The sequence below is a fragment of the Sebastes umbrosus genome, chromosome 13 (assembly GCF_015220745.1).
Source record: "Sebastes umbrosus isolate fSebUmb1 chromosome 13, fSebUmb1.pri, whole genome shotgun sequence".
In the NCBI taxonomy this organism is placed as follows: domain Eukaryota; kingdom Metazoa; phylum Chordata; class Actinopteri; order Perciformes; family Sebastidae; genus Sebastes; species Sebastes umbrosus.
In genome coordinates this window covers 17,999,022-18,141,236 of record NC_051281.1, presented here as the reverse complement: position 1 = coordinate 18,141,236, position 142,215 = coordinate 17,999,022, and the positions used below count along the sequence as shown (strand labels likewise).

Genomic DNA, 142,215 nt, shown 5'->3' with positions numbered 1-142,215 from the left:
TGTGTACGTGGAAAGTGAGTGGTGAAACAAGAGAGAGAATGGCGGCGACGGGAGCGAGTAACGTTATCGACTCCGGCTCAAGCAGGATTTGGTTTGTCCATTCCGGGCTACTGTTGAAACACGGCAGACTCCATGGAGAGGACCCGCCCCCTATGTAGATATAAACGGCTCATTCCAACGTAACAACGATTCTTATTAGCAGGTGATTATACACTAAAGAAAACATACTTGTTAATATTATATTCCATTTCTGCCAATAGATCCCCCCAATTGTTACACACTGGTCCTTTAAGTTACGCCACTTCCGGAGTTATTTTAAGCAAAACCACAATCTTTACTTAAACCTAACTAAGTAGTTTTGTTGCCTAAACCTAACCAAGTTGTTTCCTGTGAGAAAGTTTATTTTGAAAAGACTGTACGCATGTAACGAGCGGAAATTGACACGCGTTGCTGGAATAACTTTTCGTAAGATATACGAACTGTTGTATGAGCATACGTTGCATTGATCAACTGACTGAATTGAAATTTGACAGCTGGATCACAACTATTTTTCGGGGTCTTACCTTTTACCTGTAATTTCGTAACGTACTAACCTGATGAGTTGGGGATGTGTTTGGGGAGCTATGTACTAACCAACGCAAAATGTGAGACCTTGCGGTATAAATGTCACTGTACAGACCAACCCGTCCGCTGACACGTATCAGTCGAGGGAGAGGGGTTAAGAAGGAATAGCTGATGTGTTGTTGTGGAGCCTGGAGAAGATGGACCCATGTTTCACGAGCAGGGGGGTCAGTTCATGGTCTGATGCGCTGTGTTTCTGTTTGGTTCCACACATTCCTTCCCTGACAGACGGGAGCAGAGAGCCACTGGTGCTTCTCCCTATTGGGTTCGCCTCGACTTGCAGCTCAGTGCCTCTCTACTGACGGCTTCTGGTGGTGAGAGTGGTGCTGCCGGAGTCTGGGTCCTAGAAAAAGGACACGTTATCAGAGATCTGTCGGACATTACTTCAGAGATTCACATCTTAGTAACGGTTGACTATCCATTAGTGCAGTAGAAATGTGCTTGTTTTGCTACTCGCTGTTGCTGATACATGGAAGTGTTTCACCTGTTATCTAGGTCATAAATACGTTTTACATCCTCTCCTTTAGCTGAGCCAGCGCTAAGTGTGTCTTTTCTGTATAAATGATGCTGCGTGCGTAACACAAAGTAATGTGGCAGAAGCACAGCATCTTTTCCTATAACTGCAGATTGTTTGGCTACTTGGGGGCAGCGGAAACAAGCTGTAAACATTGACATATTATGCCCTTATAAAGTTGATATGGCGAACTTATTAGCATTTATTTAGAGTCGTTTTTCTCTCCATCTCAGCTCTCCACCAATTCATGAGGGACAAATATCAGACTCTTTAGCTGCTAAATGCTCCACTATGTTCCCTAGTTAGGCATTTGGTGCTGGACAGGTATATCGTAACAGTAGGCTTTTAAAGATTTTTCGCTGAAAACAGCTGCCTGTTGTGTCTTGAAAAACGATGCTGGCCAGGAAATTAGTGAGCCGACAGATGGTAAATTGCTCTTTAGAGCTGAGGGGAACTGCTGTAATTCTCTCTGGGTTCGTATCTTCAAGCAACCCCTTTCACATGCAAGCAGGCAGGTGATCCATTGTTGATATTAGAATATATATATTGGTCATAATTTATAGAATAGTTTGACATTTTGGGAGCTACGCCATTGCTTTCTGGTGAATGATTATTTGTGCCAGACTATTTTTTGGCTCTGAGCAGTTGCCAGGCAGCGTGTTATTGAGTGAGCTTTAGAGGTGCGGGTAGGTGGATTTTGTTAAAGAGGACCTATTATGCTCATTTTCATGTGCATGCTTGTATTTTGTGTTTCTATTAGAACATGTTTACATGCTTTAATGTTCAAAAAACACTTTATTTTTCTCATACCGGCTGTGCTGCAGCACCTCTTTTCACCCTCTGTCTGAAACGCTCTGTTTGAGCACGTGCCCCGCCCTCTCGAAAAGCCTAGTCTGCTCTGATTGGTCAGCTGGCCCACTCTGTTGTGATTGGTCAACCGAACCAAACTCTTCAGACTCCACTCCAGCTTCGCTCTAACTGGCTTTGTTTCAGGGCGTGCCAAACTAGCCGCTATGCAGGTATTATGCAAATATGTTACTTAGTGACGTCACCACGTTACGTAGGAAAGGGCGGGACTTCAAACAAAGCGTTTCAGTCAGTTCAGGAGCAGTGTTTCTGTGGGGGAGAGTAACTCCCTTTGGTGTGAACTTTGGGTTTTGTAACTTTGCAGACCTTTTACATACATAAAAAAACGATATAACACACTAAAGGAACGAGAAAAAGTACAAAAGCATAATAGTCCTATTTAATGTAGGACAGAGCCAGGTTAGCTGTTTCCTCCTGTTTTCCAGGAGTCTTTGTGATAAACTAACCGGCTGCTGGCTGTAGTCTTATATTGATTACACAGGCGTGTGAGTGGTATTGATCTTCTCATCTAACTCTCGCCAGAAAGCAAATAAACAAATTAAAACTTTCACTAAAAAAAAATGTCAAACTATTGCTTTAAGGATAAATGTAAGATATGCTGTTAGCACTGAGCAGTAACAGCCACTTAATGACATCCAACACAATCAGTCAAAAAAAAAAAAATCACATTAGTGGACATGATGGAGCATCAAAGACAGTAATATGGACTTACGGTGTTGAATGACTGGTAATATGTTGGGGGTCTGGAAGGTCTTGACAGTGGCAGGACCTTCCCCTCCAGTCGTTATGACCTGCACCTCCAGTCTGTAGTAGGTGGACGGCCGCAGGTTGGACACGACAAGCAAGTTATGATCCTGTCAAGTGAGGGAGGAGAACAGTATAAGAAACGCAACCAGTTGAAATACAACAGAATGCGCCTTTGAATTTGACAGGACTTGAATGGGCAGTAAACCGGGGGAGTATTGGCTGCAGAGCTGTCTTTTGCACACAAGCCACAGACAAAAACAAAGACTGTGTTTTCATAAGGCTTGCTGTCTCTCCTTCTTTTGCTGCCAGCTTGATAAAGTGTGCGGTGGGTGGTTTTATTTATAGACAAGCTCCAGAGGCTGGGAGGTGCAGATAGGCGGAACGTGTTGTTGATGGAACAGATTATGTCAAAGAGCGGCTTTTTCGGAGCTCTCACGGAGGATGAAAGAGGAAGACGTGAAGGCAGATGAAAACGTAGAGGAGAACTTCCAGCAGGACACAACACTTCCTCAGATCTCTCTCTGCTGCCTGTCTACACGCCGCCGCTTATCACAAGATTCATGCAAAGAGGCCACAGCAGTGTTATCCTCAAATCACCCTCACCTTTGACAGATGCTGTGAAACAAAATGCTGAAAATAGAACATACCTTCCTACTACAAGGGACAATTTAAAGACTATATGACAGCATGGTCCCTGTGGGATTCAGTCTGCAGCATTTGTAAACAGCCTTCACTCTATGGCTTATTGCGGGAGTTCGAATAGAAAAAACACCAATCCCGTTTTAATGAAAATAGACTTACTGGAGGCAGGATCTGGGACTGGGAGATGATGCTGTTGGGCAGGCTGTTTTGCCGACTTTCTGTGGTGATCTCGGCCCAGGTGACCTGGAAGCCTGTGATTCGCTGATGGGGAGCCACCCTGGACACGCGCCACAGGAAGTTACCGGTGATGTTTCCATCAATGATGGAGAAAGAGGCCGTCAGGTTCTCAGGCTTAGCCAAAACCTTTGGGACCCCTGGAGCTGCTAGGAGAAAGGTGATCTCAGTCAAGGTCTTGATATTAAAGCAATAGTTTGACAATTTGGGGAATGAACATATTCGCTTTCTTGCCAAGAGTTAGATGAGAAGATTGATAGAATAGTGGTGGGGGAAAAAAATCGATACAGCTTAATATTGCGATATTTTGCGTGGCAATATTGTATCGATACACAGACATCAAGTATCAATCTTTTATTACTATTAACCTCTTAACAATCCAACAGCCGCTATTCTGTCTTTCACGGGTTGAAAAAGGCTCACTCTAGCTTTAAAACTGAGCTCGCTGCAACTTCCAAAAATCGATTGCGTCAATGCGTTTAAGAAATGAATGCCGTTTAAACGATTTTGCGTTAATTGCAATATATCTTATCCAAATAATCAGCATATTGCAATATGTTGAAAATCGCAATAAGATCTTATCGTGACAAATATCGCGATAATATCGTATCGTGGGGTCACTGGTGAGTCCTATCCCTAAAAGCGAACAAGTGCATTTCCCCAAACGTTGAACTATTCCTTCAAGAGCACATAGATTTTGTCCATCATTGTGATTATAATATGTCTGACTACTGTGCCCACACTAATACAGAATGATTTCAATGTGCCCTTTACTACAGTACTCACCTCCCTCCCCCGGGCAGGGGATGTGTTTGTGAGTCTTGCTGCGGATGGTAGCGCAGGTCGGCGTGAGGAAGGTGGTGCTCTCGTCCTTGGAGCGTCTCTTGGACTTCAGCATGTGAACGGTGACTTTGTACTTGCAGGAGAACAGCAGGCCCGGGAGGTTGATGTAGTTCTCCTGAGCCAAGAAACACATTATTCAGCCCTGATGACTTTGACATGTCACCCAGGTCAGGTCCCATGGAGCTTCAGAGATAATTAAATACACAGCGCCGGGGCAGATCACATTCCCGCTCAGGAACTCAGGAACATGCCCCACATTACGGGACCACTTTGAACGCTCACATGGTCGGGGTTAGACCACTATCCTTCTATTCAACTTACAATATAAATGATTTTTTTATAGCTTCCACATGTGGCATAAACGCGACTTAATTAAGAAGCGGCAGCCGAAGTGAATTTATGTGTAAGTTTTAAAAGAGAATGGCCTGTAAATCCCTGTTAATGAATTCTGTGCTGCAGTTTTACACTTTACACTCATTTCAAACTTTAATCATCTATTGATCTCAACAAAAAAATCTCATTCGGGGAAACACAAAAAGCAATCGTGCTGACTAGTGGATTTAGATCTTGCATTCGTAATAAAGAGGTTCTACATTAATGGGCAGTCCCGTGAGAGAGGGTGTGTGTATGTTCTCTCTGATATGAAACAGCTTTGATTAAAAGTGAATGAGGCGCTGCGCTCACATAAAAGCAAACGCCTGGAATCCTTCCCAGCGATCTATAGAACATGGATGTATATTTCCTAGCAACCAGAGCGCCGGTCCCCAAAGAATGTGTTGATTGCCAGGCCTCTGCCATCCTGTATCAGCCTGAGCCCGAGCAGTTAACCCCCCACCACCTCCCACCCCCAGACTCTCCCAACCCCTCCACAGACCCGACTGCAAGAAAGCCCTGTGCAGAATGCGTGGCTGGGGCCGTTGGAGGTGAATGATCCCCCGTTCCGGGAAACATTGTTTAAGTAAATGCGTTTTATTGGCCAACACACCACATGCCTGACCACACGACTGACTCATAATATTCAAAACAACAGCCAGTGATTTGCCCAGTGCAAATCCAGCGCAACAGGGCTTCAGGCTCGCTCGGCTCGAGTTGTTTTCTTTAGCGGGAGCCGCTGTCCTTTCTAAGCATCAGACAAAAGGTTAGGCGCGTGCTTTGCATAGCACAGAGCTGCTGATCGAGCCGTAGCTCTGCAGCGCTCTGTGATCCGAACCGCAGTTGGAAGGTGTGTGAAACTGCTGCTGGAGGCTAACCTGCGTGACAGATTTCTCCGGCCCTCGGGTCTCGTTGTGGCTGCAGTACTCCGGCATCCACTGGACGTGGTAGCGACTCACAGTGGGGTCTGAACACAGGGGGAGGATGAGAGAGAGGAGATGATGTCACATCACACAATAAAAGACTCAACTCAGTACTCAGATCTAGCATTTACTTACTTACTTAAGTACTTATTAAGGAGCAGAATGGCCCTTCTCAATGTTATATTGTGTCATTGTATTAATTACAAGTGTCAAAACGATTAGTGTATCAACAGAAAATCTACCGACAACAATTTCTATATCCGATGAAGATTCATTCGATTCATTCATGAAGCAAAAATGGCAAATATTTACTGGTTCCAGGTTCTAAATTGTAATGATTCGCTGCTTTTCTCTTTATAATCGCCACAAATTGTGCTTTGGTCTAGTGGCCAACAAAACAGGCTGGCTCTAGACGGGCATTTTTCACTATGTTCTACAATCAATGAATCAATACTCAAAGTAATGTCTACGCATACAAGTTTGAAGAACATTATTTATACGCACATCACGTAGGTGCGAGGCAATCAGAACAGTGTCAGTAAAAAGAAAAAGGCAACGCCTGCAATGTGACCCTTTGACCTGACGACATAAAACAGAGTCAATAAAAAATAGATTGTAAATGGACTTGCATTAATGTAGCGCTTTCCTAGTCTTTCGACCACTCAAAGTGCTCGACACTACATGTCAGCATTCACCCATTCACACACACACATTCATACACTGATGGCAGAGGCTGCCAACCTGCCCCTCAGGATCTAATCTAAATACTCATTCGCACCGCGATGGCCTTCGGGAGCAATTTGGAGTTCAGTATCTTGCTAAAGGGCACTTCGACTTAGATGTGTCCGGAGGAGCCGGGGATCAAACCGCCGACCTTCCGATTGTTGGACGACCTGCTCTACCTCTGAGCCACAGCCACTCCATATTGTGGCATGGAGTACTATGCATACAACTTGATTTGGACAAGAGCACAATTGAATATGATTGTCAAATAAATGTAGTCGAGTAAAAGCAATAACTAACCCTCTACTTTCTGAGATGTCGTGGGGTTAAAGTATAAAGTTGCCTTAGATATCTAAAACTGTACCATAGTACAGTACTTGAGGAAATGTGAATTGTTATGTAACACCACTGAACATTAATCAGATGAAATGATGAATAAAATAATTAACTGATGGGTATCTCACAAATTACAACACTCCCTATCTGAGATCTGATATCACCATTTCCATTATTGATGATCACGATAACTTATGTAAAGAAACATGAAAGCACATGTTTTCTTTTCCTGTTTCCAAAACCTTTCCTTTTGTTGGCTGACGGCTCAATTCCCAACACAAACTTCCACTAACTCCAACTTTAAGGATTTGCATTCTCATCAGTGGAGAAGCAGCCGTGGTCACGCCGGGACACAGCGGCTCTCATTCGCTCCGTTACTGTACAGTAGCTCATCAGCAGTGTTTATCTGCCCATCACCCGCATCTTATGTTACTGGATTTATTATTCATTCAACTGTGTCGCATGGATATGTGAAATATTAATAATTGAGTTATGCTATGTTGGCCCCTTGGCGGGGGCCTGGGTTGTAGTGGAGGAGATAAAAGGGGTCCTTTGAAGGCTTAGACACAGATCTGGCACGTGGACCCCCTGAGCTCTTTGGAAGCAGAAGAGAGGGAATTACAGGGAAGCGGGAAATCGGGAAAAAATAAACAAGATATGCTTAGCCCGGTCTGACAGGGAGGGGAAGCGGCATGTAAAACAAGAAATGGGACACGGAGATCAGGTAGAGAACAGAACCTCAGCGGCGTTCGATAAATCATGGCTGGAAGCGAGCCTCAGAAGTGCCGCCACCGGCCCGGACTGCTGTCTTTTGTCTGGGTGTTGGGCAGACAGCGATATATTATCCGAGCCCGTGTACAGTACGGTTCTCTTTCGTCTGCTGGACACAACCCAGAGAGCCCGGCTGCTTTGGATCACAGAGACAATGAGTGAGAGTTTAATCACGGTTCAGTTAACCTGTCCCTTCTCTCCGTCACACAAACCAGATGTCCAGAGACTAACAACTCTCCAGGCCATCTGCATGTCTGCGTGTTTACAGTAGTGGAACCCAGGTTGTCAGAGTCAAAGCTGGGGTCATCCCTCAGACTAATGAGTGGCACACACACACACGCTGCAGACCATGCGCTGCGAACGAGAAGACGGAGCTGGACCAGGATTAACTCTGCACTGCAACACTGTGATTCCCAAGCCACGCTTGATCCCCGTCAGCATCACTCAGCTCTCTGAGTGCGGGCCAACCTCGCTAACAGCTCTGGGCCAACTCTATCTTCCCCTCCTCTCTCTCTCTCTCTCTCGCACTCTGATTCAGCAGTTGGTGTCTCACCAGGCCTCTCCTTCAGCCAGCGTTTGCATTCTTGACTCTAAGATGTGGAGTTTGGCTTGGGCGATGACATCTATTAGTAACATAACATAGACCAGTGAATGGGACTTGACAGGTTACCCTGAGAGCGTGGCTTTCAAGGTTTCCATATTTCCACTCTGGTAAGGGCTGGGGCGAACGGACGCCGCTGGGACCGGCATTCCTATAGGCTTTAACCCCTTGCGGTGCCGCAGCCCACGGCCGTTTCTGTTCCCAATGACATCAGGTCTTGTAAAACAAAATGGGCCGCTTCGACGCTAATGCGAGGGCGAGGATCTATTAAACGCAGCTGTCAATAAATCCCATCGCACGGCTCCGGCTCTGTGTGTTTATTGTTCTTGTTACTAAACGGTGGCTCCGCTCTACCAGGCCATGCGCAGGTTTACACCAGCTCTCACATTACGCAGCTCTCACAGTGACACATTGTTTCACTTATTTCATTCACACCATCTGATACCACATTTGTAAAAAAAAAAAGGGATGTTCCATTGTTTGAGTCACTGAGAATCGTCCTAACACTTTATTATGAGTCATGGTGATTGATGGGCATAATGGGGTGCTAATTAGATTCTAACAAAGCAGTAAATCAATACAGTGGAGTGCATACCTCCCCGGTTCTTCCAGTAGACGCGGACCTGCAGCTGGCCATCCTGGTAGAAGGGCGTGCCCACCTCTAGAGGGCCAGAGGGGCGTTTGGCCAAGGTCGAACCAAGAGGGGATATCTCCTCCTTCTTTGACTTGAGCACTGATTTTACTGGGAAGAGAAAGGAGAAATATTTGCTGCCGTAGCTAAGACAGTGACTGTGTTGTGGCAAACTCTGCAGCATGGTAACAGAAACACACAATTATTTCTTTGTAATATCGCGGCAGTTGCAACGCGTTCCTTATGCGTAAATGTGTAACTCGATGGGTACACAAAGTACTGCCTAACGCTGCCAAGGTTAAAGGTTCAATTCCCTCTAGAGCCACACATGCTTAAAAGGCTTGGTCTGTGATTCCTAATCACGCAGGAGCTTCGAATGAATGCAGATGTGCCGCCAGCGCACCTTGGCCATTCCTGCTTTTTGCAATTCTCCTGATGATTGTTTGCCTGAAGACTCTCAGTAATTTAGGAAAATTCAACTCTCAAGGAAAACAAACAAACAGAAAGAAAATTGGATTCTGCTACATTGGTTCAGCCATATGGATCTGCAATCACAAAACTGCAACTCCATCCAGGTTATTTTTTTTTATTTCAGGTAGTGCATGACCCTGCATGTGACTCTTAATTGCACCTACCCATGATTTGGTTCCCACATAACCTCGGCTGTGTTAGTTTCTGAGTGGACCTTTAACCACATATAAGGTTTATGGCTAAAAAATATTCACCAAATGGCAAATATATAGTAAAACAAGACTAAGAGTCCATGCTAATAGCAGGTTTACCACATTCACCATCTTAGTTTAGTGTGTTAGCACGCCAGCATTTGCAAATTTGCACTACACACAAAGTACAGCTGAGGATGATGGGAATATAATTTTTTTGGCAGGGATTTAGTCATTAACGCAGCAGTAGGTAGAATTTGAAAAGGTTATTTTTATAATCACTATATTTATTTTTATAGGTCACTATTTCCTGACAGTAGTTCATGAGACAGGTAATCTGAAAATGCCTATGTGCCCTCTGGTGTCCTGCGGTGCTCCTAACAGCATCTGCAAGATTTCCCAGACCGGAAGAAAACAACCAATCAGAGCTGAGCTGGAGCCTGCTCTCTCTGAGCAGCTGTCAATCACTCGCGAACTCCAATCAAACAGTCAAACTAGGCAGCGCTGATCAAATATTAATCAATATAAAGCCTGAAAACAGAGCCATGAGGAGGTGCAGAAGTCTAGTTATCTCTCAGAACACTTGAATTACAATATGCTGAAAGGTTATTATGGAATTTTTGCCCAATTGTGCCAAAAACATTCTGCCTACAGCAGGTTTAAGTCGAGTTAAATTTTGACCCGATGATGGTGCAAGATCACTGAAGTGATTACAACTCATCCTGAGAGGGACATGAATGTCTGTACCAAATGTTATCAATTTCGACGATCCATCCAGTAGGCTGTCCATTTACATTTCCCTAAAAAGCCACATAAGTCAACCTCATAGTGGCGCGAGAGGAAAAGTCAGAGGATCACCAAAGTCATTAGGATTCATCCTCTAGGGACCGTGAATGTTTACACAATATTTCATGGCAATCAATCCAACGGTTGTTGAGATATTTCAGTCTGGAACAAAGTAGTGGACTGACCGACCGACATAGAGCAGTGCAGGGATGACGTATGTTTATAGCATCGCCCTGGTTTCCGTTTTCCGTGTCTCATTTAGCTACTTAGCACCTTTTTAAGACACGTAAAAGCTTCACAAGTGGGATATTTACTGACGTATATTATGTCGTAGACCAAAAACATGTGTTAACCACAGACCTTATTTCAAGCATCGAACCGAAAAATCCATTGACTTAGAGACGAAGGAACCGGAAGTGCAAAAACGTTAATTCATTTCCGGGTTCCAGGACTCATTCCTGCAGCACTCTACCGCCATCCCTAGTGGCTAAAATCACATAACAAAGTCTGACAGCTGAATTACCGACAGAAAATTAGCACCAATGTTTACCTGACTCATTATTCTGGGAGGTGCTGAAGTGGAGAGAAGCCTTGGAGCTCTTCAGACGCACCTGTCCCCAGTATGTGACGGCCTGCAGCTCCACAGTGTAACTGCTGTTCTGCAGCAGTCCCTCCAGATCCACCCAGCTCTGAGCCTGCAACAACGGAAAAAAAAAAAACACTTGCATGTTGGCTTTTGTATAATGTTACCACACTGTCACTTGAAGCTCCTTTCAAAGCCCTGGCTGTCATTGTCCCAGTCACAGTTCCAGCTCAGCTCAGCCTGGGCCAACCCGGGCCTGTGGGAAAGCCCTGCTTATTAAGAACACATGTGGCGCTGGGGAAGGTATCGTGGCGAGGAGATAGCCTTCAGGGCCTTGCGAGGGAGCCATGTTATCAGAGCCTCCCAGGGCTTCCTCGCTGTGTTTGACTTGCAACATTCCACCATCAGCGTGAGCTTGATGAATTCTTGTTATTGACTGTGCGTGTTTTGACATTCCTCTGCCAGCAGGCTGCTTTCGAAGCCCCGAGGTGCCAAAGTGGAAACCAGTAGTACATGTGTCAATGGGTGTCTGGTGTCTCCCACCTCTATCTCCTCTGCGCCACATCTGCTACGCATTTCATACACTAATTCAGGAGAAGACTCTACAGAGGTGTGCGTGGACTGTCTAGACAATCTGTCTTTGTGCTCCAGTCTGTAATGAAACACTCTCCACAGATACTGAGCCACAGGTATGTACTATCAGGTCACATGTTACTGGAAATTCTGTCTCTAATTTATGAGGACAGTAATGTGATTTATCTATAAGGAAAATGTCTGTATGCGCATGAACCCATTGCTTCAATCTGTGACAGTCCAATCAATGCTTGCATGCACAATCGTGTAATTTTTATGTAGAAGTAAAAACACAACAAAAACAAACTTTGTAATACTATCAAAATATTATTCTGTGGCTTTTTTTCTGAGTTGTCCAAGCCAGGAAGTCCAACTTTGTAAGCTCTTAACTTGCCTGTTTGTTTAAGCTTTTATAACCAAATTGTATTCATCCCTTCTTTGTGATCGCAAGCGCGGGGGTTTTGTCTATGTTGACATCCCAGACAAAGGACCATGAGAACTCTTCTTTCTGGCTGGACCAAATAGTTGAGGATGTTCCAGTATGCAAACTAGTTGGAACCAAATGGAACCCATTGGACTCAATGGTATTTCCCTTTAAAACATGATATTTGTGCCATTATTAGAGAAGGTTTCTTGGATGTGTAAGGGGCCGAGGGGCAGGGTAATTGGAAGCATCTACTGGTGCCTTCAAATGATGTCGTGTCTACCGTGTTCACGAGAAGAGTCCATATGAACGCCACCCAAAGCTTCTGAAAGCTCAGAGTTCACGAGTTGTGATGTGTTTGTTGACGTTGTCAGAAGTTAAGTTTTTAGTCAAAATCATTTTAGTCGCATATTGTTTTTCTTTGTATAATATGTCTGAGGAAAATGTTGATATTCTCAACACCCACGTCTTTTTCCTCTGTCATTATGCCTTTACATTTCCTGCATTATGTTACCCACTTGCTAGCTTGCTAAATTGTTAGTCTCTGTGGCTTCTAGATGCCGACAGTAGCATCAATATTGTCGTTGCTTAGCAACGGCGTTCTCACGACTTAACCACTTGAACGCCACGCATATCGTGTACACGACTTCCCATGTTGTAAACACAAGCTACATTTGAAGGCACCATTTATTCCTATCAGGTGGCTCCACCCACTCCCATTTGAGAGTATTGGGAGCAGGTGTGAGGAGCCACACACCTGGAGCTGATCTCCTCATCAGGGGAGAATTAAGGACAGTCGGCAGAGGTCGTTCGGTGTGGCACATGATGTGAGTGAGGAGTTATCAGGCTCTTCTCCTCTAGATCTCCAGGGTGAACCTTTGTAATATGTTGAACTGGTAAGTCGGCTAGCAGCCCGGCTAAGATAGTTTTTGGTTTGCCAGTTACGGGGTTAGATTTTTCTGTTGTGTTTGTGAGACTTTGAGTTTGGGTAAATAAAAACTGGTTGACTGTTAAGATGACTCCGTCTGATTTTTGATTTCTGATTTTTATCTGTTCGAAATGTATCTAAAAGGGAGATTTGTCAAGTATTTAATAATCTTATCAACATGGACAAATATGCTTGCTTTATGCAAATGTAGTATATATTTATTACTAAAAATCAATTACCAACACAAAACAATGACAAATATTGTCCATAAACCCTCACAGGTACTGCATTTAGCATTAAAAACATGCTCAAATCATAACATGGCAAACTGCAACAACAGCTGTCAGTGTGTCAGTGTGCTGACTTGACTATGACTTGCCCCAAACTGCATGTGATTATCATAAAGTTGGCATGTCTGTAAAGGGGAGACTCGTGGGTACCCATAGAACCCATTTTCATTCACATATCTTGAGGTCAGAGGTCACTGGCCATGCCAGTTTTTCCTCGCAAAAATTTAGTGCAAGTTTGGAGCATTATTTCACCTTCTTCGCAACGAGCTAGTATGACACGGTTGGCACCAGTGGATTCCTTAGGTTCTATGGTTTCATATGATATCCGTATCTTCACTCTAGATCTAAAACTGAGCCCGCTACAACCTAAAAATCGCAAGTTGCGTTATCGCATTAACTTTGACAGCCCTAGTTTTTAGCTCTTCTGTTGTTTTACCGAGTCTCGCCTTAGATTAAATATACTGTAGGCATCAATGTAAAAGATAATGATAATAGAATAGGAATTGTGAGTGTAGTTATGTAACCACTAGACTTTGAAACTACTGCGATCTATGTTAAAAATACTACAAATAAATAAATAAACCCATGTACTACTTCAGAAATAGCTGAATTACTGTCAAGTCAAACTGAAGTTTCGGAAAATTAAGATTTATAAATATTAATAAATAGAAATTAATAAATAGAAATTAAGAAAATAATATAAATAGAAAAATAGAAAATAAATAAATCAGAAAGTAATTTGTAAATTAATAAGTCCAGTAGCAAAACTGAGTGCTCAGTGAGTAAAGCAGAGGGAGGGAAGTAATTAATCAAATTACGCCCGGAGTTTATAAAAGCAACACTCCTCAGTGCCACAGGGAAAAGGGTCCTGAAAATACAGCGGAGCGCTAAGCTAGCAGGACTTTCATTCAAACCAGGACTGCAATCTGCAGTAAAACTATGTGCGAAAAGAACATCTACAAAGTGTGAGAGGCAGCCGGTAAGGATACTGAATCACTTTGAGAGACTGTTTTCCTGGCGGAGATCACTATTGCTGGTGTTTTAGTCCGTCTGTTTGTGCCGGTGGTTGACTTTGTTTGTTTTGAGTGTCCGATGGATGATGCGGTGAGAGGCACGGTGAATTGTGGGGGCTTATGGGAAATGTAGTTTAGGATTGCTACGTGATTTGATATGAACTCAAAAGTAATTATGAAATATAAGATACTTTGTGCTTAATTAAATAATTAAAAATAGTAATTAAATAAAATAATATAATGCACATATGTATGTATATGTATATATGTATATGTGTGTGTGTATATATATATATTACCTTTATGTTAAGGCTTATTTGTATTTGATATGAGACATTTAATGGGAGTGTGTGTATTAACTTAAATAAGGAGTAATGAATTTTGCATAGTCTCTCTCTTTGTTCTTATTTATACTTATTTTGTAATAATATGAATATTTTCTTTTCTGTATTTTTTCTATTTGAAAGGTTTTTCACCTAACGCCTAATGGCTAATGGCAAATCACTAAAGTGAAATGAACCTGCAACTCAACCTAAAAATAAAGGAGAGATAAAGGAAAAGCTGTTTCATTGAGTGGATTCCAGTTAAAATCTTACAGTGGATGTTTCAGTCTCTTTCAAGTTTGGACAACGCACATATTTAAACAATAACTTGACAGTGAAAAACCGGGAGAACCGGGAAACTGGAGAGTCTGGAGACCCAGGAAAGGAATTCAGGAAGCTTTGAGCTGAAACAGCAGGAGCAATAACCTGGAATCTTGGGAAAAGAGGACAATCAAGTGGAAATAGCACAACACAAAAGCATCATTCAAAAGTCGTACTTACCTTCTCATCTGTAAAAAACCTACGGATTGAAAGAAAAATGGCCGATCAAACTGTTGAGAAATCAGTGGAGCAACTTAAAGAGGCGAGAACTACAGCAAAAAGATTATTTACTCGTCTGGTCAACAGCATTACCAGGACCTATAAGGACATGTCTGAAGATGAGCTCAGAGACAGTTTCAATAAACTCACAATAGTAGCCGAGGAAGTCATGGAAGCAAATGACGACATGGAGGCTGGTTTCATTGCAGAAATGGAGGCAGAGCTGGACACAGATGAAGAAGCTGTGTTAAGTGAACAGCAAAAAGTCGACCTAACAAGGACTGCAAATGAGTGTGACTTCAAACTAAGGAAGGTCAAAGGTCTGATTCAGGAGGCTCTTTGGGTCAACTTCGGGAATATTGAATTATCAACTGCACTCCAGGCAGCACAGACTGAGTGTGATCACGCCACCGCTGTGCGGCCCGATGGCAACCAGGAGGCGTATGACTTCATGCTGAACCACCTGGAAGGACTGGTAAAGAAAGCAAAGGAGGTGCATGGTCGCTGGAAAAGATGGATCCCACCAGGGAGTCAAAAGGACCTGCAGGGTCACTTAAGGGAGCTGGAACTCCTCCTCCCGAAGCTGGTTTCCAGGAAGGCCGACTTCATAAGGGCAAGGATAAAAGAGGATGCTGACAGGATACAGACAGCCGTGACCTCAAATTATCATGTACCAACCATTAAACTGAGACCGACGGCCCTTCCCAAGTTTACTGGAAACAAACGGGATTTCCACAGGTGGAAAAAGGACTGGGAAGCACTCCAGAGGCAGGGGGAGCCGACCGGATCAAGGGAGGTGAAAAAAATTCAATTACTGGACAGTTTGGATGACAAAATCACAAGAGACCTTCGCCTCATCACTTACAACACTGCAAGCGACATCTTTCGTGTCCTAGAAAACCGCTACGGCAATCAAATCGCTATTGCTATTGAAATAGTGGAGGAGTTACAAAGAATGCCAGCAGTCAGAAGTCATCAGCCACGGAAAATAGTGGAGTTGATTCAAGCTGTGGAGAAGGCGCTTCAAGATTTGACTGACCTTGGAGACACAGGTGCTATAAAAAATCCGCTGGTGACAAAGTCAATTGAAACTAAACTTCCAGAAAATCTAAAGAAAGAATGGCTTGTGTATGTCGCCGACAGGAGGAATGCTGTGGCACCAGAGAATCGGTTTGACAGTCTTTTGGCATTTCTCAAAGAGCAAGAAAGCATATATGAGCAGCTCGAGCAATTGAGGGATGAGGAGCCAAGTAGAAGAGAAACCAGGACTGAGCCAAGATATGCCAGAACCAAGACTACCAAGTCAAGTGATGACCACACAGGTTGCGTGGTCTGTGGTGATGGAAAGCACAATAAAAAGCTCTACTTTTGCAAACAGTTTCGAGGGCTAAAGCTTGCAGAGAAGAAAGCTGCAGTGAGAAAGTTGGGAGCGTGCAGAAGGTGTCTTGAAGTTCATGGTAACGGTTCATACTGCAAACCCTCCTTTCTGTGTAAAAGCCAAGACTGCAAAGATGAGCACACTCCTGAGCATCATTTCTATCTGTGCCCCAATGCTGAGACAAAGAAAAGCAACGGAGGTCAGAAAAAGAGCAGATTTGGTTCAGAAGAAGAGAAAGGCAGGAAGAAATATACGGAGGAGCAAGAAGAGTTCTTCAGCAAACTCCCACCAGAATTGGTAAAACAATGTCGGGATGTGTTTTCAAACACTGCATCAAGAGCCTTCAGAACTGTAAAAGAGCAACCGAGCCTTCTTGTGGAAAGTGGATTACAGGAGCTGCCAGTGATTATGATGCTCCTCGAGGTCACAGCCAATGCTGGACAGAAAATCGGGACATTAATTGACTTGGCTTCAGACACCAATTACATAACCCATAAGACTGCAAGCAGACTGAACCTCAGAAGTGAAGAAATCACTCTCGTCGTCCATGGAGTTGGAGGGATGAAGGTTCGTGTGGAGACAAAGCGGTACCTTCTAAGGGTCAGAGTAAAGACTCCCAAAGGCACCCTCAAATCACATCAAATGGTTTGTTATGGACTAGACAGCATTGCAAATGTCCACAAGAATGTGACACCAGAGCAACTGCACAAGTTCTTTCCAGATATACCGCTTGATGAACTTGTGAGACCCAGAGAAATAAATTTGCTCATAAGCCACAGAGAAGGTCAGCTAGCGCCTCAGAGAATCAGAGCAATTGGAGACCTTGTGCTGTGGGACGGACCACTGGGAAAGACAGTCGGTGGGACACATCCTGACCTTTTCGAGGAGCTCACTGTTTCAGCCCACATGTCCAAGACACATTTTGCAAGATCAATGAGAGCAGCAGCTGTAAAATACGAAGAGTTCACCGGCAGGGTCTCGGAGCAACATCCACCAAACCAACAGGTTGCCGCCAAGCTCCAGGAGTCAAGCACTCTAACCACCAACCGTAACTTCCTAGAATGGTGGAAGTGGGATAGTATTGGCGCAGCATGTGAGCCAAAATGCGGCGGTTGTCGTTGTGGAAACTGCCAGCCGGGAGGCAAAGAAATGACTCTAGCTGAGGAGAGGGAGCTCGAAGTAGTAAAAGAAGGCCTCACCTATGTCACAGAGGACCGCCACAGCAAGGAACCACATTGGCACGCCAGATATCCTTGGATAGAAGATCCAGCCTCCCTGCCAAACAATAAAAGGACAGTTGAGGCTACATTTCTCAGAACGGAGAAGCAGCTGGCCAAAGAACCTGAGTGGAAAGTTGCATATGCCGCTCAAGTGCATGACATGGTGGAACGAAGAGCTGCAGTGAAATTGTCAAAGGACACAATCCTCAACTGGAATGGACCAGTATGGTACGTGAGTCACCTTATCGCTCCTAACCCGCACTCGGTCACGACCCCAGTGAGACTCGTATGGAACAGCAGCCAAAAGTTCAGAGGCGTGAGCTTGAATGACCTGCTATTGAAAGGTCCAGATGTCCTCAACCAGATTCGTGCTGTCCTTCTCAGGTTCAGGGGTGGAGTACATGCTGCTCTGGGGGACATAAAGAAGATGTACAATTCAGTGTGGCTGGAGGACCGAGAAGTGCACTTGCATAGATTCCTCTGGCGAGATTCTGAGGATGAAAAGCTGGAAGAGTATGCAATCACAAGGGTAAACATTGGAGATAAACCAGCAGGGTGCATTGCACAGCTAGCAATGCGCGAAACTGCTAACCTCCCTCCTTTCACCCACCTAGAGGAGGAGCGGCAAGTACTCCTACAAGACAGCTATGTTGATGACATTCTCACATCTCACAACAACCTTGACCAGCTGAAAATCATCACAGAAAATGTGGAGCGGATCCTAAAAGCTGGAGGTTTCGATCTCAAGCCTTGGGTCTTTTCTGGGCAAAGTGGGAGGAGGGAGAGCAACGACAAGCTGAAAAAGACCAAAGCAAAGTCCATGGTCCTCCCAAACCAAATCCATGATGATGAAAGTAAAGCGCTCGGCCTAGGCTACATGGTAGAGGAAGACAAACTCCATGTCATGGTTGCAATCAATTTCTCAAGGAGAAAGAGAAAGATGAGACTTGGCCAAGACCTTATGCATGAGCAAGTAAGAGACCAGACGCCAAACCCCCTGACACGAAGAGAACTGCTCAGCCAAGTGTCAGGGCTGTATGACCCAGTTGGGCTAGTAACTCCTGCTAAGCAGAAGGGAGCTATACTGGTACGCAGAGCATTCCAAGAGGCAAAGAGCGAAAGCTGTCCGGTCAAAGACACATGGGACATAGCCCTCTCGGATGGCCTAAGGGAGGATGCAATTCAGCTCTTTGAAGAGTACATCCAACTTGGCAAAGTCACGTTCACCAGAGCACTAACTCCCCCATGCTTCATCGAGGAACCCTGGGCAATCACATTCTCTGATGGAAGTGAGCATGCCTATGGGGCAGTGATGTACCTAAGATGGAACTCAGACCAGGGCTCAATCGTCAGGCTGGTGGAGTCAAAGGCCAAATTAACTCCCTTGGACTGCAAAGGTGATGCTGTCAAGGCAGAGATGTGCGGAGCAGTGTTTGCCTCACGGCTGAAAAAGTATTTTGAGTTGCACAGCCAAATCCAAGCTGGGAGGTGGTACCATTTCATTGATAGCCAAACAGTCCTTGGTGCTGTACAGCGGGAAAGCTATGGATATCAAACATTCTTTGCAAATCGGATCGGAGAGATTCAGAACAGCACAAAGATTCAAGACTGGTGGTGGATTCCTGGCCCACAGAACATTGCTGATATAATCACCAGAGGAGGTAGACCTCAAGACCTGGATGAAGACTCAGAGTGGCAAAACGGGCCAAAGTTTCTGAGTTTGCCACTGGATGATTGGCCAATCAAATCAGCTAAAGAACTAGCAGCCAATGCCAGAGAAAGCATCAACAGGTTGCAAAAGAAGGCTTTTGTTGCTGTGCTGACAAGAACCAAAGCAAAGAAACAAGAATCAAAACCAGATCAGAACCAAGTGCAAACCAAGCAAAAGAGACCACCTGCAGAGTCTGCAGCAATCCGAAGCCTTGTGGACATCAAGCGGTTCAGTGATCTAACCCGACTGGTCAAAACAATTGCTTGGATCTGGAGAGCAGCAAGAAAGTTCATTGGACAAAAAAGTCAAGCCATGAACAGTCCAAAGTGGGAGGCAGTGTCTTTATCAGGAGTCATCTCCTTAAGAGAAAGAGAGGACGCCCTAAGAGACATTTTTCTTGCAGCACAAGATGGCGCAACCTTCCCAAGCACTACCACAGACAGACTGGTAGTATACAAAGACAAAGAGTCTGGGCTTTTGGTTTGCGGCGGCCGAGTACAAATCTTCAAAGAAGATCAAGTTGGTGTCCCCATCTTGCCCTATGACGCCTGGGTGTCAACGCTGTTAGCTCGGGAGGCCCACAATATGAGTCATGACGGAGTGGCTGGAACCTTACTCAAGATGAGAAGGAGGGCATGGGTCATAAGAGGCAGGAGGATTGCCCAAAAAGTTGTCGATGGTTGCATGCTCTGCAGAAAGGCAAGGAAATGTCAGCAAGTGATGGGTGACTTACCGCCAGAAAGAACTGAACCTGCTGCACCCTTTGAATTCACAACCATAGACCTTTTCGGCCCCTACCAAGTAAAAGATGACGTCAAGAAAAGAGTGACACTAAAAGTCTGGGGGGTTGTCTTTTGCTGTATGGCCAGCAGAGCCATCCACACAGAAGTGGTAAACACCCTATCGACTGAAGGGTTCCTGATGGCCTATCAAAGGTTCACAGCAATCAGGGGGCATCCAAGAAAGATTTGGTCAGATCCAGGCACCAATTTCATTGGAGCGAAGCCAGTCTTGGAGGAGCTGTACAGATTCTTGGATGGCCTGAACAAATCAGCCCTGGAGGACACGGCAGCAAAAGATGGAACAGAGTGGATGTGGAAAATCCATCCGGCTGATTCTCCACACAGGAATGGTGCTGCAGAAGCTGCTGTACAGATTGTAAAGAGAGCACTTCAGAGCCTTGGAAAGGAGTCTGTGCTCAGCTACAGTGAGTTTGAGACAACTCTTCACATAGCAGCCAGCCTGGCAAATGACCGCCCAATTGACGCCAGGGTACAGAGCCGAGAGGACTGTATTCAATATATCACACCCAATACGCTCCTACTTGGTCGAGCGTCTCAAAGTGGGGATATCAAAACATTCGACTTTTCCAGCTACCCTTACAAAAGACTCCGAGCAATGCAGTCAGAGGTGACGAAGTTCTGGAGGCATTGGAGTCAACTCGCAGGCCCCAACTTGTTTGTAAGGAGTAAGTGGCACACTGCACAAAGAAACGTCACTGTTGGGGACATTGTCTGGCTAAGCGACCAAAATGCGCTCAGGGGTCAATTCAAGCTTGGCAGAGTCGTCGGCACTAATCCAGACAGCAAAGGCATCGTGAGGGACGTCAACGTCAGGATCTTCCCAAGCTACCATGTTCCTGTGACAAAAGTTTTGAAAGCAAAGACAAACCATCCGACCTCTGATGAGCAGAAGAGGAAATTCCAAGCGACCATCCTTCACAGGGACGTTAGGCGGCTTGTTGTCTTATTACCTGCTGAGGAACAGATGGAGAGTCAAGTCAACACATCTTAAAGGTTTCAAGACCACCGTATGAAGACCAAGTTTGCCTTTAAAGCTGGCGACCTTCCCAGTGTTTCCATGGGAAGACCGAGTGGGAGGTGTCAAGTCAAACTGAAGTTTCGGAAAATTAAGATTTATAAATATTAATAAATAGAAATTAATAAATAGAAATTAAGAAAATAATATAAATAGAAAAATAGAAAATAAATAAATCAGAAAGTAATTTGTAAATTAATAAGTCCAGTAGCAAAACTGAGTGCTCAGTGAGTAAAGCAGAGGGAGGGAAGTAATTAATCAAATTACGCCCGGAGTTTATAAAAGCAACACTCCTCAGTGCCACAGGGAAAAGGGTCCTGAAAATACAGCGGAGCGCTAAGCTAGCAGGACTTTCATTCAAACCAGGACTGCAATCTGCAGTAAAACTATGTGCGAAAAGAACATCTACAAAGTGTGAGAGGCAGCCGGTAAGGATACTGAATCACTTTGAGAGACTGTTTTCCTGGCGGAGATCACTATTGCTGGTGTTTTAGTCCGTCTGTTTGTGCCGGTGGTTGACTTTGTTTGTTTTGAGTGTCCGATGGATGATGCGGTGAGAGGCACGGTGAATTGTGGGGGCTTATGGGAAATGTAGTTTAGGATTGCTACGTGATTTGATATGAACTCAAAAGTAATTATGAAATATAAGATACTTTGTGCTTAATTAAATAATTAAAAATAGTAATTAAATAAAATAATATAATGCACATATGTATGTATATGTATATATGTATATGTGTGTGTGTATATATATATATTACCTTTATGTTAAGGCTTATTTGTATTTGATATGAGACATTTAATGGGAGTGTGTGTATTAACTTAAATAAGGAGTAATGAATTTTGCATAGTCTCTCTCTTTGTTCTTATTTATACTTATTTTGTAATAATATGAATATTTTCTTTTCTGTATTTTTTCTATTTGAAAGGTTTTTCACCTAACGCCTAATGGCTAATGGCAAATCACTAAAGTGAAATGAACCTGCAACTCAACCTAAAAATAAAGGAGAGATAAAGGAAAAGCTGTTTCATTGAGTGGATTCCAGTTAAAATCTTACAGTGGATGTTTCAGTCTCTTTCAAGTTTGGACAACGCACATATTTAAACAATAACTTGACAATTACACAATCAAAAAACTAAGTAGGAGAAAACAAAAAGCTCCAAAATAGAAACCCCAAAAAGTGAACAATATAAATTGAGATATTTAAGAAACACAGACTATGAAATCATGATTTACAACTATAAATATGGCTATTTATCACACTTAATGTGGTTTCCTTCAAAGCTTAACAGTGCGTTTAAGGGTTCTTTCATCAGTATATAAGGTATTAAAACAATGAAGAACACATTGTTTCAATCTGTAGGTGATTGATAGCCGTGCAAGTGTATATATATATATATATAAATAAATGCAACTCCTATTCCATGTTTATCCTTTCTTCCACTGCAGGCCTGCACGGATAATACTGACAGTGATGAGTTGGGGCCAGAAGAGAAGGTGCTGAGATAATCCTGGACAAGACCCTGTCATCTTAGAGAGAGGAAAAGGGAGAGAAAGAACACATCACTGTCTGAGACAGGGTGAGAAGATTACCCCGTTGGTGGTCTTTCTCCTTTTCTTCTTGGATGGCACCATGGACTTGGTGGGCACGGTCCAGCTCCAGAACACTTTGTAGTGATGTATGGGGATATCGGGCTCCTCTGGCAGCGTCCAGTTGAGACGGACTGTCACCAGGCCTTCGTCGCCCAGCGTCACGTTGCTGACACGCAGACTGGTCGGGCTGGGAGGGGCGGATGGATCTGAAGACATAGCAACAACATGAAACAACAAAGTCAGCGCCGCGGTAACGGATCTCAGTACATCTGTAGACATTTAGAGCGCAACACAAAGTGGGCCTCTGGTTCTTCTTGTATGTGACAAATCTCGAGCCAAAGGCGGTGTTCTTGCAAGTATAATTTCAGGTCGAACGCATTACGGGCCAAGACACCTTTCATCACTTGCGGGTTAGCGCTGCAGCTAAGGAGGGGCACCAGTATGACACTGTATAAAGTAATTAGTCCTCCGCTGACAATCTGCCATGAGATGTTATGACAGGTGTCATGTCACGTCTGTGACAGCGTTCGGCGGGACCGAGAGCTCGGGTCAGGGGTTAACAAACACATGCTGCTCACTTTGGCTCGGCTCTCTACATTCCTGTACTCTAACTAATGTGTGTCCAGAGTGAAGCTGGTTCAGAACCCATCCGTATGTGACCCAGCTGATGTCAGCCTGGTGCGGGAGGAGCGGCAGGGGCCACATGCCAGACGCCAGACCGGAGGGAATAGCCCCGTAATGAGAAAATAATTCACGCCACAGCCCTGTTGGCTCGCCTCTCCTCCCACCTGAAACGCATTTAATCCAGTCCACAACCGGACACATCGGTTCTCCATACCAGCTGATGTTGGCTGCACAAGATAAATAAGCTCTTACAAATTGCCCTAACAAAGTATGGTAGTGCAAAATTGCAATCAGATGATACGGCCGCACTATATAAATAACAATGGCATGACAGAAATGGCCAGGAGCTCATCAAATCCATGACAGCTCCCATCAATCTATCAACGTTCTGGCGCTGATTGGCCTGATTGGAGATCGGTTTCCATCCGTGCAGCAGAATCTATTCCCCACCTGGTGTCTGGCTCTGTCTGACAGCCATCCAGAACGCTCTGGGGAGTAAATGTATGACGAAGGATTGACAGGGCAGGTCAACACGCACACACACGCACGTCACCAAAACACACTTTTTGTATTTGGCACCCGTTTTCGGCATTTGGCAGAACATGGGAAGTGCTTAGGATGTCTGCCAGTGTTCCACTGCTAAACAACTTTCTATATATTAATGGATAAATAACACAAGTTTGGAAAAAGTATGTTGATGTACACTGCGTAATGAAAAAATGAAAATGGTCCACACAATGCAGACACTATATTACACAATATACATTGACAGACGCTGAACCCAGAGCTGCGTTAAAGCTGAACATGTCTCTGCCTCAACATGTCAAACAAACACACTGTATCTGATCTGGATCACATTCAATCTAGACACATTATATTCACAAATCTGTAATCCCCGGGAACCGCACGACAATTGGCCGTTGCTTTAACAAATGCCATCTGCAAGCACAACGCTGCCATTTAGCGTCATTCAACGCTGAAAGTTTCAGGGTGCGGGAGCGGAGCAGCGACGCAGGACGCCACCAGAGCTCGTTCGCTAATCTGTGGCAAAGATCTGAAGCGCGCCTCGGTTACGTCACCCCCTCTGGAGGCAAGACAACACTTGCATTCATTTGAAACCTGCAATATCCTGACTAATTCAGACATATTACATTTTTTATATGACTGTAAAGAGGGGGAAACCCCCTCATTTGAAGACATAAATGAAGATCTGGTTGCAAGACAGAAAGAAAAAAAAACCCTGCCCTCCTAATTACTCGCATTCTGCTCGACATCGGCATGAATTACCATTTCCACTTAGCTCGCTGGGTAAATGTGTGGAAGCTGTGGAGGGGAAGCACTTATTTACAAGTCAGGTTAACAAGGTTAACAAAAGAATTCAAAGATTTAATACCTGAATACTGTTTTAAATAAAGCAGCGTGAATGTACGGAAGCCCTGAAAGGCAAGCGAGAAAAGAAAAAAAAATGCTGGTGAGTCTGATCTAAATTGTTTTCTCTCCTGTGTTTATGACTTGTTTTGCCAGGATAATCTTTCTAAGTTAACAAAAAATATGGCTTTTAGTCCTCTAAAGAGATGCAAGGTGCAAAGTGCAGGTGAACAGTTTTTGTTTTTTTTAAAGACAAACCAAAAAAAACATTTCCTTGAGTAAGTCATAAAGAAAGCTTCACCATCCACTTGGTTTGTATGGTCAGATAAGAAGTCAAATCAGGTTCTAAAACTCTTTCCCAAAGGCTCCACCTGTTCCAGGGTCTTAACCATAACAAATGGAGGGTAGTGGGTGTCAAACAGGAACTTAAGGCCACACACACTCAGCATGATGTACACACACAGACACAGACCTCTGGAGGAGCGGAAGTGTTTGCTGGGAGCGGTGAATCCGCGGGTCCCGTGGACGTTGACTGCAGCAACTCTGAACTGGTACCATCTGCTGGCTCTGATGTCGGCCAGTTGGACGCGCTCCTCTGCGGTCTGAGGGACAGATGGGGGGGGGGAGGGGAGGGGAGAAAACCACAGGGGTCAGGGTTCACGCAGGGTCACAGCCCTATGTGAGTTTGCTGCCACATCAGTCATCTGTGTGTGTTTCTCTTTGCCAAACTTTCAAAGACACTGCGACTGTGAGGAATGTGCAACCGCGTGCAACAGTCTGTCAGCGCACTGCGGCACTTTCACAGCTGTAGCATGTGGCACGCTGGGACATGTGAAGCTGACATTTCTTAGTGATGCAGATCCCAAATGTCTGATCAAAAGAATCACTCACATAGCATCATTTGATGGGATCTAAAAGAGAGAAACTTTTCATCTTACTGACATGCTGCAGTATTTTTTTCTTTTTTTAGTGTGTAGATTCCTACCTGTGCCACGGTCTGCCACTCGGTGGCGTCGTCCTCGCTGGGGTGGATGCCATAATTCCAGCGGCGCTGCACCACGTAGAGGACGGGCTCAACGGAGATGTTGAACTTGGAGGACCAGCGGATCTCCAGCTGACCTGACGGCTGCTCCAAAAACCCCAGCTCTTTCCTCGGCTTCAGAGGGACTCCTAAAAGTACAAGCGAGATAGACGATACCGTGACGGGAGGTAATCTCACCACGGCGTGGAACATCGTAGGTGAACTTCCAACATGAGATTTGTTGTTTTCCTTTCCTTGGCTGGAAAGATAAATGACACCATCAGAGTTGGACAGATGCAGATTTTGAAAATGAGACATGACCTCACCGCAATAGATTTAATGCACGCTGCGTGTCAACGGCATCATCTTTCTACTGTGACAGGTTGTGATATTTCCTGGCCCAGCGTAATGTGTTTTAGTAGCTGCGCTTCTTAGTAATGACACACGCAGTTTGCATCTGGGTATGTGAGATGGCGCGCGTAACGTCTCCCTCCTCTCTTGCGGACACACCAGAGCAAACATACAAGCATACATGTAAAGTTCATTGGCATCACTGCACTTCACCATTCAGCCTCTCAGACGAAGTCGATGCGGCCATGTGCAATAAATTAGAGATTTATTAAGTGCAGGACTGGGCCAAATGCTCAGCCAAGTCAGACTGACTCTCTCTCGAGTAGATTTATTGCAGCGGGGACGCAGTGAATTGTTGATTGAGCGTCGGGCACAGTGATAATGAGATGGAGATTGGAAAAGCACGTTTGAAAGTACAGGAGAAGGCTGAATACATCCCGCAGTTCTCAATAAATCACCCACAACTTCAGACCATAATGTCGGACCTCTGTCGCTGCTGAGCGGCCCACCGCTGCTCCGCATTTAGAAAACAGCATCGACACACGCCTCAAGGCTACTGCGCGGCATGTCGGTAAACAACATAATCAAGACTGTGTTTTGTATGCAGAGCGCTTGATCTACTTATATCTCTATTCAGTCTTCATACAGGGCACGTAAAAGTGATGGATCGGTGCATATAAAGTCCTGGAAGATGGAGGAGGGTTCCTTGAACCACATGCATATGGAGTCAGTGCTTTGTTTTGTCCCGCTGATAGCAGCTTTCTGCACACTAACAGCTGGGGGTCATTGTGCTGCGGTTTCACAGCTCCACAGTCGGGTGTGTGTGAGTGCGCGCGAACAAACGTGTCACATTTCCTGCGCAATACTCAACACCAAGGTAACCACAGCATTCCTACATCTCCCTCTGTCTTAGCTCATCTTCCCACAAAGTCACACAAGCACTCCTGCAAAGCCAAAAACCCACAACCTCTCTCTTCCGCAATATGTGGAGGAGGGCAACGCATACACTTTCTCATGCCTTGCTCTTTCCAAAGATAACTTTTGGGTCAGGTTTGGTCCAAGAATCATACAGCGTTCATTTTTCAATGGCTGCACGCTTCCTCCAAAGCCGTGATGTAACTGCTCCTGGAGCGAGAGAGCACGGCGTCCATTCATGTCTTAATCATGCCAGCAATTACACTCCAGGAATATAATTCTCAATACTCACGCACATACTGTCATAATGACTGCTCTAATTACAAGGGTTGAGGAAAACAAGGACATACCGCTAACTGAGGATGGCTGACGGACCGAATGACTGACTGACTTGTTGAGACAGTGTGAGTGAGGGTAACTCTCGCTGAATTCAATTTCTTTTCTACATTTTTCACATATTCTTTTATTCCAACCACCCCTGCAGCTCCTTTGCCAGTTTTTCTCACAGTACAGTGTAGAAAACTCTGCACTGCTTTTGATCAGAAAGCACACATAACAAGTTGGGTTGCATCACATGTGGTGCCATGTCTTCTGAGAGAGAACTAGAGGGAAATATATGAAAATGAAAGACAGAAGAAGAGCCTAATAAACCACCTATTTCCATACGTGCACTGCATGTGTTATCGGAGGCACACCCCTGCAAATACATCTCCGAGCTGACATCACGGAGCGGCGGATGATGTGTAACGGCGTCAGGCTCTATTGATGTAAAAAAAGAAGAAGGTTTGTTACTCATCAAAAGCCCAGCGGGAGGTCCAGTGTCTCGGAGAACTTTTTTCTCTATCAGAGAAATACACGTGGGCTGGGAACCCTAACCTGAACACATACATCTGAGAGTGATCTCGGTTGGGGGAAACGCTCCATTTCTCCCCGCTTGTGTTTGCTAATGGCTTCCAGCATCATGGCTCATCATGGCAAAGACTACACACACTTGTGCACACATAGAAACAATTACGCTCTTCAAACCATGAGCAACTAATTAGACCTTTAACACCGAGGACCGGGACAGGAATTCCATCCGGACTTTCACCAAAACGCTCAGTGTAATTCAGCGTAAACGCGGCGCTGACGGCGACCCGTCGTGAGCTCAGCATTTGTTGGACTAAAAAAATCAGCGTGCAGGCTGCTTGATTGGAAGGTCTCACAGTGCGGTGAATGGTTTTCATTGACTGGGTATTGAAATGTTCAAGGTTACGCCTGCTTTCATCTTTCCCCCGATTTAACGTGCTGTTCACCTTATGAGCACGACATCCACCGTGAAGTCCCTGAGGATTTTTTTTTCCAAATCAAATATAAATACCAGCATGCCCTTCTGTGTGCTCAAACTCAAAATCACATGCTCTTGCTTCTCCCAGCTATACACAGTGAAACATGCTTAGTGTGATTCAAAGCATACAGAGTGGATCGCTGCTGCGGTTCAAAGCTTGATTCAGACTCATCTTCCACAGCTCTCGCTTCGACATCTCCTCCACTTCTTTATGGCCTCGGGCGGCCAGCAATTGTGCGCAGATAGTATATATATATATAATGTAGTTCCAGCTTCCATCTCCAAGTTCAGAGGCTATTGGTTCTCTCACATAACAACTCGGCACCCTCAGAACATCAGGCCGCCTTGGGCAGCGCTATTAAACTGTTTTACTGGAGCAAAGATTCCTGGGTACATCTGTGTCTGTGAAACCCTCAAGCTCATCCAGCAAATTCAAGGCTGAAGATATATACTCCAATTTACAACAGGAACAGCATGAGGGATGTGTGGGTGAGGATGTGCAATACAAAAGAGATGAAGTAAAGATTTATGTTTCTGAGCAAGTTGTCAAAAAATTGTTCAAGATAATCTGCAATTTGCGTCATTGAGATTTAAAACTGATGTTTGACGGAGAGGGATTAATTGGTTCGGCGCTGTTTGTGAAAACGATGCAAACTGCAACAGTTAATCACGTTACAAAGTGTGACGTTTTGCATTGGAACCATTACCAGATATGAAACGTCATTTATTGAGTAGGATGAATAGAGGAGGAGGGAGTATCCATGATTCAGCTGATGAACCGTGTTAATCTTGTCCCTGTTGGAAACAGTCATGAGCGATGATTAAATGAAGAGATGAGTTGCTGAGTGCACGGGCAATTAAGCAACTTTATCAGCACGCACAGTCTAACGTTTAGACACTGAGTGCATCCCAGGCTGTCAGCCCGGCTCACTGTCGAACGCCCTTCCTCCTCTAATTAATGAATCATGTCTGTGTTTATGTTTCTAATATGTGTTTTGTATCACAATCTATCAATGCATTTAAACCATAGACTGTATATAAGAAGTGGATGTAGTAACCTTGACGTCACCCATTGGTTTGTGGACTGACGTTTTGAAGCCTTGAGATTGGCATTTTGGCCGTCACCATCGGGCCGGACAGCTAAACAAAGAGCGGAAACTCCCTACGAAGCTCTGTAAAGCCAAGGTGGAGCTGCAGTTTCAGGGGCTAATTTTCTGTCCGTTCATTACTACAAGTGACCCCTTTCACATTGTTACATTGCTTTCAAATTGTCATTTGATACATTATTATTAAAAGGAAATCAATTATAGCCCAGGACTGAAATCTTAAAGGTGAGGTGCATAACATCTGGCGGCATCTAGTGGTGAGGTTGCAGATTGCAGTCAACTGAAACGTGTGCCAAGCGTGTATGAGAACTACAGTGGCCGACGTGAAAACGCTAATGGCCCTATCAAGAGCCAGTGTTTGTTTTTTGTCCATTCTGGGCTACTGTAGAAACATGGCGGCCGGCTCCGTGAAGAGGACCTGCTCCACATGTAGATATAAACGGCTCATTCTAAGGTAACTATAACACAATTCTTATTTTCAGGTGATTATACACTAAAGAAAACATACTTATTATATTCCATTTCTGACAAATAGATCCCCCAAAATGTTACACACTGTTCCTTTAAAAGACCAATCATTTTATTGTAATATAATGTGATGCAGGTTTAACCTTTAGTATTACCTTTGTAGAGGTTCTTAGGCAGCTGGCAGGTGTGGCCGCAGCCGTTGGAGCAGCACTTTTTCACGGCTGAACACTCTCCATCCTCCTCACAGCTCTCCACGCAGGCCGCTGCGAAGCCGCTGGCCTTCTCTGGGGCAGGACAGTCGCCTTGCTTCACTCCCTCTACCGACTTCAGGAACTCACAGCTCGTCAGACACTCGTAGTGTTTCTTGGGAAAGAGGGGCTAAGGAGTAGGGGGAGAGGGAAAATATATGTCAGATTACTTTTTTAAGACCAACCTGCTGACCTGCAAACAAGCAGCTCTGTGAGCTTGCAGGGATTGTCCTGTTTACATTGCAGCTTATGACTCACCGGAGCGGTGGGTACATTTAAACAGCTTTGATTCAGCCTCGCAGAAAGAGTGTCATTACAGAGCGCAGAAAGAGCTATTTCACACTCCTCTCAAACTTTCCTCTTATTGAATTTTCCCCACTAAGTATCAAACACTTGAGTCTGAGAGGCGACCACGGTATTTTTGCTGGTGACATACCTCGCATAAATCCTGGCACTGGTTTTCCTTCAGGTCCCAGGATTCCTTGCAGGGCTCCAGGCACTGTGAAAAAGGAGAGAAGGGTGTCAGTTCTTCAAAGGGCCAGCCACATCAAAGAGCCAACGCTGCCGAGATGGTGCTCCAGCGCCGGCTGCCTGTCAGGCACCTCACTCAGCCACTTCCCCCTGCACGTTCACAACAACCAGTCACACCTCTTTTTGTTACGGATGCCTGGCATACCCTCAAAGCACATAAACAATCTTCTACAAAAGCAAACATGGGGGGAGAAGGGGGGTTGTCCGTTATGAGTAGTCAGGCACACCCTTGCTGTGTCTAGAAATCTACCGATGCTTGGATTTGGTGTGCCTCCCATACCGTCTACGCCTCATCCCGCCACTTCTCCTGCTCATGTCTGGGCCTGATGCACTCTGGCACCGCCACCAAATTACCCTTCTCTTTTACCACGCTGAGCACAGAGCGCTTCATAAATGATACACTTAATGTTCTTGGGATTCCCTTTTTTTAAACACGTGGAACAAATTTGCTGAATGTTTGGCATAGGGCACAGGATAAAAGGAAAAACCTCAGCGCGGGTGCAGCTCAAATTCATTTCACCATAATGGGATGATACAATTTCATAAATGAAAGTTTACCAATCTAGTCACACTCCTCTTGCTTTAAATACTACAACTCGCCCTGGATGAAATCAAACTCAATAAACGAGAATGTAATTTAGCACAAAAGTCCAAGCATGTCCAACAGAATCAGGCAGATGCTGCCGCAGGAAACACAATATGTTCAGATGGGACTGAGAGAGGCGAGGGGTTTTTATGTGCTCCCGTTTGCTGGCTGCGGAGAGCTGGTGTGAAAGAGAAGAGTAGGCTGGAACCGCTGCCAGGCTGCCTCTATGCTGCACTGGGAGCAGCCCAAACCACACCAACCAGATACCTGCCAAAGTCACTCATTCAACTCCACTTAATTTAGACACCAGTTACAGTACCAACACGAGGCACAGCAGTAAATCTTCAACACATTCGCCTACATTCTTCATCAGGGACAGTCCAATACGTGGTATGATAGGGTAGATATGGAGATGTGCCATTTTGGCTCGTGAAATAATCAGAACAATGTGTAGTGTTATGTAAGGTACAGTACACAAGAGTGGTTAAATGAGGGCACCAAGAAAGAAAGAAATTTCACATCTCAGTCAGAGGCCAGATTTGTATTTATGACTCTTTAATTCGCTCATTAGCAGTGTCTGTCATTATTTTGCCATTGCCAGCAAAAGTTTATTTGCTTTTTATGGAGTGCGGTGGACGGGGCGCATGATGAAACATAAACCTTGCTTCTGGAGGAACATGCTGCAATCAGGGGCCGCGCGCACGTCTGCCAGCGCTCAATTACACCGAGCTCTCGGCTTTTACCAGCCTCGTCTGCGTGGACGCCGCGTTGAGTGTTGAGCAGCCGGCTCCAGAGGGCGGAGGAGGCTGGGAGGGAAGGTATTTTCTTAATTACTTCATCGCAATATAGACATCCCTCAAGTGATGATATAAAATATAAAGTGCCAGAGGGGATTATTGGACGCCTTTGAGGGAGAGAAGCGTAGTTATGACAGCTGAGAGCTCCAAAAAGAAACTAATGTGGTTTTTCTACAGAGCTGATCAGGTGAAACCGCCGCAACACCTCAGAGATTTAAGATGACATATGAGCTCAATCGCGGCGTCCAAGTTATGCCTCACCGTCCATGCAGTTTTATCATCATCTGCTATGAATAATACGGTGACCTTATATCATTAATTCTGTTCTCAATTGTGTCCTCTGAGAGCATGAGCCTGCGGCGAAGACGGGCAGTAGCAGCAGCCTCAGCATCCGCAGCCTCAACGCGAGCAGGAACAATGAGGTGTTGAGGCAATAACTGTGCTGCTGCACCAGCGTCTAAAGGACGTTCTGCCAGTAGACGCACATGTTAAAGCCCCCCAAATCCCTTCTACAAATCACTGAACATACACACTTAAGCCAGGGGGATCAAGCTCATTTTACTCATTGAAAGATCTTGTGTGTGCACGGACTGAATGCATTCCACTGGCTTTTCACGAGGATGAGTCTTTTTTCTGGTTCGCCACAATCACAACTACACAAGTGAAAATTGAAGCGCCGTTACCTCGAGATGCTCGGGCTTGCGTGCCAAGCGACATGAATTAACACAGCACATTGCGTACCGAGGATGTTGCAACACAGATTAGAATGCTGGCTGTGTGTTTAGTGTTGTCTCACCCTCAAGAGTCCCCGTTTTTCTTTTTTTTTAACTCTTCAGGGCAAAAGTTCCCAACTAACAAAAAACTGCTGATTTCTAACAGGAAGATGTATTTATTTTTTTTAAATATCATCAAGACAGGACAGTTATTTTTTTGCTGAATGAGCAGATACATCGTAAACGGCACTTTTAAAAGAGATTAACGTTTGTGTCGAGGCAGTGGGAGCTCCCTGCAGGTGTGCTGAAAACTGACAATCTGTCAGCGATTCTCCCCAGCCACACCCACAACCTGACATGTAAGAAGGGAAGAGGAGGGCCGACGACAGATGTCTTGCCAAAGCAAATAGGAAGGCTGTATTTAATTACAAAGGTGCCCTCATCAATCAAGTGCCTGATTCCCATTTGCACAATTTGGTGCTCGATCTAAAACCGTAGTACCAATGCCGCCAAAAGCACGTTTGGGAGCGTGCCATAACAGATTTTCTATATAAGCTCTTGTGCAATTATTTTGAGGGGGCAACAACTCCACCCAGATACACACCCTTGTCGTCCTGAAACATGCACTTCTGCTTTTATATGTTGAAATTTGTTGCAATACCACTAAATTGCCAATTACAACAAACCAAAAAATGCTTCCAAACCATACAGGAAGTAAAACTTCCTGGCACGCAAAACCATTCTATTAATGCGATCACATCAGAAGATATCTGTGGTCTAGCAGTTAGTATTAGCGGATCCCCCCGAGGCTTGGAGCCCTCAAACATCTGCACGTCTCGCGCTGTCGATAGCTATGCTAGTGTTTGACTTCTGAGATCTAATCTGGGAAAACACGCCATGGAACTGGAGTAGAGAACCTAATTGAGCTGGACATAGTGTATCTGCTGGCTTTGGGTGCCAACGTCTGGGTCTCCCTCAAGCAAATCTCTCCAGCTGGCAACGCGGCTACCATCTGTTTGAATAGCGTAAGGAATGCATGTAATCGTCCAATGTGGTGTTAACATATTTCTGGACAAATTTCGCCTAAAAAAAGACACAAATGGTTCTAGTCTGAGATGTAAACAAGAGCAAAGGGGTTGTTTCTATGGACTTGAGCTGTTTAGTCTTAACGAAAGCATTTGGAGCGGCTGATTTCCCCCTTTGTCCTCTTATCTTCCTACCCAATAGTGACACATCCTGCATGGTTAAGTAGGAACATCCATAGCGGTCTTTCACTCCCCATTTCACGCTGTAATAAAACGCAGCAGTTGTTACTCTGGGGGACCCTGAAAGGCATTCTGTGGGGCCGATGAGAGAGTCAGGCTGAATGGCAGCCAATGCCACAGCCCATCTTCACTGTGTCAACGCTGCCTGGGACGAGGCGGAGGGAGAGGAGACGGGGAGGATGGGGGAGGAGAGGGAAGGGAGAGAGATTGGAGGGGGTGGTTGTGGTGCATAGAACCGCCTGGGTTATCTCCACCCATCGTTAAAAAATGCTAACTGCCCCGAGTGAGTGACTGGAATAACATAAACTATGAAAAAAGTGTGTATATTAAATGTCACGCGACTGTTTTGTTTTAGTTAATGAAGCATGAACTGCTACCAGTCGAGGTTGCCCCCGGGGCTCAACAATACGCCGTGTATACAAAATAAAAGATGGATGATAATTCATGCTGATGACATTTTGCCAGAACACATTTGTACAGTCATAGGGAGATGAGTGAGACATCTATAACTGATCCTGTTATTTTGTAAATTAAATTACTCAAAACCATGCACCCACATGCTTCTAAAACTTCCCCCAATATGTTTTCTCTCTGTTATCCGAGCCGCAACGTATCGACCCCCCGGCACTGGCGGTCGGTGCGAAAGCTCGGGTGGTGCCAACAGATATTTACAAGGTGCCTTTGCGGCCCCTTGGGACGGAGCAGCAGCTGTCTGCTTCTCCGGGAGACTCAGATATGGAGGAATCTCTGTTGTTGATCACACACATTGTAAATCTCGCCTCCTCCAATCTCTTTGAGTTATGGCTACTTTCTGCTGCCCCGGCGCTTTTCACACTCCCGACTACCGGACTCAATTATACCGGCAGCTCTCAGCCCTCTGCTCATATCTATCGACCCATCCGGGAGCGAGTCGCCGGGCTCTGCTTGCCCCTCTATTGAAACAGGCACTTACTCCACGTATATTCACTCACTTCTCACTCTATTTCACTTTTATTTGGCTGTCGTCTCCCCTCCACATCCCCCAGTTCATTCTTATCTGCCTTTCATTCTCTCGCACTCTCAGACCACGTCCGCTCTAATCCTGATAAGTTTTAAAACTCATCTTTTCTCTCCGTTTTTTGGCCTTCCGTCCGCACTAAGCCGGCGGGATCACGCTCAGAAAATGGATGTTTTCCAAAACTCTCTCCAAAAGTAGATAAATTTGAAAACGCCAGGCTCACGTTGCAGCGCAGACAAAGAATGAGCTTTTTTTTTATCATGTGATATATCTTTCACAAACATGGCCAATGCACTTTCCCTCGACAGCAATGTTTCAGTAGCCTCCAATTTTTTTTCCGTTAGCATTTTTGTGTGTGTTTTCCAAGCACATAGCCAACCGCACAATACAGGTGATGTCACTGACACATGTTTTGTGTCTGTTGTAAGACAGGAAGAAGTACAAAGATCACATCACTGTCTGCAGATATTGTGGAGACATTTTGGAGCCTGGATTTGATTTGTTTACCATTTTATACAAAAATCCAAATTTGGCCAAAGTGGAAGAAGGGTTGGGATCGGCTGATGTGGGATGCAAGCAACAGTACCACCGTAGCTGACTGCAAGCAGGCAGTCACTCCCCACATACCTTTGAACTTTTATCTACTGATGATGGCTGGGAGAGTTTCATAACCTTTTGAAGTGCCAGTTATCTAACACTGCCTATGCAGTTAGCCTTGAACAGCACAAAGCCTTTGTGACGCATTCACTTTTTATACTGCACTTGTGCATTTCTTTAATATAAACAGAACAGAAAAAAATATGTCAATGACTACACCTGTGTTGAGTGTTTGGGCACTCTGAGATACAAAGTACACAACCACAGAGGGAGTAGTGACCAAACTAAGCTTTAAAGGGGACCTATAGTGCTTATTTTCAGGTTCATACTTGTATTTTGGGTTTCTACTAGATCATGTTTGCATGCTTTAATGTTCAAAAAATGCTTTACTTTTCTCCTACTGGATGTGCTGCAGCACCTCTTGTCACCCTCTCTCTGAAACGCTCTGTTTGAGCTCCTGCCCCGCCCTCTTGAAAAGCCCAGTCTGCTCTGATTGGTCAGCTAGCCCACTGTTGTGATTAGTCAACCGGACAAAACTCTTCAGACTCCGTTCCAGCTCTGCTTTAACTAGCTTCATTTGAGGGCGTGCCAAACCAGCCGTTATGCAAATGTGTTACTTGGTGACATCACCATGTTACAGAAGAAAAGGCGGGACTTCAAGCAAGGCGTTTCAGGCAGTTCAGGAGCAGTGTTTCTGTGGGGGAGAGTAACTCTCTTTGGCGTGAACTTTTGAGCTTTGCAGACCTTTTACATGCATAAAAAACTATATAACACACTGAAGGAAAGGGGAAAAGCAAAAAAGCATAATAGGTCCCCTTTAAAGTAGGGCTAACAGCACTTATCACTAATTGTTCATCATATTGTCAATAAAATGCCTGTTATAATTTCACAGAGCCCAAGGAGACTACTTCAAATGGCTTGGTTTATCTGACCAACCACCCAGCCGACACTTTACATTCAACCCTATTTCTTTCCTAATTGTGGCGGTGGTACGGTGATGGACCACTTCATTGTTTGAAAACCACCATTAAACATAAAAGAGGAAGAAAAAGAAAAGATTTTAAATTAGTTTGGCATTTAGAACATTTAGAAAACAATCTGAAAACACGAAGATGGATGAAAAATGTATAAGACCTATAAACAATATTTTCAAATTCGTCCGCATTATAATGGACATGACTCCGCGCTCTCCGTCTGTCCCTCTGTACTCAGTGGAAAGCCATTACTCTTGATGATTTTCCCATTTTCTCCCCTCTTCTCATTCACGGCACAGGCCCTACTTCAAGCTGCCTCTCAGAACTCAAACTCAGCTTGATTTCCATCCAAAACTGGAGTCTATTTTTGTGGGCAAACAAAGAAGTAGCGTGCCGAAAATCTTTGTAACTGCCTTTCAGATGATGCCCACGGAGACTATGATTACAGATTAACCAGACTGAAACATATTTCATCAAGCTCTGGAGCTGTGATCTGAACGAGTGTAAAATCATACCCTAGCGAGGCTTTCCAACACGTCTCTGACGTGCCATTAAGTTCCAAAGGACTGTGAAAATATGGCAAGTAAATCAGGAAGAAGATATCTCCGTCCTGAGCTGTTATAAAGTCCAGACACGCCATTTCTTCAACCTTATGCGACCTTATAGCGTGTTAAGTCCATGAGATATCGCCGGATATCGCATATTTAATTTCTGCTCCGCTGTAAATCAGCACGAGTGCGTCGAGCAGACAGTGGGATGGATCAGGTAGATCAATAAGATTGACAGCTTGCTGACTTGAGATGTGAGTGTGCAACTCTATACGCAGCGAGCTCACATGGGCGCTGATAAATATGAAATGAGATTTTCCCAATGAGCAGAAGGTTGCTTATCTAAATGCCATGATTTAATTTAAGAATTGCATTAGAGCTGTTGGAATTATTCCCAGTCAATGTTGATGTTTCGTTTGCAACTTAAACTAACAGAAAAAAAGCTGTGTGTCAATGAAAGTGCATCTTAAATATTCATACAAAGTTTTGATCTGATATTTCAGGGGGTGCACAGATAAAATTATACTGCAGCAGTTGCTGTGGGGTTTTCTATTCTGCAATTACATAAGCCTCTGCAAACTAACAGGAAACCCACATGGCTCTCGGTGTCGGTGCTGTATTCAGAGCTGGAGGAGACAACAGTTACAGCATGTTGGCGCTCCTGCATGTGCTTCATCTGCTCCCAGTGCTGGAGTGTTGGAGGTACATGATGCCTGTGTGGGGTGCCAGGTAATCTATGATGTGTGTGGAGCAAATTGGTGTCTGTCTGTCTCCCCAAAGGTGCAGGTGTCCAAACTGTAGGGAAATTAGGTGCAGTAGAAGCCTGTATCTGCTCATCACTTCTGTCATAGCTGGTCTGAGAAAGGACAAGCTGTCTGTTAAACCTGCAGTAGGCAGAATGTTTTTGGCATCATTGGGCAAAAATCCCATAATAACCTTTCAGCATATTGTACTTCAAGTGTTCTGAGAGAAAACTAGACTTCTGCACCTCATCATGGCTCTCTTTTCAGGCTTTAGAAAATCTAGCCCGTGACGGGAGACTCTGGCCAATCACAGGTCATTTCAGAGAGAGCGTTCTTATTGGCTGTTCATTCAACGAAGGCAACTGTAAATCGCTCGCGAACTCCGATCAAGCGGTCAAATTAGGCAGCGCTGATCAAACTTTCTCATTTTACAACTAAACAGTCACTATAAGATGTTTCTGAAAACATTTGAGGTGAGAAATAGACATTACAGTAACAGAATATTGATTCATATTTGATCAGCGCTGCCTAGTTTGACCGTTTGATCGGAGTTCACAAGTGATTGACAGCTGCTCAGAGACGGCAGGCTCCAGCTCGGCTCTGATTGGTTGTTTTCCTCCGGTCTGTGAAATCTTGCAGATGCCATTAGGAGCACCGGAGGACACCGGAGGACACCGTAGAACACCAGAGGACACAGAGGAACATGATGAGGAACAGATTACCTGTCTCATGTACTACTGTCAGAATATAGTGACTGTTTTATAAAAATAACTTTTTTTTAAATCATATTTGCTCCAATTGTACCCACTGCAGCGTTAATAATATCCCGCAGCACCTGAGAAATAAAAACAAAATGTGGTTTTGACCATGTCTGTTAGAAATTATCATCTTAAACTGGAGTAAGACACAGGGCTGCCAGCAACAACAACCCACGGACAACATTTCTTAATTATAAGTAATACAAGATTGATACAGACTTTTACACAAGTAATGACACATTTTCCAAATCTCCAAGTGTTTTACGGCCCTGAGAGAGACTTACACTGCAAACGTTGCCAGCGTCATAATTCCTTCATATTTACAACCAACTAAAACACTGTAGTATTCCAGCTCCGGTGGGGGTGAACTGAAACGTACACGGTTCAAGACTTTCTGTTTTGTTTCTAGGCTCGGAGAGACGGTGAGTAACCTAGCAGGTGGTGTCACAGACATTCTTTGAGCATCACTTTAATTATTAATTTAAATGCAGTTGAGGGTTGCAGACAACAAAGAGCTGAAAAGGAATAGCTCGGCAGAAAGTGAGAAGCAAAAAGAGGAGGAGCAGGAGGGGCAGTGCATGAATTATACATTTACCCCACAATCAGAGGTGCCTGCCTTATTTATGAGCAAAAAAAGCCCACACAGCTTAGCCAGAATTGTGCTTTGTCTGCTGTGGAATGCAATAGCAGTTCACTTAATACTTAATGACTCTGAAGTTTCACCCAGACACCCCTCCACCCCATGCACACACACACACCCTCCTCCGCGAGGGCTCCTTCTCTTACAGCTCCTCTGCCATCTCATGTTGTTCTGCAGTGACAAGAGTCAAACTTACAGTGGCTGTAACCGGAGCCTCAGTTATCACCTGCCTCTGGGCTCAGTTTGCATTTCATGACAATCAGACTCAACAGGATGTATCCATCATGTGGGGTCAGATTGGCGATAAAGGAGGCCTCGCTCTGGGACGTGGCATGGGAAAGCAAAACCCTCCGAAAACCCACGTCAGATCTGCACCCCCCCACATATGATTTACTGTATGTACTCCCACACCATCACCATCACGCTGAATAACGTTGACAGATGCATAGGAGCGTAGCTGAATATGCGATCAAACGATAAAACCTCAGCGCCGGTTATTCAAACTGTCCATACGTTTGATTTACAGCGACGATAATGAACTGCGCAGGAGATGAAAAATGCATTTCTGTCACTGCAGATTGAGGAGATATAGCAAACAAGATAAAAAAAAAAAGGACGTCAGAGCCCCTCGCCGGCTTGTTCCTACAGTGACCACTGGAGCCGTCATCTCAATCCCCTCCTTGTCTCAAATGAGATGAGACCTGGAGATTCTGTCTCGATGTAGGCCAACAGCATGTAAAACACGACGCGCCATTGAGGGGAGTAAAGCCGCCCCTAATCCCATGCTGCAGTCACATTCTGCCACTATCTCCACTTGTTTATTTGAGTCTCAGAAACACTTGAAATTCACTAATCCTACTTGCCCTCTCCAGCCTCCACTAGAACGGCTCCTCACACCAGCGTAACGCACACACACATTGAGAAATACCGCGCAGCCTTATATATGATATTCCATTTGCCCGGTGTGATGATTGATTTCTCTTTTATATGCATTTCAAAAGCTGAGAACAAAGACTGCACAAAAGAGAGGGCAAACCTGGGCAAACTGAGTGGGCCGACTTTTTGGTTGAAAACAAACAAAAGAAGGCGGTTTTCTTCATCTTCTGATACACGTACAGTCTGGAAATCTAGAAGTAGTCGGGGGCAAAGGTTAAGACAGCTGTCGAGTTTTTTGACACACATTCTGGTTTCCCATCGTCCCGAAACTGTCACACGCAATCTGTGGGATTTATCTGCGGGAAGCAGCAGCTTTGAGTGGAGCTGGAATAAATTGATGAGCCCACATCCGCTAAGCACATCAGCTTTAAGATTCTTACATCCTAATCTTCCCTTCCGTCAATGTGACCGTTGGCACGATTAGTTCTGTAACGATATATTAACATAAATAAAAGTCTTTCTTTAGCACCTCTAAACACGTGAGCGTTGGGATGGGAAAAGACAGCAAAGTCAACATGAAAGGTATCATGTAATTCATGATATTCAGCCTCAGAAAGAGAATAAAAACACTTGGATGACAGCAGATTGTCTCAGTGTGACTGGTCATTATTGCTAAAAGAGGATTTCACAGCAGCTTTGATTACATTAATCCTTAAAGGGAATGAAATCCCTTCTGACAGGAAGAACATGTGAATCTGTGAAGAGTTGATCATCTCAGAAAATAAATGACTACTATTTAAAATGCTCCGTGGGATCAATAAAAACACAAGTTGGTACGAGACAGTGAGGATTTTCCTGGAGCGCTCATCACTCCGATATTTAACAGACAGCATTGCAGAGAGCTGCTTTTTAGATGAAGTCTAAACAGCAGTTCCACTGCCTCTTCTTCGCCTCCTCTCCTGTGGCAGCCACGTCTTTAGTTTTTTCTGCTGTGGGGGGTTTTCATTCTCTGCCACCCACCATGTGAATAATGAGCTCCACAGATAGCAGCCAATGAAGCGACCCCCCCTTTAGCCAATGAAACTTAACAACCATGTCCAGATCAGGTCCTTCCTGCTGGGACTGACCAGCCCTGCTTCACACTCCTCCGCCACCCACACACACACAAACTCACACTGCCTCAAACTAGATAAAACACAGAGAAGAAAAGGCTTCAGAGAAAGCACAGCGACGGCTCTTCACATGATCTCCGCCACCTCCGAATTCTTCCACATATATATATGAAATTAGAAAATCAATCAAGTCAGACTCTCAGATTCGAAGGTCTGCTTAGCAAGCTCCACTGACAGGCGATCCAGACGCACTGCCCCGCTTGACAGATTGAGTTCTAGCTCGCTTTGAGGTGTTGGTGCTGGTAATGTGCCTAACGCAAGGAGGTGAGACGAACGTCTGGCCTCAGCATGACCAAAAGGTGCTTTGAAGTCTCTCTAAGCACCTCACAATCCCAGCCGTGCCCAGCTGTAAACCTGCCGACCAGCCAGCAGCCACTTTATCACATCTTTTTCAAAATATACTACCTACCGCCGGAGAAAAGATGACCACACAAAAGGCATCGACACACTTGCGAAAGCTTCAAGTGAAAGTCCCCTAAAGTATGCGCTGTTAGTTTTGTTTTTAATTGAGATTCATATAAACTGCAGAATGAGGCTGAGTTAATTTTAGAGGTTTGACTGACCCTGAAAAAAAAAAGAACAACTCATGGGAAGTTTGATTTTGGCGTGAGAAAATGTGGGCTTTGGGAGAAGGAGGAGGAGGAGGGGGGAGAGGGACACTTTTGAATGAGACATAGTAGCATTCCAGTGATTGTTATTCAGGCTCCAAAGCTTCCGACATGTGAAGACGAAGGCACATGCAATCCAAAAGAGTAAACACTTCTTATTCTTGCGCTGGTATGCACAGCTCGGGTGCGAGCTGCTCAAAAGAGCCACCTGGGATACGTGAGATGTCTATGAAAGACACGCACGACTCATTGCCGTCAAATGGCGACCAGACAATAATGCTTTCTAAAGCATTTCCCCCCCCCCTATGGAAAGATGATAAATAAAAAGGGCAGGGATGTGGCAGTTTTGGAGAAATATAAGGCAGAGTCAACATCTCCCTGCTGCTAAAAGATGTTTTATTACAGATTCTCTTCAGCGCAGTAATCACCACTAATTCATTGAGAGATCAATCTCAACGGAGGAAAGAGTACACCGATTTTTTAAAAAATGCTCAGGATGTTCGGTGCGCTTACAAGAAAAATATGACATTTTTCTTCCTCAGGAATTAGAAGCGATGGCCACGTTCCACTGACTCACCACAGGCCAACTTATCCAGGCCTAACGCACATGTCCTTTCTTCTCCTCCTTCCCTGAGAGAAGTTTGAGTAATGAAGCGCACCGCTTTGTTGTAGACCGGCCTTTAGCTGCCTTGAGTCAATCCTAGCATTTGATTTGGAGCCTGGATCACACCCGTGGGGGGAAAGCAAACCCCGCTAATATCAGCCATGCTCTTGACTATGGAAAGCTCTTTGGCTGCTTCTGCACCCCCATGCACACGCACAAAATCTATTTTCTTTGCACCAGCAGAAAAAAAAATTTAAAAAAGAGAGCACCCTGGGAGTTTTTGAAAACTTTCAGGGAACACGTCCAAACTTCTCAAGAGGGGAGCTCTAACAGTAGGGAGACAAAATGACAATAGCTCATAGAAAACGCCCTGCTGTCTGTTCTGCTGGCGTCTCCCCCGCTGAATGGAGTTTGTCTGCTGGTCCGGCGTTATGGCATGATAATGACTCTCCAAATGCCACCTCGCTCCGCTCTGGAGAGGGGGCAAGCAGGTTAATTACCATGACAATGGGGACGCTGAGAGCGGGGCCGGCTCTGGACACCGCATACGAGATGACCGGGATGACTTTGTCTTCACAAATGGAAGGCTTTGATTTCCTAAAACGCAGACAGATGGACGGGGTCACCGCAGCTTTGTCTAAATTATTAGGCGGCTCTTCCGCGCATTTTCCCTCACAGGCGGAGAGCACTCTGGGCGGACGGGCCTTCTGCCCTAACGCACTCCCCCGGGAGCCGCCGCCTTTGTCTCTCTGTTTGACTGTGTGCTTGTTCATGAAGTGAAGAGGCTAATCAGCGGCTGTAGAGCTATTCACGGGGAACCACTGTACAGCATGTGCCCATTTGGTACAATTGTTAAAGTGGCCACAATAGCTCTGTGTTTTGACACACTACACACAGGCCGGCTGAGTGTGCACTCGAGCCATTGATGTGGATGTGAAGTGCGGTGGCGTTCGCTACCAAAATATTGACTTCTGGCCGCAAATTAAACTTCCAGCACCGTGCCCTGGCCTGCATCCTGAACGGCTGAACCTAAAACCGAGGATACAATTAAATTAATTAAATTCAGAGAGCCCTCGAAATGATTTGGAACGGCGGAGCGCCACATTTGTGCAGCAGTAACACAAGCATATCATTATTTTTAAGGGCTTACATCAAATCCGGCCTCATTTATTTACGGCCGACCAGTAGGATAAAGAAGTGCTAACTGACATGCTTGTTATAGCGAGGGGAACGAGAAGTCCATTAAAAGAGTTTTTTGGGACATTTGCAGAGTTTCAGCCGTGTTAGCTGGTTGATTATGAAAACAGTATGCTGTGCCTGGACTCACAGCCAGCGAAAGCCTTTTTCAAACATAAAACTCTGCCGAACGGCTGGGGAACGACGGGTGCCAAGAGCCAATGTTGGCCATCACAGTGGAAAGGAGAGAAACAAGTTTCACAGCGTTATGGTGAAAACGAAGGAGGCTTGCCTATACATTAACTTGTCAGAGAAGGTTAAAGATAATAGAAAAGGACATATTCTTTATCACACATTTTGTTTTAGGGACAAAGTTGACGGTGCTTTGCCTCAAGATGGAGTTCAATAATAGAACTTAAGAATTAGAAGTAACACCATCCGCTTAGATTAGGACACATTCGGCGATACGATAATGTTGTACACATCTGCTAAGTTGGGTAAAGGGAGGTAACCTATACGTTTGCAGATGTAGTAGGAAGCACAAAGAACAATGGCTCTGCTGTATCCCAGGAAAAATGCAAATTGCCAAGGAAACAATTTGAAATTCAAAAGAGCGGAATTTAGAAATCAAATGCAGCAAAAGGGGTCATTTTGCGAGGCAGTTGATACAAGACACTGATTGTGATTAATACGTACACCGAATGTGAGGCCCGTGTTAAGTAAGCAGAAGGAAAAAAAAATCAGCATCTTCCAATTAATCACCACAATCACTGCGTGTAACACTGTGATTCACCCGGATTCAGCATGCATTCCTCTGTAAGTACACCAACAATAACAGACTTCCTGTATTTTATTTAGACAATGTATATGTCCTACTTTGAGTCCTCACGGGCCCAACAGCATTGAATCCTGGCTTCACGGTCTGTGTGTGAGGAGATGAGAGCTTCTGACAGCCACAGAGAGCATTGTTCAGATTTCTACTTGGCCGGCACATCATCCTCCTTATTCCAGCTCCATAGTGTTCTCAGTCTATACGGCACATCTCCGAGGGCCCTGTCAACAGCTCCGGGAGAGTCTGATAGACTATGTCAGCGCCATCTTTTCAGGGGAGCTGTCAACGCCGGCTTTGTATCAACCTTCTTTGGGACAGGGCAACGAAACACAAACAAGCCCTGCGGGAGGGCGTAGTAGCGTAATGCATCCGACTGGAATTCCAAATGACACGAGTGGGAAAAACAATCACGGTTTGCTTTCATAAATCTACATTTTTAACCTTTTCAAATCGTATTTAATTGCGTGGCAAATTGAGTATCAATGAAAGCAGAAGTAAAGAAAAGAAAATCCTCGTGATAGTCAACAGCTCTCGGGGTGATTCTGCAGGCATGACAAAACTAGTCCTGTCGTGACTCGCACACTTTATGTTGCATTATACTCTGATAATGAGGCATGCGCTGTATGTGGCATGTGTCTCATTTGTGAAAGAAGGGAAACCATTCTACCTTGGAGCACTGCTTGTGATTCTGGCACCAAACCAAAGATCCATTATTCTGTAAAAGAGAAGGAAAAATAGCATCAATCATCAGAGAAATCTCCTATCACAATACAGCTTAATACCACGTTCCTTAAACCTGCAGTAGGCAGAATGTTTTTGGCATCATTGGGCAAAAATTCCATAATAACCTTTCAGCATATTGTAATTCAAGTGTTCTGAGAGAAAACTAGACTTCCGCACTTCCTCGTGGCTCTGTTCTTAGGCTTTAAACAAAAAAATCTAGCCCGTTACGGGAGACTTTGGCCAATCACATTGAGAGAGAGAGCGTTCCTATTGGCTGTTCATTCAACAGACACAGCTGTCAATCACTCGGGAATTCCGATCAAAAAGTCAAACTAGGCAGCATTGATAAAATATGAATCAATATTACTGTAATGCCTATTTCTCTCATAAAATGTTTTCAGAAACATCTTTTAGTGTACTGTTTAGCTGTAAAATAAGAGTGTGCTCCGGCTGGTGGGCGGTGCTCGGTATTTCCTCAACTGATCTCAACATGGCTGCCGGGTCACAAAGTTTCTCATTTTACAGCTAAACAGTACACTACGAGATGTTTCTGAAAACATTTGAGGCAAGAAATAGGCATTACAGTAACAGAATATTGATTCATATTTGATCAGCTCTGCCTAGTTTGACCGTTTGATCGGAGTTCGCGAGTGATTGACAGCTGCTCAGAGACGGCAAGGCTCCAGCTCGGCTCTGATTGGTTGTTTTCCATCTGTCTGTGAAATCTTACAGATGCCACTAGAAGAACTTGGATTTTTTTTCAGATTACCTGTCTCATGCACTACTGTCAGGATATAGTGACCGTTTTATGAAAATACTTTTTTTTTATAAATTGCTCCAATTCTACCCACTGCTGCTTTAAGTGAAGAAACAACATTGTCAACAGTAGACACATTTCAAAGAGCCAGCTTTGCGTGCTGAGTGCATGTAACCTAAGCAGGAAAGTGGGGTCACTGGCTGTAGGGCCAGGGCAGACCCTCTGGTCAGTTTCAGCGGAGCACGGCGACCTCAGCTTTTCCTTGGAACCCGTTTGATCTCTCAACAGACGTCCCCAAGGTCACCGAGGCGAGAACTGATGTCAGCACTCCTGTGCAGACTGCAGATACTGCCAATTTCCTCTAATTGCCGTGGAAGTGCCACCTTCTGCGCGTCGGCGAGGCAAACATTTGGTCCTAATAGCGCTGCGACATATTTATAAATCCCCTATGTGTAAATACGGGGAGTTGTCGAGCGGAGCGCCGGCGGGGGTAAATGGCTTGTGCAAGTGGTCATTTCCTGGATTCCATTAGGGCGAGGAATTATGCTGTCATCCTCTGCAAACATAATTGTGCTTGGATGGCAAGTGCAAGGCTAGCGCTACGGAATAAATGACCAGTTGGTCAACATGAAAGAGACGGAAATGTTTGGATGTGATGCGTATCTGAAAATGTGACACTCGGGTCAAACAACACCTGTTTTCTACACCTCCGGTGATAAAAAAAAAAAATCTAATATTCTCAACAGAGGAGTTAAGAGTTGCATTAATGAAATTCATTCTAGTCAATGACCTGAATCCGAGCTTCACTTTTGGATGTTCCCTGCTCAGTGTAGCAGTGGGATACAGCCAAAGTTTCGGGGTCTGCAGGCAAAAAGTCTGCTTAAGTTCAATGTCAAGTTCAAAGCCTTTTTCCCACAATGTAATCCAGAAGAAATTTCCCATGAGACCTTAGGAGAGAACTTATCATTAAAGGGTTTAATTTGACATCCAGTACCAGTAAGTGCTGTGCTTTTAGTGTCAAGGATAATGGTCAAATGGCTTCAAAGGAATCCATGATTGTGTAGCCGTGTCTTGGGAGAATCTCTTCAACAAAAAAAACTGCAGATAAGGATGAAAAATATATGAGCGCCAAGGAGACTAGTCATTTCATTTTGTTACCAAATGAAGCGGAAATGAGCGCTAACTTGGCTGAGGAGTGTGTCAGTAAGTTTTCTGCCCTTTTCTGTGTAATAAAAGCACCTTCACTCTGCTCGGCTGATTGATTAAAACATGAATTATTCCTCACTAGTACTGTATTGCGATTAAAGTCCTCGCTAACTTGTAAAAAATGATCAATCCAACCGAGCCAAAACCCGCCGTTGGTGACACGCCGTAAATAAAACCTTGACATTTACACTGGCGGCCAGTGCCTCGGGATAATTTACACAGATTGTCACAACTCTAGACCATGTTCTAAATCATCAATCCTGTTTTTGACACCCTTTCTTCGCCCATCCATCAACGGGCGACAGGGCCAGATCCACGGAGGAGCTAATTTTGCTGTGTGACAGCATCCCTGTAGCAGAGAGAAGCTCAGCAGGATGTTGCCCCAGCTGTCCAGGCCTGACCCCACCATGTCAGGGACCGACAGGGGAATAATTATAGGTCAGGACTTCATCCCTCTGACTCACTATGGCATTCCTCTGCAGTCGGAACATTATGCAGTGCTGAGGACTGTCAAGGACTCCGGTGAATGAATGCTTTCCAGATATCCTCCTCCTCCTCCTCCGGTGCGTGATGGGCGCAGACAGCGGTGTATGAATGTGAGCCTAAGGTGAACTCGCTGCTTTGTTAGCGACACCGGTGGAGTCGTGTAAACAGGGGATTTATCACACAGATACATTATTGTCAGCTGAGAAGGCAGAGCAGGTGGCCAGGGGGCGTGTTGTATTGTCTAGACAACTGAGGCGAACATGAACAAAAAAGCCTTTTATCTTTGGAGGATAGCATTCCACCTTTTGAAAATGGAAATCTTTTGTTTCCTCTGATTGGGATTAAATGGATCTCAGTGAGGAATTGTGTTTGAGTTCTATAGTTTTTTTCAGCATTAAACTGGAAAGAAACACTGCCGGTCTATGAGACCTTTCCGGCCATAACGGGAGACGGGACTTCAAAGGACAGCCTGGTGTCTCTGTGTGTCCTTTGACAAGCCCAGGGGTCCTCAGGCAACACCAAAATAACTGATCCTTAAGGGCACACATGCAGCACTAAAATAAAGGGCCTCAAGATTTAGGCTTCGACTTGAGTGGGTGTGAGGGCTGCGGCCGTTCAGCTCATCAATTATTCACTCCAACTGAATTATTTGACAGCGGCTCTGAAAGTGAGCTAATGTGTCCAGCGCGCACATCCAATGTTAACATAAAAGGGTGTTTCAGAGATCTCAAAACAACACTGGCGTAAAGTTGTCCCCACTTAGGAATGAAGGCTATTTGTCAAATGAGGTAGCTCAGGGTGTAGGCTGAGATTTACAGACGGGACTGTCATGGTTTTAAAAGCATTTACAGAGAGGTGAGGCCGAGCTACATAGGCCTCTATTCATCCGCTGTCTTCGCTAATGAAAAACTCCACACATGAGACGAGCACTGGCTGAGGTTCGATTCCCACCGCGGGGTTATTTAATATCAAAGGCGAAAACAAGGGGACACGGAAAAACTACTTTCCAATGTTTTTTCTTCCCCTCACTTAAGACACAAATCTCTCAAGCAAGATGCTTAGGCTTTACTGCGCAGCACATTAATGAATGACTGAATTTAAAGTGTTTTTATTGCTTTGAATGTAATAACAAGACCTCGTGGACACACCTTGTTTTTGGCTTCAGAGGTCCCCAACATAAATAATCCACTACAAGGCTGATGCTTTCAGAATACATTATTGCACGGAGCTCCCAGCTCGCTCTTAATATTTTAAAGTGTCCGAGGCTAATATTTATGGCTGGGTGTTCCCCTCTGTCTATTGTACTGGGGTGACAAGTTCCCCAAATGTGGCGTAAAATGTCAATAAATCTGTATTTGGAAACACTATTACATCAATAAATCTACAGTGGCTATAAATCTTGACACCCGATGGACGAACCCATGGGTTTCCTAACGCCATGCTTGTTTCCATTTCACACTAATTCATAATTGCGACAATTAAAACAAAGCCTCTGATTTGTCCTCCGATTTCAGCCACATAAAAAGGAAAAAAAAGACACGTGGGTGTTCGCAAAACATCTGCAAGTGCTAAATTCTCCGAGTGTCGTTCCAGTATTCACAGAGTGATCGCATTAAAGCTGATATTAAAAGCAGAGTTTTAAATTGCAGCTGCGAAATGTGTTAAGAGGACAAAATTGTCTCTTGTACCATGACCAAAATAAGTAGTGGTCCGATTACTAGATTGTAAAATATTAAGAAACAGTAGGCAAAAAAGTCTTTTGACGTGCAGCCAAGGTGTTTCATTTCCATTCAAATGGAAAGCGTTGTGTGTCTTGGTTTTCCTATCGGGTATTAAATGACCCCTGAAGGATGTCCGAGTTGAATTAAGAGGTCTGTCGTCTCAATCACTGGAGTGGAGCCTCCAGTCGAGCTGCTGCTTGTCGGCCCCGTTCGCCGTAACAAGATCTGGCAGAGGAAGCAGATCCACCTGTAGGTTGTGCTGACTGAGCATGCTCCGGCCGTTGTGGCAACAGCACATTAGAGCTTATCACATTTGGCACAATTGGGCGCCATACATTTAGCAGGAAGGTGACCTCGGCGGAGCGGCATCGGTAGCTCGGCATGCATCCTCTATACTGTGAGGTGTGATGCTGGCATTTATTGGCGGGCCCAGGGGGTAGAGGGCAGGGTTGGAGGGGGGGGTTAGGAGAGCCATATGTTTTTGCAGCTGACCAGACCCCCCATTTTCACATGAAAGGACTGTTTGAGAACACAATGCATAAGACTAGTCTTCACAGATTATCAACAATTGCCTTCTATTCTTAGACAAGCTTGCTCGTATCACCGGCCACAAAAATGCTTCACTCTTTAGACAGAATACCTCCCTCTCATTCCCCCCCCCCAACCCGCACTGAAAAGAAAGGGCTGCCTCAGACTCCAAGGCTCTGCAGTCAATTATATATATTAGCTGTTCATTAGAGGTGAGACTTCCATCAGTTATTTGACTTCTCTGTCATCTGGTGACTAATTCAATTCCCCCAATCTTTGCAACCCGGAGCAGCAGCAGTACACCCCTAGATTCCTCTCAAAACAAATCCCCAACGCTGCTTGCCAAGTTGCGAATTAAGAAACGCTGTTTTCAATCTGTGTCCTTTGGATGCACAGCACACTGCTGTTTTCTGATGTTAACTGCACTTAAATGCATTCATCCCTCGCCCCCCAGGTGTACATTCCCCCCTTTAATAAAATTGCTAGAATTAACCGCAGTAGGTCTCTCAACATGCATTGAGGACAACAACTACACCAGATCAATAAGTGCTTTCAGAGTAAAGTTAATTGGTGACAGAGAAACAAGCGATGCACTCTGCTGATTAATTAAATGACAAATGTACCTTGCTCCACAATGTTTTCCTGGCCATTACGGATTCATTAATGCACCTTGGGGAAAGACAAGCCTTGCAAATGCAAATGAGGAGAGCATAAAGGCAGATAGATAGCTGGTGAAAAGGAGCAGAGAGGGTAGAAGGATCAGTGACCAGTGCTTTTCTCTCTGGGAGTCCTGGGAGAGAACAGTGTGTCCAGTGGAGGGTGAAAAACAACTTCTGACAGACCAAATTAATACAAAAGAATACAGCTAATTTATAGCAGCTTTAAACAAGGTGCTTTGTGGGGGACACTAAAGTGTAAAAATGTCAGAGTGTGAGATGCCTTATAAATAAGAAAAGTAGTCATAAAAGGAGTTAAGTCCATCACATTTACACTGACTGAATCTCATTTTCCAGCAAGTAATGAATGGAAACTGGCATCCCTCAGTCTCAACGATATTACAGTGTGTTAATTAGATAGATTTTGTGATATGCAGCATGTGGCAACTTTACAATCAACTAAAACCTTCATGATATGAACCTTCTCTATTAGTCCCATATATCCTGTCTGTAACAGTTGCTGTTCTGGTAGAATGGACACAAATGGGACTATCAGTGCGAGTTATGGGTTAGATTCTTACTTTTTAAAAGCACAAGTGGCTTTTTAAAAGCACAAGTGGCAGATATAAACATCTATATTATAGATGCTTATAATCTGCCACTTGTGCTTTTATTTTGGTGACACTTTCCCATTAATTGACTTTGCCAGTGACAGAAAACCCAAAGTCTTATTAGTGACCTGCTCCTGTCTATACTCACGATGTGACTCAAGAGAAACAGGTTTGTGTGGAAGGATCCCACTGTTCATTCATTAAAATAATCAGCTTATTTCTCATTTTTCCACGCCAGAAGTTTGCGCGTCTGTGTCTGTGTCTCACACACACATGCTCGCTCGTACCTGGGAGTGCTTGAAGAAAGCGGAGATGCGAGTGATGTGCAGACTGAGGCATCTCGAGGCGCATCTCGCTCGGTAAATGCTGCCGGTGAAGAAAGAGTCGTCCTGCTTCCTCGCTGCAGACACACTTCCCGGGTGGCTCGTGAGCACCGTAATAATCCACAAACACAGAGTCACGCACGCGTTCAGGCTCCAGGAAAACAACATGATGGTCCTCGCGCGGTTGTGTTGTATTTAATCCCCACTCTCTCCACGGATCGGACAATATACTGCGTTACAGGCTCCGACTGGAGAAACTAAAGAAACTTCAATTATACACCGGGGAGGAGTCACGGGGCTCCGCGCGCGCTGCGATTGGAGGATGGAGAGGTGAGTGACAGGCGCGAGGAGCGTTGAAGCAGGTAGACTAGTGCTGCTGCTGCTGCAGAGTCCTGCATGCACACTGGTCTGACTAAGCATGGGCAGGTTGGTCAGTGAGAGGAAGACAAGAGTGGATGAATGGAAATCATCATCTATAATCATATAACTTGTAATATAATATGTAATGGAAGAAGCTGCAGTATAAATAGAAATAAGTGATTATCATGTTCTTTATATTTTAGATAGATAGATAAATAGATAGATAGATAGATAGATAAATAGATAGATGGATAGTAACTTTATTGATCCCGAGGGAAATTCAAGTTTCCAGAATGTCAGTTCCATAGTGCAAAACATGTTAGTAAAAAGGCAGTGAAAAAGTTAGTAGTGCAAAGTACAAAGTACAAAAAAATATATACCAGATATAAAAATACAAGGAGATGAAGAGATAGTGCAGGGTATCTCCAGTAGCTTAGTCTATGAAAGTGCACTGTGTGCATTATTATCTGTCCTGCAGACCGTCCTTCTTTGTTTTGTAATTGAAATCATGATCTATAATCATATACTATATATGGTTTTAAAAAAAAGAACACTAAAAGAGCATTACTTAAGAAGGTAATAGTCGTGTATCACAGCTGTTACCCTGCACTATATTCAGTTTTAACAGTTTTCTTCATCTCCTTGTATTTTTATATCTGGTATATTTTTTTGTACTTTGTATTTTGCACTACTAACTTTTTTACTGCCTTTTTACTAACATGTTTGCGCTATGGAACTGTGATGCTGGAAACTTGAATTTCCCTCGGGATCAATAAAGTTACTATCTATCTATCTATCTATCTATCTATCTATCTATCAATCCAGAATAACAAAGCTGACTAACTGAATTCAAGAGATATAAAAAGCCTTGGCTTTGGCAAACTGGCAATAATAATAATAATATAAAGAACATCCATCTCTTAACCTGTTTGACAAACACTAAGGCAGATACAAAGGGATAAGAATCCAGAGGGGGAAAAAAAAGTCACATTTCACTTTTTATTTTGATACTGACTTCTATATCTTTATATCTTCTTTTACTTATCATAGTGAGAAAACAAATAATTCCTCTGTATGTGTCTTTTTTATTATTTGTTTTCCTTGTCCATGCATACTTACAAGCAATCTTGCATTGTCATTCACAATAGTAGTACTCCTATATTTGAATTAAGTGAAAGATAACCAATCTGATTCTATTCTGTATCTGGAAAAAATATATATATTTTGAGTAAACAATACAGCAATACAAATTGCTGAGGTGCTGCAGGGATTTAGTATTTCACATCCATAAAGTTGGGGGACTCACAAGAGATTGATTAAAGGAAGAATAGTCAATATCGAAGCAGCCAAGGCCAAGATATCCTGGCTTTTAGTTCCCTTAGTATGGGAATCCTACATTTCCCATGATGCAGCTAGACAGCATATTTCAATAAAGACCCCCTGACTCCTAAATACACTCTCCTCACCTCCAGTTTGTAAAGCACGTCTTTCTGATATAAAATTAAAGTCTCAAATCCAATCACATATAACCCTAATGATGTAATCTGGGTTGTTTCTTTCAAACTTTAGAGTTTTTTTTAAAACAAAGCACGCCTTGAATACAAATGTTGATGTCATAAATTTTGGTTAAATGTATATAATGGACATATTACCATACCAGTTGCATTTATTAATAATAATAATAATAATAATAACTTCATTTGTATGTCACCTTTCATACATAGAATTCAGCCCAAGGTGCTTTACAGTATGGCATAAAAAAACAACACAGCAGAAATAGAATACAAGGAATAAATAAGTTCATAAAAATAAAATAAAAGATTCAATGAAAAGGTTCAACCGGTACAGGAACATGGAAAAATTGCATATTTCTGCTTATCTATTTATTCATTCATCCTCTTTCCTTCCTCCCTTGCTTCCTTTCATTTATTCATTCATTTTTTTGGCAGTGTACCAGCTCATGACTTCATAGGCCCCAACAATATACCCACACACGTCATTCCCAACGGAAAACCAGGTACACACCTGTCTGCTAAGCGGGAGGGTTAGCCCTACCGCCATCTACTGATGACACAACTCATCAGAAAGGTGGGGAAGCCAGGTTTTCTGTATCAAACCCTCACATATGGCCTTGGCGAAGCTTGCCAACATCCCAGGGAAGCCCTTTCCCTTTAGCTCTCACCTCCCAGTTTAACAGTAGCTTGGAAAAACAAATCGACTCGGAAAACTATTAAAACCATCCTGACTGAATTCCTCAAGCCTTGGACTCCCAACTTCTGGCCCTGAGGTATGGAGAAAATATGACATGTAGGAAAAGCTTGAAATCCTCGCTATTTATTGGAGTTAAAGAGTGAGTATTTAATTAGAAAGTTCCCTCGAGGGGTTTAACAAGACACTCCTGCTTTTGTCAGCTCATGGAGTACTTCCCTGAACCCCATTACAGCAGCAGCATAATGAAGTTTTATAGGTGTTGCTCTTAAAACTGTGTGCAGAGTGGGAGTGAACACACACTTACACGCCATCATTAGATTTGGCTTGAGTCGCCATCTTGCCGTGGGGCCAATTACGGTTCGACCCATGCCTCTGCACTGAAACTGTAACATGCCCATATTAGCACATCCTGACCAGCAGACACAGTCTATATGATGGTGGTCAAAGTAAAAAAAATCCCATCAGACACAAATGTCCCATGTCATTCATGAATACGGTGAGAGTGAGCAGGCCGCTGTAATGAGATCATAGCTTTGCAAAAGTATGGCCATTTATCATACAAATCATCTCTCTAATGATAAGATGGATGTGCGATGATTCCCCTGGTGGTCTCAGACACACAATGTAACTGAGAGATCCCTCGCCACTCTTAAAATATTTAAACACGGATGTCTGTGTACCTTAAAAAACAGCATAATGGCTTAATTTGTTGCCTTATTACAGCCATGTGTGGTGAGGGGTTTTTATAGTGTGCAGTGAAGGAAACACACTGTCTGTGTGCGGTCCTGATGTCTCCTGCAGCCTGTGGGACACGAACCCCTCCGACGCCATGCTTTCATTGACTGGGAAAAGCCTCTGCCAGTGGTGAACTCAGAGTGTAAAGCTATATCTTAGAGAGGGAATGTTTGTCTGACTGGATTTCATCTCAAACTCCCTAACGTCACTGCATTATTTCACGCCTATATTTACAATGAGTCACCGTTAACAACATGATGTGTTTACTTATGTAAATAGACCTGCATGTGCATGAACTGGCTCATGATCCAATAAAACATGAACACAACAAAGCTTTTTTTTTCCTGCATGGTGCACCCAGTTTTTATGGCTTCATGCGCTTTGTTTAGAAGGTATTGCGCAAATTAAACTCATATTTGAGCACAAACCAGTAGCTCAACACTGCTTTTTAAAATTCCTAATTTGCAGTCATTTCAAACACTCAACACTATTTCTGTTGGGACCTTTCTTTTCAGGCTCAATTTGCCCCTTTTCAGAAAATAATAACACTTTAAAGGAGCAGTGTGTAGGATTTGGCGGCATCTAGCAGTGAGGTTGCAGATTGCAACCAACTGAAACTTCTCCTATGTGCCAAGCGTGTAGGAGAACGCGCATGGCCCTATCTAGAGCGAGCGTTTGTCCACTACTGTAGAAACATGGCGGTTCCGTGAAGAGGACCCGCTGCGTATGTAGATATAAACAGCTAATTCTAAGGAAACTAAAACTATTCTAATTTTCAGGTGATTATACACTAAAGAAAACATATTTCTGCCGATAGATCCCCCTCAATGTTACACACTGTTCCTTTAAAACAGCCAATCAATATCCCCAGGTTCAGTGTTAACCAGGAACTGATAGTAGCCTCTTTGCTCCCTCTTTTCTCAAAGATGACTGGATATGCAGGTGTCTGGCTGCCGTCCTAAAGCTGCAAAAAAAATGTGGGTTATCTATCACATGATCTGACAAAAAGGCATCTCAAAAGATAACACGGGGGTATTGGTTTTCAGCCTGCATGCTCCTGAGAAAGAAAGAAGGCGTACGGCGATCAAACACTTCTTGTATCTTTGATGCTTAAAGGTGCAGGTGGACTCGCAGTTCACACCTTTGATGAGAGGCCACCCGGATCAGAGGAGACCACCGCCTTTTGTTGTGAACACTAGCAAACAAAGGAGAAGGAGATTAGCTCAGATGGAGGTAGTGTTTCAACACGGATAACTTTAGCGTTATGAACCGGAAGTGCAGTAACAATGTCAGCATTTTAATCATGGGCACGAGTATGTTAAGAAAGGGGGCTCACAGAATAAATAGACACATAGATCTTTCTAATATGTATTTTTTCTTCTTCATAGTATTGTTTCACCTGCTACAGAACAGGTTGACACCCGTTGATAGATGACAGAAAGTTCAAAGCTCTCCCATTCAATGACAGACAGAACTGTGAGTCTATAATTCCACCACACCTGACATTATCGTTGCTTAATCTGCACAAGCTATGATTTAATATAATTTCCAGAGTGATACTAATAATAACAAAATAGCTCCAGGGCAAATCCGCAGCTAAATAACAAACATGAGGTCTATCTCTAGGCTACAACAATGACATCATTGTAACTGATATCATCCACCAGGTAGAGGCAGAAAACAAAGACGTCAATACTCACGTAGAGGTTCATTAAACACCTTTCATCACACGCCAAGTTAAGAAATCACTGTTCTTGAAGTCACACACAGCAAAAATCAATTTTAAAAAATGCATTTTGTTTATTGATCTTCTTTTGTTCCTTTAACCAAATCAAATAATGGCAAGACACTGGCTTCAATGGAGGCGGTATATTAAAACGTTCAGTCAGCGTCTGTCATTTTTCTGTGAGATAACCAGAGCGAGTTGATTTGTATTGCAAGCATGCTAATTATTCCATTCCATCAGCAGATTATTTTTCTTTTAGTATTGATATGTGAGCCACAGGGAGAATAATTTAAAAGAAATGCATCTCTTGTAGATGAGAGGGGCTAGTATTGATTTACAGTGTGCTTCATAATTTGGATTTGGATGTGCTTTCTATACATCGTCTCTGATTTGGTCAACTACTTGATTCTGGAAAGTGCTATCCTTTCAGGTGAACCATGAGTGGATGGAAACTAATAAAATATATATGTGTAAAATATCTTTAAATAGGGTGTCTCACTGATAAAAAAAACTCTTTTGTCTATTCATAATTTCAAGTCCATTCACTCCTAGTGTATTCACATTCCATGTGAAAATATTTATCTTGTGTATGAGGTTGGAAAATCTGACTTCTAAATAGATGCCTGCATGAAATATGTTCCTTCTTTCACCACGACCCAAAACAATGCGGCGTTGTGCAACGGTGGACGATGATAGCCCAGTTTTGTGCAAGCTGTTATTCACATAGAAAACCACCCACAGTTACATTTTGGTTTCAGTTTAGACAGTGATGGTTGACTGACAGCTGAGCATCCCTCGGTGGTTGTTAGCAGGCCGGAAGATCATAAAAATGCACCTTTTTTTTTTACAAAATGTGCTGGTGTTTATTTTCAGATTGGATGTAATGAATAGACACAGAGGAGAGGAGGAGGGAGGGAGGGAGTTATGAAACAGTACTCATTTCAACTCTTCTATTCACAGCATAAAGACAAAAAAAAAAAAACATGTTATCCAAATGGGGATGACCTCAATGCTTTTTAGTAGGTGGTGTACAATTTTGTACCACTAGATGGCAATGTGTCCACAGACAAATTGTACGACTTTCTTTGACACCTCTCCCCCTCTCTCTTCCTTTTTCTCACAATATTTTCCAGGAGATGATCCAGCATTAATACCCAACAATGGGGAATTTATCAGGGGGATTTTGTTCTCTCGTCTGAGGCAAACAATTATCAGAGATGATGGAAAATAGAACACATTTCGAAACTCAATGTAATCTCTCTTTCTCTGTGTCTGTCACACACACATGCGTTCAAATAACACATTCAAATGGGTTTACACATACACACCACTCTTACATAGCGAAGCGGGATTTATTTGTGTTGTATAACCTAATTTGGTAGGGAAATGTTAACAGACGCTAACGCTCTCTGAATCGTTTTTATTTTACATCTCAGATCACGGGGTGCTTGACATCTCCATGTGAATGACTTTTATGTGTGATAACAGTTTGTTCTTTCCTGCGTGTTATACAACCCCGTCACTCTCAGCCACATGTAAATCTCCACGCCTCTCGTTGTCATCATCACTTATTTCCAGCGGGAACAACGAGAACCCACGACAGCCTTGTTCAAAATGTCATCTCCCGAACCTGGAGGTCAGCGGGGTGATTATGTAGAGTGACATGTCACAGTGTAGTAAACAGTGTCTAGCTGAGTGGAGGCCCATTACGCAGCATTATGTTGCTATGACAAAGCAGGAGGCTGAAATCAGTGATCCACTGCACACAGCAGACGTGCCCATCCCCCAGCCTCTGAGCTAACAATACAGTGTCACTGGGAGATCACAGCTCCTGTGAGATTCTCCTGGCTCGGAAATCATACGGCAGGAATGTTTTATAACGCCCTCGGGTTGTAAAGTGAAAGCTAACCCCGCCCTATATTTTCAGCAAAGCTCACCAGCCTGGTTTCTATGTATCTATTCTGAGGTGGCTCAACACTAACCTCCATGAATAGGTTGGGCTGTAGATGAACAAATAACATATCATTTGTTTAAGACTTGGAAATATCTGAGTTGACACATAATCGCACGGTCCATTTGGCTTCCCAATTAAAAGCTTATGTAGCACATTTCACAAAAGTGAATGGTGTTATTATCAGTAAAACAGGGATGATTTTTAGATGTAAATATTTGGGTATAAAGTATTTATTACACAACTCCACCATCATGCCATCCAGTTAAATCACTAAATGAATACATTGTGATAACTAGCAGGAATATTTTTCATAATGCGTATTAACATCTCAAGATTGCAACTCATACAATGGTCTCCATGGAAACCCATCTGTGACGTTTCTGCTGTTAGACCTTCATTCATCTTCTACATCAGTGTTAACCATTATTAACACATTGTGTGGATATGTCCAAATGACATAATGTAAAGCAGTATTCTCAAACTTTGTTTCCGGGGACTCACTTTTTAAGAATGACAAACCATCGCGACCTAATTCACAATAGACCTATAAATATAAATAATAAATCATGAGAAGGTTGAATTTGTGCATAAATGAACATTCCTGACCATTTTCAATGCCATTTGCACATCATCTTATATATTATTTAATTTATTATTGAATAGATAAACCAGCCATCTTGAAGAGATATATGTGCTGCACACGATTTGACTGCTGTCAGGCCATTAAATAGGCGTTATCAGTCACTATAAGCACTGTAGATGTAGGTCAATAGGGGCTTACTACTTTGTAAAAGTGAAAGTGAAACTTAAAAGCAACACTTTCTAACATGTTGTTAAACTGAATGAAACGTCAACTTTTGAACACAAACAAAAAGACTTCTTTAGGTTTAGGCAACAAAAAAACACTTTGTATAGTTTAGGGAAAAACATTGTGTTTTGGGTTAAAATAGCTACATCCCCAACTACACATAGTTGGTTTAACATGGGATGCAAATTCCAGTCTCCTAGGTGTAAGTCCTGCGTGTTATGTCCTATCCATCGTCCCTGACCTTTACCCTATATGGAGTTTCACACTGTCTATAGTACAGCGCCTGACATTCTGCTCCTGCTATAATTACTACGGTCACTAGAGGACGCTGTCGTGTTCTTTTATATCTTCTTTCTGTGATCTACCATCTGAATAGATGATAAAACTTACTAGTAGGTATAGTAGGCCCCTATTGACCCGTATCTATGGGGCTTATAGCGACTGATAACGCCTATTTAATAGCCTAACAACAGTCACAGCTACTCTAGATTATAGAACTGATACAAAAAGGTGGCCAGGTTTTTCTGACAAACATGCGCATAACTAAGCTAACTGTATTGGTTAAAGGCGCTTTCTTGCTGACAGTTAGATGAGAAGATTGATCTCTTAGATGAGAAGAGTATCACTCTTCGCATCTAACTCTCTGTAAGGTTGTGAATATGCATGTTTCCTAAAATTAATGTACTGTGACGCACTATTCTTTTGATGTCTATGGGCCTTTTCATTCAAAGCATTTACTTGGATCTAATATTGAAAAAAGGACAACATACCGGTAAACTGAAGAACATGGAGCTTCTGAGTAATCTACAGCCTGAGCGGGGATTTCAAAACTGTGTCACTAAAAGATTTAAATGTCACTGTAAGAAAGCATCGTAAAGTCAATGACTGCCATTGTGCCGGAGGGGGAGGAAAGGGAAGGCGAGTCTGTTGGATGCCCAGGTCACCAACCCTTGACCTCTGTCCTCGACCCTCGAATCTATGACATCTGTCTGCTTTTTCCCGCCTTCTCTCCCTCCCCCCTGTTCTGTCAAAGGAATTTGATTATGGCGGGGGGAGGAATGTGGCTTCCTAGAGTGACGCGTTTTTTTAAACACTCAGATGCTCTTGAGAAAATTATCTTGAGCTCAGTGAGCAAGAGTGATATCCTATATTAGCAGCGTGTTTATATAGGAGCTTGAGTATACAGTATAGTTCATTGGAGCTCCACTTAGTCAACTGCTATCCTACATCTACGTTTCTTTGCTTATGTCAAGCCAAAGCATTTGCACCTGGAAACACAGATGCTTTTTTATCTTTCATTCTACTTTGCTTTGTCTGGAAAATAGGCCTGTAGGCTATGACATAACAGTGTAGCACAGAAAGCCTCCTGCATCTCTCGCCTGTGTGGATGGTTGCAGTGGGGGAGGGGAGGAAGACAGTGGGGGAGGTGTTGTACAGTGAGCAGGCCTACACAAGGCTCGCCTTTTCTCTCTAATGCCACAAGCTCATATGCGCACACACACACGTAGTGAAAGCCTTTTCCTCCAGACTGCCTCTGACAGCCCAGCCCCCACGCTCCTATTCTCTTTACAGTGTAAATAAAGCAGCAGGGCTTAGGGAACTAAATCCAATATGTCAATGGACACCATGAGCACAAAGAGGAATAGATACCCGACTGGATATTCCCCTGATACAAACTGAGCTTTCCACGCGCTTCCCCAGCCTAATAACGACACAACAAGAGTCGTGTGACTCGCAGCACCCTTCCCCCACCCGTACATATTACCATTGCTCCTCAGTGCTGTCTAGAAAGGTCATGTGACCCTCATCAGCTTCCAGGGTTGGGGGAGGGGAGGCAGATTGAACCTGTTCTTTGTTAGGAGGTCAGCCCCAGCTCCATGGCAGGAAGCGCGCCTACCATACAGCATGTAGTAGAAGTGCAGAAGAGGCAGAAGGCAGTGTGGGGGATTAGAGACTTGAGTTTTTGAGCATTCATGCAACAGAGAGCAAGCAAGCAAGCAAGACTCACATAGCGCAGTGCTGAGGCTTGCTTGACAAATGCGTCTCCAGCGGTTTTAAAATGGCACAAGGCTGATGTAACAGAAAGAAAAATAAGTGAACCAATTTTAGGCTTGGTCTCTGTTTTTATTAGCGCTGGCTCAGATGTCTGCATACAGTTTATATGGGCATGATATTATTACTGTTTTTGAGGGTAGAGGTAGTGACAGTTCCAAGGATTTACAGCTGGAGAAATATTCAAGCAGGAATATATGGTTATTTAAATAAATTAAAATAAATATGGGGGGCAGTATTCCTTGAGGCGAAAAACAGCAGAGATGCACAACAAACTTAAAGGATTCCAGTGCATCTCTGCTATTTGCAGATGACGTTGTCCTTCAGACTGTAACCTCAGGCAGTTTGCAGCAGAGTGTGACGGGGTTGGGATGTGGATATCCCATGGGATGGTTGTTCTAGAAAAAAGTTGAATGATCCACGGGGGGTTGGGGAGCTGCGGTAAGGAATCCAGGCTTCTTATTTATGAGTTCAGATAGTGGGATACAATATAGTATAATACAGTATGTAGTATAATACAGTCTGTTTATCAGACTTTGTTTGTAAAGATAGAGCTGAGCTATAAAACAAAGCTTCCACTTTACTGCTCAATCTTCATGTCTCAAACTCCATCTTGTTACAACAGAAATGCCATACAATCAAATACAAGTGCCCTGAAGTAAATGCTATTTTAGAGATCAAATGCTCAAAATGTTTTTTTGTTGTTGTTGAAATAGTCAGAGGTGATTCAGCTTGGTAGCTGTAGTTTGTAGTGTTAAGCAAATTTAATTTCATATATGCACTACGACATCAAGGTAGGACTGTTGAATTTAAAGGGCCTCTAGTTGTGTGGTTGCAGATTTTGCAACCAACTGAGTACCCCTCCGCTTGCTCCTCCCTTTCCAAGACAGCGGTAACGTGAGCTGCCGAGTGCAAAACCGTGGTGACGCTGTTCACATCGCTCAGAGGCCATCCTTACCATAATAACACCACTTTAGGAGCAACGGAAGTCAGACGGCGGCTAGCGGTACAACAGTTCTGCACCCTGCGGCTCACGTTACCGCTCTTTCACAAGCATTTCGGAGAACTACGGTGGCCTTCAGGTGACGTAAAGATGTGAAAGGCTCTTACTAGAGCCAGTGTTTGGTTTGTCCGTTCTGGGCTACTGTAGAAACATGGTGGAGCAACATGGCAGACCCGTGAAGAGGGCCCGCTCCCTATGTAGATATGAAGGGCTCATTCTAAGCTAAAGAAAACACAACAATTTTTAGTTTCAGGTGATTTTACACTGATGAAAAAATAGTTATGAATATTATCATCTATTTCTGTTATAGATCTCTCAAAATGTTACACACTGTACCTTTAAAGATAATACTTCCAATTGACTTCTGACCTAAATTAGTCAACATCCTATCCAGTATGAGCCTCATGCTCATCAGTATTTTGCAGTTCAACCAGTTCAACTCCTACACTCTACTTCATCACAGCAAAAATTGTGACATGATCTTAAGAACACTTTGCAATAAGTGTGTTAAATACATCATCTCATGTAACTTTAATAGCAATACACAAAATACATTGATGATTACATTTTAAATGATCACCATTAAACCAAGACAGAAAGAAGGAAGAACCACCTTACGGTGAGAAACATTGAGGAACACACAGCATGTTGCAAAACCCATCTGCAAAAATGCAGATGGGTCATATTTGAATACAGGGCCGGATGTATGAATGTAGAATTTTCTGGAAATGAGATTCCTCACTTCCTCCCTGAAATCTATACAACAATTTACTGTGAAGAAAGGGCTCTGAAACTGTTATTTGGCAGGCTGGAGGGCTGAGCTCATATATCCATTTATCTGCTCTCATCAAATATGGATTGCTCTGGAGAACAGCTCTGACAGGATTCTCTCTGTAGCATATGGTCCTATACAACATCTGCACATCAGAGACTGACTGACATCTGCATGTCCTCTGTGAACTGTGTGGGTTTATTTTCATTGTCTCTCTTTCAGAATGTAATGTAACCGCTTCCTGTGATGATTATGTTCCAAATAAAAATCTGGGCAGAAGCCATGAGGTGCACTAATATTTAACAATTTAAAGGTTTAATATTCCATGCAGGAAATCAAGAGGGTTGGTGATATTCAATATTTGTCTCATTGCCATCAAATCCCATGAACAGACCAAAAAACAACAATGCTTTTGTCCTACTAGTTAAACCTGTGAAGCCAAAGCCGGATGTAGTTTATTCCTCTGTGCCACAGACCTGCATTGTTATCCAAAAGCGAATAAAAATACATCAGTGACCCACATAGTTGAACAGGGTGACATGTTCCTTCATTATGATGAACATAGGCACTGTAGTTTATTTTAAATCAATCCCCCATACGCCATCTTGCTGCCGTAAATACTCAGTGGAGCACCAAATTTATATCACTCTGCAGCTGAAAATCATTTCCAATAAATACTGCAAATACTCCTGTTTGAGAAGTGTGGCTAAATAATGCTCCAGATTTGGGCTAAATTTTGGCAAGGAAAAACTGGCATGGTCATTTTTAAAGGGGTCCCTTGACCTCTGACCTCAAGATATGTGACTGAAAATTCTGTGGGTACCAACGAGTCTTCACTTTACAGACATACCCACTTTATGATAATCACATGCAGTTTTTGGCATGCAGTATAAATGTGTTATTTTCACCTACTCTAAAAGGTTGTATCTGAATATTTCTGCATACTGGGGTCCATAACCTATCTTAGAATTACATAAATTGGGTATCAGTGTAAAGCTGAGACTCTTGTGGATCCAATGATTCCAATTGTATTCATGTGTGATGATGTTAGTCCTCATAGTAGCCACTTCATTGTATTGAGACCATTTTTTGAAACTTGACCTGACCTTATAAAAGTATCTGTTGTAACCTCTAGGATAATCACAACCTCATGAAATTTACAGCCACAAACTACAGAGAGTTGTTAAGGTGACCAAAGTGGCAAGGGCTGGAGACTCTGGACACTAAACAATGGATGTGAGGTAACCAGAATTAGGGAGAGAGAGCCAGGAAATTCCACCAAAACTGGATTTTATTTAGATGTGTTTCCCCTTTAACGTCATCAAGTGGTGTATCTATATCAAGTACACAAACAAAGGGGGGATGCTTGAGATAAACAAGCATAAATCAATCAATCATCTTAATTATTAAAGCAAAGTCAGGTAATATTGGATGAACAAACAATAATTGGTTACAAAGTGAACCGAGACATGAAGAACTCACTTAAAACGACACAGAGGGCAAACAGAAAAATGTTCTTCTCCTCCCCTCCTACTCATGGGAGCACTGATTGCGTGCTGATTGGGCTCACCTGTGCCTAGTTCAGAGTCAACTAGGCACAGGTGAGCCTGTGGCTGCTCTCAGAGCTCATTAGGATGTAGGCAGACATGATACAGTTTCTAACAAAGGTGTTCCTTAAGGTCTTGGTGTCTTAATGTGGTATTTTGGAGGGATTATTGCTAATGTTTTTATCAATTCTTGAGTGGTATATTTTTTTTTAAATTTGGCACCAAATCTGTGTAACAAATGGTATCAACCAACAAAATTGCTCCAACAACATATGAGACATAATAGAGCATGGGAATGGCCATCAGATACTTCTATCATAATGTTCTGCGCTCTTATAGACTTTTACAGTTTATTTTAAATAATGAATTAATGTTCATTCTGATTTATGACTAGAACAACTTGACAGACAGTGCTGAGCTGCATCTCAAATTAATTTTCAAGTTCCCTGCTTTCAGATGATTCAAGATTGAAGATTCACTTTATTGTCATTTCTCTGAGTATTTGCATACACAGAAGGAAACAAAATATTGTTTCTCCCAGCTCCCGTCAGTGCATTAAAAAGGATAGAATGAATAAGTATTAAAATTAACAATACCTAAAAATAACAATAAAAAATAAAATAAGTAAACGTTTCAGACACAATTTTACACAATTTGCAGTCATGTTTAGCAGCAGAGATAATAACCTTACTGTGGACATATGCATTTATGTCCATAGTAAAGTGCTGTTTGCATAACTGTTCCAAAAATTGTCTTTGACATGTGACTAGCTTTAAAAACTAAAAAAAAAGTGATGATGTCACATTGAAGTGATGATGTTCACCACTTCAATGTGACATCTACTGTTGACCTGCTATCTCCTCCAAAAACACCCACTTAAAAAAAAAAAAAAAATTGGTCTATTGTGATTCTAAGAGGGTTAATAAATATTTTTTTAAACAACATCACATGCTCGCATAACATGTCGACTATGCAACTAAAAACATACAGTAAAACACAATGCAGCTGAAGCTGGAGCTGGCTTTTGGAATGGAATATATCAATGCGCAACTATTACCGTGTGTACGGTAACCAAAGGAATGTGTCACACCAGTGTAGAGCCGTAATGATGTCAACTTGTTATTTACTTTCCAAATCTGAATGACTGAGCAAGGCGAAAGGAGAATTAATCAACCGCTGTGTGACCGGGCAGGCGAAAAAGAGAGGAGTGTGTGGGGGAAGGGTAGTCTCTGGCTCAGAGAGGCCAGATAGGCAACACACTACTAGACTGTAAGAGCCTGTGTGAGACTCAGCTCACATGCTTGTACTAAAAACAGAATATATATAAGTAGTAATTCACTTTAGCGCGGTTTTTCAACAGTGTGCTAATTTAAGGGTATATGTTGGGCAACCAAATATGTATTTTTGGTGGGAAAAAAAGCCCTATTTTAGGTGCACATTTAAGCTATAGGAAACATACAGTAGCTCTGCGGTAACAGCTCAGTGTTGTCGACAGTGTTATATTTGAACGTTAGCTAGTAGTTTACAAACTGATACGTTTATCTCTTAAAGGTTCCCATATTACACTCATTTTCAGGTTCATACTTGTATTTTGTGTTTTCTACTAGAACATGTTTACATGCTGTAATGTTAAAAAAAAAACAACTTTATTTTCCTCACACTGTCGGCCTGAATATGCCTGTATTTACCCTCTGTCCTGAAACGCTCCGTTTTAGCACATTTCGACAGGAATTGCATTGCTAGGCAACAGCATGGGTCCATGTGTACTTCCTGTCGGCTGATGATATTCACATACACTGCAACCAGTAATAAACTGGGACACATTTAGAATGTTTACGTATAAAACTGCGTAAAGGGTGTACATATTGTATATTTGTGACATCACAAATGGACAGAAATCCTGACAGCTTGTTTCAAACGCACAGTTTCTGAATACGGGTTTAGTGTATTTATCTTTGGATTGAGTGTTTCAATACTTTCGCAGTATTTATACAGAACTTAAGCCTGCTTTATAATAAAAAAAAAACATGAAAATCTCACTTTTTTTTTTATAACATGTCCCCTTTAATGTAAGCTATCTAACGTTAGTAGTTTACAAACTGAGCAGCATAGGTTTCTCTCTTATTGTAAGCTAAGCTAACTGTTGGCAGTTAGATGTTTACTAACTGACATTCTAGAACGGAACCCAGGCAACCGTGGGCAGTGAGATGATATACACGACGTGAACTATTAGTATTTAATAGCATAATTAACATGTTTGGGAGTGTTTTCAGTATTCAGGTTTAAGGTCATTTCAGCCTTCACCACCCCTCTCTCTCTCCCTCTCTCTCTCTATTCTCTGTCTACGTCTCTCTCTCTCGCGCGCTGCTGATCAGCGCCTGCTGCTGCTGCTGCTGCTGCTGTCTCTCACGTTCCTGCTTCTTTCTCAGTGTACGCTTGAAACTCCACACAGAGAGAAACTAGCCTGCAGCCTGCAGCCACACAACACACACAAACTCGGGTTTATTCCAACTTAACCGCACAGTTGTGTGAGCGATTATTGTGCTTTGTTAGTCGACTGACTGTGAGTCACACACACACACAGAGAGAGAGAGAGAGCAGGCGGTCGGTCGGTCGGAACTTGAAATATGACGATAAGCAAAATGGGAGGAAAGTCGTTGCTAGCTTGCTGAAGTTGGAGGTTTCTCCTTGTGGAAGAGGAAGAGGTGGCGGCGGACACCACGAGTTCACTCACAATCAAAAGGTAAGCCAGTGGAGCTAAAGTGGCAGGTTTTTGGGGGCTGCAGTGTGTTGTGTTGTGTGTGTGGGTTATACACTGAAGAGGATATAATGGCATTCACAAAATTGGTGATTATTATGGCGTTTGGTTAGGAGGGTTTTGCCGGTACAGGGCTTAGTCACCCCTCTGGCTCCACACGTGTGTTGAAATTCCTGCTTGTGTCTTTTTAATTTTCTCTCTTTCTTGTATCCAAACAACCTACTTTTCTGAGTTTTTTTCTCACACCTTTAGAAGCTGTGGACTTCTTCACAAAAATACAAGTTTTTAGAGGTTGATTGTTGTCCTATTTTGGTGAATTATTATCCCCTTTATAATATAATTGCACAATAGAAAATCCTCCACCACATTAAGTTGCACCAGTCATTTTTGTTCAAGCTGAAATATTATATATATAATATAATATATTGCCTTGCAGACTTTAGGAAACGCCTGTGTGTGTCTCAACTGTACTACCACCTAGTTTTCAAGGGGACAGTTCATGTTACTGTATAACTACAATGTGAAGCTGTTTCCTGACTCTGTGTCAGCTGTGGACTACTTCACAAAATACAAGTTTTAGAGGTTGATTGTTCTATTTTGGTGAATTATTATTCCCTTTATATTATAGCACAATAGAAAAACCTCCACCACATTAAGTTGCACCAGTGCAGTCATTTTTGTTCAAAATACAAGTTTTAGAGGTTAATTGTTGTCCTAATTTTGGTGAATTATTAGGACATCTTTGCCTATATAATAGCACAAACAATAGAAAACCCTCCACCACATTAAGTTGCACCAGTGCAGTCATGTTGTTCAAGCTGAAATATGATATATAATAACATAATATATTGCCTTGCAGACTTTAGGAAACGCCTGTGTGTGTGTCTCAACTGTACTACCACCTAGTTTTCAAGGGGACAGTTCATGTTACTGTATAACTACAATGTGAAGCTGTTTCCTGACTCTGTGTCAGCTGTAGCTGCTTTTAAAGCACCACAGTTTATCAAAAGAAACCCCCTTTAAATGTGAAGCTAGGACATGGTGATTTCACATGTCCACAGAACACTTAATAAAACAAGTCTGGTGACCTATAAATTCTTCTCATTTCCCAGTTAGTAGCCCTGCCTGGCTGTTCCCTGTAGTCTTGGGATAATGGGATACAGCAGCGTGTACAGACACAGTTAAGATGTCTCGCCTAGCCTCTGAGCATCAAAGTGTTTATTATCTCCATTAAAGCAAGACATGAGAAGGACTCAGATGGAAATAACTGCTGTTTGAATGCTGTCTTAACCTGATTCTACTTCAATGGCCCAAATAATTAATGTCAAAGTGATGCCCCCATTTCCTTCTTGACCTAGAGGCTGTTGTATGTTCACAATAACAGTGAATGTTGTTTGGCTACTGAAATCAGAAGGAGGCATTTTAACAAAGAAGTTGCATTGGAGAGAATGTCTTTGAGAAGACACTGACTGGACTTGATTTGACATTTTGGCGGTTGCTGCCACCTTGTTTTTTATTTTTTTTAATAATAATTGTTCATAAGCAGGATGACCCCTACTACTCTTCACTAATGTCATCACAACAGAGATACAACAACTGGCGTGATCATGGGATTTAATAGGAAGAAAGAATATACCAGCGTTTATGGGCTGGGCCTAGTTAGTCTAGCCTAGTCTTTCTCTGGTATCATGACAATGTGATTACGTAATAGGGCTGTCACTTTTTCAAATGATCAAGGTTAACCAATAAATAATCAACACGTAAAGCGTTCAAACAAGTTTGGACTCAACCCAAGGAAACTCATTCCAAACGTTGTTGTGAAATTGACATTGTTTTGTTCCATTGTTGACGTCGTAAATCAATCACGACTTCAGATTTGTTGTCTTGGTAATGTTATTATAAGGCAGTTCGCAAAACAGCCTTACCTTTATCCTATATTTTCTTGAGTAAGCGATCAGTTGTTTGGTCTATAAAATGTCAGAAAATGGTGAAACATGTCGATCATTGTTTCCCCAACGCCCGAGATGACGTCCTCAAATGTCTTGTTTTGTCCACAACTGAAAGATATTCAGTTTACTGTCTTAGAGGAGTAAGGAAACGAGAAAATATTCACATTTAAGAAGCGGGAATCAGATAATTTTGACTTTTTTTGTGTTAAAAAAAATTACTCAAACCGATTAAACGATGATCAAAATAGTTGGCGTTTGATTTAGTAGATGACAACTAATCGATTAATCATTGCAGCTCTATTGTCATGATTATTCATTCAGCATAACTCGCTAGTTTACTTCATTTTTTCGTTAATAAAGACGTAGCCTAGTTTACCGAGGCCACAGGGTGTGCTATAGATGAGCGCCCCCCCCCCCCTGGAGTGCGAGGACTGGCCCTGTGCACTTTCACGCTGTGTAGTTAGTATTTTAGCATTAAATCTTTGAAAAATCTAGTCGGTGGATTGAGTAATGATTACATTTATGACTAAAAAGTGACTGGCTTATTTTTGGTCTGATGTGATGCATCAAAGTGGCACACAGTTTGACGATTGTATGTCATTTATGCTTATATTTTCATACCTGTTTCAATCGCAAAGTTTTCTTGTTAACTTTGCAGTAGCGATTTCAACCACATTGCCTTGCCCTACCAATGTGTTTACCAGTTCTGTCACCAGCGTCAATGACTGGCAGTGAACTCTAATTGCGGTGGTTACGAAAACAGGTTTAGTGCCACCTATTTAAAGAACAAAAGGAGTTTTATTATGTCATAATTGCATGTGTGACACTACTTTACGTACCACCATTGATCCCTAAATATGTGCCAGCAGTCATTACTACCTCTCATTGATAGCTCTGGAAGGTGGACTAATTTTGACAGAGTGAGTAGCGATACGTTTTTTCTCCATGTTTCATAGACTTTCCTAGTTAACATTTTGTTCTGAGGGGCTTTTATTGTCTTTCTTTTCTAATTTGGTGTTTCAGAAGACGGACACAGTTTCCTTTGTACTGAGTCCTCAGAGGGCATGAATTGATAATGTTGTTGCCTACAGGTTATTGTCTGTCTGCCTCTTGTTCAGTGAGTGGCAGGATTTGAGATGAAAACCTATTGTCTTTGGTTTCAGTGCTGTATGATCTGACAAACGTGGATGGCCTACCATATGTGAATAATCATAATTCATTCATCTGACGGCTGGTAGTCAGTCCTCGTTGTGCTCTAAATAGATTTGATAAGTCATTTAAATGTAATTACGCTCGGACTCAGTGAATTGAGGCACAGAAGGGGCAACTGCAAATCTAACGCTACATTGTGTTAGACTGTGTTCAAAACAGAAATGTATCCCCTGCTCATAAGTAGGGCAAGGAAGTCCCTGAGAAAGCTCATGTCAGCCTTGTGGTGCAGCAGAGCTCTGTATCGGGCTGTCCAAATATTTCTGTAGCAGTATTTATTTATGATAGGCCATGGGGGGAGGTGAGCCATTCTCTCCCTCCAAAAGAGTCATACAGTGTGCATGGGCCATCAGCCAACTGGCAGACTAGTAGTTCCTCTGATATAACGCCCATACAAGTTCTGGCTGGTTCATGCCTATAGTTATTCATCTGGATCATCAGGGTGGCTCTGTTTATAGTTGTGTGAACTTGTATCTGTTGACTCTGTCCTTGTGCAAATTAAAACAAGTACAAGGAGCTAAATGCCTTTAAGGGTGTGTTAAATGTTCAAGTGTTTGTGTATTGTATTGGCAGCTAATAACTTTCTATTTGTGTTTTGTCTGAACCCATCATAGCTAATGATTCCTTAATAGTACATGCATGGCCACACCTCTCTGTGTGAGGTTATGCTCAGTCAATGGACAAACATTTTCTTTTACAAGGTCAGTATGTACAAACGGGTAGGGCTGCTCGATTATGACAAAATTCCTAATCCCGATTATTTTGGTCATATTGACATCACGATTATTTAACGAGGTTACTCACTAACTTTGGAAAATAAATGGTACATTTTAAAGTTAAATGCATTAATCTGGTGCACCAAGTCCACGGCCCCGGGAAGCAGCGAGGGCTGCTGTAAAGCTTACGGCTGGAGCCGCGAGCCACATTCACCCAGGGCCTTTCCAAGCCGACCTAGAGCTGAACCCCCCAAAAAAACATAATTGCGAAATGGCACAATAATCGTTTAATCTCGATTATCTTGATTCATAATCGTTGGAAGCCAAAATCATAATTGAAAATACAATTTGATTAATCGCACAGCCCGACAAAACAGGTAATTTCTTAATACTGACAACAAATCAGTTCCTCTGAAGTAGGCCGATAACCTTTAACTAGTTTTTCTGTAGGAATGCGTCTGGAGCATTGTTACTGCTGGTGGATGACTGTAAAGGAAGTTGTGCAAGCACATGCATGCCAGACTTCTTTACTGAAAGGGAATATTGTTTTTTTTCCACTTAGTCCATCTTTTCACCCCCCCCTGATTCAGCCAGGGTTTCTTGTCAGATGCTTTGTGTATTGTGTAACAGTGAAGTAGAAGACAAGTATCTAGAGATCTAAAAAAAATATTACTGTAACATGAATTTGTACATCATTTTGTACTGATGATTCAGTCAGGAGAGTTTCATGCCCGTACAAGCCATGAAAGTGCTCCTACTATCAGTCACCTAACATTGTCTATGGAGAAGATGAATGGGGTTTTTACTTTCCCACATAGCACCTCTGTGACAGGATATGTCTTTAATTTCTTTGCCATGATACTTCTGTCAATATTGTAACATTTATATTGACACAATGCCACAGTAATTGTTGCAACATTCCCTCTAGCTCATGTTGAGGTTGGGGGATATGATGACAAGCCATTTGCAGACACAGAACATTGCTGCCTGTTACGGTCCTCCTTATGAAAACAAAACAAGATGCAGGCAATATTTGCTGATTGCATTAGCATACATGTTGGACACTAGAAAATAAGACATTTCAGTGGAGAGGCCAGAGATGCGTCTGTGGAAATTTAGAAACTGTGTTGCTGTTATTACATTGGTTGTCTACCAGAGAGTATTGACAAGTTTATTTTTCATTAAATGGCATGGAAGTCAGTAAATTTCTGTCCAGAGGCACTGAAAACAGTGCAGGGATTGCACGATGATAGGGAAGCGAAATGTGGAACGTTGAAACTAGGGCGGTACGATTTTGAAAAAATATCTAATCGTTATTATTTTGACTGATATTGCAATTGCGATATGATTTGCGATATGAGGGAATGATAATTTTTACATAATTATTCTCATTTTCATTGAAAAACATATTAAAATGATTATGGTGTGATATTTGCGGGAATCTGTACCAAACAAAGATGTTTTCTTAAGTCTGTAGAATATGATGTTTGGCTAGGACATCTCTGCAGCACGACAATATTTAATTTATTTAATTCTTTGTTTTTTTTTACACACATTTCACCTTTAGCAAATATTGCGATAACCTGTGATTTGAGAAATTGCAGTAGGCCATATTGCGACTTCGATAAGATTTCGGAGGGGAAGTTACTACTTCTCCCGTGTGCCAAGCGTGTAGGATTGCAACGGTGGACGACGCGAAAGCGCGAATGGTCCTCTCTAGAGCCAGTTGTTGTAACAGTAGAGCTTAGAGTGTGTGTTTGGTGAAGCAGGAGAGAGAGCGGCAGCGGCGGGAGTGAGTAAAGTTATTGACTCCAGCCCAAGCAGGAAAGGTTAACGGTGTTTGGTTTGTCTGTTCTGGGCTACTGTAGAAAAATGGCGGACTCCGTGAAGAGGACCCGCTCCGTATGTAGATATAAATTGCTCATTCTAACAAAAACCCAGCAATTCTTATTTTCAGGTGATTATACACTAAAGAAAACATACTTAATAATATGATATTCTATTTCTGCCAATAGATCCCCTTAATTGTTAGGTCTTTAATGGTGTATTTATTGCCTCCCAACAAGACCAGTGACTTTTTGCATATGGACACACAATTTACATGCTATTCGTATTTCATGATCGTCGATAACTTTGTGTATTGTCATGATCCAAATGCCCATGCATATTAAATATTTGTCTACCTTTTCAGTTTCTAGACTAGCAGCCTTACCAGAGGTGTGTGCACTCTTGTGTTCTTTCTAGTTACAAGAAGGAAATTGGAAACATATCAAAACATTTAATCTGTATGTGCAGTCAGTTGCATAGCTGAATAGACACTGTGTAGACTAGGACACACGTCACACACAAACACTACGCAGGGAAATCTCTGGTATGGGTTAGTGCCGTTCTGTCGCAATGTGTAAATGCTAGGTAAAGAAACAGTCAGGAGGAAAGCTCAGAATGGAGATCCGTATTTCGGTTGTCTGCCTTGTTTGTTTGACCCTGATGTCAGATGGAAGGAAAGCTCAAGGAGAGTGGGGGGGTATTTAGGGTGGCATGAGCAGCTGTTGACAGAGAAGCAAGATCTTCTGGTCGCCATAGCAACACTTGTATTGCCCACACTGTCGTGTCTCTGTGTTTACAGCTTATTTGTGCAACCCTCATCTTGCTGAAAAAAGAACTGCCTGGCTGAGGCCTCTGTGTTGGCTATTACAATCTCAAGGGCACTTCTTTGTTATCATTGAATGAATGTAGAAATATACATTTACCAAATGAAAAAGGCAAAAATGATTAAAGATCCTTTCTCTTAGTGAAACTGTGCTTACGTAAAGGCTTGTTAAGACATACTGTACGGTTCCCATAAAGATGTAATAGTTTCAGTTCCTGTCAGTGGCGGAGACAACGGTCGCATCTGCGATATGTCAACACAGCCAGAAGACTGCCAAATGTTCTCTCCGTTCCAGTTAGTTTCTTTTTAATAAAGGGATCGTTTACTTTTGATTTTAGATGCGATACACCGGAACATGTGGCCCATGCAACATAAAAGCACAAAGCATGCACCAGCATAGATCTGAAGCCACCTCATTGTACGAACTTGCCCGTGTGAATAGTAGTGAATTTGCATATAGGAAAGAGGATGTGTTCAGTCGTTCATTCGGTGTCCTTGACGGGTTAACATGCAAATTGTTATGCATACATGCAGTGATATGAATGAGAGTGTTGTTGAATGAAGCTTTGTTATTTATTGTCTATAAGTATGAAGTAACAAATGACATGCAGAGACTCTATGAAGCTGTTTTTATCTGCTTTATTCTTTTTAAAGAGCATTAGGAAAGATGGAGATTTGATTCTGTATGTATGTGAGCTGCACTGAGCATCAAAAGAGCTTTCTGTGTCCCACCATCTCCTCCGCACAACGTATTTACTTGCCACCCGCCCCCACACAGCCATACACACATGCATGCCCTACAGCGACTGGTTCCTTGTGTGCTTACAAGCGCATATGACACCAGGTTATTTTGAGCAACCAGAAAATCAAAAGTGTTCATGCGCTGCAATAACTCGGTTACTGTAAAAGCTGTCTTTACATGTAGCTCGTCAATAATCCGATTTTTTTTGTGCTATATCTTTCAACCAAGGCTGACATATTAAAGACTTATTGCTATGAGATGATGTAAATGTAAACGTATTTTAATAACGTAAGAAAATGTTGAGCTGCACGAAGTCTCGTAAATTGCCTCAAGTGATGTCACTTGAGTCTGCGTTGGTTGGGGCTGAAGACTACAAGTGATTTTACCAAACCTCTGTAGCCCGCTCCTCATCTCTGCTCAGCAGCTCGACGCTGCATAAGCCGCCACTAGCCTAACACACCCAAAGAAGTATAGCAGCAAAGAGACGAAACTCAAATGTTGTTTTGACAACAGACACTGCCGCCGTTATAAAAAAATATTAAAACACTTATTATATTTATAATATTTTTATTGTTCAACACAGGCCATTTCGGTAGAGACATTAAATATGAGAGTAGAATAAAAATAACTTTATTTTACTTTTGTATGGCACTTTGCAGAGGGACATTTTACTGGTAGTTGCTTTCAGTCCAAAATGTCAGAAGCGCAGCTTTGCTGCTAGGCGCTGATGTTGTAATGGAAAGAACAATTGACTAACTTCTTGGCAAGATACGTTCTTTGACACACCTGAATCTTGGAACCAAACTGATGGTGGCCATTATGGGTAATGTAGATGCCAGGATTTGAACAGGAGGAAGAAAGACACAATATCTCTGGTTCTGCTGCATCGATTTTGATCTTTTTTTGTACATCACGAGTCCGACAATGTTGTAGGAGTGCAATGCTAAATCTGTGGAGTAGTTCTTAAAGTTTAGGCAACTAAAACTACCTGGTGTTCAGACCAAAAGTACCACTTAGTTAAATAATTCCAAGGATCTGAGTTGTATGGGAATGTTGCTAATGCTAATTTTAAGTAATTTCCACTTGCAAAAAAAAAAAGCTGTTGTGTGCCGCGATGGGAGCTTGTACTCCGGCTCAACAAACGCCATAAGCTCGCGGAAGCTTTCGCCTTCCACAAAGCTCAATCTCCAATCACAGTTTCGTGATAAGATGGCTAATCTTCTCAGCCCTGGTTGCATCACAACAATGAGGTGATGAGAGGTTGCCTGTTATCCGTCTATGTGTTTTCTCCCTCCGCTTAATAGAAATAGTTAATCATCAAACTTGTTGTTCTATAATACGCAAGTCTAATGTTACATACTGTAGCTTGCACTGCACATTAGTTTTGTTAATATTTAGGCATAATATTTCTAATCTAATTAGATAGGGGTTGTTTTGTTCCTTTTGTGTATTCAATGTATTGTCCACATCAATAGGAAAAAACAACCCAGGAGTTCTCCTCTTTGACAATGTTTTGTTTCCTTTGTTTCTACAGAGAAATACTAAATGGCACCGATAGGCAAGTGGGAGTTGTCATTTTTATTTGATGCTAATGGCTTCAGCATGAGGTTAGATCTTAGGTCCTGACGCTCCCGATTACAAGCCATCATGATGAATCCTTTCAGTGATCGTTGCTATCTGTCACCATCCCCCCATTCATTCCCCAGGGAGAAAATACGCTTGATGGCGGCGCCTGTGAAATTCTCTGTTTAAATAGAGAAATGCACACCCCAACACTCATATTGCTGCAAATCTATCAAGGTGTATATCATCGATTTTGTGAGGGTTTAATGCATTTGGTATGTTTGCAGTATCAGCGGCTGTAGTAGCGCACTAAATGCCCCCAATAATGTGTTACCCCGATGACCTTTGTCATTGTTAACTGCTGACAGAACCAGTAGATTAGGTCTACTGGTTCCAAGGGTGGCCAACCGTGTACGCGTTCATGTGCCAACAGTCTGCAGGTTTTTTCAGTCCAACTGATCACCTCAGCAGGTAATTTCACAAATGATTTCTTCCCCTTTACTTAAAGGAGTGCTAATCGGTGGATAGAGTCTTTGGTTTGAATGAAAGCCTGCAGTCTGTTGTCTCGCATGGCGTGGGAGAAGTGTTTCCCCTGGAGACTGAAGGCTCCCATCCCCCACCGCTTTGCCGACCTACATTGGCTGTCGCTAAGTGACTCATTGAGAGAGGCAAAGAATAATGCACAAATGGTTGTTGTGATTACCTGTGTGTGGGGATTATTATTTATCACCCTGCTCCCATTCCACCATCGCACCATCGCACCATCCCCCCCTCTATCCGATTCCCTTCCCCCACTCTGTATCTCTCTCTCTCCCCTCCCCCCTCAAGACTGCAGCCCAACCAGAAGCTTCAAAGGCGGGTTTTACTCAGCAGAGCAGTTCAAGAGAAAATGGCTGCTGTTTCCAGGTCTTGTTTGCACATCTGTCAGGAGGTGACTGTTCAGGAGAAAATGGGGTCCCTGGTATGCTGGTTTTCAACATCATTCTTTTCAAAAACCCTGCATGTGTAGGAGACGGCTGCTTGTGTAGTTCACATTGCGCCATCATTTTCTTGCAAATGTTTATGCTCAGAATGCGTTTTTATTTGGTTTTAGCGATGGATGGATAATCATCCATGTACTGTACATAAGCTCTATTTAGAGTACCGTTCAAGAAATGACGTGCAGTGGCGTGTTTGTTTTAACCTTGGGTGGCTGAATTCAAACAAATAGTGTTTCATATTGTTTAACTATGCAGAGAATATCTGTGTTGTGTCTTTGAGATCTATTTTAAGATCAGGTTAAATCTGCAATTGTCTCTTTTATTGTATACTAGCTACGATGAAAAAGCCTTAAGCAGGTCTCCAAGCTGGTTTACAGTGAATGATAATTCATGTTCTCGGCATGGTCTCTCTTCTCTCTGAAAATCCACATTCATTCTTACAGATTGCCATGAACAAAATATAACTATATCTTAATTTCTAACCTTAGACACTTCTTCCTTTCTTTTCACTCTAAATGATATCAAAGCCACATTTGCACAGTGTCTCAAATACCTTTTTTTCACAAAAAGTAGCATGTATGTAGGTTTTTTAAACACGGGAAAACACACAAAAAATAGCTGATAGAGGCATTTCCCATTGCCAGTAGACGAGTGTGTCTTTCTGTTTTTGTTTCCCCCGATGTGTCACATTCAACATCACGAGTGCGCTGGAAAACAGGGTTATTAAACAGTGACAATGTTACGGTGGTTACTTCTTTTTTTTGTACTATTGTTGGAACAGTAGGAAGACTAACAAAGTCAATGGAGTCTGGTAGCTTTAAGGGGCGAATATAATGGCTGTTTCTTTTCATGTCTAATTCGTTGAATTAAGGGTTTATTTAGACCAAACCAGAGCTGACGATTGTTGGAACAGTGGAAAGACTAACCTAGACGGTTGTGATGAGTTTCGTTTTGTTTCTTACATTTGAATGAAGGGTGTTTCGGCGATTAGCGAGGTAAATTTACTGTTGTCTGACTGGAATCTGGTGGCTTTGAGGAGAGTATATCCATTGTATGTTTTGTACGTTAATAAACTACAATAATTGTCCAAATCCAAATTGATTTTTTTATATAAAAATAAGCACATCACACATAGCATTGTGCCGGAAAAAGGGCGAAAGCCAGATGTTGGTGGGTTTTTTTGTCCAGTGGGAAAGGGGCAAAAGTGCTGTCATGTAATCCTCGGATTGTGCTCACGCCTGTGAAATGTTTCGCTTGACTTCAACTCAAATATTTTACAAATTAATAATCATCTCAGCTTTCATCCAATACATTGTAACAGTTTTAATTAATGTGCACTGCATGCTCAAATGTCTTCATTAGTTGTGCTCCTGTGATGACATTTCAAAATCGCAAACACCAAAACAAACAGAACACTATAGTAGCATTGCTCAATTGAATCAGTGTTGGATTATAAAGAAACATGTTTGTATTCCATATGACTGGCTTGTCCAATTTTTTAGAGAACTTGCATCATGACCTTTGCTTTACACTTTGAGTTATAAAAAATTCAACAACTGGCCTGCAATGCGTGTCTCCTTTGTTCTTGTAGGCGGTAAACCACAGATTCTGGTTTGGGAGCTATCACAGTACATAGGCCCTTTAATTGGATCCTTTAATATTTGCAGATTCACAACTTCATGCCAAAGCATATCTTGACATAATAACACTATAATAGATGGATATTTTTCACAAGATAATGCTCCACATCATCCGGAAATTGTAATTGTAATTTGGAAGTTGTTATCTTGTGTAGACGGATTTGATTTGATTAAAAATTCAGCTGTATCTGTTTATCCGATGCACGTGAAATGAAAGACACAGCTCGGTTGTCTGGCGTAGACGGGGTTGGAGTTACAGTATGAAGGCCTTTTTAACCATAGCTTCAGGCCATAATGCAGTCAGGTGCTTAGTATGGATGATGGTGGCGTAGTTTACATTGTCGAGTAATTGCCGCAAGACATCAGTAAACATCCTAAAGGTAATAACCCTAATGAGCCAGATGACCACTGCAGGGCTTCTCATTATTAACCGATTCAGGTTTCAATGTCTCTACCCTTTTGTCTACCCTGTCTTTCTTTTCTGCAGTCATCTGTTAGCATTTGGAAATGTTAAAGGGATGTTTGACATGCTTTCAAACAATTGTTACTCAACTGTAATTCAGTGTTATAAACCACAAAACTGAAACTGTAAGTCGAGAATTTATAGCTAAATACATGTTAATATAAATGCTTCAGTAATCTTTGTTTCTGGGTTCAGACATTGGGTGTTTTGCCACACCAAGAACAATTGCTCTTTTCCTCGTGTTGTCAGTAATGTGTGTGATTGACAAGTACAAGGACTCTGAAAGGAGAAACTTAATTTGGCAGGATTTTTCAGAGGGGGAAAAAGAGAAGGAGTAAAACAGCTTTATTTGTATGCAGTGCCAATTTCAGCTAGAGCTGGGTAGAAAACCAACTGGGCTGGTAAACAAGCTCTAGTGCAGAGAGTGGCTCCATTGCTGGAATTGTTTTGAGTTTTTCCAAATGAAGTATGAATTGACACATATTTTTTACTGTTACAGCTGTAGTGCTGGGCGGACGTTAATAAGCTTGTCGGCCGTGCTAAATTAACGCATCCCTCTTTGCCTCAGATCCACACAGAGTGAGAATAACACCTTGTTTTGCCACTGATGGGATTGAATCGATTTGGTGCATGTAACACATAATCTGGTCTCATTCCCTCGGATGTATTGATACTCCGTCAGCGTAAACACTTTTAATTTGGTTTCTCGTCCGGGTTGAAGGTGTTAACGGTGGTGATTTCGCTGTTACCTTTTACAATGTGTGGTATGGTTCACATTGCTATAGCAACGTGGAATAGTTGTTTGTGTGGGGCTTGGAGGTTGCCTGCATTATTTCCAGGGTCTTCTTATTTGCATAACATCTGGTTGCTGAACATCTGTAAGAAACATGATTCTAAATCAAGTTTCGTGCACCTTCTTCTTTAAAGATGTAATATCACATTATTACAAATCAAGGATGTATGGTTTTCTATTTGAGTGTCAGTATTGTGTCTCCTCTACTGTATATATATCCCCTACTTCTACGTGGTAGATCTGTGCTGGGTAAACAATGTTTTTCGTAGTAGCAGCCTTATAAGCAAGTGTGTTTTTGTTTTTTTTTCCCTTTGTGATGTCTTTCTTTTTTCAGAGGGATCATATCGTCGGGCTTTGACTCCACTTATCACTTCAGTGGATAAACCTCAGAGCCGTTGCAGAGGTTAGCATTTTGTCTGGTTTCCTGGAAGGCATATTGTTTGGTCAAAGGAGGCTCGGATGCCCAGGGAGTTGTGTAATGGATGGTGGCATCATGGGCCCATCTGATAGAGGGATTATTGCTGCTGCCCTGCACCAACGGGACCCGCTGAGCCCCTCCAGACTGCCTGTTAATTACGTTTCCAGTTGTTTGGTATGTAGCTGCGGCGGCCTCGCTTTGATGTGGCTACCCCTAGTAGTCGTAAGCTGAATAGAAACACAGTGGCAGTGGTCAAACCGGGGCACAGTGGCTGATGCGGACAAGCTTAGTGTTGTGAGTTGAGTATTTGGCTTCGAGTGAGAGTTTTGTTTGTTGAAGTTTAAATGATGAGGATGTAGGAAACAGTGAGATGAAAGCAGTATTTGATTATTTTAGTAGGGCTGACCCAAATGCTTTCAAAGCTTCGACCGTTGCCATGGTAATCAACCTCCAAATCAGCATTCGAATGCTTCGTTTTTTGTTTTATTTATAAATATGTATGTAGTAATAATGTATAAATCCCCAAATAGCCCACGAAATAAGAAATAATCCCACATTATTCATATTCAACATAAATTATTATTAGTTATTCTCAGATGGATATTGCTGTTTGTAATGTGCGGGTGTGTACAGTAGTGCGGCAGCGGCGCTGTCCCGAAGCTTCAAATTGCTTTGAATATTTCCCACCGAAGCTTCGAAGCTCAAATATGGTATTCGGGACAGCACTATATTTTAATAACATTTCTTTGAGATTCTGTCCTTCTTTTTTTGCAGTTGTTGCAGGATATTTTTTTTAACTTAAAGGTTACCTGTGGCGTTTTTGACCTCTAGTAGCGCTATGGAGCTGCTTATTTATGAGCCCATTTTGTTTGTCTTGTGTACAGCCCTGCAAATGGTTTCACACTATTTCACTGAATCGCAGTTGGCTGTAATACGTTACCAAAAGGTAGGAAAGAAGGAGACTGCTGGCTAGAAAACATGGATGTAAACAATACAGGATTTAAAAAACGTAAAAGCTGCTTTGCAAATGTGTTATGAGGATGAAATACACGTTTGTTTGACCTCAAGTGAGTGACAGTGGAACATAAGTAAACATAACGTAATGAGTTTGTTTACAAGAAAACACCTTTTTTAATAGCATCTCTTTTTGCATTCACAAATATAAAAGACATTGATTCTGTGGCTGCACCAGTTACAGAGATTGTTATAATTCCAGCCCTTAAGAGTGTCTGCTGTGGTACAATAAAGGCAGAGAGTCTATCTGAAAGAATATACCAAGGTGAACGTGAATAATTCATGTTGAGTAACATGTTCAACCCCTCTGGCTGTATGCCCACTGGTAATTGGGACAACACCATTCTCTGTCTATTTTGCTCGATCTCTCTTGTTGCTATGCTACCAAAGGGGAACTTGAGTGGGCCTGGACAGTGTTTGCAATGGAAGTTGGACAGCCATGCAGTCTTCATACCTGACACCATCCCCCCACCCCCCACCCCCTTTTATTTCTCTTTGTATTCCCAGCAAGATGTCAGTCCCTTAATTTCCCAGTGAGAGAGCAGGAAATAGTTATATAGTTATGCGTGATGGTTATGTAGTCTGTTATGACTCACCCTCAGTTTTCTGGTTGCTTCTTTTGTGAAGCATTTTAACCATAACTCGCTTATAGAGCATCTTTCATCTGTACTGTATATTTTTGTATGTTTACATTGTGTGTGCGTGGGTGTGCATAAACAATGTTCTTCCAGCTCCATTTACTCTGCCCTCCTAAAGCATATGCGTGAGCCATTATGAAGTATTTTTGCAGTGTTCATCAGCCTGAGGAAAAAAACACACAATGGAATTAAAAAAAACGTAATTGTGTTTCTGTTTTCTTCGACTCCTTCCAGTTTTTGAGACAATCTCGATCGAGATGTTAACATAAGCTCCGTTAAACACCACTATTTGTTGAAAATAACTCAGAAGTGAAGGTCACGTCGGGCTGCTATGAATAATTCGTCCCCTTGCTCTCTACTGTAATTCACTAGATGGGCAGTAGACAGGCATTTAATATCCTTACTGCTTTATCAGGGCTCTTTCCATCTAGATGGTTGGCCGGGTCACTAATGGGAAGCACCATTCAGTTCTCAGTGAAAGCCAAATGGATATAGACACTCCCATTAGGGCTGGAGAAGAAAGGTTGGGAATACTTAGATTCAGTACTAGACATGGATTTACAGGTTAAGTGACCCAGCCAAAGGAAGGAAATCATGCAACGGGCAAGACAAGAGTGAGCATGTACTAACAGAGGCTGGACGCCAGGGCTGCCCTGTGTGTGTGTGTGTGTGTGTCTATTCTAATATGTCTGCATCACTAAACAAGGATCGGGACAGATTTGTGCAGTGTGCAGAATTTGCATCTATTTTTATTGGAGTGTGATAGAGATATCGTTTGTCATCATGGTTTAAGAATATGTCATATGCCAGACCACAGAGCTAAATATTAATCTCAACTCCCCATTTTTGATTATATTTTCAGGAGTGAGCCCAGCCTTCCAACATTCCTCCTCCTCCCTTTTCATTGGGCTAAGATGAGTATTACCAGTGACGAAGTGAACTTCTTGGTCTACAGATACCTCCAAGAATCAGGTTTGTCACACTAATATCTGCGAAAACACACTGATGCTGTTTTATTGCTGAAAATAAATGGATCTATTGGGCTTCATGCATTAATTGCTGGTGTTTTTTTTTTTTTCAATATTGAAGGGTTTTGCTGAAAGACGTTTTTATGTGCAAATTTTCTGCATGGCGACTATGCTTTACTGGTTCCGGTGCGAATTATCCGCATTGCCGTGTTCCATTTACGTCAATGAGGCCCAATGAGTTTCCTTCAAAATAGTTTCCCGTGTCCAATTCACACAACAGAATCCAGACAGAGAATATCTAACGTTAAACTACACAATACATAAACTAATCGGACCCCGAATGTGATGCTAACGCTAACAATAGGTGTTGTGGATAGCCCCGCACCATGACCAACATATAACATTGGAAAGTTGCATGTCAGCTACATTACCATATTCATTGTATCGCAGCTGCTGGGCGATCTCAAGCCATATATATTGTCCTTTTATTTGGTTGTTGAGGTAGTCGTCACGGTGTTCGTTGTACATTATTAGATGTTGAGAAGGGGACTGCCCATTGTTCCGAAAAACACCAATAGGACCGAAAAATCCGCTGAAATCGAGGTCCGTCCGAATATTTTTTTCCCCTGCACGAATGCTCCGTAGGGGTGTGAAAGCATTCATAAGAAAATAAATACATTTCCGTGCAAATTTTATAGGACAAAAATCGGTGCTCAATGTGAAACGGTTTTAACTATGCACATCTTATTTGACCATTGTTTAGAAAATGCAGTTATTATGAACAATTTCAAAAGCAGATAATATGCGTCTATTTGTTTATGTTATGTATGATCAAACACGGTGACTTAAAATGAAGATATTTCTCCTCATCTTATAGTGGATGGAAATGAATGGAGAGTGATGAAACTGTGTGCGGAGATGGAAATAAACAGGCCATTCAGCCTCTGTAATATGAACACCTTGTGGGTGCACAGAATATTGCCTCGCTCCTCAGATGTCAACATGCTATTCACTCTTCGATAAGATTTGGATCCCATGACTAAAATCCTAGCTGCTGTGTTTTATTACTGGCTACTATTAGCCCTGAGAGGTCAACATTGCCATCGGCGTGCCTTATTATACTCTCAAATGTCATACTTGTTATGCCACTCGGTTTCTGTATCCAGATACTGTTAGCTTTGTTTGGATCAGACACGACTTTTCTTTGAATATTTGTGTCGTGTTTGTGCACATCTTGTGCTTGGCACTCTCCCGCTAATGAATGTGAATGGTGTTTTTGTTTTCAGGTTTCTCCCACTCAGCATTCACCTTTGGCATCGAGAGCCACATCAGCCAGTCGAACATCAATGGAACACTAGTGCCCCCTGCAGCCCTCATCTCCATCCTGCAGAAAGGGCTCCAGTATGTGGAGGCAGAAATCAGCATCAATGAGGTGAGGGCAAGGACCTGCTGTTACTCAACTCCCACTGATGTTTTCTATCGCTTAATGATACAAAGATAGGCTTTGATCTCTATGACAACACACCAGGTTAACTGCAAATGCTGTTAATATTTTCAGCCTGTAAGAAACACTGTGGCTCTAGCCAGCAGGAAACACTCTTCACCCCTGTAATTGATCATTATCAGGACAAGTCGCTAATCAAAAACCCCGTCACGATGTGTCATTAACTGCTGTTATCCTGACAGGACGGCACGGTCTTCGACGGTCGGCCGATCGAGTCGCTGTCGCTCATTGACGCGGTGATGCCAGACGTGGTGCAGACGCGGCAGCAGGCCTTCCGCGACAAGTTGGCCCAGCAGCAGGCGGCCTGTGCCATGGCGGCTTCGACTTCTGGAAACCAGTCCATCGCACCAAAGAACGGAGAAGCCACTGTCAACGGGGAGGAGAACGGCACTCACAATATGAGTAAGTTGAATCTTCTAAATACGAGAGTCCCAATTATCTCAAAGTAGGAATTGACTTGATGAATCATGTGATCAAATGGTAATCAAGAAGAAAGGGACAGACAAGTACTAAAAAATGTGTCTTCTATGTAAGTTTCTAGACTTGCAGCTCATAAATCTAAGGATCGTTTTTTCTATTGAAATATAACAAAATGTAAAAAAGCTTCTTGGCAAAATGGGTCAAGAAGGCTGGTTTCATTGCAGCATTCTAATTAGTTTCTTTACTTTTCACCCAAACCATCATGGCCATGGCGGAATTATAATTCTGACTCCTTTTTGACTAGTAATAGAGCATGCTCTGACTACATTAACGTTTCAAAATACCATTGCATCTGCACTATGATGTGAATCTGTATGTGGAACATTTTCAAAGACATGGCAGTCAGGAGTTGATCTCTCTGTGCTGTGTTTTGGCTCTGTGCTGTCAGAAGGAAGCAGCCTAGTAGTTGCATTATTACACCTCCCAAAATCATCAGTTTTTCTACTTCAAGTGACATATCCAGTAGGGGTGGATACGATCTTATTTCGTTTTTAAACATTTTACAGTATGCTCAGTATTGCGATAAGATATCTTGCGATTTATTACCTTTTTTCAACTGCAAATGTGATTCTTTTCTAGTTTCATATGACACCAGTAGCTTCAATCTAGCTTTAAGACTGAGCCTGCTACAACCTCTAAAAGACAGAATAGCAGAAGAAGTTAATAGTTAACATGATAAAAGGTCGATACTTGACGTCTGTGTATCAATACAATATTGTTACGTAACATATCGTGATACTATACAAGGTACAAGAACGTCATTGTCATTATGCAAATTGCGAAATTCCGTTTGCCCTCAAATAGTACATTTTATTAAAAATACAGTATTGATTCCCCCCCACCCCTAATGTCCAAATTATGACACAGTTTTACACGGAGAACCACAAACAGCCGCGTGGTTCTCACAGAACGTGATATCATTAGCAGCTGTTTGGCTTCTCCTGCGAGTGAAACCAGAGAGGTGTAGATCAGGTGGAGCTTTAGACAAGGGGAAGAGAAGTTGATGTTTGTGTCAGCACATCCACCCAATTTAATTCGAAGGTGTGGATGGCAACAGGAAGAGTCGGGTGTGAGTAAGGTTTCGCTGTCTTTCTGGCTTTCTCACATGGCAGAAATGTGACTGGGTCCTCATTATGCTGTGATAATTGTGTGCACTCTATAAGTGGGTCAGAGATAAATAATGAAATAGAAGTGGCATATCCTAGCAGAAACACATCTTTGATATCTTCCTGTTATTTAAAGATAGCCCCCTCGCCTCCTGAAACATTCATTAGAGGTACATTCATCAGCATTTTATGTATAGCTCGCTGACAAGTGTGGACATAATGTGTGTGTTTGCGTGCATGTGCTGCTGAATTTATAAAGATGCGTGTGTGCGTATCTGTCCATCTGTGTTCTCAGATAACCACAGCGAGCCCATGGAGATGGATGTAGATGTGGAGATACCAGCCAGTAAAGCCACGGTGCTGCGAGGCCACGAGTCTGAAGTGTTCATCTGTGCCTGGAACCCTGTCAGCGATCTGCTGGCCTCGGGGTGAGTCCCTGTCTGCGCTGAAACTGATCTCAATGCGTGCTGGATGAATCATATTATACTCTATGCACGCTTTGGCTTTTATTTCCTAAGATATATGACCTCATACGATCCATCGCTGACAGCTTATATCCCAACAATCTTTTGACCCTCCCCCCCTCCTGCTGCGTTGGTATTCTGTTTAGCTCGGGGGATTCCACCGCCAGGATCTGGAACCTGAACGAGAATAACAACTCCAACTCCACCCAGCTGGTGCTGCGCCACTGTATCCGAGAAGGTGGCCAGGACGTCCCCAGCAACAAAGACGTCACCTCGCTAGACTGGAATGTACGTCCATCCACAAACATGTGTCCTCTTTCTACTTTCACTAAACAGTTGTCTGTGCAGCTGAGGACGGTTAAGTAACAAAGTCTGTTATCTTTCCATCACACAGAGCGACGGCACTCTCCTGGCAACGGGCTCGTACGACGGATTTGCAAGGATATGGACGAAGGATGGTATGTCCTCCTTCATACCGGCACGGTGTCGTTTCCTGGGTCGTTAGGTTTATGCCATTGTTATTGTGAATAATGCAACCTCTGTGACAATTTTTTGAAGGATCATTTCTAAACGAAATGGATATGGCTCTTATCCATTAGGAAATCTGGCAAGCACCTTGGGACAGCACAAAGGGCCCATATTTGCACTCAAGTGGAACAAGAAGGGGAACTCTATTCTCAGCGCTGGTGTAGATAAGGTATTTCAATAATAATATCCTCATGTGTTTTTTGTTTTTTTTTATTATCAGTCCTAGGGCTTCAAATTAACTTTTTGATCATCAGCCAAAGTGTAAATCTGTAACATATCTTTTTTATGGTATCCATAAACTACAGTGCTAACGGCACAGTTATCAGTAAATCTTCTGTAAAGTATAAACTCAATATACAGAGAGAACCCTGAAATGATTTGATATATCTTACATATGTTATGAAATATTTTCACATAATTGTATCATAGCATAATTGTAGCACGTAACCAAATCTAATTAAATACAACTTTATTAACCCTCTCAGACCCACAGGGGGTACAGGGGGTGTTTAGAAGGAGATAGCAGGTCAAACGTATATGTCACATAGAAGTGGTGTACATCATCTGAAAGCTGGGATCCTGAAGACTCATTTGAGATGCAGCTCAGCACTTTGTGTCAAGTTCTATAAAATCAGAAATAAACATTAATGAATTGATTAAAATAAATTGTGAAAGCGTATCAGGGTTTAGAACATTATGATGGAACTATATGATAGCCATTCCCATGCTCTGTTATGTCTCAGTTGTTGTTGCAGCAATTTTCGGGTTGATACCATTTGTTACACAGATTTGGTGCTAAATTTAACTCCTTTTTTTTTACCACTCGAGAATTGATTAAAATGATAATTTATGCAATTCCAAAACTGTTTAGGGACTCCAGTATGCAGAAATATTCAAACATCATTTTTAGAATAGACGAAAATAATTGTTTGTCCCAAACTGCATGTGATTATCATAAAGTGGGCATGTCTGTAAAGGGGAGACTCGTGGGTACCTATAGAACCCATTTTCATTCACATATCTTGAGGTCAGAGGTCAAGGAACCCCTTTGAAAATGACCATGCTAGTCTTTCCTTGCCAAAATTTAGCCCAACTTTGGAGCGTTGCATTAATTATTAACATTAATTGCATGTTTTTGTTGTGCTATACGGTAACCTGAACTGCTGCAGATATGTTTATTTTGTGGATGATTCTTCGAAACACCAAAGACAATAAATATGACACTAGCTGCATCAGGGATTTTTGTTTACCCTACCTACCTATTTGGTGGAATTTATTTCAAACCCTGATAGTCCTCCAGAGTACTTACGAGTATGTCTTCTTCTTTATGATGATGCATACAGAAATGTTGCATTCGTGGGTTTTAAATTCTCAATTTTGTTTTTCCAGACGACAATCATTTGGGACGCACACACAGGAGAAGCCAAGCAGCAGTTCCCTTTCCACTCAGGTGAAAAGCGAGTTCACTATGTATCCAGAACAATAAAAGCTTATCATTGTAGATAATGAATAGGATGTTTCCTGCTCAGCTGCGGTTGTATTATGGGCTCATAAACCCTCCCAGCCCTTAATGCATCCTGTGCATTTTAAATATCCCACAGCCCCAGCACTGGATGTCGACTGGCAGAACAACACCACCTTTGCCTCCTGCAGCACAGACATGTGCATCCACGTATGTCGCCTTGGCAGCGACCGGCCCCTCAAGACCTTCCAGGGCCACACGGTGAACAGCTTTTTCTGTGTTGCTCTTCTGACCTTACATCACGCTGCTCGCTCACTCGACGGTCCCGCTAACGAGTTTTTATGTTTTGCAGAATGAAGTTAACGCCATTAAGTGGGATCCATCGGGTATGCTGCTTGCCTCCTGCTCAGATGACATGACCTTAAAGGTGAGACTTCAGTCTTTAGAGCTCAAAGACAACAAACCTGAGTGGTGATTTGTATTCAGTCACACTTTTGCTGTTTCTCCCTCAACACGCCAGATTTGGAGTATGAAGCAGGAGTCCTGCGTCCACGACCTCCAGGCTCACAGTAAAGAGATCTACACTATCAAGTGGAGCCCCACGGGGCCCGGCACGGGCAACCCCAACTCCAACATCATGCTCGCCAGGTGGGAAATCTCTCACACGTAGCTCAGGTTTAGTACCGAACAAGGCAACCACCCACGTCGCTCAATTTTTAAAAGAAAAGTTTGTGTGCTCAGAACAAACTGTGTGTGTGTGTGTGTGTGGGAAGAGGACTCTTGTCATAGCCTGGCATTCAGATGAAATCATGTTCCATGCAAAATCCCAGTGCTAGTTCTTGTCAGTGGCCCAAAGCCATACACCCTGACCCAGATGTTCATGCATGTGTAGAATGTTCTAATTCAAATACCACAGGAATTTACAGCCCTTGCTTGACAAACCCAGCATACCTGCCCGTAAATCACATTAGAAATAAACCTGCCATTATCGCCACTGCTCGGAAGGAACTTCATAATCTTAAGTAAATGCCACCGTTGAACATTACGTGTGCGATACATTTTTAATTGACTTCAATTCCGCTCCCTCCATAATACATCCTTCCGAGTTCGCTTTCATTTGTTGCCAAGGGCACCCATAGGAGATTAGAAACTGCCTATTTATACCTCAGCGAAGAAGATGTGTTAATTGAAATCAGCCTCCTTTTTTATCATCATTTGTTTTCAACAGTGTCTCAGTTTTAGGGTCACAGATGCTCACAGTTTGTCACTTTTGTTTGAGAAGTTCACACTTGTTTTTTCTTTTTTTAATTGCTAAGTGTGACCTTTGAAGTATAGCTTTTCCTTCTTAAAGGAGCAGAGATTAATGATGTTTCCAAGATGTGAGTGTTTCACATGTTAGGAGAAGACGCTCTGATGCTAACAAAAACACAAATGGTGACAATCTGTAGCCTTTTAAAGATGTGTTATTTATTAGTTTCTTTGTTTTCTGTTTATGAGCTTTTTGGGGTTAGTTCACTGCATGACAAATCTGGAAATAATGAGCGTTTAATAATGAGTCATTTAAAAAGGCATCTTGCAGGCACTAAAGAAACTAGTGGTTTTGGTCATTTTTTATGACCAGCAAATGTGTTTTTTTTCTAAATGGATCATCTTTAGGAATCACTCTCATATCTGATCTGTGCCCTCTTTGTGTTTTCCACACCCACAGCGCCTCTTTCGACTCGACAGTACGACTGTGGGATGTCGAGCGAGGGGTCTGTATCCACACGCTGACCAAGCACCAGGAACCCGTCTACAGCGTGGCCTTCAGCCCCGACGGCAGTCACCTGGCTAGTGGCTCCTTCGACAAGTGCGTTCACATTTGGAACACCATGGTAAGCGTCTGATTTTATACCGTTCCAAAACAGCAGAGGAGAAGATTCATTGTGATTGCTGTCAAGAGCTGGTCATTCATTTGTTCACACTCTTGTTTACAGACTGGAGCCTTGGTGCACAGCTTCCGGGGTACTGGTGGTATCTTCGAGGTGTGCTGGAACAGCACTGGGGACAAAGTTGGTGCCAGCGCGTCAGACGGCTCAGTAAGTACACAATTGCAGCTCCTTTAAGCCTCGTTCACACTACATGATTTTTCCGCTCCTCAACGGTTTTTGGGGTTCCCCGCTGAAAGCCTCAGATCAGAGGCAAAAATCAGCGTAGGCTCGCCGCTTGCACTCGAGCGTCACGTGTGAACTGTTCAAGGACTCGAGCTGAGAGGCTCGCCGACGCTCACCGATGAATCACAGACACATTCCAGATATCTAGTATGCTAAATATCGAGCTGGTTGAGGGGAAACTTGGGGAGGAGGGGTCGCCTGTAACAATAGCAACTTACTGTATGTGCTGCATTTGCAACACGTAGCAAAGTTGTTGTTACACATTCTTGTAGTAGAAAGATCTTGCAGTATGTGACCTCCTGTCGCCTGTCAGTCATGTAGTGTGAAAACCACAACAACTTAAGACTCCCAATTACAAGACAGCAAGTTGTGTAGTGTGAAAAGTACGGCGATCTGCAGACTTTGAAAGTCGTGTAGTGTGAACTCGGCTTTACTTATTTACTTGTTTGGTTTGGTGCCTGTAAATAAAATTGTCAGAAAGAACTCATTACAAGTTCTTTGCGAACAATAAGTAAATAAAAAAGACATGTTGCTTGATATGTATTACTAATGCTACCTAATTCTTTACCTTCTAGGTATGTGTTCTTGATCTCCGAAAATAGCCGACTTGAGACTTTGATGATGAATCCTGGAATGTGCGGGCGAATTGCCTTCTTCTGACATCAGCAAACACACTCTCATTGCTCAAGAAGAGCTGTAAGGTGGAGCGAAACAAAACCCCCCTCACAAGGAGTAAAACCAGATGACTGCAGCAGCCTCCGAGGAGCCAACACCAACTGACTTCAGTGCACCTTACAGTTTGTTGATGCGTGTTTTAACGACACGCCTATTGGAAACATAATGGAAGCCAGTTAAAGAGATCCCCAAGACTGGACTGAATCCAACATCCCTGGGTGCATCCGTGTTTTTAAAAGGTTTTCTAATGAGAAAGTGCTGCGATCCCTCCGGGCCGACTGGTCCAGCTGTTATCGGGTTGTAAGGGTGGAAACACAAAGATGAGTTTTATATAAAGAGAAAAAGTGTTAATGAGACACGTGTTTGGCTGTGAAAGGCAACAAATTATGAAAGAAAAAGGTTGTGGTTTTTAAGAATTCCTCTGAGCAAATGTTACCTCATGTCCAGAATGAACTAACTGTGGACGTGATAACAGTAACATCGATACTGAAGCACCGGCGTTGTCCGTTGACAGGGTGCTTAACTTCTTCCCAGTGGAGAATAGTTTGTTTCAAGAGTACTTCTTGCTTTTTTTTTTTCCCACAGATGGACTTTTGAAAGTCAAAAATTGAATGTGCCGCTGCAAGGTAGTTCTTAGCTCACGTTTAACATCATGTCGACAAAAGGAAAAACCTGCCAAGAAACAGTCCCAATCTCCTAAAATGACCTGCTCCATTCACTCGAGATTAGAAAAATGTCATTTTGTGGACAAGATGTGAAAAGTGTGGTTTACAAAGAGAATTTTCTCCCTTTTTTGGATGTAAATTTCAGAATGTAAAGATATGTAAATTAGATTAATACACAGACTTATATACTGTGTATATATGTTTATATACAGTACACTTTATTGCCATCCTGTAGGGGCTCATTAACGGCTAGAGCCGTCACATCTTTGCTGATAATACGTGACGAGACCTCTTTTTAAAACGAAGTGCATGTGTCATCAGCTTCTTTTAATAGTCTTTTTTTCAACTGGGCCGATCACATCCAACGACTTGTTTTGTTTTTCAGTGAGTCACAAATGGCTTTGACACAGATGTGTTGAGCAGCTTTTTTGCTTTTCCACTATTGATCCCTGTAAAGCCGCGGAAGAAACGCGCGCCTCATTACCGGCATTCAGGGAATTATCTGGTCAACAATATGGGAGAGAACAGTCATCACAGTCTTCTGCTCGGTTTCTGCTTTAACTTGGTATTGTGTGTGGAACGGGACAGAATCAATGTTAAGAGTTACCATTGCAGACCTGAGCGGGAAAACAACTACAGCTTGATTATGGTTTCTCTTGGCACTTTTCCTCACAAACAATCTACTGAAAAATTCAGAGCACATTTTGACCAGAAGGTGGAGGTCAAGCAAAAGTCCTGCTGTTGCTTCAAAAGAAAAAAAAAAAAAAAGATTGGTCTTGTCAAGTCCCACCGAATACTGCCGGCTGATCAGATTTGAAATGTTGTGGTTAAGTGTGGCTCCATCTGCTTCTTTCATGAAAGAGACATCTTCAAACTAACTTGCCACCACTTTTGATTTGCCTTTTGTTTCCGGTCCTTTTCCCCTTTCAGTCAATGTCTGCTCGAGCAATGTGAAGTGCACTTTTTGTAATGGGTGGATACAGCAAATGTTCCGATTTTGCTGAAAGTTGAAGGGCCAATGTTTTATTTTTTCTCTTTTTTGTTTAATGTCACAATTGGATGTTAATGGGTGGTTCATTGTTTTCTGACTTTTTTTTTTTTTTCCATTTGCTGAGAGCCATTATTGTCTGTGTCAGACTGAGAATTGGGCTGTGGGGTTGGTGGCCATTCTTGGCGTGCTAAAGGAGCCCGGTATGGAATAAGTGCTGTGACGGCTACTATATCTCTCTCTCGCGCCCTGGTCCAGGGTGCGATCACCTGTTTCCAAGACAAAACGTTGAAGTCATTCAGTGTCTCAAATAAATCACTCTATTTTGATATCAGAAACCTACGGAGCCTGTGTCTTGAATTCTGTGTTTTTTCTGAGCTCAGGAGTATTTTTTGTTTGTCTGAAACCACTCAAAAAGACATTAAGACCAACAAAACCTTAACAAATATTCTTGACATTTAATATAGTATAAAATAGATTTGTGCAAAAATACAAGATTGACAACTGGAAATACAAAAACTAATTAGCTTATTACATTCTGTTGTGTTTTAAGATGTTAATGACAAGAGTGCACATCAGGAGAACTTTTTTTCTTCAAGCACTTAAGGCACTTTTAAAGGTCAGTCTGTGAGTTATTAACAAATGTCATGTTTGTTCTGTTGAACACACTATGAAGAGACCGTGAAGTAGCTGCTGTACAGTTAATTGGTATGAAATGTTACACTACCCTGTACCGCAGACACATTTAAAAAAAAAAAAAAAAGCTCAGCAATGAATCAAAGGTTTAGAATCAAAGATCTCCTGACCAGTTAAAGGGACTATTTGTAACTTTCAGAAATGCTTGTTAACAGCGACACCTGTGGCCGTTAAGTCAACGAAAGTCAGCGTCGGGCTCGCGCTTGTGCTCGCTCTACATAGACATGAACGAGCATCGCTCAAAACAGTGAGGTGGTGACACACGTCAGCTAAAACCACAATATCACTCTATATTTCACCTGCTTGGCAGTAATGTTAGCTGACCAGACGAAGGTCTCTCCATGAATCAATGCTGATCCTAGTGTTGGCTTTTCCTGCTTCAGCCTCCAGGAAGCAGCGGGGCTCCGCAGCGAGGAACGTTATCGCCTCCCGACCGCAGCCGGAGAGAGAAGGGAGACACCAGCACCCGGTCGGAGACGGTAACATTTCTCGCTTCGGAGCCCTGTCACTTCACAAGACACGGGAAACCTCTGTTGGTCTGGAGGAGCTGCAGCATTTATTTCTGCACAAACGTCCACTGTACATTCACTAGATATTCTCAGAGCTAAACTAACTCTTCTGCAGTGTGGAGTGAGCGCGCGTTCACGTCTAGAGGTGGAGCGAGACAGCGAGAACGCGCGCTGTGTCAGTGAAGGCAAGCAGGCAGCGGAGGAAAGACTCCAGCCACACGCGAGCGCGCATGTTTCCCCGACCCGGTACATTTATACGCTTAAAAAAGTTACAAACAGTCCCTTTAATATCTGGGGGAAATCGCAACAGGATAATGGAGGCTAAGAGGAGACAAATCTAAAAACAAAAGTAGCTAAAAGAACAAGGTCACACAGGAAAAGTAGAGGGAGGCGGGTTGACGATCACCCCCCGGCTAGTGCCTCACAGAGTTCTCCAAGGATTCTCCGTCAGCGTCTACATCCTCATAGTCTCGTAGCTCGCTGGAAATGTGGATTTCAACTGTACTAGAGTCTGAACCTAGCAAGACAAAATAAGGGGTAGATTACTGCACATGGCACCTTCACAGCTTAACAAACTGCTGATCTATTGAGATATTGATCTTGCATTCACAAATGTATTTTGGGAATTATCTTGCATATGCAGTCTTTAATGTGGACATTTTGAATGTATTGCATTTTACCTGCATGTAATTGAAAAACAGATTGAAGGCTGCATAAATGAATGAAAAACAAATCCTTTAAAAAAGAAAAATTCACTTTATTTCTAAAGACTTGTCATTTCAGAGACACTGAATGGTGACACAAAACATTGAATAGTCTTTGTACATGTGAGCTACATTGTGCACAAACATAATTGTATAAAATTGTAAAAAAAAAGCTTTACAAAATCATCCCAAAATACATTTAATAGTGTCTTGTCGGGCTTTTTGTCACAGCAGACATTTTGACTCATAGTCATAGCAGGAAAAGCACAGGTGTTACTAATAACATTAACAATGTCTCTGTTGTATTCAAGAGTCCCAGAGAGCCAGCGTGCACGATACCAGGACCCGGAGACTGAAGCAGCTAATTCAGCCATCATTCATTTAACTATTGACGCCTGTGCTGTTCCTGCTGCGACATGTCAAAATGTCCTGTGTGAAAAAAGGCCCATGTCATCACTCAGTGTTACGAGAATGAGGGTATAAATATTGTCATTTGAATCCAGTAAATGCTTATCAGTGTTCAATCTACACTCAGTTGCCAGTTTATTAGGTACACCTAGCTAAACCTAAAGCGGTCTGATGCAACAATCCTGCAATAAATCCTAAAGAAGTGTGTTTCCATATTTATATTAATGAGGGTAAACTATCAGAATCACTTCTCAGTATAATACAATACAATTCAACAACGCAAGAAACTTCAGGCTCCAAAATGACTTCTTATAGTTCCAACAAACACCGAACATTATAAACTTCATGAAGATGTATTGCATTCGCTTCAGGTAGGTGTACCTAATATACTGGCTACTGAGTGTATCTTACCTGCTTCGTCTAAACATTCAACAGCTTTGCCATTTGCTCTCTGCATTATCATCTTATGCATATCAGTACTGACACTTAAAGCTCCATGTGATAACTTGGCACAATTGCAACGCCCTTGAAGCTTCAGTAGGCAGAATGTGTTTTTGGCATCATTGGGCAAAAATTCCATAATAACCTTTCAGCGTATTGTAATTCAAGTGCTCTGAGAGAAAACTAAACTTCTGCACCTCCTCATGGCTCTGTTTTCAGAGAGAGTGTTCCTATTGGCTGCGCTCTGGCTGGTGGGCGGTGCTTGGTATTTCCTCAACTGATGCCCCCCGTTCTGCCGAGTCACAAACTTTCTAATTTTACAGCTAAACAGTACACGACAAGATGTTCTTGAAAACATTTAAGGTGAGAAATAAGCATTACAGTAACAGAATATTGATTCATATTTGATCAGCGCTGCCTAGTTTGATCGGAGTTCGCGAGTGATTGACACGGCAGGGCTCCAGCTCGGCTCTGATTGGTTGTTTTCCTCCGTTCTGTGAAATCTTGCAGATGCCATTAGGAGCACCGGAGGACACCAAGGTACGTGATTGTTTTCCAGATTAGCTGTCTCATGCACTACTGTCGGGATATACAGTACTGTAGTGACTTTTTTTTTCAAAATGATGTTATGTCATTACTTATTTTAATCTTTTTTTGCTCCATTTTCTACCCACTGCAGCTTTAAGAGAAGGTCAGATTTTGCACTCATTGTGAAGTTGCACAGTTAAAAAAAAAGAAGCATGCCCTGCCATGGTGGATTAACAAACAAATGCAAAACGGCAGCGACACTGTTTTCATCAAAAAAACTTTGCAATTTCACGCTACTGTGCTAATCCGTACAGCGTAGATCAAAACAGTCAATTCCGCAGGGTGTTCGTTACACTACACGCTTCATTATTGCATCCAGCAGGAGTCGACTGCAATACTGGTTAAAAAAAAAAAAAAATTCATCACAGAGAGCTTTAACTTTATCCTGGTCAATGTCTCCAGAGTTTTTGCCACTCAATGATAAAAAATAAACCTTCACTAGAAAAAAAAACTTGTCTTCAGACAATTGGAGCAATGGATGATATCATACCATGATGTCATCCAAAAGAAAATACATACGACATATAAGGAGGAGGCAGTCCAGCCATCAGGATGCTTTAGAGCTTCACCATCCCTGATATACAGGTGAGTTGTTACCGAGAGCCCAATTACCTTCTGAGAGGACGCTGATGGCGTCGGAGTGGTGTCCGTTGCTCATCATGTTCTTCTTAGCTTCCTGGACGTGACTCTGGTAGAGCAGAGTCGTTCCCACCAAGGGATTATTGCCTGCTGCGTTAGGCACTGAAGTAGAAACCGAGTCCCAGGCCAGCGACCTCCTCCGCCGCAGCCTGAAGTCAACATCGAAGCCCGTCCAGCCGTGAAAGGCCAGGGTGTTGAGGAAAGCCTGCATGGGGTTCAGGATGCCCTGAAAGAGTCAAAATGATGATTTAAGGTGTTAGACGTCGATAAAAACTGTTTTATTCTGTGTGTTAATGTTTTTTAACCCACCATGATAAACCATGTGATGAGGGCTGCGTTTCTGATGTTCCTGAAGCCGTTGTCATCGATGTCCGTCTGCATCTCCAGGTAGAAGAGGAGGCTCTCGTTGATGATGTTGGGAACCCAGCTACAACAATCAATATGTCTCATTAGCTTTTAACAAGTTTCTCTGAATAACACTTTCAAATTTGACTCAACAAAAAAAAAACACAATTATTTTCATCAAATGAACACGCAGCTGATATCCAGCTCTAATTATGCTGTGGAGAACAACGGATGATTAGTTTGACCTCTATTGAGGACAAGCACATGAGTTCTCATGAATCTGCCCCTGTGAGAGTCACATTACTAACACTTTATAATAAGCGTACAAATCATAACTAATGAAGCATGACTCACGATGAGGTCATGAATGAATGAATTCAGGATGTGTCATGACTTCCTGTTGCTCACACTAACGAATGAGCAAGTCACTATGAGTTTATGTGATTAGTTCATACTTAATAGATCAATTAAAAAATGTTAATTTACTGTTTTGTCATACAGTAATTTATATCTGACAACATTTTAAAAAGAATGTGATTTATAGACCGTTTCAATGGATTTGCGTTGCTAGGCAACAACTTTTCTATGGTCCATGTTTACTTCCTTGCAACCGGAAATAAACTGGGTCGCATTTGTTTACAACTGTGAAATGGTCTATAGTTAAGAATATAAAACTTATAAATACTTTGATATGGTCCTTTAAAGAAGTAGTGCAACATATTGGGAAATATTAAAAAAAACTGTAAAAACAACACGTTATGGTTTTACGGGGTGTTATGTGCCGCATATTTCTCGGCGGGGCGCAGTAACTTCCTGGAGTCTTGTTGTCACTGTGAGGTTGCCAGGCAACCAGCAAACTAAAAAGAGAGAGTTTAAGAGAGTCTGGCACATAACCCCTGTAAAACCACAACATGCTGTTTCTTACACTTTGTTTTTTGTATGGATTAAACGAAACAAGATATATAACGTGTGAGCTTTAGTGGTGCTGGTTGGTGGATTCCATTAGAGAGAGCCAGACTAATTGTTTTAACTCGTTTCCAGTCTTCACGCTAAGCTAAGTTAACCGGCTGACTGACTGACACCACTCTCATGTCTGTACGGTAAATATGAAGCGTAATCCCCAAAATGTCAGACTATTCCTTTAAGTTCACCCCTTTTGATAAAGAATGGTAACATACCAAACAAAGAACACCAGCATTATTTTAAAGAAGCGTATTTTGATCTCATTAGCCAGACGTCTCTCATTTTCCGTGTAGATTCCTTGTCGTCCTTTTAGCAAAGACGTCACTAGAATTTGGAAGGACGAGAGAGAGAGAGAGAGAGAGGTGGATATTTAGGCCCATGTGTGAGAAAGTATTCAACAAAGAGAGATTTGAGAGCGAGGAAACAGACCTGCAGATATGGTCCGGTTAAAGAAGATGGGGTTGGCTACGAGGACGAGCAGCATCGGCGCGTACGTGGTGACGTAGTGGGGGATGGCGTGCTGGAGGCCTTGCTCACAACTGCAAAAAAAAAAATGCAATGAAATAAGCATTGGGTGCTAATAAAACAGAAGTGCTATTATCATCATCAACAAAGTCCTTACTCAGAGATGGATGGGTAGTAGAGCATGGCCACTCCTTCGACACACAGCAGCACAGCCAGACCCCATGTAATCATGTGGTAGAGGATAATGGTGCTGATGGGGAAAGAAAGAAGTCATGAGACTGAGATCACAACACATGCTGCAGCTCTTTCATCTTGAGTTTTTTTTTTTTTGTCTGTGCACAAAACAAATGTACCGCACTCACTGGGGACTGTTAGCCCATGGAAACCGAAAAAGTGTGTTAAACAATCTGACACAACCTCAGACCACTTGGTGCACCTTCAGTAGATGCTTTCTCTAGAACAAAATTCAAACTACTTTTGCAAAATGAGCATTACATCTATAGTGCAAAGGGAATACAAGTGAGAGGAAGATGTTTCACACGTTCTGCTTGTCGTAAGCGACATATTCTCGACTCAGTTTAAAGCTTTTGTGCTTCATCGTGTGTCTATAGGAGGAGATGTTGAGGTGATAATGAATATGTAGATGGAAGGTGATGATGAAGCACCTGATTCCCGCGGATGTTTTCACCACCAGGAAGACGTCGACGGCGTAACAAAAGGTCCACCAAAAAGAAGCGCTGAAAAACAACTGGATCCACATCTGTAACACATAAATTGAGATTACACAGGTCATATGATAAATTCAGATAATAAGAAGCATGAGTGTGCTTTTGAGGTTAATCCGTTAATCTGTGACTTTACAGTTTGAATAGACGTGGCGTAGCGGTCGGCTTGTGCATCCGGATTCCGCAGGATCACAGGATTTATAATAAACAATATGATGTGTTTGATTGAGCATCATACATACCGCACTGCCGACACAGAAGACCTCGGGCCAGACGTCGGTGCTGTTGGCCACCGAGATGCGGTCCATGATGTTTGGCAGGCCCAGCCAGACAGATGACCTTACGATGATACCTGGAGGAGGAAAAAAACAACACATGACCTCTAATTAGCAAATTAGACAAATTCTGCTTTACCAGGAAGAGGAAGAAATAGAGAAAAACACAAACAGGGGTCTGGTTTTCATTAACATTTAAAGCAGAATTTCATTCTGTATTATTAAGTGCCTTAATGAATTAGATTCAGTCGTGGGAGTCCTTTTAATAGCAGCTTTATGTCATGGAAATATGAACTACCTCCAGGTGTGTTTTATAAGGGTGTTTCCATTTCCTACATGAGACTCGCTGGAGTGGAAAACACGGGAGCTCTCCCAGAATCTTAATGTGATGCAGACTGCACGCTGTTGTGTATTTCTTTTTTTTAAACTGTGTCAGGGGTGTGCTTTGAGCTGTTAGTCTGCTGAATCTCGCCGGGCACTAAGTACACAGCGATACATGACTTCATCTACACACCAAGCGCAGAGAGGCAAAGTGAAGAACGAGGCAGCTCCAGCAGTGTCACATTGGTTCTGATGCAGTGCAACAATCTGAAAATTATACATACAGCCTTATTTTTTTTTTTAGATGTGTGTTGCTTTAAGAACAATGCTGCATTCAGATGAACAGAGAGAAGAAAAAACTTGGAAGTGGTTAACAGTCAGTCATTGCTCACATGAGAGGATCATGATTCATTCTTTGGTTTCGTAATAAGCTGCTTCAGAACTTCTTAACATCTTAAATTTGTAGGAACTGTGTCAAGGTCTGAGCTGAGATTTGCATTTTTTTTACAAGTTTGTAATCAAGTTTCCCCATTTGTTACAAAACCTGTATCATTGACTCAACAGGTTGCAAAAAAATAATTTAGGATTTTAATTGATTTATTAAATATATAAAAAATATATAAAAATAAAAATCTTTCTTTTTTGGCAGATAAATTAAATTGTTCATAGCTGTACACAATTTATATTTAATATATATATATATATATATAAAAAATATATATAACTATAGCTTTATTTGAGAGCATGCCAAACTAACCGCTAGGCTAAGTGTGTTACTTGGTGACATCACCACGTTACGGAAGAAAAGGCGGGTAACTCCCTTTGGCTTGGACTTTGGACTTTGTATCTTTTATATGCACAAAAACTATATAACACACCAAAGGAAAGGGAAAAAGCACATATATATATATACATATATACATAAATGTATATATGTATATATACATATATACATATATATATATCCATATATTTATATATATATATATATATACATATATACATATATATAATATATATATGTATATATGTATATATATTCTGTAAATGTAGACAAAAATCTGTCTTTTTTGGCAGATAAATGACATTCTTCATAGCTGTACACAATTGTAGCTGTATTTTTTTTCTCACTGTTTGCATAAAATAGGTCAGATAGTGCAACAAAGGGGTTAAAAACAACATATTTGTAATGAAACCCAGCTGTGATACTAAAGAGTAGTCCAGTGAGTAGTTTACCTGTGCATCCCAGTATGTCACAGATACTGATGATGAAGAGGATCCGTGAGGAGGAGGCTGGTCGTGGCAGCGGGTACTGGCCCAGTCTTCTGTAGCCCTTCCGTTTGGGCAGGATCTGTAAAACAGCGAACAGCAGACTGAGAGCCGCGCTGCCCAGACCCAGAGACCCGAACAGGACCGGCTGGAAGGAGACCACGAACTGCGTCGCTGCGTCTCTGTTCGGGCAGCAGAAGGTCTCCAGCCGGGGGGATGCCATGGCGCACTGGGAGAGAGGAGAGTTTAGAGAGGAAGGATGAAGTGGGCTAAGAGAAAGAAGGAAAAAGAAGAAGGGAGAGGAAATGATTGGGTCTACACGAGCCGACTCTCTCTGAGAAATCACGGGGTTTGAATCATCATGTGCTTCCATTTAATCCCCACAGTTGTAGCTTAACTGAGTGCCACAATACAAGAAAACTACAATGGACTGTTGTGAGATTTAGCTCTCAAGTTAGGTGAGTTGTGTAGCCTATTTTAAGGAGTTGATTCATGTACAGTATTTCTGCTGTACTTGTCCTGTTCAGTATATAATACATTCAAATACAAATTATAATAGGACATTTTGATTTCATATATTTTGTTCTACCCCCTGAGGGAAAATTGTCTTGGGCTCAAAAAGAACTGCAGATTTATCACAAAGAAGTCATAAAACAACTTCAATATTAAAGAGGACCTGTTATGATTATTTTCAGGTGCATACTTGTATTTTGGGGTTTCTATTAGAACATGTTTACATGTTTTAATGTTCAAAAAAATGCTTTATTTTTCTCATACCGGCTCTTTTCACCCTCTGTCCGAAAAAAAAACGCTCAGTTTGAGCTCCTATACCCCGCCCTCCCAAAAAAGCCCAGTCTGCTCTGATTGGTCAGCTTGCCCACTGTTGTGATTGGTCAACTGAAACCAAACTCTTCGAACTCCACTCCAGCTCCGCTCTAACTATAGCTTTATTTGAGAGCGTGCCAAACTAACCGCTATAGGCTAAGTGTGTTACTTGGTGACATCACCATGTTACGGAAGAAAAGGCAGGACTTCAAGCAAGGCGTTTCAGGCAGTTCAGGAGCAGTGATTCTGTGGGGGAGAGTAATTCCTTTAGCGTGGACTTTGGACTTTGTAACTTTTAAATGCACAAAAACTATATAACACGCTAAAGGAAAGGGAAAAAGCACAAAAGCATATTGGTTCTCTTTAATATATATATATATTCTGTAAATGTAGACATTGTAAACTATTATATTATAGCAACACCATCAATCAATAAATGAATCAATCACTTAATTTTGTTACTAAAAGGGAAATTGGTCGTGCAGCAGAAACAGAAACCCCAGATAGAAACACAAAGCCCATAAACACATCAAATAAATACACTATAGAAATATATATATATATTTTTTGTAAATATGCTAATTCAATTAAGTCAAGTTATCAATAAAGAAAATCATACAATATTTGGGATTTTCTGAATGGGTAGCCTATATGTGGCTGTTTAAAGGCCACCTGTTACAGCTGTGTGCTGTTATCCCTTTTCCCTCTCCAGTAGCTCTGCCCAGGTGTGCTGCATTGCTTAAGGAGGCCTGGGAAGCTCCTGTGCCAGTAGCAGAAGGGAGAGGCCTGTAGTGTGGGAACTACTGGTCCTGCCGCCTCTCAGCCTAAGATTTTTGTTTTATCTTGTTCGTATTTCTTTGTTATATTTTTGTTATTGTAAATCCTATGGATTGGTAGTGTAACAAATGGGGGCTCGTCCGGGATCGAATGTCCATGAGGTGAGGTAAATGTAAGTTTTTGTGTGTACCTAGTGGCTTTTGTTTTGAGGGTAAAGGTCTTTTTTTTGTTATATCATTTGTGGTTATTGCTGCTTGTGTAATTGTGCTTTAACTGGGTAACTGTTTGGAGTTTTGCTTTAGAGCACCCTGACTATGTAGTCCCCGGGCAGGTTTGAAGAGCCTGCCACTTTGTTGTTTTGCCTTTCTTATTTTTGGTGGTAATCCTGAGTGTGTGTGTGGGGGGGGGGGTGGGTACGCTTCAGTGTATTGCAGTTGGCTACATCTTTGGTCTTCAGTGATGCACTGAGTTCAGCGTTTAAAGTCGCCTCAAGCTCGGCAATCCACTGAAGACTCGGTTAGTTAGCTGTCTCGGTAGGTAGGTGTGTTGGGGTGTCTCGCTGCAGCTTTGTTTCCCCAGTTTTTGCACAATGCACACCAACTTGTTAGACTCTTCTTTTTGTTTTTGCCATTTTGCTTTGTGTGTAGCTTTAATAAATATCTGCGTGCAGTAACTTGTGACCTTTGGGTTGTGGTAACTGCACTGCACATTTGTTGGGTAATTTAAAATGCTTGTGTACTTGTGTGTGATAGACAGTGTGACAAACTATTTATTTATTTATTGTATTATGGTGGGGATGTTACGACTGTGTGTGTGTTCCCTGCACTGTTGTCCCTCAACAAGGGACTTAACAAGTGTTGTTTTGACAAGTGTTAAAAAGTTAATGCTTTGTGCATAAACAGAAATAGAAAGCCCATTAGTCCCATCCTCAGATCCACGATAAGAAGGATGACATTTGGTGCGCTTTGCTTGCATAGGTTTAGCTGAGACTTGCACCAGGATTAAGAGCCTATACGTGATATAACTTACCAAATATGTATGCAGCAGACGTCCACCACGTCCAGATACACACGAGAGGTCACGGCAATGGCTGGAGCTGCTTGCCTGGACAGAGATCTGAGGAAACGGGTGGACATTTGAAGCAGATTTATTTGGGAAACAAAGCATCAAGGGCTTTCATTATTCAGCACTACAGAGAGGGCATTCATTGAGTTTGTACAATGGCATTCTAATCCATATGCACCTTCTCTGACAAGGCACAAAGTCAATTGTATGGCAAGCTTGTAGCCTGCTGCCAGGGATTAACAACTCCCTGAGGAATACAGTTAGTATCGACTGGGTGTTTAAACGTCTGCTCTCTGTTGCTGCCCTCTGCTGGTTTGCATGCAGTGTGATCGGAGCTCCCAAAGCACAACAGATATTGCTGGTGCAGTACATTTGGGAATAGCTGTGTGTGGAGAGATATAGCTTCTACCATTACACATTATTGTATTATATTTATAGCACACATAAAGCACTGCCACTAGTCTAAATCAATCATCACAGGGGTGTAATCCTGTAACAGAGCTGATAGAATCTGATTTATTTCATTGTCAAGATACAGAAGTTGTGTGGGAACTTAATTGAACTCTGTAAGGGAAGTCAGATGTCAGGATAGCTTATCGCCAGAGCTGCTATAGGGATTCAGAGCAGATTGTTGTTATCACGGGTGCTGAACATGTGATTCTCTTAATTAAGATCACTTTTGACTAAATGGAATTAAGATTTTTTTTATTTTTGGGATATTTAAAAGACATTTTTTCACTGATTTCTCAACAAAGTGTCATTACCATCACAAAATGCAAAAAAAAAAATCTGTTAATTTAGAATTAAATGAAAAAGAATGCTAAATTTACACTTACTTAAAGGTGCAAATTTTGAAATTCAGAGCATTAATACAGCAGCAAACAACTAGGCTGCGTCCGAAATCGCAATACAATGCACTCCATACTCAATATCGTCCAACATGCTCTTGTATGAATTAACAGTATATATATCTTGTTCGGGGCGCACTGATCTGCAATTACCACGTCACTTCCTGAGAACCTCATTGTCGGTTGGAGACGTGTTACCATGGTAACCCGCGCCAACCTCGTGATGATTTGTGAGAATCACAAACTCTGAACTAATTTATAAATGCATATAACGCCTAACAAAGTGAAATCTTATACTTACATTTAAATTGAAGCATTAATGATGTTACAGAGCCGTACGCCATTGTTATGTCGTCAGTACCACATTGCATTGTGGGATATTTATGCCGCTGTAGTGTCCAGCGTCTGCATACTGTAATAGTAGTAATAGTAATAGTTCTCTGCACTGCTCTCATAAGGATATTTAGCACCTTTAAATATCCTATCCAGACATATTCTAGGACAGATCAAAATAATTTGATTTGAATAATTATTTCTAGGATATGTTGGATAAATACTAGATAAAAGTGCTTATACATTCTTAAAAGCATATTGATCTCCCTTTGAATATGAAAATATATGTTTTCTTTCAAGGTTTCAATTTTCCACATCACACTTGTAGTGATGTCCCAAAGTCAAAATCAAACTTTCCCCCCTTCAGCAGATGAAGGTGAAAACAGCCGTCTGGTGTCAAACTGCACAAACATCATTCACCGCGAGGGTCAAACACATCTAAGTGAAGTAACGATAAGCAAAACACATTTTTGACTGGTGGGAGACTTTAAATGTCTGTGCAGTGGCAGCAATATCATTGCTGAGGCACATTAAAAAAACATTTAGAGCTGCTCTTATCTAACCATTTAAAGTTAAGCAACTGCTTTTTTTTATAAATTAACATTTTTTTTCATGATATTCTAGCCAAGGACATCAAATGAAACGGGTTTCTCAGTGGAAAAAGTGCTGCTGTGTTATCCTAAATCAGACCCAATGGGAAACAGATGGTATATCTTTAAATGTAGGAACTAATCATGACCTATCACACTTTTTTTTTTCACCTTTACAGTGGAGCAGAACTTTATACATGCAGATTGATTCATGTCCCTTCAGTTTACTCATCCTCTACCAACTCAACACCACCCATCTCCTGCAGCAGAGGATGGGTGTGGCTGGACAGTGTCAAATTACACTCAAATTACAGACCTGCTCAACAGGCCCCTCTCCCACTCCCTCTGCACCTCCATTGGTTGAGAACCAACCGCTCAACTCAACCAGCCTGTTTCCTGCAGGGCAGAAACTTTTTGTACAAGAGGAAATGACATCACGGCACCGAGACCTGCCACACAAACACTGAAAACAGATGAGGAGCAAACGTCTTTCAGATGTCTCGTGACTTCGAGTATAGCATCACAGTTCAGCCTCTGTTGGAAAAACCTATGAGGTGAAAACAATCCGGCCGTAAAACAGCTTTTTTTGGAACGGCACTGTGAAGTATGTCTGCTGGACACAAAGAGACTCCGCGAGACACTACATGTCAAAGTGGAGCTGCTGTTTTTTTCTCCAACCCTTTGATGAGTGGTGAGTAGCTGCAGGCAGACAGGCAGCACTATGCTGGCACTGCAGCTGGAGTGTGTTTCCTGCTTTGCACAGAACGCTTCAACACGTCTTATTAGTGCATATTACTGTATTTAAAATTACAAAACTGTGGGTGACTTTTGTAATGTCTACACCTAGATTCTGAATCGGACTGGTCTCCTATTCATGATGCTGCCTTTAATGGACGCGTCCTCGCTCTGCAGAGACTCATTGCTCAGGTAAAGGTTAATGAGAGGTTATATTACACTGCACAAAGACATCATTATAACATGATCAATTTATCTATTTAGAAAAAGGTTTTGCTGGATCTGAAAATCATCTTATTGAGATCATGATGTCTTAAGAGGAGCAAAAACTGTGAATCTATATGTGCTGTGTGTTGTTCACAGGGTACATCTGTAAATCTGAACACCTTAGACCAGGTTTCTCCCCTCCATGGAGCATGTTTACAAGGCTCCGTGACTTGCGCCAAGCTTCTGATGGAAAATGGGGCAAATGTCAGTAAGGCATCATGCTTTTTTGTGTGAATATAACTTAATTCAAGACGATCCCAAATGAAGACAGTATGTTTTGTGTCTTTGTGAGGCAACCATATCAATTATTGCTGGGTTTAACTTTTTGTTTTGGTGCACATCAGTAAGAGATTAACCCAAAACACAGACCAACGAGCATGCAGTCACATCCACGCTTACACAATGACACATTAACTAATCTGCAGATACAAAGTCTGACTTGTCAAACCCCCACTTTTAAGGACACTTGCTAAAAATATGATTAAATTTGCCCGATTTGTTTATTATTCTGACTTTTTTAATGATTTTTATGTAGAGAACTTCTGGTGAATTGTCTCAAACATATTCTCACCCACGTCAGGTTAACGCTTCGACAGTAGATGGACAAACCCCCCTGTCAGAAGCCTGCGCCCGGGGTCACGTAACCTGCGTATCGCTGCTCCTTCAACACGGAGCGACTCCCCTGGGGACCAGCCAGACCAGCTCTCCGATCCACAGGGCTGCAGCCAAAGGTTAAAGGTCACAGTCCACTCACTGCATATGCACGGTATAATCTATGCTGAACCAGCTGTCAGTCACTACAAACTGCACAAAACATCAGAAAAAGGTCTGAGAAATGTATAATGGATCAAAAAAAACTTTCAGCTACTAAGTAAAACGATGGCATATATTCATGCCCGGAAAGCACAAAGCAGATTTGAGAGCACATCCTTTCAAGTACATCACCTCTCATTGTGATGATTCTGGGAACTCTGTCTAGGTCATGCGGAGTGCATCGAGCCTCTTGTTCAGCACGGTGCAGATGTGGATCAGTACATCGACCAATCAGGGTTCCCTCTCCACGTCGCCTGCTCCAATCAGCATCTGAGTACTGTGAGGAAACTGCTTCAACTTGGTAAGAATGCCTTTTAGCTTTACCTTTTAATCTCTCCAATGATCTCCACTACATTGCTTTGACTTTTAGGCAAAGATATTGGAGTTTATATTTCTTAATGCATAGCCCCTATAACATATAAAACATGACATATTTCCTTATTTGGTGTAATAACGATTCATTATTGTAATATCTATATTTTGACGCCTTCATCAAAGCTCAGTTTGTGGCAAAGGGAGGGGTTACCACTTCAATACGTATTGTGTTTTAATAGGGTCAGAAGAAAAGAGTATTTAAAGGAAAACAATTGGTTTATTTTGCAGATATTATTACTATTATTATTATTATGCTGGTAGTGTTAACTTAAAAGTCTTTATTTTCTATGTGGCACGAATCTGCTCACGTCGTTAGTGTTTAATCAGGATTTCAATCAATTCTGTCTCAACAGTAGAGCCTGTAAAACCCCAGACAATGTATGTACATGTACATGAAGTAAAGCCAATGTTAACATACAACATGGGCTAAATACCCCAAATCATGACAACTTGTTTCCAGTGGTGGAAGAAATACTCAGATAATATACTGTAGTAAAAGTAACAATACCACTGGGTACAAATACTCTGTTAGTAAAATTTCTTTCAAAATTGTATTAAAGTAAAAGAACAAAAAATATTATCAGCAAAATGTAGTTAGAGGTAAATGTGCTCATTATGCACAATGGCCCCTTAGTATTAGATATTATTATATACAGTATGTTACTGTATCATATCTTTTATTGTGGATGCAATAATGTATAAGCAGTAATTTAATATTGAGCTATCTGATACTAAGTATCAACTAACTAAGTACATTTACTGAAGTACAAATTGTAGGTACTTTACTTGAGTATTTCCATTTCATGCTATTCTGTACTTCTACTTCATAATTCAGAGGATAATAATATACTATATATCTTTTACTGTACTACTAGTTTTTACTTTACAGATTAAGATTTCACATACTAAACACTTGAGCTTATAAAATATGATTCATTGTTTTAGATTATACAACCCAACAGTATATAAAATAGTAAAAATTAGTTCCACTTCAACCAACTACATTATAAGAGTAAAATGTTACTTACACATTAATGTATCAGTAATAATAATCAAATTTATGTCTAATTAATAATACAATTTATGGTAGAGTAACTCTCACAGGGGTCATTCTTCTGAGTTATGAGTACTTTTACTTTGAATACAGTAAGTACACTACCGATAATACTCACATTTTAAGTGACATTTTCAATGCTGGACTTTTACTTGTAACGGAGTATTTCTATATTGCAGTATCGCTACTTTTAGGATCTGAGTACTTCCTCCACCACTGCAGAAGCCCCATATGTCATTAGCTGATCATATGTTTTGTATGAAAAAAAACAAAACATAATCTGCCAGATAAATGTAGTGGAGCAAAAGTATAAAGTGGCATCAAAAGGAAATTCTAAAGTACCTCAAAACGATTCTTAAATATAGTGCTTGTATAAATGTACTTAGTTACTTCCCTGGCTGTTTCACAAGGGATTCTTGCCTGTATAAAATGCATGCTGTGTTTGACTTAAAGGTCCCATATTATAAAAAAATGAGATTTTCATGTTTTGTTTTATTATAAAGCAGGCTTAAGTCCTATATAAATACAGTGAAAGTATCGAAACACTCAATCCACAGGGAAATACACACACCCCGTATTCAGAAACTCTGCATTTTGAACAAGCTGTCAGGATTTCTGCCCATTTGTGATGTCACAAATATACAATATTTAGACCCTTGACATCATTTTAAACGTAGACATTCTAAATGTGTCCCAGTTTATTCCTGGTTGCAGTGTATGTGAATGTCATCAGCTGACAGGAAGTACACATGGACCCAAGCTGTTGCCTAGCAACGCAATTCTGTTGCAATTCCATCAAGATGCGCTAAAACGGAGCGTTTCAGACAGACGGTAAATACAGGCATATTCAGGCTGACAGTATGAGGAAAATAAAGTTTTTTTTAACATTACAGCATGTAAACATGTTCTAGTAGAAACACAAAATACATGTATGAACCTGAAAATGAGCATGATATGGAACCTTTAACATAAAATGATTTTTTTTTGGGCTTATTGATTTGAATATTCATAATCTGAGAGTAAATGAAGTCTAGCTAGGAAATGTAAGCAATAAAGAGGATAAGCGGTGCTCTGCTGTAGCTTTAACTGAACTGTCAGAGCTTCTCTCCACCAGTTATGTAATGTGAGGACATCATACCTCATTAGTCTCTGCTCTCCTCCAAGGTGCCAGAGTGAACAGCAGTGTGTCTGGTGACTCGTCGCTGCACATCGCCGCCCGTCTCTCCAGCCCTGAGATGGTGTCAGTCCTGCTGGATCACGGGGCCGACCGCTCCCTCAGGAACTCAGAGGGCAAACAGCCGCTGGACCTCGCACCTCCCAACAGCCTGGCAGAGAGGATGTTGAGACAAGCAGGAGGTATTCAATCCAAACTCACCAAGTAGTGGCGATTTTCACGGGCCTTTACATCGGGCTGGTGCCTCAAACAGTAACTAATAACCCAAACATCTCTCTGTCATGGCTCCTGCTTCTTCTCTCCCCCTGATGCCTGCCCAGGAGCGTCTCCTCTGATGCAGCTGTGCCGGCTGTACATCAGGAAAACTGTGGGCAAGCAGAGACTGAATGAAATTCTCGACCTTCACCTTCCCACAGAGGTGAAACAGTATCTTCTCTACCGATCAGACCCGGGGGGAGATCTAATGCACTGAATAACTGTCACATCCGGAGCATTTAAACTTCTGGGTCAGTAGGGGGGGTAGTTGCATAATGTTGCAGTGAGAAGAAGACGACATCATGGCTCATGGCTGTGGTAGTAATTAACTCTAATTCTCTCCTTTGTGACAGACCTCTGTAAACAAACTGATTCACAAGATCAGTCTGGACTTTAATGGGAAAACTTGGAGCGAGTTAAGTTTATCATTAATTATTTATAAACACAAGACACACATATTGGAAATGAGAATACGTGCTGCTCATAAGGTCTATTAAAAGTTGCATAATTCATTTTAAACAAGGTTTAACAAACGGAAACAATGTTCTTTAGATTACACGAGCCAAGTTTCTGTTGTTCATGCTGCTGTAATGATTTTGTATTCCTTTTTTAGACCAACAGTATATTAAACTTACTCTCATATGAAATGTTGTTCATGTCGGTACATCAATAAACATATCAATAGAGCGATTGGATTACCGTGACATGATCGATTACTCAGATTTATAATGCAATTATCATGACTAAATTATAAAAATGAGGCTCCATTTCTTGATTATTTCAATTAAAAGATATCAGATATGTTTCATCGGTCATGTTAGAAAGTGTTCCCCTATCTTCATCAAGTGCTATTGTCTAGAATCCACCATTTGATTATATTAACGGGGAAGTTCATCGAAAATAAAGTCCTTTTTTTGTTGGAAATATCTGGCCTTCTGCCCCTAATTCTGGTTACCTCATGTCTGAGTGTCCCAAGACTCCAGCCCTCGACAGTTAGGTCATCTGAACAGTCATATGTAGCTGGATGGCTGCTGCGTTTACCAATCATTTCAAACATGGTCAAGCTCTTCAGAGAAATGAGTCTAACCAGTAACAATGAGTCAGCATCCAATGCACACAAACACTACATACATTTAGGATCAAACCCCCAGAGGTTTTAGCTGCTATAAAAAAAACGTTTTCTTTCTTTTCCTTCGTGTTTTCATTTTAAGAATTTCTGTTCTCTTAATTTTTAATGTTGATTGTAAAGCAATGAAGCACTATTTAACACTGATACAAAATGATCCAGTTGCACATACAGTGTGTAGCGCGTTGCTATTTAAGACATGCACTGTATAACTTGCCTACTGATGAAATATATACATGTATCTGCATATGGACTGTGAATAAAACATGTTTTTCACTCACTATAAAAACAAAGAATCTAATGTGAGTTTGTGGTTGTACACAGGATGTGTTGCGATATTATGCAAATGATTCTGTGAAATAGCAGCTGTTTCCCCAGAGTCTAAAGAGGATATTTCAAAAAAGACAAAAGACAAAAACAAAGAAATGCACAGCAGGATGGATCAAGCAAAACAAACAAAAAAAATAACATTACGTAAACACTGAATGTATACAGCAAAAAGGAGACAAAATATGTATTGAATAAAATAACTGACACTGAAGTATTCATTGTATGAATGAATGTTATAACCCTGTTTTTTCTTAAAGCTCAGTTCAGTTGAGAAAAGTCACGGGTATACAGTCCTACATCAACATAATACATATCTGCAAAGCTACACTTCTTAGGCGGACACAATGAAGAGCATTTATGTGAACAATCAGGCATCACTCATTCCCATTCATTCAGATGAAAGAAACCAAAAAGTACAATATTTTATTTAGGTCACTATTTCTCTCTGTTGCCCAAATCTAGTATTTAAGATGCGCTGGCTGATTTCATGTTAATCATTTGTTTATCCACTGCCTGAAGCAGGAACATGTGATGCAAAGCAGATATAACTTTACTTCTTGATTCTCTCAATAGTTTTGTCCACACAAGTTGCATAAATATTGTGTCAGCGAGGCATCGTTGGTAATGTTTCCAAAGCGCCTAGCATTACGTGCTGTAATGTTAAAAAATAACCTTTATTTTCCTCATACTGTCTGCCTGAATATGCCTGTATTCACCCTCTGTCTGAAACGCTCCGTTTTAGCGCATTTTGACAGAATTGCAACAGAATTGCGTTGCTAGGCAACAGCTTGGGTCCATGTGTACTTCCTGTCAGTTGATGACATATACATACACTTCAACCGGAATAAACTGGGACACATTTAGAATGTTTACATTTAAAATTATGTCAAGGGTCTAAATATTGTATATTCGTGACATCACAAATGTGCAGAAATCCTGACAGCTTGTTTCAAATGCAGAGTTTCTGAATACGGGCTGTGTGTATTTCCCTGTGGATGTAGTGTTTCGATACTTTCACAGTATTTATATAGGACTTAAGCCTGCTTTATAATAAACAAACATGAAAATCTCACTTTTTTATAATATGGGACCTTTAACCGGTTATGGACCATATCACTTTTGTGTTGCTACACAATTATGGGAGCTGAGTAATGTCTACCACCACTGTATTATAAGCATTGATTTCAACAGGTCATTTACAGAGATGATGAAAAGGGCAGCGTGTGGTAGCGTAGTTCACCGTGAACGTCAACATCCTCTCCATGGTGACTAAAGCAACGGATGCTCAACTCGCCAACACCCTGCTTGTTAAATGCAGCACTCATTGGCTTCCCATCAACCCCCCCCCCCCAGTCTCAATTTGCCACTTGAACTTAATCATCGCCCCCCCTCAAACATCACCCGAGTGCCCGGGGCCAGCCGCACATTGAAACAGGGTTTCGATTTAACTGGTGTGTAATGTTAAATCAATACCGCGGAGGAGCTTCTGACTTCTGAAGAAAGACGTACACTATCCACTGTAAGCAATCACTGACAAATAGGCAATCAGGTGAGACGAGTCTGTCTGGGAATCAGTGTCGCATGACCGCTCAAATAATTTTCCACTCCAGTCACTGTGGCTTCACTTGATAGTGGTGTTGTTTGGCTCTGATCGACTTCCTGGTTCAGTCAGGTACTGTGTTGCACTCAGATGCACTTAAAATCAGCTCACCTATGTGTGATACCAAAGCTTTTACTTTCATTCTCTGGAGGAAACACACCATTAACCCCCCCCATGTTTGTTTTTTTTAGTGCATATGCACTTACTACCCAAATAGCGCAAAATGCATTTCTTATAGGGAATTTAAGTGAACACAAATAATGAAAGTTTTACATCCAGCGCACACGCTCGCTTAAAAACCAATTCCTTCTAAAAACAACTATTAATGGAGAGGTTTTCTACAGAGAACCATATGAAGGGTTGCCACTAAAATAGAATCAAGCAACGCAACATTCAGGGAATAAACATTTTGCGGTGCCCCCCGAAACAGCCCAGTGTTTATAATCAACGTAGGATTAGTTTACCCGTTATTGCATGAGTCACTGCAATCATCCCCTCGCATGCGAGCAGCCGCCGCCTACTGCGAACAAGCTGCAAATGTTGACGCCACATGGGCGCACATCTGATAACCCAATTGTGATCGTTCCTGGTGCGACGGCTCACGTACTGATTGCTCAGAAGAGCTGGATCTTGTTATAGATATCAGTGCTTCCCACTAAGCTACAAGTGGGTTGTGCCGCGTCGTTGTACTCGCCAGTAATTGCTTTGGTATTTTTAGTTTTGCCAGTGTCGGGGTAATTAAAACAAATAAGAGGAGATAGTGGAGACAGAGATCTCCAGTGGCTCCTTGTTCTGAGTGTGGAGAGGTTTAGCAAGGTCATACACTGCAATGTTTTCAATTAGACACCTCTGTACTAATGAGGGTTTATTAGAGAGTGTGAATACTTATGCAAAACAGGACTGCAGAGTGACCGAAACATCTACATCTCAGGATAGAGGCGTGTGTGTGGATGCTCTGACCTGACTATATACAAGGAGAAAAATGTTCAACAAAAGATAAGTTGACAAAAAGTCTTTATTTTATATTCTGTAATTTATATAATATAAAAAAATTGTACATTATGATCACAAAAATAACTAATTCTTCCTACATATTGTGTCTTTTGCAATAAATACACATTTATTTTTCCACGGTCGGTATTTAAAAAATACATTAATGATTTTGATGTCACATTGTTGAAAGTGTCTCTGTTGTATTAACTGTCAAGTGCCTGAAAAGAGACAAGTACAATCCCTTCATATAGTAACTGCATAACAACTCACATGTCCCTAAAGTCAGCCCTCCTCCTCCTCTCCATGACAGCAGCCCGTGGGGGAGGGGAGAGCTCGGGACGACCGTCCCTCAGGTAGTCGATTGTTGGCCCCGTTGGAACCCGTCCGTGTGTCTGTGGTCCACAGATGCAGGCGGAGGGAGCTGTGGCAGGTCAGGATGGCCGCTGGGAGGCACCCAGCTTGTTGAGACACAGGAGGTTCAGCACCACGAGGATCAGCACCAACCCGATGAGAACCTTCTGCACCCACAGACACATATCCAGCTTCTGCTCCAGCCGTGCGTTGCAGGTCATCACTCGCATGAGCTGGTGAGATAAGAACTGGTTTCACTGACCCTGATTCATCAATCTAACACCCTTGTGATGAAAGTCAAAGAAACAAAATCAGGCTAGAGATGTACAGTAAATTAAAGGAATAGTGTTGAAATGCGCGTATTCGGTTTCTTGCCAAGAGTTAGATGAGAAGGTTGATACAACTCACGTCTGTGTGATAAGTATGGAGCTAGGAGGCAGTTAGCTGTAAGCAAAGGGAAAACCACTTGCCTTGCTTTCTCCAAACTTTAAACATACGCCTAGCAGCACCTCTAAAAAGTGTATTAACACGTTGTATTTGGTCTGAATACACATAAACGGCAATTTGTGGTTTTAGGGGGAGTTAACTAGTTTAACTAGATCCTGGTGAACAGTCGAGTGCAACGCTGTGAGGTAATCAGCAGAAAGGCTACGCGCAACTCCCCCGAAAACCACAAATTGTCTTTATTTTTTTAATTATTTTTGTGTATGGATTAAACAAGCGAGATACGTATAATAATGTAGAGTGAGCGGGTCTTTCTTGTGAAATAAACCCTGATGCGAAGTGGGTTATTTCTCAAAAATAATCGGCTAGCTGTACATTATCCCGCTTATTACACGGCTACTTATTTAAGAAATCAATAATTTGACACAAAAACGGTCCTACAGAGTCTGACATCAGAACTGAGCCCATAGCAATGGTCTGTTATACATAGCAACGGTCTGCTATAAAGAAATGACAGACCGTAGAATGCCGTGGTTGACCAATCAGAATTGGGTATTCAACAAAGCCGTGTAATAAAGAGTGTTAATTAGTGGAAGGATGGGTTAATTTAGGAGGTGCTGGAAAGCGTATCTTTTAACAGCTAACCGTTTCCAGTGTTTATGCTAAAGTAGGCTTACTACTGCTCCCTAGGTAACTCACGAGAGTGGTATCGATTTTCTAATCCAACTCTCTGCAAGAAAGCAAATAACAAATTTCCCAAAATGTTGAGCCATACCTTTAAGAATGTAATAAACCCTAAAACTAGTGTTATATTGGACATTTATAGTGATACAACCTAATGAACCTACGTGTTATCATCCAGTGCCTGGTTATGGGAGGTATGCAATACAAATACAAAAAAAAAAAGAAAAGTGAATTACATCTTTACTGGTGCGTTTCAACTTTCAAAGTCCTTGATCTCTTAAGTGATGGTTATATGTTCAAGTCATAAATTAATATTGAACTATAATGTGTTTTAATACAGTGATGGTGGAAACGTCAAATATATTGTAACTATAAAGATAATGAGTACTGCAGAAGAACAAAACTCCTCTTCCACCAGAACTCACCGCTGTGTTAAATTCATGCTGCCCGTTGGTGTCCGTCTCCACAGAGTTTTCTCTGAAAAGACTCGCTGTTGGTTTAGCGCTCTCCAGAACATGACAGCGCAATCTGTGGGGAAAGTCACAATCTAATGAGCGGAGGCCATCAGGGTGATATGCAGCCTACGAGTCCGCTGTCACAGCTCGTAATGAGGACTGTGTGGAAACAGACCAGCGTACAAATTCGTCCACATATTTACTGACATGATGAAATAAGGAGCACGGTATGCGTACCTGTGCTCCATGATCTTAGTTTTTGGTACTTCTTTCCAGAACTGTGCAAGTTCTTGTGATCCAGCAGCATTGTCCATCTCGGCAGCCATGACCAAAAATCTGTCCTGTGGAGAGGCTTGAGAACCTGCACAGAAACATTCAACAATAAACCCCCTCCAAAATATAACAATACAAGAAATGGAAAGGATTTGATTTCTTCAGTAAATGTGAAAGAAATCGTTTTTTAAAATCAATAATAAATCCACATAGCCCCTCAAACAGAAATAGAGGAGCTATGTTGAAAAAAATTCAGTGCTAGACATGAGTAGCAGTATGGAGAGAAAAAAAAAAAAAACACCACAGCATAAAAGCTAGAAAAAAAAGGCAACCCTGAAATAGGTAGCGCTGAATCTTCCGAGTTATTTGCAGCACATCATAACCTACAGCTGACATTTCAGTGCTCAAAGGCCATAAAATGTTTTAACTCGCACGGCGCTGTCAGTTGTCAGATGGTTTGTTTTGGGCAGATGATTCTTTTATCACTTTTGAAATATGTATGTCAGGCAAAGAAAAGTGGCTTCCGGCACTTTGGGAAGGTAAAAAAAAAACGGACCATTTGATTATTCTGAGGTTCAGCGTTCGTAAAACATCTGTTGGGAGTGAGGTAGAGTGCAGAGCTGAAGTGCTTTACCTACCTCCATGTATAGACACCACTATATCTACAGAAGCTCCTGCTTCACAGCAGCTGCTGCTGGGCTTCACTCTGTACTTCTCAGGTGCTGTGGTCCGTACCTGTGGAGACACCAGAGGCACCTTTAATAAATATGAATGGTCAGAAAATATGGGAAAATACCCATCACAATTTCCCACAGCTCATTTTGACATCTTCAATTTCTACAGTCTAAAACCAAAATGTAAATTTTCCTTTTATCAACTAACAGATTTATCAATCCAATCAAATCATTTCAGCAATCATTTATTGTAGCAGCGTAAAGCAGTTGTTCTGTCAACTCATACCGTGCTCCCACAAGATAGCACACACACATGCATGTGAAACGCCTTCACGCTCACCTTGAAGGCCACCTGATTTTTGGTTACATTGCTCAGGATAATGAGGCTTTTTTTCTCGGTCTCTGCAGAACCAAAGCTGAGCTCCTCTGCGGGGCTGGAGGGAGAGAACAAAAAAAACACAGACACATTGTGAGACAGGAGTTACATTAGGGTGGAAAGCAGAAGCTCGGTCTTAAAAAATACAGTAATTTTGTGTCTATTTGTGCAACTTCAGTACAGATACAACTACTAGATGCAGACAGGTGTTCCCATTTGCTTCACAAAAGGCTTTGTTGTTTCTCTCTTAGGTATCTTATTAATACAGATTGGGCTGCTACAATTCCTTTGCCTTGCTTTCTGTGTGCTTTCATTATCTTGGGACTTGTAGCTTTTCTTGCTACACATCACCTGAACTATCTGCTTCAGTGAGTCTTTCCTGAAGGATGATATAATGGCAATATTTTGCAGCTAAAAAAACAACAACAAAAAAACTGAAGCATACTAGAATACAGGATTTTCTGTCAAGCATGTTTACATGACTCTAGATGTGGTCAAAAATCATTGAAAGACCTTCCAAGGTTGGGGTTTCCCGGGGGACAAAATTGAGTGGTGTTTACTACCCGTTTGTAATCAATTTATTTTTTATTTTGACAAATGACTCCTCTGCAACACCCGCCTTAACGGCCTTATTATTACAATGGGTATTGTGCTTTTGTGTGGCATACTCCCATACATATGTGCAATTAATCATATTACCACAAACCAATTGAAATACATTAATGCGAGTGGTGGATCAAACCCGTTTGCCCGGTTGCTAATCCAGCCTTGGCCTCAGCAGAGATAACATGCTGTGGTTTGAAGATTTCAAGATTCTTCCGCAGTTCATGACTACATTTCTTTAAACCTTTCTCTAAGCCTCTGACATGCTGCTTATTCTTGACCCATATGGGTCTCTCTCAGGCTTTCAGTTGGCTTGAAAAGCCACATCTGGGTGCCCTTACAGGCAATAGGAGGAACTAACGGTATTATCTTCAGGTTTAAAATCCAACTGAAATCACATTTAGCCATCCCTTTTTGGAGCTATTATTTAAAAAAGAAGAAAAAAATGGTCATATCAGAGATACTTCTTTTCTGTCTCAGTGACTGGAGGGGCGTGATACGGTCTGTGTTTGATTGACAGCAGCTGGCAGGCTGAGCCCCGGCAGGGGAACAAGAGACAGTGTAAACAAACTTGTGCTGTAGCTTACAAGTCATTGGCAGACGGTGTGTTGTTAGCTGTGGTACTGAAGAGTAAGGACCACACCAGCATCTATAAGGACCAAAGTGACATTTGCAGGTACGTTTAATGTACCGCAACAGACCAGCTAGCTAATTAGCTATTTAGCCTGCAAACTGACATTAGCAGTGCTCTTTTCCCCTCGGATTGTTCAGGTACAGGACAAGACATGCGTTTGTGTTAGTGAGTTAGATAAGAAGGAGACTTTAGAGGAATCTGTGGCTTTTGTGCTGCGTAGTAGGATGTTGTCTGGCTTTTAGTCAGTGTAACTGGCTGCCCATGATAGAATGCTGACATACTGCTTTATGGTAATATGATTTCAAATGAAGCCAAATGTCCATCTATGTAGACAGAGAACTAATGGTGGTATTTCGACAAATGAATGCAAAAAAATAGAGGCCATCATGAAACCATAAAATGTCTCTCTTTTGGTTTTTGATTTTGTCTTAAAGTAGAACACAGGACATGTGATTTATAAAGCAGATGTGTATACTGTAGCAGAAACATGCAATAGAGCTCTCTGATCATGCATCAAAGCTGTGAAATGTAGAAGCAAAGCAAATCTGTGGGCTAAAATCTGGGGATGATGCACTTTGCCTCGTTCTCCAATGCTCGTTGTTGGTTGTTGGCACTCGATGCTTCTTCTTAGCAAGTTCGCAACAGTCTAACTTGGCTATAAATAGTATGTGATTTGATGAATTCAGCCTCACTCTTTTTTGCATTTGGGACATTAACTTTGCCAAGAAGAAACTAGCAAATGGATTATCATATCTGCCTCATATGTATAGAGTTTCTCATTGATGCAGCTTGGCTACGTTTCATGGACTAAAACGGCTAAGAACAAAGGTATATTTTTCCTTTTCAAGTCTTTGTGTGTTCTTTTCCCCAGTAAAACAGCTGTAGAGTCTGGTGCTTGCTTGCGCTCAGAGTGAGTCTTCGGGCTCTGGAAACCTTTGGCAAACACAAGATCAAAGCCCCTTACTCCCTTCTAAAGCCCCCAGCCTCGAATTAAGGCTAACACAGCTCAGAAACATAATTGCATTTAAGGCTCATTTAAATCTGTTTATCACTATAATTCACAGCCCATAGCTGTCAAAACCCTCACATCAAAGCGATTACTCTGTAAAAACAGACCTCAACGAACATTATTCATGAAAATGAGGAGGTTAATATCATAGTGTGTGGATGCACTGCTAAGTATTTCCCCAAGAACCAACCACATCCTTTGCAATACAACGCTTTTGAAGTCGATACCCCCTTCAACCATTCAATGTATGCTCAATTGAAACATATGATGTGTTTGACGACGTGCAAGATGAGTGCTCCTCTCTTAAAAGGTTAATTGATCATTGGCCAGTGTCTCTCACTGAACAATTGATTGGTAGCATCCTTAATTGATGCCCACATGTGTGACCAGATCAATTGGGCTATAAAAAGGTACAAATACATAAATAATGACTTTAGGCTTTGAGCCGATACATGAAGAGAACATTTTTGTCAATATGTACAAGGCAATTAAAATGAGTCATTTTGCATATGGATGCTCAAAACACATATGCTCTGTTGCCAGTTTATTAGGTGCGCATAGCTAAAACTAATGCAGAATAAGATAGTCCTGCAACAAATATAACCTTCATGAAGGTTATAATGTTCCATCTTTATTGTTTTAGCTAGGTGTACATTTATTCAGAGGGGGAAAGAGTGTATAGTCAGCCACAGTGCAACACCTTGAGGATTGAGGATGGTCTAGTAGATGAATCTACCATCAGTTCTGGCCGTCAAACCAACAATTCTTTGGTGACCATTTGACCTCTTTGGCTTCAGGTCCTCATGTCTCCCAAACACAAATTAGTTCTAATTGCAGTGCAGAGAAACTGGATTAAGTGCATGCAACCCCAGTTGGGTAGAGGACAACAAGACTGGACGCTTTCACCTAATCCGTTTGTTTCGGTTAAAACAACGTTTTTTTGTACTAGCCCGGTTTACAGTATATAGGCTGCTGTTAAAGCTGTCAATCAAACTCTGGTGCGGACTAAACAGCTGAACCGAGAACGCTAGAGAAGGAGGGTCCCAGTCCATTTCCAAGTGATAGTAGGTATACGATTTTAGCATGGTTTCCAAAGCTAAACCACAATGAAATCCATCTGCTGATTGTGAACTATTCCCTTTATTGCATCAATATGGTATTTTAGTGCTTGTGTATTTATGTAATATAATAAGTGTGTGGACAATCTCTTCTTTTCCTTTCTAACTGCAATGCGAGCATGAACTTTAAGGCTGCATTCACACCAAATTTTGGAGTTGGGGCAAAAACGACAGTCCTCCCATTCATTTGAACGTGGATAGTGTGTTTAGGCGATGGCGTTGGGGACCGTAGGGGATGGCGAAAAGTTGAAATAGAATAAACTTTTGGAGAAACGCAACCCAACGTCACGCTGTGGTGGCCAATCACATAACCGGTGATCCAGAGCTGCACAACCCTACCATGAGGGAGTACAAAGACATTAACCATCGTGCAGTTGCTTTGGCATTAAATGGGCCATTTAGGTGACACTCACGCACCACCGTACAACCCTGCACTAAGTGCTACGCCACCTGATTTGGTGTGAATGCAGCCAAAATGATGTGCAGATTAATGACAAGATGAGAAGGACGTGAGCAGGACGGCCTACCTAACATCTAGCAGAAGACCTTTGAAGGTGGTCAGTGGCTTCCTGGCCCCTTTGGTCCTGGCACTTGTGTCTGCTTTATCATTGTCCTCTGCCCTCAAACTTTCTTCCAGGAAATTCACCTGAAACAACAAAAGAGCACTTTATTAGAAAAAGAGACACAGAATACTGATAACGTAACCGTGCGACCCTTATCTGTTTCTTTCCCTGAAAATGAAATGTTTGACCCTTGCCCTTCATGCGGAGGAAGCTATCAGTTGATGAAGCGCTCGTCAGTCATCTGTAATGATTAATAAGTGGTTCTTGCAAAATAGTGGTGAAGTGTCACGTTATCAAAATATATTTTAGTTTACTGAGAATCCCACGTGATGACTCCTGAACCCCTGTTCTTGGTAGTCTCTCGTGGGTTTTAACATAACTCGTGACTTTTGACTACATGAAGAACAAAAGTAGCTCAATGAGACCAGATTGAGTCATAATATCTCTCACACATGGATACTTTCACTTCAGCAAAACATCCGTAAACTTTGCCCCAAATCATCCACACACGGACCACGAGATCATAAAACAGCTGACAGGGTAGAAATTGTGAAACGTTTGCTTAAGCGTTATGGATAAAGTAGGTGAGTTGGGGGGAAATGGATGCTTTCACGTTGTTGCTGGCACCACATATTGTGGAAAACAGATGGGAGAGTGAGAGCATCATGGGAGGAAGGGGAGGGAAGGGGCCAAAGGTGAGCGGACTCTGCATGTGATGGGAACATTTGTGACTCAGAGGGGAAGTGTGTCGTTTGCTGCGATAAGCAAACACAACATGTCATCTTAGTTTAATGGCTGACTTGTCATGCAGCTGCCACAATGAAGACATCAAGAGATAATCAGCTGCTGATGAAATGTCTCTATTTATTCGTCATTTTTAAAAGAGCAAGCTTAACACAATTAGGTAATGGTGTTGCGTAGGAAAAAAAAAAAGAAAAGTAAAACATGCTCCAATTTTAATTAAAACATTGAAATGTGTCATACAGATATCATAATTAAAATCACAGTGTTTTGGCGCAGCTTTGACCATATTCATCATGGAAACAAAATTCCATTATAGATTAACAAAGAACAAAATAAATGGCAATTTATTTTGAGAAACATTTTTTTTTTTTTTTTTAAATACTTACACTACAATAATAATAATAATCACGTACAAAGAAATAAAATTGACCATAATTAAAATACATCTAAAATTTGAAAACTTCATGATTTCCACACATTGTGTGTAACATACGAAATGCAAAGACAAAATAATCATTGATGATTTTACATTATTCTTGACTGAAAGATTAGTGAAATGTTCATAATTAGGAGTCTATTGGTTATACAGTACATAATAAAAGCAGATCTCCGGAGTCACAGACCTACTAAAGATTAATGTTAGAGAACAAGGCACACACGGCTTTGTTAAAAAAATGCCTCAAAGGCAAGCATGGTTAAAGATTTAGTGCTGAGTGTTAATAACTTTTGTCTATTCTAATATAGCAGTAGTTATTTTAGTAGTTTTTAATCTGAGGTTAGAAGACACAGATAATGGAGAGTAGTGATTGTGCTATTTGTTCTCTTGGGAGTTGAAAATACAGTTAAAATATGAGAGTGTGTCGCTTCGTTGAGTGTTTACATGGTATTGTGCAAAAGGTAGGCTACCCTTCATGTAGCCTACATTCCTTCATTACAAAGTCAGAAAATGTTTTGTGTGTTTTTTTAAAACAGTGCAATACAATTTAGGGGGTCAAATTGAAATATGAGGTCCAGGACAGGTCAACGGATGAACATGTCAATGGGGGTTGAGATGACATCAGTCGACTGTGAGGGAGGTGCACTCACAATAATTCAGTCACGTGAGTGCACCTGCCTTTCCAGCCCGTAGAAATCTTCCGGACTACCCTGCCTTACCACCTCCAGCCCTTCTGTTTCAAAAACAGAGAGAAAGGCAATTAGCTTTTCCTGAAGCCATCAAGTTAACAGCGCTCTGCTCCCTTGGAACCCAGATGAATTCAGGTGGGGATGGGTGGTGATGGAGGAGGAAGAGGAGGAGAGTCTCTTGTTTATTTAGACAAGATGGACCAGAAGCAGTACTGTGGAATGCGTTCAGACGGGCTTGAAGAGCCAACCGGTTGGTGTATTGACACAGCGTTTCGGGTTTAGTCACGGCGCAGGCTACCAGAAATAAAGTCACATACATAATGAAACTATTTCACATTAACATCTCCGCTCTCAACTCACTTCAACTTTGCCTTTCTCTTTTCTATTGCTATTGTTTGAGATTTATCTTTGGTAAACATCCAACAGTATAAGAATTCCCATACAAAACAATGGGTCTGTAAGGAAGTTACTGTGTATGTAGTCTTATTAACTAGATAACACCAGAGCCTTGAATGAATGAGCTTCTGGCTAAAGAGTGGTGTTCGTAAAGACTTCCATTTATGATAAACATGTAACCTACAGCCAGTGGTAGTATGAGAAGTCATATGATTAAACATCAGGCGTATGTAAAACACTTGTGTGCAGAGTGTTGTGTAACTAGTTTCTCAGGCTCACCTAATTAAAAAATAGCTTCCCCTTTCTCGCAGAGCTGACGCAGATGTTTTGATATCTAGTCTGACACCGCAGAGGACTGTAGAGCTTGTTAAAATACAGTTAGTATCTGGAGATGAAATTAAGTCAATAACGTTTTAAAAGGGAGCTGTGTACCTTTTCTCTGGGGTTATGCAGGGCATGTTGATGCCGCTCGCGCCAGCAACATGCCAGAGTGTGAGGTGATTCCATATAGACGTATAACTTCAAAGTTGTGCATGTAGATTGAGGCTAACAACTGACTGATTTGCATATCTCTGCTTTGCAAATCTAAATCTGTTGTGCATGACCAATGTGGTATTTATTAACAATGGGAGCGCTGTTTGTTTGTTGGGGCTTAGGAGGCTCATGGGAGTAGCTTTGGGTAACGCAGCACCTCTCCAGCAGATACAGTTTGTGTCCTATAGGCAGCAGGCTACAGAAACACTCAACTATAAAATTACAGCAGCTATGTCCTACTCCTCACATCGAATGTAGGTTAACCACAAATCTGCTGCTCCCCTGACTGTGACAGTAAAATATATGTAAATAACAGCTGCAACACTAAATAACAACAAAGCAAAAACAATAAATCGCCACGGCTGAAAACAACATGCACCTATATAATGTAAATGTACAACTTCAAGACTTCAATAGGCATTTTGAATAGTATATCCTGAGGTGCCCCCTCTTAAAGCCCTACATCCACTTCCATGCAGGCTTTCTTTTCATGCTGCCACCCAGAAAAAAAAAACAGCTAAATGGATTATGAAGCGACGGTTAGATTGTCCTGTAGGGAGTGAGTAGAATATGTGACCTAAGTTGCAGTCTTGAGTGAAAGTGGGTAAAATTTTTGGAGGTTGGAAGTGGCTGCAGACATATTCAAGTCAGTAATGGTGCTACACTGGGGCTGTGTGCTGCTGTTTGGCGAGAATAGGAATCTCGCTACAGCAGGAAAGAGCTTAGGCTGAGTGTCCATATAGCGTTTTTTTTCTGCGTCTCTTTTTTTTCCCCAATTGTTCCCAATGAGGAGACAGCGTACGCCGAGAGAAAAAGCGCCAGCGTCTTTCTTCAGAGCGCGCCGACTTTTTTGTGCCGTCGCTCCGTGCGCTTCCAGTTGAAAATCTCTGAACTTTTTCAGAAAGGCGCTGGTGTCGTCACTGTGGATGATTTTTCTGCTAGAAAAAAAAAGAAACAAAAAAACGCTATATGCACACTCAGCCGTAAGTAGCTGACTTGACAACCTCTGTGGACCATATGAAGGGGGCGGGGAGGATGAGAGAAGCAGAGCGCTGGCTGTGATGCATGGGCTTTGTTGGCAGGATTTAATTGCAGCATTAGGGGTCACCTTCACAGAGACAATGAACAAGAGCTTAACGTCTACCAAATCAGGGCATTACTTGCCACTTAATTCACAGTTGTTCGCCACATTGCTGATTACATGCTGTAATCTCAGGCCCAACTTATAGAAAGTGAGCGAAAGAGGAAACAGGAGGAAAAGTCTGACCGTAGGGCATCTCATATGACCAGCAGCAGAATGTCACATCTGTAAGAGATGGACAACAATGCCAGAAATGCCCAGAATCATAAATTATCATGACTCAATCACACGAGAGCGGCTTCACTTCCTAATAACTACATTGGTTTCAACACCAGCTAAATTTAAATCACATTCACTAACCAAATTGACTCTAAATATAACTACTTACTCATCCACATTCAGATAGACAATGTGGTAAACACTGCCAGCTGACTTTTGTGTGTCCTGCCAAAGTGGAGACTTACACAACACACAAGGAGCAGTCCTGCCTTATATTGTAGTGAAATGAAATGGTGTACAAGGGTGAAGATGCTTCTTTTTCAATTTAAGTTAAGGATTTTTTGAAGCACTTCTGATAATAACTAAATAGAAACTTGAAAGAAAAATGTACCTTTTTGGGCTTTACCGCAACCTCAGAGTTGAAGCTGGACTCGAGGGCATCTTTGCTCTCCGTTTCACCCTCTTTGCTCTCCGCGTCGTCATCGCTAACAATTGGTCCGTTTTCATAGATGGGCGTTTGGAAGTCGTCGTCGGGGAGAGGCGGGTAGCTGTACTTGAAGGGGTCCTGGAATGCAGCCGGATAAGTTATAAATCACTACACGCGTGGTTTTCAATGCGTGTACATTGTCAATTTCAGTTTAAGGTAGTCATACTGAATATAATATGAATATAATGATATAGCTTATGATAGGCAAATTGTGTTAAATAATCAAACTGATGTTTATTATTGACTGAATTGATGAACTTCAACATTTCTAGTATGGAGAGCTTCTACAACCATAAAAAAAATGTATGTTATTAATAAAACAATATTACAGATTTCAGTGTGGCACAAACCCTACTCAAGAAATATATCTCTTAACATTGTTGAATTTGTTCAATATGATTAAAGCTTACACAACAAAACTGTGAACCATTAGCACAATATGATCCCACTGAAAGATGATGAATATTTCAGACCATTCTAGTAACTACTGCATCCTTTGTTAATGTCTGACAGACATTAATTGACGCATGATGTAAGTCTATTTTGGACATTTTGAATACAACACATACAGAGAGACATAATACATACCGTTCCACCCATGTGAGCTGGCAGGTACTCGAGGTTTATGAATCCCTGGATCTCAGATCTGGACGCAAACTTGAGCCTGCTGATTGCCTCGGGACCCAACCACGACTTCACGATCTTCCACGCAGCTGAAATACAGACATTATGCTCAAGATGTCAAGATCAGATTATAAATATTACTAAGATAAATCATGACGGACTTAAAATAAACAACTTTTTATTGACTGCTAAGAGAAGGCATGCTCATTCTCACCATTCATGATCCAAGGCATATCCACGATGATCATTTTGGCTGAAATGATAGAAAAAAACAAAGCTTGTCCTTTAGAATCATGCTTAAAAATTCCCAGGTTTGACTTGTACGTAGCTGTAAAATCGTTATTAATGGGTGAATGCAACATATTTGAATGTGGATAAAATATTTGTTGTGCTTTTCTAACAACTCATGTTACTTACATAAAAACTTTGGATAATATATCTTGAAGCAATTAATGACGTACTTCACGAACTCCATGTCCTGAAAAAACACAGAGTGGAAAAGAACACTGATTGACATACAGGGCTTCAACTATAAAAGGATGCTTTATTGATTTTCAATAGGAAGAATGTTTGTTGATTCTTAACCGCCTCTGGTTCTGACGTGACCCACTTAACAGGAAAGGAAAATCCGTTACAAGCTCCTCTGATGATGACCCAGTCAATTGCTACGTCTGAGAAAGACTTGAGGATGTTACTTCAAGTTTTTTGAACTATGTTGCGCTTTTATTTTGTCATGAACCATTTGCTGTTATCTGCTGTTTTGTCACCATTTGATTGCATTACCTAGATCTAACAACTTTTAATCATTTCAAGGAGACAATCTTCCTAAAATCAAGTGAAAGGAGAGAGAGTTCACAGTAAACGGCTTAGACTTAAATGCATTTTCTCCACTTAAACAATAAAGGGCTTCTGATTCAAACAGATAATCTTGTCTACGTTTTAGATAGCGCTAGAAAATCTGATCATGGCTAACAGATTAAATAAGTACTATAAATCTCATCTAGAAGCCGTACCTCCAGGTGAAAGGCTCTGCCACACTTTAAATCAGTGTTTAAGTGAATATCTGATGAATGTTCATCTTCCTATTTTATGTTAATCATCAGACAAACAGCCGATATGTCAATAGATATAGAGCCCCTATACTCTGGCTAGGCTCCATAATTGGCTGGGAGCCTCATTGCTATGCAGGAGACTCACTCCCCGAGCCGTAATGAGATCATACTGGCTACCCTTGCTCTAGTTCAACAAGGCTGCTTTCCAAACTGATCTCCTAATCTACTCATTTCATATTTGGGTTGCACAGCTATTTATCCTTTTTTGCCGAGCTTGTGCTGGTTTATTTGTATTTAATTGAGCCATTTCTCCAGGAGAGAAAGAGCAATGAAATACGCTCGCTGACAGAGAGCTCCATCAAGGCGCTAACGCCTACGACACAGTGAGTCCACGGATTAGGCAGTGTGCTCGAATTGACCAACGGGATTTAAAGGTTACTTTAATCTCCGAAGTGTAAAACCATTAAAGAGCATCAGTCCCTGCAAGACAACCGCTCAAACAGCAAGAGAAAAAATGAGGATGCTCAACAGCATTTCAATGACAGTCACAGAGAGGGACCGGTCTTTTTCTAACATAAGAGTAATGCTTATTTAATAGTGAGGGAGTGAAAACGCAATGTACGTTTTGTCTTGGAGAAATGGATATTACTACCAGAAAAGACGCAAAATTAAAGAGCATGACAAAGAAATAAAAAAAGTTACTGATATAATAACAACAATTTTTTTGAAACACCATCATCATGGACTTACTATATTGCCAAGACCAGACTCTGTCATGTCAAACACAACAGTGAGTGACATCCCAGGCTCTTTCTTCGCATACCGCTCCAGCCAGAAGGCAACGTACTTCTTCTTGTCCACCATGGTTTTTGCATCCTTCACGTGTAGCTTCACTTTGAACCAGACTAAACGGAGATATAATATACATTAAATTAGATTTTAGTAGTTTCGTATTTGTATAAAATTCAGAGACACTTTTAATGGAACAGATATCTTGTCTGACAATTAAAGAAAGGCTAAGTTGTAAGTGTATCACATTAGAGTTTACTGCCTGTAACAGAATATGTACATACAGAGCTTGTTGCCCTCTTTGTCGTAGCCGTGGAGGTAGAGAGCACCGGTCTCGAACATCCATCTGGGAATGGAGCTCTCGGTGAGATCTGAAACACGCAGGCAGACACACATTATTACACTGGTGTTTGTTAGAATTTAAATATTAGCTATACAGAACATGGCATTGGTTCCTACAAATTATCCAGACTATTTGAATCCTTAATTTAACTTCTTAAAAAGACACAGCATATTTTAATTTTAGATTTTTTTCATAATTTTCATCCTGTCCAGGCAAAGCCATCTTGTTCTATTCCCGAAGATTAGTCATCACGAGCAAAAAATATAACTAAAATTGGTCTACAACAACTGTATATGAAACTTGTATGTAGGTCAACCGGGACTAGACAGATGTAGTTCCTTTCTAGAGGAAGTCTCTCACTGACCAATATTTATTAGTTTTATCAAACCTATCTGTTGAGGAGCCCAGCTTCCCTATAACCTGAAACTGCTTGCGTTGACAGAATATAACACATTCATTATCAACCATTTCCAATAGATTCATAAACAAATTGACACCACTTGACCTTGGTGATAAGGCCCCCTGATGCCCCTGGATAATAATGACTTGAATAAATTCAATTTCCAAAAAAAACATCAGCTTGACAAATTGAATTTTCTGGATTAAAGATTAACAAACATCAACTGTGAGAAATTCCTCAGAAAGAGTGCGGATTGTTCTCGTGGGTAGCCTATGCATGTCAATATGGGTGCTTAACACACAATGACACTCTGTCTGGATTCATCCCAGGGCAGCACAAGGACAACCACTGATCTGTGTCGCAAGCTTAAGAACATCTAGAAATGGAAAAGTAAACAATTAGACCTTCAGATAGGACTGGATATTGAACTTCAATACTGCAATAGCTGGCACCAGCTATTGAAAAACTGCCATGTGCCAAAAACTGGCATTAAAGGTCAGATTCATACTTTTTTTTTTTTTCAATCTGATCATATAGTTCCTGATTTGAAATCAAATATTTGCCAACTTTAAACTACTTTATTTAGGCAAAGTTCTGGGACAACTGCTTCTGTTTTCATTTAACATTTATTTGTGTTTAATTAAACTACTACTAAATTAATAGTACTGTTTTTGTATGTATTTCATTGTTTTTATTGGACTGTTTTCCACTGTTTGGTTAGGTATTTTCTGCATATTTTGTGTATTTCTTGTTGTTGTTTAACATTTGTTGTAATTTTAAAATTATGTTAGTTTAGATCTTTCTTCCTTTTTTTTCTCCTGGGGTTGGGGGAAGGTCCTTTGTGTCCTTTCCTGTGGCTTCTTCACCTCTCCTGACACATTTCTTGTTTTTTTTTTCATTGACTGAATTTTGTGCAGTTTTATATATGTGCAAATAAATAAATTAAAAGAATAAAAATAATTCTAAATTTTTCTATTTCAAAGTAAGAAACAGAAAGAAAGATTTTATGATTTCAAAACTCAGGTATTGGATTGTCACTACTATCAAAAAGAGTTGCCCAACCTTGCAAATACCTGAAATACCATAGCACATATCATATTACAAACTATTCACCATGACTTCTTTCTTACCATTCAGACAATATTCTTTTCTCCACTGAAAACTTTCATCAATCATCTTCAAGGCATCATCAACACCATACATTCTCCACTGCAGGTAGGCAGACATCAAAGCATCATCTGTTTGAAGCCTCTCCACATCTCTGGAGTCATATTTATCTGTTGAATCTGTCAAACATAACACAACAACAAAAAACAGGCTCAGCATCACAAGACAGGAGAGAGAGGTCAACAAGCACAAGGTTTCACTTTCAACCACACGGACTTTCCTACTTTAACATGCTGAATTAAAGCCACATAAATGATCCCATTGTGCTCTGAACTGTAAAACTCTGATAACACTCACCTGCAGGCCATATAACTATACACCCACAGGCTGTAGTCATAACTACCAGCTAACGTTACTAGTGGCAACAGAGCTAACAGTTAGCTAGGTAGTTATAAGTTGGAGCTTATCGGCTCTGAGCATTTAGGTCATGACAAAGTGAAGTAAACAGCTAACTTGTGGACAATATTTGAGTTAAAGAAGCTGACAATAACCTCTAATCCCTGCAAAAGCATGTGACTAAGCAAGTTATAATGCCAGCTTCTTTATCTATCTAATCTCTTAATGTACCTTGGACGAACTCATTCTTGAATCTCTGTCTCGTCTCCTCAATCTTCTTCTCAATGTCCTGTCACAAACACGCAGAGTTTAGTTACAGGTCAGACACGTGTCTTTGATTTCAACAACACATTACTAACTCGTTACTCACGGTAGTTATGGTTACCTGTTCTCCTTCATGTTGTTCAAGTTCAGCCATATTCTTCAGCCGCTGTCTCTGGGTTGTTTCCGTCCGTCTGTGTGTGTGTGGTAGTTTCCTTGTTGGAGCTAGCTAGCTAGTTGCTACCCGGTTGAATCAGTGCGGCGAAGTGTGAAACTGACGTCCTGTCGTTGCCATTTTGGCTCCTCCAGCTCCCGGTAACGTTAGCCACACCTCTCAGCTGATGCGCTCGAGCCAGCCTCCGTTTTAAAAATACACAGTCAAGCCAGCCCCCTCGTGGCATTACGGTAAGAGCGTGTAGGACTTCAAAATAAAAGCACTGTTCTGATGAACGTGATGGGCCTTCAAAATAAAAGCACCGTTCTGATGAAGATAAGATAAGATTAAGATATACTTTTATTATCCCCGTGGGGACATTTTTCCTGGACTTCGTCCAACTGCAGTTACAAACACTAAATTAAAACAACAATAATAAACGATTCCACACAAGACAGGGACACAGTTCCACAGAAACAGATGTCTCTGTAGAACTGTGTATGTGTATGTGTTGAAACATGTTTATGACACATATGAATATTCAACACATTCAACACATACGTATGTGTAACATGTTTCAACACATACACAGTCCACGTACATAATGGCACATACTATCACACACACCATGTCAGGTATGCACCCAGGTAGTACACCGTCTACCGTCTTGCCCATATTGCACAGACAATAGAGAATTGATTTTAAAATACTCCTGCTGGTTTACAAAGCACTAAATGGTTTAGGGCCAAAATACGTTTCTGATATTCTGCTATGTTATGAACCATCCAGACCTCTCAGGTCATCTGGATCAGGTCTGTTTAGTGTCCCCTTAGAGTCAGAACTAAACATGCATAAGTTCAGTTTTTATGCACCAAATATTTGGAACAAGCTCCCAGAAACCTGCAGGACCAACTCCAACTCTGAGTTCTTTTAAATCAAAGCTCAAAACGTTCCTGTTTGCTGCTGCCTTTTATTAAATCAGATAATGATCTTATATACTGCACTATAGCTTGTACTCTTGTGTGTTATACTCTATTTCAGCTTCCATTCTAGCTTTTATTTTAAGCTTATTTTTATTTTTCTAATCTTTCATGTTTTTATAACTGTTTTAATTATGTCTTAATGTTCTTTTGCACTTTGTCGCAATGTTCTTGAATGTTTAAGTAAAGCACTTTGAATTGCCCTGTTGTTGAAATGTGCTCTACAAATAAAGCTGCCTTGCCTTGCCTTGAAAGAGGGAAGTGTTTAACTGATTCAAGATCACAACAAAAGCATTTATCTAATCAATATTCACACAGTTGAGTGGTTTAAATAAGACTAGCGAGCCACGTGACACTAGCTTAATGTTTACCAAAGTGTTACCCACAATGCACTTGGACTGGCAGGAAGCGTTCGATTTCAGTTGGCGCGTCGCTACGAGTAACAGTTGCTATGAAACCGGCTAAATTCCTCTCTCCTCACAAGTAACTATAGCAACTAGTCGTCCACGTGTGTACACCTTATGTGAGACTTGTGTCTAGAAAGTGACAGCTCCAGACTTAACGATAACTTAAGCTGTCAATGAGGAAGCATCGAACCCGAAGCTAGTATCATGGAGATGGAGAGATTGCTCTCTGAAGATGTGTATCGAAATCCCCACCGGCTTCTTTCCCTGTGTGGAAAGATAATCTCATTTAACTGTAAACGAGCTTCAGATGACAGCAGCGAGAGAAGCGAGCTGATATTCAGCAGCCTTTCATTTGAACGGGAGGACAACAAGTTCCTGAAGGCAGCTGATGGAGCAGCTTTCATCATCAACAGGAAGAGATCAGCAGATGTGCATATTGTGACATGTAAATGTGCCATCCACAAGAGAGGAGTCACCACCACGTGTGTTTTAGTGTGTTTTAGTGAGAAAGGGGACATCTTTCAGTATAGTCTGCTCACACTGAGCAGCTCAAACAGACTGGAGCCCTGCATTGAGTTTAAGCTCCCTTATCAAATGAGGGAGAAGGTGTCCATCCTGCATGGCCCCACAGTGCTGTGGAGCCATGCTGGTAATGTCTTCTATACATCTCTGCAGGCAGGAGAGGTGAGACAGATACCTATGCAGTTGTCCCACAGTGTGATTGGACAACTCCCCCTCCACAAAGAGGAGCAGGTATTTGTTCTGGGACTGCAAAACCTTTCAGACCAGTGCTCAAATACTCAATCCACAACTATTCTGGGCTATTTTGTTGAGAGTGGACACACATTTGATGGCACTTTGATTTTGCCTCATCCCTACGTCAGCGTCACACGGTGCATCCTGGTGCTGTCTGCTGAAAAAGTAGGCGATGATGTGCTGAAATCTGCTGTGGTTGCAGCGACTTCTAACAAGCAACTGGTTTATTTTGAGAATGGCATCGTGAGAGATGTGTGTCAGCTCCCCTTTGAGCAACCTGAAAGTATCCAGGTGGTCAACACGGGGAGAAATGGCTGCCTGTTTGTCATATCCTTTCACCGGGGGCATGTATGTGCTATGTGGAAGGAGACATTTCAGGTAAACTGAGGTTTCAATATCTGTATTTTTTTTTCATAGCTTTACTTTCAGTTTTTTATTTGCTTACTTTGCTGAACTTTCTTCCCCCAGATAGCCTCCCACTGGTCCAGCGTCAGCTCTGTCCATGTGGATGACTTCCTGGGATGTGGAACAGACCAAATGCTGTTGGTTTTTAAGGATCAAGGCGTAACAGGACAGCCTTTGGAAACATTTCTCCTCACTGACCTTTGTGGCATTTCATATTCTGTAAGTCATACATTTTACTTCTCATGTGCAATACATGTATTTCCCTTGATAAAGAAGGCGATCAGCGTGACTCAAAAATATAATATAAAATACACATTTCAGCGTGGACAGGACAGTGGAGCGCCGAAGACACAGCCTCCTCCACCAGACAACGATCTCCTCACCCTCCGAGCTCTAGAGTCCAGACTACAGGTGAGCATTTATGAGCTATTACTGGCAGCACTAGTCTTTTGGCTGGGCAATAATTCACTATTATTGTATCCTGATGGTATTACCACATCGTATTACTGTTTTACAAAATGTGAATTAATGATTCAAAAGCAAAAATGAACAAAATTCTGTTATACATGTTTTTCAATTTGACTATTTTACATGTTGTTCTACATACATTTGTCACATAGTGATGTGTGTATATACTATGGTTAACAGGAAAATATTGTATTAATACTGTGATAAGGATTTAGTTTAATCCATATCGCTCCATTACTCTGCATAATAAATGGTCTGATTGTTATTTATATGAGACATTTTGAAAGAAAAACTTTTATATGTCAGTCGCTCAATGTGTGTTGAATCTATAATATATTCTCTCAATCAAATACAATGTGTTCTTTAGAGTGGATTGACCGTGCTTCAGGAGCTGCAGAGAGAGGAGAGAGTGAAGGACAGGGTTCTCCAGCAGTCTGTCCGAGCCCTCAACGATGTGGTCTCAGAAAGAGAGACTGTTCTCACCAAGCCTGAGCAGGTACAGTACATGTACGGAAATATATGACATTCTGCAAAGCACTGCCTGTTGTTACAGTATTTCAGAGGCATTGGGAATCAAACCAGCAAATGTTTTAACCATAACACAACAGATGTGATTTAGATGTTATTATATCAGAAATGTTGCCTTCCCTCTAGCACTTAGACAGGTGAACATTAAGTTTTAAGACATGATATTGACACCATTCTGATATAAGTTGTTTTTTTGTGGCATTTCTATGGTGCAGTGGAATGTAAGTAAGTACATTTACTCAAGTACTGTACTTAAGTGTAAATTTGAGGTACTTGTACTTTACTTTAGCAACTTTCAACTTATACTCCACTACATCTCAGAGGTAAATATTGTACTTTTGACTCCATTACATTTGTCTGACAGCTTTAGTTAATTTTCAGATCACAGTTTTTCATTCCCTTCCTGTCCAGTGAAAACCATGTATCTCCACATGTGCTGATGTTGAATGTTTGTGATAAACTGAAGGATGAAGCTAGTGTTCCTTTACTGTATGTGTTGAGAAAATCCTCCTAAAAAAACAATTAAAAAAAAACCTTGGATCAGCTGGAATATGTATCATAAAGCTGAAAGCTGAAAACGTGTTGTTTTTTTTGAGCTCATGAAAAGTTGACTTTTTAGAGATCTGTGGTTCTCACAGGACAGAGGTGTTACAAACATGTGATGATCTTATAGGATATGATGCTTTGCTGTAGATGAAACTACCCAACAGTATATAAAGGAGTTCAAACATCTACAGCAGTAAAATGCAACATACACATTAATGCAGCAGTAATATTAATCCAGAAACATCATATATAATAGTAAAACACTGACAGGGAACATTGTAATGCACAATCAGTACTTTTATTTTAAGTGCATTTAGCTGATAATACTTTCTTTTATAAGATTTTCAATGCAGGGCTTTCACTTGTTGGGGAGTATTTTCACAGTGTGGTATTAGTACTTTTACTGAGTACTTCCTACACCATTGCATTTCTATGATAATACAATGTTTGTAACACTAACTTCAAAATGGGAAATTGTATAATACCTTTATTGGAATTCAACACATTACTGTAAAACAGTGAGATGTATTGCTGTTAGTCTCCCCCTCCTCCCCCTCAGTTGTTTAGGTTTTGCTCCAGCACTTGTCACTCATGTTGATAAGTTGTCATATTTGAAACGGCATCCCGCATGAGGCTGACGCAGTCAGCGTTCCTAATGCTGCCACAGGCATCCAGGACGCAAATGCAGGCAATGAAAAAACAAATGCCACTTATGTTTTGTTGTCTTCCACTTTGTAACTCTTGATGTCGTTTCATGTTTTTAAATGGTGTGTGTGGCTCAAAACAAACCCTTTTTAGAAAAGCAGATTTCAAATGCTCTGAATGATTATACTGTATTTGGACAGAAAGTATCAGTGCGACACGCTTTGTTCTTAAATAGTATTTTAAAGTCCACTACATACGTACCTGGGCAATTTGAAATGTTTGACATAAACTGCTATTGCTGTCAATGCTGTCACACTCTTGTCATCGCTGATTATAGTGTTTGCCCTTTCTGTCCAGGAAGGCCTTATCGCTCTGTGGGACTGTGATGATGATGATGATGACGAGTCAAAGGACGAGGCCTTGGATGACAAGACGCAAGACATGCCAGCAGTGTCTTCACAACCTCGAGTTGACAAGCTGTGGCATCGCTTCACTGAGGAGCGAATGGTTGTGGGAGTGATACTAACTACTGACAGCTCAGTGTAAACACAATTTGTTTTTTAATTGAAGTGGATTGTGTACGTTTGTCTGTGTGAAGAATGTGCGCAAGCTTTATGAACCGAGGAATCGGCCAATTGAACATGACATTATCTAAACACTTTTGCGATGATGTCTTGTCGCGCATAATGAGTTCATCTGGTTGAGAGGATCCATGTCTGTATGGTAAAGATACAGGCGATATTAATACGGCGCTCCACGTTTAAGTTAAGTGAGAAGTACTACGGTCCAACTGTCAGAGCGTATCATTGCAGCCTGATTGGATTTGTCAGAACTAAAATATTATGGCGCCGTTTTGCTGAGGTGGACAGATCATGTCGAGTAAATCACATCTGTGATTTGTCTTTAACAACCTTAAAGTTCTGATTGATGATTTATCAATCTCAGTCTAAGTAATCTGTTTAAACAAATACCTCCAACTGAGTAAGGATGTGTTTTTCTGCTTCTTTGATTGCCCCCAAATTTTATGGATTTCTCCAAGGCAGATGCTGGGTGGCTAGGTCGTCACCATGGCAACGGGTATTTTTAATAACTCTCCAAGCTCCTTTTTTTGGAACAAGAAGCTATCTGATTCCACCATCCACCTGTTCATGATTTTTTTTTTTTATCTGACAACATGTGGAGGAAAACTACTTGTGGCATGATTGCCTCAAGAGCCCGTCCAGAGCTGTTTTGATTGGTGCACTTGTCCGAGCAGCTGATGTAATTTCGCCACCTGGAGATATTGGTGTTGTTAATCAGTTCACAAGCAGTCACACACACATTTTGTCTTATCTGATTTCCAGTATGATCACCTAACTGTCCATGTGATATCTGATTGCTAGTGATGTGTTATTTTTTGCTCCAGACCAGCGGCCAGTGTGAGCTTATCCATCCTGACAGAGACGGGGCAGAGCTCAACGCCCGCAGTCATCCAGACCCAGAGCCAAGTGTTCTGGCTCCCCGCGCCCTGCTCCTCATCATCATCATCCTCCTCCTCCTCTGCCTACACGTTCTCGGAGCCCGCAGCCAAAAGACGCAAGCAGCACAATGCCGACAGACCCAGTGATCTCAACGCACGCAGACTGGCTGTGACTGCTGCGACCGGGCTGACACCTCTGTTGAACTCTGGCCGTGTCAAGTGCCGTGTCGTGCTCCATTACCTCCAGAGACGAGATGCTTTTGCCCCTGTGAGCAACCCAACACCGGTTGTTCTGCATTGTGGTGAAGTTGCTTTAGACATCCACGGTGATTTCCAAACCCAACTGTTGAAAAACCCCGAACTCAAAACAGGTAAAATCACAAACACCTACGACTTGTGATTTTAATTTTGACACACGTATGTTCATTATTGTCTTGTTTTGTGTGCCCAGATGAGGCTGAAGAGGACTTGCTGAGTTTGATGGCGGTGCTGGATCGCTGGGTCTTCCACATAGACTCTCCTGATCACAGCTTAGGTGATATAGATGGCTGGATTCAGAAAAGAGTGGGCTGTAAGAGGATAGAAGTGAGCCCTCAGTATCTACTGTTAAATTCTTCAGGACCATCTGCTCTCATGCTGCTGCACTGGCATCAGATAACCCCTTTCCAGGGGCAACTGTCTGTCCACTCCAGGTAAATCATTTTTATTTACAGATAGCAGTAAGATGGCTGTATTACTGCCTCAGAGTTGTAGGTGTTGATGGTTTGGATAGTATTGAGTTTTGGCCGTAATCATATTATCAGTGAAAGGAAAAGTGAAAGGATGTATTTTTTTATCTTCAACTTAAAGGTGCTATTAATAACATTCAGCCACTACATGTCACATTCTCCCTTCCCCATTCTATTGCATTCACTTCACAACAAGTGGTTGCCAGGCACTTAACGTCAAACTCATTTTTTTTTCCCACACTAACTGGCAACTTGGTCACTGACAACACAGAGATACCACATGATACCAATGTCATTATAATATTGGCTCCCAAGCCTTGTTGGAAGTGGGAACCAAACGTCAGATATCTTCCACAGAGATAAACAAAACGTTAATTTTGAACCCGTCATAATTGTTTAAATGATTAATTCATAGTCATAATTACGGCAAACCATACTTAAACTCTGTACCTTTCTCTGTGAATGTATTATTTAGAAAAGTATATTCATCTACAAAGAGATGTTATCAATAAGACCTTTAAAGGTGCCCCATGGACTTTTCTTGTAAACAAAGTTTCTGTTAAACACATTGCGTGTCTCCTTGAGGTCTAACAAAGGTATTGAATCCATTTCCTTCCTTATAAAGCATTTGCCCTTATAAAACATTTTTTACTTGCCTTTGCTGGTGCTTCGCTGCGTCTGTTGGTGCATCATAGCCACTTAAATCAGTGGAATAGTGTAAAACTATTGGCAGGAGTGAGTTTTGCATCACCCACATGCATATACTTCCTTGTGCACGAGAACAAACTAAACAATCTCTGTAGCGCCGTCTTAATACGACCTTTTTATTCTATTGTCTGATGTTTTTTTATGAATATTTTTCTTTTGGTTTTCATTATTTGTAATTGCTGCTAGTCCTGTAAAGTCAGAAAAACACAGAATAATTTCTCTAATAGATATGTTTTATATTAATTTGCAAACTGATTTTACTGCTCTGTGTACTGGTTCAACAACTACTGCAGGGACTCTCTTCAAATATTCAATTTGTATTTCAAAGAACTAAGGAAGGTAGTAGAAGTGGGCACTGCTCAATTTATATTAATGGATTCAAAGTTGATGAGGCTTTGAAGTTGACTAGGGAGCATGTCCGTGTGATATTCCGCTGAATATTAAAGTGAATAGCAAGCAGCGCACTTAAAATTACAAATTCTGCAATAAACTCTGTCCAGGTATCGGTGGGTGAGAGACAGCTGACGAATAACAGAAATGATAAAATACGAAGAAACTTCAACAACTTTAATTTATTACGACATATATTACATAATAACATGCACATTGTGGCTCTGTTTTTCCTTTGCAGCCAGCTACAGACGCTCCAGTTCCTGGACTCCATCTCGGCTTACCTCCCTGTGTCCTGCTCCATCCAGCCCGTCAAAGGTCCAAGAGGACAGGGTGCTGCTCAAATATTTTCTTTGGCACTGGAGAAAGAGTTGACGTCACTCACAGAGTGTGCGTCATCGCTACTTTGTGAGGAGGAAGAAGAGGAGGAGAAGAAGAGGAAGAGCCTTGGACACGAGGAGACCCCTGAGCCAGGTTCTGTGATGGGGCTCCAAAGGTGTAGGGACGTGTTTCAGCTGGACGTAGAGAGGAGCAGGAGGAGGTTGAGCCCCCTGGTGGACGTGGGGAGGTATCGTAGGCTTACCCAAAACATGTCCCAAGTCCAACTGGATGGGGATTTGGCAGCTCTCTTAGACACTCAGACAACTTTGCTCAGCTAGTTTGCTGCAGACGTGGTTGTTGTTGAAAATCCCCTTCGCTAAGTCTGGACAAGCAGTAATGGGTTGCCGGTGTTGTCTCTGCTGAACCGTGTGTGTCTGCTCCCTCACCACTCTTGGGGTTTATATCTATCTAGTGTCTGCTGCTGCTGTGTAGAGCCTCAGCCTATTTCCACCGGAACGCCTCCTGGGTTTTACAGCCTTAATCTGATACTGATGTGATACTGCTCTCCGCTCAGTTTATTCTTCTCTTTCGTGTCCCTGTGGACCCTCTGTGTTTAAAAAAAAAAACGCTCTTTAATGTCTGCCGCTGCTGCGAGTGAGAAACTGTTTGTGTTACGAATGAAGGCAACAGATGATGGTAGAGCAAGGGGCTTTTTTAAATCTGCTCAGTGGCTGGAGTTGACTGAAAGCTTTTAGTGGTAGGCTGCTTTCCCCCTCATGGTTCAGTTCTTTCCCTGTGTGTTTTCATCTGTGACGCTGCACAAGGCTGTCTGCGCTGTTAGTTAAAATGCCAAGTAAACATCAAATCCTACTTTAAAGGACCCCCAGCTTTTCTGGATACAAGAGGTCTTAGGCAGCTTGGCCGTTGTGTTTGCGAAAATGGCTGGTGAGGGTTTTTTTTTTTTCCCCCAGCGGGGGCTGATAAACGAGGGTTTTGTTTGTTGTAGGAGCTACTCCGTCTGTCTGTGTGTAGTACTCAGTTTGAGGAGAGATAAACTGCCCCTCTTTTACACCTTTTAATATGTCGGCTTCATTGCAAATAACAGCTTCAACAGGACTCCCCTGAACATAGGTGAAACATAATCACTTCAAAGTGAGTGATTTCTAATGGGTTAGGGTTTTTTTGTCTTGTTTGAATGGAAATAAAGCTCCTGTTTGCAGCTCAGTTAGCTTCTGTTGTTATATTCAGACAACTCAACTTCAGGTCACCATGCAACTTGATAACACACATCAACATCCCACACATTTTTGGCTGCGTCACAAACACCCCTGTCATTTCTAGCACAGCAGATTAATTGTGAACACAGTACAGTAAATAACACCGATAAAGGGCCAGGGAGATATAGATCACACGTGAAAACGAAAATTCAATTGTATTGGTGTTCCCTTAAAGCCCCGACTGCCAGCCAGAGTCAAATATATGGTTTGTCATCCCATTATTGTCCGTTAACTTGTATTAACTCTGAGTGTTGGAAGCAGGCTGCAGGGGTTTCTACCCTCCACTGAAGTCCCCTCACTTTAACGGGGAATGAAAACGTGGTAGATGAATAATGTTGCTGCTGTTTTATGAAACATCCTAGACACGGAGAAACCAACATTTACATGCCATCTAGCTTAGTGATGAAGACAAATTGACGATTGATCGAGTCCTGCGTCTTTTGACACCTTTGGGGATGCCAGTCATCTACTGTCAGTTTAGGCTGTCCATTTCCACTGGGAAAAGAAAAAGAATTGAAGAAATGTCGTAATATAAAAAAAAAAAAATGCACTCGGTAAGTAAAAATGATTAGATAAAAAGTAAAAAAAAATATTCAGAATTATGATTAAATATCTCATGTTTTTATTACTATTTCATGATTTTGACTAAGTAAAAAAAATCATTTTTATCATGACTAACTTTTCATATATATTTTTAATTTCCTGGTGGAAATAGATTGCCATACTTTTGTATTTAATAATAATAACAATATTGAATATTTAAAGACTCAGTCCTGTCTTGACAATATACATATTTATATTCATAATTGAAGAGTTTGAGTTATAGATTGTCATAGTTATGTACATATGGAACTGCTTTATAAACTATATAAACTGCTTTATTACTAACAAACATTTACCAGCATCAGAAAGCCTTATTAAGTTAAATGTATTTCATTTGTTCTAATCTAATGAGACCGTGTGTATTGTTAATTT

At 41.8% G+C, this 142,215-nt stretch overlaps 6 protein-coding genes across 8 annotated transcripts; 3 read left to right on the top strand and 3 right to left on the bottom strand.

Annotated features, from left to right (window-relative positions):
* Positions 1-387: 387 nt before the first annotated feature.
* Positions 388-51,786, bottom strand: LOC119500491 (anosmin-1). The gene is made up of 14 exons (XM_037790234.1): positions 51,489-51,786; positions 45,181-45,228; positions 30,533-30,595; positions 30,004-30,226; positions 25,646-25,830; positions 25,133-25,262; positions 22,669-22,874; positions 10,824-10,968; positions 8,790-8,936; positions 5,719-5,807; positions 4,412-4,583; positions 3,551-3,771; positions 2,715-2,856; positions 388-964 (listed from the first exon to the last, which is right to left on the bottom strand). The coding sequence occupies exons 1-14, from the start codon at positions 51,690-51,692 to the stop codon at positions 906-908; spliced, it is 2,034 nt and encodes a 677-aa protein (XP_037646162.1). The 5' UTR covers positions 51,693-51,786; the 3' UTR covers positions 388-905.
* A 15,192-nt stretch (positions 51,787-66,978) lies between these two features.
* tbl1x (transducin beta like 1 X-linked) lies at positions 66,979-93,556 on the top strand. Of its 2 annotated transcripts, none has more exons than XM_037789985.1 (15): positions 66,979-67,435; positions 83,088-83,197; positions 84,480-84,625; positions 84,880-85,099; positions 86,570-86,711; positions 86,894-87,035; positions 87,142-87,205; positions 87,347-87,444; positions 88,665-88,725; positions 88,877-88,998; positions 89,090-89,164; positions 89,258-89,385; positions 90,446-90,611; positions 90,714-90,815; positions 91,466-93,556. In XM_037789985.1, the coding sequence occupies exons 2-15, from the start codon at positions 83,140-83,142 to the stop codon at positions 91,490-91,492; spliced, it is 1,551 nt and encodes a 516-aa protein (XP_037645913.1). In that variant the 5' UTR covers positions 66,979-67,435; positions 83,088-83,139; the 3' UTR covers positions 91,493-93,556. The 2 variants fall into 2 exon arrangements, with proteins under 2 accessions (XP_037645913.1, XP_037645914.1); XM_037789986.1 differs by having other exon boundaries at positions 66,982-67,435; positions 86,579-86,711.
* A 1,046-nt stretch (positions 93,557-94,602) lies between these two features.
* On the bottom strand, positions 94,603-102,249 carry gpr143 (G protein-coupled receptor 143). The gene is made up of 9 exons (XM_037788975.1): positions 101,534-102,249; positions 99,944-100,053; positions 99,642-99,736; positions 99,134-99,226; positions 98,941-99,050; positions 98,727-98,835; positions 97,513-97,630; positions 97,177-97,429; positions 94,603-94,940 (listed from the first exon to the last, which is right to left on the bottom strand). The coding sequence occupies exons 1-9, from the start codon at positions 101,937-101,939 to the stop codon at positions 94,837-94,839; spliced, it is 1,398 nt and encodes a 465-aa protein (XP_037644903.1). The 5' UTR covers positions 101,940-102,249; the 3' UTR covers positions 94,603-94,836.
* A 3,529-nt stretch (positions 102,250-105,778) lies between these two features.
* LOC119500892 (ankyrin repeat and SOCS box protein 9-like) lies at positions 105,779-112,096 on the top strand. Its single transcript, XM_037790887.1, has 7 exons — positions 105,779-106,695; positions 106,852-106,931; positions 107,103-107,210; positions 107,587-107,737; positions 107,986-108,120; positions 110,413-110,604; positions 110,743-112,096. Exons 1-7 carry the CDS (start codon positions 106,611-106,613, stop codon positions 110,892-110,894), a joined length of 903 nt encoding a protein of 300 aa, XP_037646815.1. The 5' UTR covers positions 105,779-106,610; the 3' UTR covers positions 110,895-112,096.
* A 2,634-nt stretch (positions 112,097-114,730) lies between these two features.
* On the bottom strand, positions 114,731-131,818 carry mospd2 (motile sperm domain containing 2). 2 transcript variants are annotated; one of them, XM_037789450.1, is made up of 15 exons: positions 131,578-131,818; positions 131,439-131,496; positions 130,835-130,990; positions 129,246-129,332; positions 128,923-129,077; positions 127,538-127,598; positions 127,335-127,373; positions 127,085-127,209; positions 126,401-126,574; positions 121,875-121,993; positions 117,948-118,041; positions 117,572-117,668; positions 116,898-117,021; positions 116,631-116,733; positions 114,731-115,310 (listed from the first exon to the last, which is right to left on the bottom strand). In XM_037789450.1, the coding sequence occupies exons 1-15, from the start codon at positions 131,623-131,625 to the stop codon at positions 115,158-115,160; spliced, it is 1,593 nt and encodes a 530-aa protein (XP_037645378.1). In that variant the 5' UTR covers positions 131,626-131,818; the 3' UTR covers positions 114,731-115,157. The 2 variants fall into 2 exon arrangements, with proteins under 2 accessions (XP_037645378.1, XP_037645379.1); XM_037789451.1 differs by having other exon boundaries at positions 131,593-131,818.
* A 1,152-nt stretch (positions 131,819-132,970) lies between these two features.
* On the top strand, positions 132,971-141,782 carry fancb (FA complementation group B). Its single transcript, XM_037789449.1, has 8 exons — positions 132,971-134,143; positions 134,234-134,389; positions 134,492-134,581; positions 135,006-135,134; positions 136,715-136,899; positions 137,763-138,187; positions 138,268-138,508; positions 139,884-141,782. Exons 1-8 carry the CDS (start codon positions 133,214-133,216, stop codon positions 140,299-140,301), a joined length of 2,574 nt encoding a protein of 857 aa, XP_037645377.1. The 5' UTR covers positions 132,971-133,213; the 3' UTR covers positions 140,302-141,782.
* The last annotated feature ends 433 nt before the right edge of the window (positions 141,783-142,215 follow it).

Coding starts and splice junctions, on each gene's coding strand:
- LOC119500491 (XM_037790234.1), bottom strand. CDS start 51,692: ATGTTGTTTTCCTGGAGCCTGAACGCGTGCGTGACTCTGTGTTTGTGG. Junction 25,831..30,003: donor GCCTAAGAACCTCTACAAAG/GTAATACTAAAG, acceptor TTGTACTTTTAG/GAGTCCCTCTGAAGCCGAGG. Junction 965..2,714: donor ATTACCAGTCATTCAACACC/GTAAGTCCATAT, acceptor TCCTTTTTCTAG/GACCCAGACTCCGGCAGCAC.
- tbl1x (XM_037789985.1), top strand. CDS start 83,140: ATGAGTATTACCAGTGACGAAGTGAACTTCTTGGTCTACAGATACCTC. Junction 88,999..89,089: donor AGACCTTCCAGGGCCACACG/GTGAACAGCTTT, acceptor TATGTTTTGCAG/AATGAAGTTAACGCCATTAA. Junction 89,386..90,445: donor TCCAACATCATGCTCGCCAG/GTGGGAAATCTC, acceptor CCACACCCACAG/CGCCTCTTTCGACTCGACAG.
- gpr143 (XM_037788975.1), bottom strand. CDS start 101,939: ATGGAAGCACATGATGATTCAAACCCCGTGATTTCTCAGAGAGAGTCG. Junction 99,737..99,943: donor TCTTCTGTGTCGGCAGTGCG/GTATGTATGATG, acceptor TATGTGTTACAG/ATGTGGATCCAGTTGTTTTT. Junction 94,941..97,176: donor CATCAGCGTCCTCTCAGAAG/GTAATTGGGCTC, acceptor TTGTCTTGCTAG/GTTCAGACTCTAGTACAGTT.
- LOC119500892 (XM_037790887.1), top strand. CDS start 106,611: ATGTCTGCTGGACACAAAGAGACTCCGCGAGACACTACATGTCAAAGT. Junction 106,696..106,851: donor CTCCAACCCTTTGATGAGTG/GTGAGTAGCTGC, acceptor GTCTACACCTAG/ATTCTGAATCGGACTGGTCT. Junction 107,211..107,586: donor TGATGGAAAATGGGGCAAAT/GTCAGTAAGGCA, acceptor CACCCACGTCAG/GTTAACGCTTCGACAGTAGA.
- mospd2 (XM_037789450.1), bottom strand. CDS start 131,625: ATGGCTGAACTTGAACAACATGAAGGAGAACAGGTAACCATAACTACC. Junction 131,497..131,577: donor AACAGGTAACCATAACTACC/GTGAGTAACGAG, acceptor TGTTTGTGACAG/GACATTGAGAAGAAGATTGA. Junction 116,734..116,897: donor ACTAAGATCATGGAGCACAG/GTACGCATACCG, acceptor CTTTCCCCACAG/ATTGCGCTGTCATGTTCTGG.
- fancb (XM_037789449.1), top strand. CDS start 133,214: ATGGAGATGGAGAGATTGCTCTCTGAAGATGTGTATCGAAATCCCCAC. Junction 134,582..135,005: donor CTCTAGAGTCCAGACTACAG/GTGAGCATTTAT, acceptor TGTGTTCTTTAG/AGTGGATTGACCGTGCTTCA. Junction 136,900..137,762: donor CTAACTACTGACAGCTCAGT/GTAAACACAATT, acceptor TTTTTGCTCCAG/ACCAGCGGCCAGTGTGAGCT.